Source organism: Genypterus blacodes, unplaced genomic scaffold, assembly GCF_046128005.1.
Source record: "Genypterus blacodes isolate CSIRO-AG114 ecotype Tasmania unplaced genomic scaffold, CSIRO-AGI_Gbla_v1 ptg000098l_1, whole genome shotgun sequence".
Classification (NCBI taxonomy): Eukaryota; Metazoa; Chordata; class Actinopteri; order Ophidiiformes; family Ophidiidae; genus Genypterus; species Genypterus blacodes.
The window spans coordinates 7164-144707 of record NW_027466902.1 but is presented as its reverse complement, the minus strand read 5'-3'; the positions used below and the strand labels follow the sequence as shown (position 1 = coordinate 144707).

At 44.7% G+C, this 137544-nt stretch overlaps 17 protein-coding genes and 1 non-coding gene across 31 annotated transcripts in view; 10 read left to right on the top strand and 8 right to left on the bottom strand.

The window, feature by feature from the left end:
• LOC143008080 (transmembrane protein 179) overlaps positions 1-137 on the bottom strand; it is a 4736-nt gene extending 4599 nt beyond the window's left edge. The window contains exon 1 of the mRNA XM_076159670.1: positions 1-137. This exon is cut by the window's left edge and continues 1300 nt beyond it. The gene's annotated coding sequence lies outside the window, so the exon portion shown is untranslated.
• A 248-nt stretch (positions 138-385) lies between these two features.
• Positions 386-3835, top strand: hs6st2 (heparan sulfate 6-O-sulfotransferase 2). 2 transcript variants are annotated; one of them, XM_076159677.1, is made up of 3 exons: positions 386-680; positions 1202-1901; positions 2512-3835. In XM_076159677.1, exons 2-3 carry the CDS (start codon positions 1321-1323, stop codon positions 3338-3340), a joined length of 1410 nt encoding a protein of 469 aa, XP_076015792.1. In that variant the 5' UTR covers positions 386-680; positions 1202-1320; the 3' UTR covers positions 3341-3835. The 2 variants fall into 2 exon arrangements, with proteins under 2 accessions (XP_076015792.1, XP_076015791.1); XM_076159676.1 differs by lacking the exon at positions 386-680 and having other exon boundaries at positions 690-1901.
• trnaf-gaa (transfer RNA phenylalanine (anticodon GAA)) lies at positions 801-873 on the bottom strand. The gene has a single exon. It is a non-coding gene; the product is annotated as a tRNA-Phe (tRNA).
• Positions 3836-5089: 1254 nt separating the features above from the next.
• On the top strand, positions 5090-27386 carry mbnl3 (muscleblind-like splicing regulator 3). 11 transcript variants are annotated; one of them, XM_076159653.1, is made up of 10 exons: positions 5090-5427; positions 5711-5812; positions 10905-12021; positions 15553-15717; positions 16133-16360; positions 16460-16696; positions 17692-17845; positions 19827-19937; positions 21082-21176; positions 22148-27386. In XM_076159653.1, exons 3-10 carry the CDS (start codon positions 11848-11850, stop codon positions 22163-22165), a joined length of 1182 nt encoding a protein of 393 aa, XP_076015768.1. In that variant the 5' UTR covers positions 5090-5427; positions 5711-5812; positions 10905-11847; the 3' UTR covers positions 22166-27386. The 11 variants fall into 11 exon arrangements, with proteins under 11 accessions (XP_076015768.1, XP_076015770.1, XP_076015766.1 ...); XM_076159655.1 differs by lacking the exon at positions 5711-5812 and having other exon boundaries at positions 16157-16360; XM_076159651.1 differs by lacking the exon at positions 5711-5812.
• Positions 27387-28085: 699 nt separating this feature from the next.
• On the top strand, positions 28086-32245 carry rap2c (RAP2C, member of RAS oncogene family). Its single transcript, XM_076159537.1, has 3 exons — positions 28086-29071; positions 29845-30127; positions 30747-32245. Exons 1-2 carry the CDS (start codon positions 28799-28801, stop codon positions 30121-30123), a joined length of 552 nt encoding a protein of 183 aa, XP_076015652.1. The 5' UTR covers positions 28086-28798; the 3' UTR covers positions 30124-30127; positions 30747-32245.
• Positions 32246-33782: 1537 nt separating this feature from the next.
• Positions 33783-36829, top strand: LOC143008012 (UDP-N-acetylglucosamine transferase subunit ALG13). Its single transcript, XM_076159538.1, has 4 exons — positions 33783-34031; positions 34651-34813; positions 35601-35739; positions 35900-36829. The coding sequence occupies exons 1-4, from the start codon at positions 33951-33953 to the stop codon at positions 36015-36017; spliced, it is 501 nt and encodes a 166-aa protein (XP_076015653.1). The 5' UTR covers positions 33783-33950; the 3' UTR covers positions 36018-36829.
• A 5307-nt stretch (positions 36830-42136) lies between these two features.
• sesn4 (sestrin 4) lies at positions 42137-51327 on the top strand. The gene is made up of 9 exons (XM_076159634.1): positions 42137-42314; positions 47201-47398; positions 47560-47742; positions 47851-48099; positions 48219-48333; positions 48458-48582; positions 48701-48867; positions 48994-49138; positions 49287-51327. The coding sequence occupies exons 1-9, from the start codon at positions 42249-42251 to the stop codon at positions 49374-49376; spliced, it is 1338 nt and encodes a 445-aa protein (XP_076015749.1). The 5' UTR covers positions 42137-42248; the 3' UTR covers positions 49377-51327.
• Positions 51328-52482: 1155 nt separating this feature from the next.
• On the bottom strand, positions 52483-59827 carry foxo4 (forkhead box O4). 2 transcript variants are annotated; one of them, XM_076159540.1, is made up of 3 exons: positions 57859-59827; positions 56095-57612; positions 52483-55896 (listed from the first exon to the last, which is right to left on the bottom strand). In XM_076159540.1, exons 1-2 carry the CDS (start codon positions 58297-58299, stop codon positions 56125-56127), a joined length of 1929 nt encoding a protein of 642 aa, XP_076015655.1. In that variant the 5' UTR covers positions 58300-59827; the 3' UTR covers positions 52483-55896; positions 56095-56124. The 2 variants fall into 2 exon arrangements, with proteins under 2 accessions (XP_076015655.1, XP_076015654.1); XM_076159539.1 differs by having other exon boundaries at positions 52483-57612.
• Positions 59828-61361: 1534 nt separating this feature from the next.
• Positions 61362-66184, top strand: ubl3b (ubiquitin-like 3b). Its single transcript, XM_076159642.1, has 6 exons — positions 61362-61510; positions 62060-62181; positions 64401-64509; positions 64632-64718; positions 64984-65061; positions 65288-66184. The coding sequence occupies exons 2-6, from the start codon at positions 62155-62157 to the stop codon at positions 65338-65340; spliced, it is 354 nt and encodes a 117-aa protein (XP_076015757.1). The 5' UTR covers positions 61362-61510; positions 62060-62154; the 3' UTR covers positions 65341-66184.
• A 16409-nt stretch (positions 66185-82593) lies between these two features.
• Positions 82594-86168, top strand: prss23 (serine protease 23). The gene is made up of 2 exons (XM_076159435.1): positions 82594-82878; positions 84390-86168. Exon 2 carries the CDS (start codon positions 84407-84409, stop codon positions 85547-85549), a length of 1143 nt encoding a protein of 380 aa, XP_076015550.1. The 5' UTR covers positions 82594-82878; positions 84390-84406; the 3' UTR covers positions 85550-86168.
• A 380-nt stretch (positions 86169-86548) lies between these two features.
• On the bottom strand, positions 86549-94099 carry cfl1 (cofilin 1). Its single transcript, XM_076159636.1, has 4 exons — positions 93961-94099; positions 89839-90149; positions 89661-89737; positions 86549-87454 (listed from the first exon to the last, which is right to left on the bottom strand). The coding sequence occupies exons 1-4, from the start codon at positions 93961-93963 to the stop codon at positions 87345-87347; spliced, it is 501 nt and encodes a 166-aa protein (XP_076015751.1). The 5' UTR covers positions 93964-94099; the 3' UTR covers positions 86549-87344.
• Positions 94100-95797: 1698 nt separating this feature from the next.
• On the bottom strand, positions 95798-104112 carry LOC143008057 (atlastin-3-like). Its single transcript, XM_076159635.1, has 14 exons — positions 103967-104112; positions 102336-102558; positions 101685-101819; positions 101464-101568; positions 101316-101366; positions 100956-101012; positions 100753-100845; positions 100522-100660; positions 100299-100426; positions 100161-100217; positions 99951-100022; positions 99081-99272; positions 98704-98943; positions 95798-97878 (listed from the first exon to the last, which is right to left on the bottom strand). The coding sequence occupies exons 2-14, from the start codon at positions 102537-102539 to the stop codon at positions 97813-97815; spliced, it is 1539 nt and encodes a 512-aa protein (XP_076015750.1). The 5' UTR covers positions 102540-102558; positions 103967-104112; the 3' UTR covers positions 95798-97812.
• A 2348-nt stretch (positions 104113-106460) lies between these two features.
• LOC143008006 (forkhead box protein N2-like) lies at positions 106461-108465 on the bottom strand. The gene is made up of 4 exons (XM_076159532.1): positions 107860-108465; positions 107460-107581; positions 107294-107349; positions 106461-106813 (listed from the first exon to the last, which is right to left on the bottom strand). Exons 1-4 carry the CDS (start codon positions 108463-108465, stop codon positions 106461-106463), a joined length of 1137 nt encoding a protein of 378 aa, XP_076015647.1.
• A 2383-nt stretch (positions 108466-110848) lies between these two features.
• yif1a (Yip1 interacting factor homolog A (S. cerevisiae)) lies at positions 110849-129178 on the bottom strand. The gene is made up of 10 exons (XM_076159640.1): positions 129089-129178; positions 115839-115924; positions 115429-115483; positions 114527-114771; positions 113739-113843; positions 112927-113005; positions 112340-112397; positions 112096-112251; positions 111885-111978; positions 110849-111729 (listed from the first exon to the last, which is right to left on the bottom strand). Exons 3-10 carry the CDS (start codon positions 115457-115459, stop codon positions 111571-111573), a joined length of 927 nt encoding a protein of 308 aa, XP_076015755.1. The 5' UTR covers positions 115460-115483; positions 115839-115924; positions 129089-129178; the 3' UTR covers positions 110849-111570.
• On the top strand, positions 119109-122598 carry fosl1a (FOS like 1, AP-1 transcription factor subunit a). Its single transcript, XM_076159668.1, has 5 exons — positions 119109-119300; positions 119411-119535; positions 119911-120159; positions 121110-121217; positions 121321-122598. Exons 2-5 carry the CDS (start codon positions 119416-119418, stop codon positions 121855-121857), a joined length of 1014 nt encoding a protein of 337 aa, XP_076015783.1. The 5' UTR covers positions 119109-119300; positions 119411-119415; the 3' UTR covers positions 121858-122598.
• Positions 123111-129166, bottom strand: ccdc85b (coiled-coil domain containing 85B). The gene is made up of 2 exons (XM_076159641.1): positions 129089-129166; positions 123111-126721 (listed from the first exon to the last, which is right to left on the bottom strand). The coding sequence occupies exon 2, from the start codon at positions 124953-124955 to the stop codon at positions 124353-124355; it is 603 nt and encodes a 200-aa protein (XP_076015756.1). The 5' UTR covers positions 124956-126721; positions 129089-129166; the 3' UTR covers positions 123111-124352.
• fibpa (fibroblast growth factor (acidic) intracellular binding protein a) lies at positions 128607-133272 on the top strand. 2 transcript variants are annotated; one of them, XM_076159638.1, is made up of 11 exons: positions 128607-128988; positions 129099-129183; positions 129984-130182; positions 130308-130434; positions 130729-130829; positions 131088-131221; positions 131648-131780; positions 131908-131971; positions 132083-132169; positions 132302-132399; positions 132930-133272. In XM_076159638.1, the coding sequence occupies exons 2-11, from the start codon at positions 129099-129101 to the stop codon at positions 132997-132999; spliced, it is 1098 nt and encodes a 365-aa protein (XP_076015753.1). In that variant the 5' UTR covers positions 128607-128988; the 3' UTR covers positions 133000-133272. The 2 variants fall into 2 exon arrangements, with proteins under 2 accessions (XP_076015753.1, XP_076015754.1); XM_076159639.1 differs by having other exon boundaries at positions 131672-131780; positions 132930-133268.
• Positions 133273-134472: 1200 nt separating this feature from the next.
• Positions 134473-137544, top strand: part of efemp2a (EGF containing fibulin extracellular matrix protein 2a) — a 9794-nt gene continuing 6722 nt past the window's right edge. Inside the window, exon 1 of the mRNA XM_076159637.1 lies at positions 134473-134961. The gene's annotated coding sequence lies outside the window, so the exon portion shown is untranslated. The remainder of the gene's footprint in view (positions 134962-137544) is intronic.

The window sequence follows — 137544 nt, the reverse complement described above, 5'->3', positions numbered from 1 at the left end:
GGAATGTAAGGGTGGAGCAGGGGCGGGCTGAGGTGAAATTCTTTCCTGTAGTAACCTACATTGGCATCTGCACCCCCACCTTCACTGATACTGCAGTGATAACCTAGAGTGGAGCAAAAAGAATCGGCTCAAATGTAGATAGATATGCTTGTGTACTAGTATATCTATCTAACAGTAACCCCTGTGTCATCATGAAATGTAAAAAACAAATAATGATTAAAAATAAGTTAATAAAAATATTTGTCAACTGATCTGTGATAGAAATGTAATTATTGCATGATTCCAATCATTCCAATGATTTTTAAAGTCAATATCGCTGAACTTGTTACTAGTCTTGCTGATCTGACAGAACGCTGCAGTGAAAAAGCAGGAGGGGGAGCAGCCAGTACCTCTGCCTCACTGAAGGGGGCGTGTGTGTGTCTGTGTGAACACACGGGCTTGTTATGCTATCGTTCTTCTTCAGGTGTTCAGAAAAATGGCATTGTGGGTAGCTACTAGCTAAAAAAAAGTCAGGTAGAGAAAGTGAAGTGAACTGCATCACGACTTTCATCCCTAGCAAAAATCTCTATTGAGACAGAGATTCTTTTAAAACTAAAAGAAGATAAAGAGGACTTTTACACCAAAGTCATGGAGATGTTTGTCCACAGGGATAGGCGAATGGACTTCATTTACAAGTTAAGGTAAGACTACCGTATTCTAGGAGTATTTCTAAAATGAAGTGTACGTTACGTTCTTAAACCTTTTTAACATATTATTACAACGTTTCAATTAAAAGTAATACCAGAGCGTCCGAGAAAACATGCCGAAACCCGGGATCGAACCAGGGACCTTTAGATCTTCAGTCTAACGCTCTCCCAACTGAGCTATTTCGGCCATGTCAGCAAAGGTTGCCATGGCAATATACAACTTCGGGACTCCTCCGAATGACGTAGTTTTAGAACCCATACCGAGCGCAGAGGCTGCTGGGAAGAAAGGTCAGGGATCGATGGAGGAGGAAGAAACCGATAAGTTATTTAACTTGAAAGGGAAATTGACGCGTTGTGTAACTAAATTTAGCTTCTAATTGAATCCTGAATCAATGCCTTATTAACCGTTCATGTTGCGCTGCTGCAGTATCGCGATAGTTGCGATAACTTGAGTTTTTAACGCTCATTTTGTGTGAATATAAGCCCCGGCTACGGTTAGCTAACGAAGCTAGCAGCTGCATTGTTGTTTTTGTTTTGTTTGTGGCGGCCATTTAAACAACATCCCCCCGAGGTTCCACGGTCCTGCCAGGGGATCGGACCGCCTGAGGGATGTTGTTCTGTCCGTCCCGGGAAGATGGATGAGAGATCCAGCAGCAGCAGTCACCGGTTCCTGATCGTCCTGCTCACGGTGCTGCTCTTCGGTGTTATCATGGTCCAGTACGCGTGTCCGAGCAGGTCCGACTGCCACATGCTGCACCAACTCGGGTCCTGGTTCAAGGCGAGTGGTGCCGCTGGATCCGGGACCAGAAGCGGGAACGAAGTTCGAGACGGGCTCCCGAAAGACCCTTACATCGCAGAGGACGGTGCTCTGGTCCGGTTCGTCCCTCGGTTTAACTTCACTAAAGCGGACTTAAATCGCGTCGTGGACTTTAACATCAAAGGCGATGACGTCATAGTCTTCCTGCACATTCAGAAGACGGGCGGCACCACGTTCGGCCGTCACCTGGTGCGGAACATCCAGCTGGAGAGGCCGTGCGAGTGTCACGCAGGCCAGAAGAAGTGCACCTGCTACCGGCCCGGGAAGATGGAGACCTGGCTGTTCTCCCGCTTCTCTACTGGCTGGAGCTGCGGGCTCCATGCGGACTGGACCGAGCTGACCAGCTGTGTCCCCTCACGCATGGACACGAAGGAGACTCTACCCAACACCCTGCCGAGGTTAGTGGACACGTAGAGTGTGATAGAGTATGGAGACACAACATGATACACAACAGGAATCCAAGCAACACATACCTGCTGTACACCTGTATCATAACACATAATTAGGAAGAATAGGAAGAATCCTTTAACCGTCCCAAAGCGGGGAAGTGAAATTCCTCACCCTGTTGTTTTTGTTTATTGAACATATACATATAAAGTCACAGGCCTCAAATACATACACACACACACACCCCAGCAAACAGGACCAGTATATGTGCAGCAATAGAGTGATGTCAGAGCAAGGGGGGTTTGCCCATTGCAGGTGCCCAGGAGTCATTTTCGGGGTTAGGTGCCTTGTCTCAATTTTTGTCTGCACGGGACTTAAACTGCATTTCATTGGCTTTTACCTGTACTTGCTCACTTGCTCACTGTACTTGCTCGCTGGTGTAGATTAGATTAGATTAGATTAGATTAGATTCAACCTTATTGTCAGTGAGCAAGTACAGGTACAAGCCAATGAAATGCAGTATAAGTCCCGTGCAGACAAAAATTACCTTCTAAAAGTGACAAAGCTTTACACAATATTGAATCATTAAAACACTGAACTTTCCTCTCTCTGTTTCTCCAGTAGGAACTATTATTACATCACCATCCTGAGGGACCCTGTGTCACGCTACCTGAGTGAGTGGCGGCATGTTCAGCGCGGGGCCACATGGAAGGCCTCCCTGCACGTGTGTGACGGACGAGCGCCCACACTCTCCGAGCTGCCTAGCTGTTACTCAGGAGACGACTGGTCAGGTTGCACCCTGCAGGAGTTCATGGACTGCCCCTACAACCTGGCCAACAACCGGCAGACCCGCATGTTAGCCGACCTCAGCCTGGTTGGTTGCTATAACGTCTCGGCCATGAGCGAGGAAGAACGCTGGGGGCTTCTTCTAGAGAGCGCCAAGCGAAACCTACGTGGCATGGCCTTCTTCGGTCTGACTGAGTATCAGCGTAAGACCCAGTACCTCTTTGAGCGCACCTTCAGTTTGGAGTTCATCGCACCCTTCGAGCAGCTGAACGGCACCCGGGCCTCCAGCGTGGACGTAGTCTCAGAGACGCAGCACAGAATCCTCCAGCTGAATCGGTGGGATGTGGAGCTGTACGAATACGCCCGCGACCTTTTCCTGCAGCGATTTCAGGTGGCGAGGCAGCAGGAGCGCAGACAGGCCAGGGAGAGGAGGCTGCAGGAGAGGAGGAGGCTCCGTGGAAGGCTCTCACCAAAGTTTGGGAGACAACTAAAGCCCACGGCGACATCCCATCAGCCTGAGAAAGACTCTGTTCCAACTAAACAGCAGCAGAACGTTCTGGGCGATGCAGAAACTGTGGAGACTGAGGTGCTGCTCCCTGCCTGGTGGGATCTGGAGGAGACCGAAACCATGGAGGACTACACCGACAACGTGGAGCAGTGGTAGTGCAGAGACAGCGGGGTGTCTTTGTACCGAGCATGCCAAGTGTTGCCTTGTCTGTCACTAATAGTTATGTTAGTGTATAGGCCCTCTGATGAACTGTGCTGTTTGAAAACGTGCCACACTTTATTTATTGATCTCCACTGTATTTTTTATTTGCCATAGCTGACATTCATAGTGAGTGTGTGCTGGACTTAGGATTGTTGCCATGGAAGCATACAGATGAAGCAGTTTTTGTTTGTGAAAAGAAAACAATGTAATTCTTGTTTCAGTCAGGACGTATGCTCAAATCTTACATAAGCTACTGTTTGTGATTAACCAGTGTGTGTGTGTGTATCGGCCAAATTGCTAAACAGTCTGACATACATACATATATGTACACTTTAAAATGTACTTAAAGTGATTTAGAACTGACATATTTACCTCAACGTGTACCACAATTGTTTATGTTTTTTATAATAACTGTACGTGTCACAGATCTTTTGGTTTACATAAACGTATTTTACATTGATGGAGTTGTTGTTCTATCTATGCTTCAGGTGTGTGTTGTCCTCTAGTCTGATCTTGACAAGGATTTTTTTTGGGGGCTCACCTGCAAGCCTCTACATCACCAGCAGGGGGCGCCAAAGTAATTTATATTACATCCGTACTTGATTACGTCGTAGTTGGCATGACAAACAATTACATGTTTCGAGGTGGAGCGTCTCTTCCCTCTGATCAGAGGTTATAAGAGGCGGATCAGCTGATAATCCTGCTTTTAATATGCTTGTAGGAATGAGCGGCAATTGTAGACATCCTGATTTCCCCGTTATTTGTTTTAAATAGGAGAATTCACCTATCTTATTGCAATTGGCACATTTGAAATAAGATTATTAGAACAAAATATGGTTATAAAAGTGTACTATTTAAATACTTCTGCATTGGAATCAAAAAAGTGTACATGAGTGCATAATAATCATAATAATGTTGTAATCACTGCTAAATTGACTGAAAATTCCTTGTCTGGTGAATCATATAGTTTAAATTCAGAGCATTTTCAATCAACCACTGACACATCCACTTATTCCATACGTGAATCTTACGAATTTGAGGGAATTATCAGCCATATTTATACAGCAATGAGGTGAAAGGAAGTGTGGCAGTATGAAAAAGAGGAAGAAGCAGAGGAGGGTAAAGATATACCCATGTCCCCTGCTGATACATGCGGGCCTGGACTGTGGGGCCGAGCAGTAAACTACCGACACACAACAGCAGAGGAATCTTACACTGCTGAAAATGGTGTGTGTGACACAGATGCACATGTTGTTTGGTTTGGCACAGAGAAATGAGCAAACAGTGTGAGTGAAAAAGGGGGCGATGAGATGTGCTGAGGGTGAGGAAGGCTTCCATAGTGACAATATGTCTGAACACTTCGCTGTCTTGGCTCCACGCTGCGATCCGTGAACTTCTTCATTTAGGGAAAAGGACTTATTCACTGACAAAGTCCTTTGGATAGATAGATAGATAGATAGATAGATAGATAGATAGATAGATATTATTTACATACTGTGTGTATAATATTTCATTAACACAGCATTTATTGATACCAGCTGTACCTACTTTGTCGTGACTTTGATTCGCACCAGTAAACGAAAGCTAACACACACACACACTGAGAGAGAGAGAGAGAGAGAGAGAGAGAGAGAGAGAGAGAGAGAGAGAGGCTCAACTCCTCCCTCACCACTCTTCCCTCCCTCTGATTATTAATCTACTCTGACAGGCAGATTCGCTTCTCTCACTTCACCTTGTGTGTGTATGCTCGCGCGCCCCTGTGTATGTGTGTGTGTATTTTATGTTGGAGCTTCTGCGTTTTTTTTTGCTTGAATAATTTCCACCCCTGACGCGGTTATCTTTTCCTCATCCTGCTCACACTTTACGGCCGTACGCAGTGTGCGCGAGCGCGTGTGTGTGTGTTTAAGAGTGTGTGTGCGCAGCAGCAGCGGCAGCTTCGACGCGCGGTTTTGTGCAAAGCAGCGACCGAATAACGACGTTAACGCGACGTTCAAGTGCGCGGAGGACGGTTGATCCCGGAGCACATTTTGGCCGTAAAGCAGGTAAGAGCGCAGTTATATTTGCAGCAAACTTGACGCATTAGCTGCAGTTATTACACGTGTGTTTACAAGTTTAATGCGTGTAATGTCCCTGTTGCGTGTTGCCTGGTAACACATTTCCCCTTTTGTAATTATCATCCTTTCTTTATTTTCTGTGTTTCACGTGGATGTAGGATGTCCCTGAACTGCTCTTTGTTCTGTTTCATCGTCAAATCAAGGATGTGCCCGTTTGGAATAATGTCAAATGAACCATTAATTGATTTGTCTGATCAATTGTCGCGTTCAGGGCCCAAAGGGATCGATGAGAGGGACAGCTGTTAGAGGTTAGAACACCTGCGGGTTACTTCCTGGTTCTGCTGCCGTGTTTGTCTGGAGGAGGGATTCTGCGGTAGGTTAAACGCTCTGCCTCACTATCTTGTCTTCACTCAGGTTCTCAATCCAACCATCCATCCGCCCTCCCTCCTCCCTCTGCCCCTACCAGTCGCTGTGCATTGGCACCTGAACGCACCGCACCACCGCCATTGTGTTTTTGGCTCGTTTCACAGCAGAGCCAGTCTAGACAAGTTCACGCTCCCTCCAGGCTGTGGACTCTGCACCAGTCGAGCTAGTTTTCCTTTACTCAATATAAACACTGATAAACCGACATAGCACGTCCTCACTTCCCCTCACACTCCTTAACTGCCAGGGATGCTCACTTTTATTGCACAGATAAAACTTTTCACCTCTGATCTTTCCTGCAACAAATCAAACAAGCAGCCTCAAATCACCTCAAATGGCTTTAAATGATCCAATATGCCATATTTGTCTTATTCTAGTGATAACACATCATACTGACTGGAATAGAGGCAACATTAAAGGTTATATGCAGCTATAAAAGGACAAATATGAAACTTTAGATCAAGATTACACCAAAATGTTATTTGTTCTTCCACAAGTTTTGGCAAAATCTGTTAATAACTTTTTGAACTCAACTTAACTACCAGATGTGTGAGCCTTTATGGAGGATCAGTAAGGTGTATGAAGAGGTTTTTGCCTTCTCTTCCTCACTGCAGGGACCTGTAAGCGCTCTGCTGAGGTGAAGTTACACTCTTGTTGTGACTATTGAACCTTAATGGTTTTCACATCAGTTTGTCCGAGCACCAGGGGAAGTGAAGCTGCGTAATCTGCTGCTTTGTCCTGCTATGATGATGAGATCTTCTGGGTTTGCTTGAATTAGAGCTTTGGTACTTTAACAAACTGAAAGGATTACTGATACTTAACCTAATTACATCGCTTCCTCCCTCCAGGCCGCTGGCTTTCACTCGGCGTTTTGATTTATAGCCACATTTTGTCGGATCTTCTGCTTCGTCTTTTTCCGTCAATCACACCATGGGCGATGTCACCTCTCAGCTCTCGCCTCTCGTCTGTTCTGAAGAGGCGTGCGGTCAGATTTTGGTCTTCCCAAACATGGAATTTTGGAAGCTATCTGGTCCACACCCACCTGTGCAAAGGAATCCATCCAAGTCCATTCACAGGGGCTTTTGGGAAAAAAGGGGAAACTCCAGACAAAGGGGAAACCCCTGAGAGCTTCTCAAACCAAAACACTGATCTGTGCTGAAACCCTTAATGTAATACCTTAATGCTAAAATCCCTTACTGGTGGCACCCAGGCTCATGTTTGGGCCCCTGTAACATTCCAGTGACCATGGAAGAGAAAAGAGCATTTATTTTTCTCACGAGTGATAATGTATCACCGGTATCATCGTCTTATTGCGATATGGTTGCGTGTCAGTGTGAGTGATAAGGGGCCGTATAACCAGGCCGTCTGTCCCGATGGCGCCCAGCGTGCAGCAGCCATAATGCAGACATCAGAGCTCCACTGAAGGTTACACTGTCATGAAGTCCTTTGCTGCACTGTATTTAATGAGGGACGCAGTGCGCCGGAGTCAACAGCAGCCACCCCCACCTGTCCTCCACATACTGACCCAACCCTACACATTGACCCCCCTAACCTCCACCCCCCCTCCCAACCCACCTACTGGCTGCTGCAAACACCTGGAGCGCCGTAATCACTGTTATAACCAACGCACGCTCTGTGTTTAGTCCCCCCCCCCCCCTGTAGCTCGCCTTGCAAAATGGCTGTTTGTATGTGTGTGTCACGTCGCAGAGGTCAGGCAAGTTCAGCAGCCCCGAGATTACGCCCGTCACCAAGTATACACTCTCTCCTGTTTGTGTGTTTGCGTAAGTGTACAGTGGAGTGTTGGGTGGAATGGCCGAGTTGATTTAAGGTCACGCTTACCGAGAGCTTAAACCAGTTTATCAGCGTGGGGAGGGACAAAGCTGAGATCGCTTGGTGCATGTGGGCTGAAACTGCACTGTAATGTAGCATAGAGGTACACACACACACACACGTTGGATACACACACGTGACCGGTGAAGCAATAGGTTTGATGAAAGAGTGCTCAAACCCAAAATGCTTTATGTCATCGACCTCGCAAAATTAGTCATTTGCTCTTGTGTGTGTTTGTTGCGTATCATCCGCCCGCCTCGTGTCTCTCTCTCTCTCTCTCTCTCTCTCTCTCTCTCTCTCTCTCTCTCTCTCTCTCTCTCTCTCTCTCTCTCTCTCTCTCTCTCTCTCTCTCTCTCTCTCTCTCTCTCTCTCTCTCTCTCTCTCTCTCTCTCTCTCTCTCTCTCTCTCTCTCTCTCTCTCTCTGCTTTGACAGAGGCACTTAGCATGTCAGTCCCTGATGAGAGATCAGGCATCAGACTCTTCTCCTGTTCTTTGACGGCACTTTTGAACGTACCTTTGACTTTGCCATATCGGGTTTTTGAATCAAACATTTATTAAAAGGGAGTCACCTCGTCTGGGCGTAGACGTGACATCGCTGTTTGTCAGGCTTAACCCAGAAGAGACGCACAGAGGAGACGCATCTGGGCTGAGACAAGTCACTATACAGCAGTTATGTCTCCTACTGAAAAGACTCAAGCACTAAATTAATAAGAATAAACCTAATTTTCCAGATTGTGTTCTGTAAAGTACATTACGTCCCGGGTTAGTAACAATAACAGTCGTCTGGAGTCTCATCTCGGACAATGAATGCTGGGTAACTGTCCCCCCAACCCCCTTCTGCATTTTAGAAATGAAATTCTGCATTTTGTGGCGACGTGGTGGTGCTGACGTGCTGCCGGTCATATCAGCACGCCGCTGCTGCTGAATAATTCACCGGCTGTGCAGATTCGTCCCTGCTGAGAGCTCAGAGTCAATCACAACTCCCAGGCTCGGCTCTGTTTATACGTTGATACTCCTCGACCGAGGCTCGACCCGCTGTGTGCGACGCCTGTATGCGGTTAACAAAGTCCTTCCTCCTCCTCTTCCTCCTCCTCCACATTCCTGCGTTTGAGGCTACAGTCAAACCCACGATGTCACACTCAACTCACTCAACTTCTGACTTGTCTATTTCTATTCTGTCTTATATTATCTCTAAAGGTCCTGATTGGAGGCTAAGGGCCGGCAGTAAACAGTCAGCGTGAAACCCAAGGCTCAGCAAGCACGAGGTCATTAAATGTCTTAGTGGGTAAATTTAAATGCTCGGGGTGCCGAAAAGACCAGAATAGCTTTGGAAAAGAGCCTGTATCTGCTGTGTTATGGTTCCGGAATGTTTGCAACGAGAGCTGTGTGCCATTTTGGTGCGGGGAGGAGAGGAAGTGAGGATGGCGGTGGCGCGTAGAGGAGGAAGGAGGGTTTTGTGTTTTTTGATGATGCGGGGCAGCATATTGCTGAGCCGCTTTGTGCGTAAGCAAGTGTGCCGGACGCTGAACGCAGGACGGGCAGAGCTGCACGAGGAGAATGCTTGTGTCGTCCCCCTGAGAAAACTTCTCATCGATCTGTAGGTAGGCTGGGAAGAGGAGGAAGAGGAGGAGGAGGCAGAGACAAGCAGAATGTTTAAGCAAGCAAGTCAGCAGTCAGTTGCTGTACCTGCTCGTCTGCCAGCCTCCCCGTTTTTTCTTCTTCTTTTTGGGTTGGATGTGTCTTTGTTCTTGTGTTTTGAAGGTGGTGGGTGTATCAGTTCACTTCCCACCTCCCCCTCTGTCCCTCCTTCTCCCATCTACTGCAGTGTTCTCCTTCTGGGCCATCTATCTGCATGCTTACACACACACACACACAAACGTTCCCTCACACTCGCTCCCCTGCCGCCTTCTCCGTCTGCGTCTGCCGACATCAGACACAGGGACTGATAATATCTGCTCCTTCCCCCCTGTTCTCCTCTCGTTCCTGCACTCCTCCTCTCCTGCATCGCTCCTTTTGTTTATTCGTTTGGGTGTTTATGCACAGAGGAGCTTGTCTTCCTCCTCTTCTTCCTCCATCCGTGTCAGGTTTTTCTTTTTTTGCCCGTGATTCTCTCACTGTTTGTTATCTGCATTCAGCCTGTGTGCCGGCACGACATCGCCTTGCTCAGCAGCACAACAGGCAGTATGTATCTGTCTTGCGTCAGTCTTGCACGCTGCTCACCTCACACACGTCCACTGTGATGACGTGTGTGTTCACTGTGTGTGTGTGTGAGCGGGAAGACGTAGCTCGAGTCTCCAGTCTTGACAGTTTGAACTGTAGCATGTGGCTCAGCCATGACAGTGCTGTGCCAGGGAGGGAGAAGAGGAGAGAGAAAAAAAAGAGAGCTGGGAGAACAAGGACGGGCTGTGTGAAGGGCGGAGCCGCTGTGGAAGCCGCCCCGCCATTGGCCGGAGGCGTTCTGCCTGCCTGCAAGCGTCCGCCCGATTGGCTGTGGCCTTGCAAACATGCACAGCAGCTGCAGATATGAAGACATGCCTCCTCTGCTTCTGCCTTGTGTCTTCCTCTCCTTCTTCATTTCCTCCCATTAGTAACTGTCTGTCTGTGTGAGTCTCCGGCGTGTGAGACCGGGCGAGCCGCTTCCAAGGACGTCGCTCTTTGCGTTATGCCTGATGTCATAGTTTCTCCATGACTTTTTGCTTTGTGGAGCTCAGGGGAGTTAGAGTGACGCCTCTCTCCTGGCTACAATCTCTCTCTTCCTCTGCCTCTCTCTCTCTCTCTCTCTCTCGCTCTCTCTCTCTCTCTCTCTCTCTCTCTCTCTCTCTCTCTCTCTCTCTCTCTCTCTCTCTCTCTCTCTCTCTCTCTCCCCGTCTCTCTCTTCCTCTCTTGTATCACTTAATCAAGACATAGCTTGCCCTTTCCTGTTTCTCATCCCTCCCTCCCTCCCATATGCTCTACTCCCCTATTTGTTTCTCCTCACCTTATTCCCTTTCTCTCTCTCTCTCTCTCTCTCTCTCTCTCTCTCTCTCTTTCTTTCTCTCTGCGTTCCACTCCTCTGCCTCGTGTTCCTCATCACCCTCTGTTTAGCCTTGAAACAAGCCCCTGCGTGAGGTGGAAGCTCGACAGTTTTTTTAACCCTTTTTTTCCTCTTCAGGGACGCCGGCCACTTCTGTCATTTCTTTCTGAAGTCAATATTTGTCTCTGTGTTTTTACAGTCTGCGGTGCGCGCGTGTGTGTGTTGCACGGAGCGAGGACATGCAGGAAGGAGCTCAGTGAGGAGGACGACGACGACGACAATGGAAGGATAGGCGGTCAGGCTGCGGAGAGGGAAGGATGAGTGCCAGACTGAAGTGAGAAGAGGAAGTGGATTTTCCAAGGTGCCTACCGGACGACCAACTCAGGGCAGAACTCACTGCGTTTTTTTGGCCTTGAATGGAGGCAATATCTCACCCTGACAGCCAGGGAGTCATCCATCCCACTTTGCCCAGCCGCGGTCCCCACTTAGCCTGAGCCTCGTCTCATCAGCCCCAAGGACGCCGCTTCGTTTAAAGGTTCTGCCTATATTCCGTCTGTTTCGCTTACACCGGTAGTTCCTCATAAACTATCACCACGGCGACTGGCCCAGATCTGGCCATGTTGACGGTGACGTGACTGTGCCTGTTCCTGCGGCGTATGGTGGGTGTCAGGTGATTCAGCGTCCAGGCGGAGACAGTTTGAGGCAGGCAGGGCAGCAGGGCCGAGAGAGAGAGAGAGAGAGAGCAGCTGTGACGGTGCCTCCCTCTCCTGGACTTAACGTATCTGTATTAACTACACATCCCGCCGTAACAAAGGGACGACCTCCAATTAGTTTTCTCCCCTTCCTTCCTTCCTTCCTGTTGTTAAGAGACAGAGCTGGCCTCTGCTCCCAGCATCTCACTCCAGCAGTGAAAGCTTCAGCTGCCACTTTTCCCAGGAAGGCCCTAATAAAACCCCCTAAAAATACATCCACCTAAAGGACCCGCCGCCTATTTGTGCCAAGGAATCCCTGAAAATAGTTTTACTTCCACTTCCCTTCTTAGCAAGCCGCCCTCACTCTCACCGGACGCTTTCCCCCCCGTACGTCCCCGCCGCTACTGCTACGACAAGTCCCAACAACTGTCCAGGGGGGCGGCGGCAGCGATGGCCATCAACATGAGCATGGGACGGGACACCAAATGGCTGACCCTGGAAGTGTGTCGAGAGTTCCAGAGGGGCACCTGCTCGCGTTCTGACGTGGAGTGCAAGTTCGCCCACCCCTCCCGGAGCTGCCACGTGGAGAACGGCCGAGTCATCGCCTGCTTCGACTCACTCAAGGTAACGCAGGTCCTGGCAGATGTCTCTGGTTTGTTATGCAGCCCCTCACACTGTACAGATGCCGACGTTAAAGCGGCACGCACTCTCATTTTCTCTCTATTTAGACCTTTCAGCTAGTTTGGACAGAATCTCTCAGCTATTCATCCTCATGTTTTGCAGAATATGGAACTCATATTCCTCCTAGATTGTCAGCTGAAAACCCTAAATTTAATCTGTCATCTTGCACTCCGATGAATTTCCCCATGAATCGATTTCTTTTCTCGAACCTAAACAGACATACATCGACGCCAGAAAGCTTCTTCTAACCTTCCAACATTCCTCTTCCTCATTATTGCACAGTCACGGTGTCTTTAAAAGTGGTTCTGTTCAGCCTCACTGCAGCTGCTTGCTCCCGCCTCGTGTTCGCTCCGTTAACAAACACTCACGCATGCAAACGGAAAAACTAACACAGTGGAGTGATGATGATGAGGATGATGATGATGATGCTTTACTGTATAACACAAGGACTCCAACTATCAATGAATGGTCAATTGTGCTAAAATTGCAAATAGACTGTTGCTGTGTTGGCGTGTTTGCGTGTTTGTGTGTGTGTGTGTGTGTGTGTGTGTGTGTGTGTGTGTGTGTGTGTGTGTGAGAATGCATGTGTGTTTGTGGTGCGACCAGCTTCCCTGCAGTGAAAAAGTGAGACCCAGACAAGGGGCTTTCTGTCTGAGTGCAGCTGCTGTCTCCTCGTTTATTGAGTTAGAATTTATTATTCAGCCATTTTTCTGTGTTATGTCCTCCAGAGCAGGAGGGAGATGGAGAGAGAGGGAGAGAGAGAGAGGGAAAGGGAGAGGGAGAGGGCGAGAGAGAGAAACAGAGAGGAGGGCCTAGCAACAGCACAGGAGCGAGTACCCATTGGATAGCTTGATCTTCCTGAGTGGCGTGTGGCTGTTTTTAGCAACAGAGCAACAGCCTGGCTGGAGTGATGGGGAGGAAGAGGTGAACCTGCTTTGTACTCAAGCCAGTGAACACGTATGAAAGGCCAGGTTCGCTCTGTTTGAAGCCCAGAAGGTCACGCCGTTAGTTTTGAGAAAGGACGGCGGCTCGCGACAGCTGAAGGTCAGAGCGGCTTTCTTTATCAGGAGCGGCAGCAGGCGTGTTTCACTCGCACACCGTGTCAACAATCACTCTCTTTTCCACACGCCTTCTGCTCCTTATTGTTGTTCAGGATGGATTGCAGCTTCCTCCAGCGGGCAGCACAGAAGCTCCTCTCCAGTATCTTCCTCTTCCTCCTGCTCTCCCTCCCTTCTTTGTTAATGTTATGGATTTATCTGCTAATGGCCTCCTCCCATATCCCTCACGTATCTGGCATCTGTAGCTCAGTCCGCGCTGACCGCTGTCATTCCCTGTTGCTCCTCCATTAGCTCCATCTACTGGGTCCAAACCTGCAGGGCTGTGTGTGTGTGTGTGTGTGTGTGTGTGTGTGTGTGTGTGTGTGTGTGTGTGTGTGTGTGTGTGTGTGTGTGTGTGTGTGTGTGTGTGTGTGTGTGTGTGTGTGTGTGTGTGTGTGTGTGTGTGTGTGTGTGTGTGTGTGTGTGTGTGTGTGTGTGTGTGTGCTCTCCGCCTGGCTCTTTTTACCTTGTTAACTGGAGTGCTGCTGTCATCTCTAATGATTAGTGTGGCCATCACATCTGCCTGCCGTCCCACTCTTCAAACACACACACACACACACACACACACACACACAGCTAATGCCGGCGACTCTGCAGCAGCGTGACATCTTTGTCACACGGACCCAAACCGCCGATGAAGAAAATCTCATTTCCGTCACGTTTTGAATAATTCAGCGTGGCGTTATCGGCTGGAACTAAGATCTTTATAGTCTGATATCTCATCTCTCTGTTCTGAGAGGGGCTTTCTCTGTTGTGAGGCGTGTCGCTATGGCAACCACTCTGAGAATCCTGAGCCAATACGCTGTTAAACACCACTTTTTATTGATCCAACTTGTTTACTGATTTTATTACTTTTTCACTTTTAAACCTGTCTTGCAGCATTTCATCTGTATCCATGGTGATGTGTCAGACAGCCAAAGGATGACAGATTGCTCACTCGGTCCATTTTGATGTTTTGCGAGTGGCGCTATACATCACGTTGGTCACGTGGCTCATTAAAAGGGCATTTCCTGAGTTTTCTTGGGCTCTTGGGAGTCTCTGCTTATTACAGGCTCGTCTCTAAACGCACAGCTTGCTGACACACACACATTTCTCCATCTACAGTGTGAGCGAGTGTGTTTGTGGAGCTTATGTTTGCGTGTGTGTATGATCTATTTTGGGCAGCATCATGTTTGCCTTTATACCTCTTGTCTGGTGCGAGTGTGTGTGTGTGTGTGTGTGTGTGTGTGTGTGTGTGTGTGTGTGTGTGTGTGTGTGTGTGTGTGTGTGTGTGTGTGTGTGTGTGTGTGGTATCAAGTGAATCCCTCCTGGAGCTCTACTATAGGAGACACTGCAGTTCTATACCCGTACCCTTCCCCGTGCCCTGAACACAGCACGCCATCATCCGTCATCGTCAGAAGTCTCTGCACCATGATGTCACGATAACTGAGTCTCCAGCCGTATAGATGGAAGCTCCAGCGCCGCGGGTGGCGTGACGGCGGGTGGCGTGACGGCAGGCGACGTGGCGGCGGAGGGTTTTCGCGGGGTTAACAGCTCATCCGCGGGGGTAGACAGCTGCTGCCGGCCCGGGGGTTTAATGGTGACTGCACCTCCTCTTTTGAGCGTGCGTTGACCTGCAGTGTTCCTGCAGCACCATCTTCATCCTCCCCACAGGGAGGAAGGACGCGGCTTAAAGGACGTTCTGGGGCAAAAGGAATTGCTTTGAAGTAAAAGGTTGAAATCAGATTTAGGGTTCGTAGAGAGCCCGAATTTAATAAGAGAAAACAGGAAGTAGAAGGATGACTTTTGACCCGAATGGTGGAGTAAACTGGAGTAATCTTAAGTTAGTGTACCTGTTTATACTACCCTTACTTGTATACACTAATCCACCGCCATATTTGAAGGTTAAGCTACAGTACATTCGTCACATTGATGCTGATATATCATAGCCTGCTTCATCTAGTTTCCGCTTTTACACAGTTTGCCCTCGTTTTGTTTTGAAAAAAGTCACTCATTAATGGGGCTGATGGCTCCCAGGCAGCGATAAGGAGTGAACGTGTTGCAGAGGACGGTGAGAGTGAAGCATGTGTTCTCACTCAGCACCAGCTTTATCTTTCATCACTCTACTTTATTTGACTTCATGTGGAAAAATCCAAACCTGGCTCAGATAGTCTGTCCGTCACTGCTGCGACATCAACTCCTGCTCCACTCCATTACATGCGACTTAACTAAGTGCCTTTGTTGTTGTCTTTTGCGGTTCCTTTCCTCTGATTCATTTCTCCTCTCTGTCATATTATAAGGTTGTTATCCGGTCAGGACAAGTCACTGTATTGTGTCACTGTGCCCGGGGCCGATTGATCCGCCGCTCATCTTCCTTTTCCTCTCCTCTTTCTCTCAGGGACGTTGCACGCGGGAGAACTGTAAATATCTGCATCCGCCACCGCACCTGAAGACCCAGCTGGAGATCAACGGGAGGAACAACCTGATCCAGCAGAAGGCTGCGGCGGCCATGTTGGCTCAACAGATGCAGTTCATGCTGCCTGGAGCACAGCTGCAGCCCATAGTGAGCAGCACACACACACACACATTAACACCTACTAATGCTGTACTCATACTATGTGTGATGTTAAAGCCATTGATAACATTGTCTAAATTTGGACTCCAGTGATTTAGTTCCATAATATTTCACAATGGGGCTTACAAGACAATAATAGTACAATTAGTTTCTGGAAATTAGAAGACATTGAGTATTAGTACCAGTGTGAAATTAAGCTAAAGTCATTTTGTTTGTGATGCTTTACAGTACCTTTATATTCAGCTGTGTAAGTGCTTTCTCCCTCTTTGGAGAGAAAGTCTGCAAATCCAGTGAGGCAGAATCTTTATTGCTAAATGTTTGAAGCTTGTAAATGTCTTGTTCTCCTCCCCTGAAACCAGAGAAAGTGGTGCAATCACTTGTTAATTTGTCTCCCTTGTCTTAGTTGTTGTCTCACTCCTTCCCGCAGACAACATTCCCAGTGACGCCCTCCCTGGCAACAAGTCCCAGTATGGGTTTCAGTCCGTATCTGAGCCACATGGGACCAGGCATGGGGTTGATGCCTGAGCTGCTGCCCAGCACTCCCCTGCTGGTCCCCGGTAGTCCCACAAGCCTCGCAGCCATGGGCAACGGCACCTCTGCACAAAAACACATGCGCACAGACAAGCTTGAGGTATGCAGGCCTGTGCGCGCAGTTGTTGTGTTGCTATGTTTGGTCAAAGTATGATGAAAGGTAAATGTTGATCAGCGCGCTCCCTCTCCGCCCTGCCAGGTTTGTAGAGAGTTCCAGCGTGGCAACTGCACGCGGGGCGAGAGCGACTGCCGCTACGCACACCCCCTGGAGGCCGCCATGGTGGACTGCAGCGAGAACTCAGTCATCGTCTGCATGGACTACATCAAGGGCCGCTGCAGCCGAGACAAGTGCAAGTACTTCCACCCCCCGGCTCACCTGCAGGCCCGGATCAAGGCCGCACAGCACCAAGCCGGTCAAAACACATCAGCGGCCTTGGTGAGCGGCGGCGCTGATCAATCATTCTGTCTTTTAGCAAAAACAAACACCGGTCAGGGCTTGAAAAGCTTCTCTATACTAACAAAACAACATCTCTCCTGTCGGCTTCACAACACGTTGCCTCTGAAAGACTGGAGGATTTTCTTCTTCTCTGCTTGGATATCGTTAACTGACACAGCAGAGGCTCGAGGCATCACAGCTTTCCTTTGACCGGCTCTAAATCTGATTGTGTTTTCTGAGGATTGTGTTTGTTTTTCCATGCGTGTCGCCCACTGTGCATGTGTTTGACTCCAGCCACACGGGCTCAAGTTATCACAGAGAGCGGCTGTAACATAATCAGGTCGGTCTGCAGTGCAGATGCTGATAAAACAAACGCTGCACTGGGAGAAGAAGCAGAGTAATTCATCCAAGGTCTCCTCGTCTTGGCATTCACTCTGTTGCAGTAGCTTGTGCTGTTTGTGGTTGCTGTGACGACCACTACGCATAATGTTATAGTCTGCGTATGTGCCAGGCTCATTTAGATGATCCACCTGTTATTATGCATCCGTCTCTGACCTCAGACGGAATAAGATTCATATGTAAATATAAATAATTAATCTTCCAATTAATGAAGGCGGGTCATTAAAAACAAACCACCTTATTTAGTGACCGCCTGGTGTAAGAATCGATGATGTCATATCTTCAGATTTGACCTCGTCCATGTTCTTCTTTTCTGCTTCGTGGCCATTCAGTGCAACAGATTCATAACAGTCTCATTTTGCTCTTGCTATGGCGTCTGAGCCGCCCCAGCCAGTCTGAGACACTGCAGTGGCCTCTAGTGGCGGAGCACAGAACCACCAGCAGCAGTTGGTGTGGAGTGTCAGGAGCACTTGACTGCAGTCTTAAGTAACTCCAAAGACGCCAAACTGAAACAGAAAGCGAATTCCTGTTTGGTGTTTCTTTAAACCGCTCACGTCTCTCTGTTTCTTCTTCTTCTTCTTTTTGTTCGTCGGCAGGGTTTGCCACCTGGAGCCATGCAGCAGTTACCAAAGAGGCCCATCATGGAGAAAAGCAATGGAGCTGCTGCCGCCGTCTTCAACCCCAGTATGTTCCACTACCAGCAGGCTCTGGCTAACATGCAGCTCCAGCAGCCAGCCTTTATCCCCACTGGTGAGTCTCTACCAACACAGCAACACACACAGCAGCACACACTGCTAACCTGAGCACACTAAGGGGCTAAAGGAGCTTGGAGCACAGTTGAACTGTGCCGTGCTGTGTGGGCCTGTAAAGCACTTTGAGACCTTGTATGTGATATTGGGTGAAGTATTAGGCGAAGTGGACTTGAGTTGACTTTAACCAGACAGATGTTGCTGAGTTGTTCCGTTGGCTTGCATGTTCTGTGTGCAAAGCTTCTGTGCGGTGCAGCTATTTGCCTTTTTGACTGCTCTCACATCACGCTGCTCTGCCACTGTGCCGAAGGCTGATATATAGTTCTTCTGCTGTAATCAACAAGAAACAAAGCACATGCCTTAGAGGCAGTTTTCTGAAGCCGGCTTTGACCTTTGACCTCCATCTATGACGCAAACACATTATTAAAATACCACAATACAGTTGGGAGCTTTGATGCCCCTGCATCAACACTTTATGTTGTACAGTGCAGCGCTCGTGTCCTCCAGTTATCAGCACCTAATTTGTATATATATGTGTGTGAGTGCGTGCGCGCGTGTGTTGTTTTGCATGTTAGTGCACTGACATGTGAAAGCCTTGATGTCACATGCAATAACACCTGAAGCTTTTGTTTTGTCTAAACGTTTTGCTGAAATCATGCCTCCTCCGTGTCCCACTTCAGCCTCACTGTTAAACCATCCACCTCTCTGTCCTCGTTGTCCTCGTTGTCCTCGTTGTCCTTGTTGTCCTCTTATTGTTCCCCGCCTGCATGATGCACCAGGTTAAGTTCTGTGTGTGTGTGTGGGTCAGCTCTTAATAGTAGATGAAGGTCAGAACATAGAAACATAGAGGCGATCTTACACGTTTCAGACGAATAGTTACACATTATGCACAGTATATCATCATCATATACATATATTTATTTAGTTTACTTCTTTACCTATTTTTTATTGCCAGAAAGGCTGATTAGGCCAAATTAAACTACATTTAGTATAAAAGTAACCATTGACTCAGGTCCTCTATATTCAGTGACATAAAGCCATTGAAATGCCACCTTATGTGCAACCCTTTAAAACACATTTAACTTTAACAATTACAATCTTTCACCTGCAAATCAGAAGAATACTGTAGTTTATGTTAGTATGTTGGATACAGTGTTAAAGCCACACCTGACACCTGCTTGGCTTAAGTAATGAGTCAGAGTGAATCCTGCTTGGTCTGCATGGTCATGATGCTGAAGCAGGGAGTCTGGTCAACATGCTGTATAGGGTGATGCGTTCAAGGATATCAACGTTTGAAATGTGAACGTTGTAGCTGAAAATGCCAATCAGCTGTGTGTCAGTGGGAAATGGAACCTGGAACATAAACAATTGCACAGAAGGAATGAATTTGTTTTTTTCTGCATTGAAGTTTGTTATTCTGAATGTTAAAGGAATGAACAGCTGCATTAAGCTGTGATGATGTCATATCTGATCAGTATCAGTTAACTCTTAAGTCTCTGATATCTGCTGGAAACCAGTGGCTGCTTGGAAAGTCACTCCAACTCTATGGTGTCATTTGTTGTCAGCAGTTATTTACATATATGCAAATTACCAGCGTGGTCCTTTAAGTGTAAAGTGTAAACAGGTAAATCCCATATTTAAAGGGGCATACGCAGATTATTGTGTAGGATATTGAATGGCCGTGTGATGGACATAAATCTGGAGTTACCTTTTGCTTTTCAGGCCTTTTGCCTTCTTTGTCCTGATGTGTCTCTGTGTCTTCACGTGTCTGCCTGCTGTCTTGATGCTTGTTAGGCCACACCCATTTCATATTCGTGTAACAAGCCATGCTTTCCGTAACAATCCACAATCATTTTCAGTGTGTGCAAGCATGTGTGTGTGTGTAATGTGTAGCTGCATCCCACCCAGACACACAGCACAGGGGCACAGGATGAGGTTAGCAGTGATGCCGTTGCTGTAAGCCTCCCTCCTGTCTCTTGTAGGGCTAATGAAAACCCCGGCCCTGCTGGCAGCGGAGGGCCGCTGGGAGGGGCGGGAGTGGAACGGCTACAGGCAAATCCCCGGCCGCCTCCTGCCAGGGCCTGGACTCTCTGGTGAGGGGACTCCCTGTCGCCTCTCCCTTTCCAGAACAAACATATATCAGCCCTGTTGAGCTGTAATCACAGGCCTGCGGGGAGCAAAGTGTCGAACAGCGTTTCAGTTTGTCGTTGACGCTTTGCATATTGGAAATATCTCAATAAAATGTAAATTAATCATTGACGATAACTGTAAGCTGTAAGGACTAATTCACTCAAGTTGTACTCATCAGAGGTCACTGAGCCGCACCTTTCACCTTTTCAACTAACAATTATTATAGATATTAGACAATATTCATAAAAACTGTGTGTGTGTCTGTGTGTGTGTGTGTCTGAGAAAGAGAGAGAACCTTTTTTTTTGCATCAAGAGCCCATTTACCATCCCAGTTATAATCATATAGTTGTATATATATTTTAATGTTATAATATTAAAAATCTTAAAATATGTCATCGTTTTCAAGAGGAGGAAATGAAAAGCTGCTACATGTCAGATATGTGCTGCTGTAATCGGTGACCATGAATGGTTGCTAGGATACGTGATGCGTTTAGTGGGATCAAAAAAAGGCAAATATATGCTGCTGCTGCTGGCGTTGTTTTTGTTTCATTTGGTGCAGTTTGGGAATACTGCTGCTCAGTTTGTTCCAAAATCTCTTTATCAGTACTTAAATTTAGATCACCGGTTTTTCTGGCAGTATTAGTGACGTGTTTCCAGTTAGAAGACAGAAAAAGCTTAACTGAACCAAAACCAAACTCAATTTACAGGATTATTCCCTTCGTTAGCGTTGAATTATATGATAACATTTAAATAAAGTGGTGTCACTTTATATTGACACTACAGCAACAAGGTTATTTGTTGTTTGTATTTGCTTCTTGTTCATCTGCTCCCTCCATACACACTCTGTCCATTGGAATACAATAATCAGATTGTATGATTGTGTATTACTGCCTTGTTCGTTTTAAAACACGAGATTTCCTTTATCTCTTATTCCATCTGCATGTGTCTCTCCGCACTTGTTCCAACCCACCCTGCCGATATCACTTGACTTGTGCCATGATGTTTGATCCGACACATGTTGCCATGGTAACCATATCATTCCTGTTCCCCCTCCTCGCCGCCCACATCCTCGTCCTCTGTCTTTCGTCTGACTCGCCTGAATAAAAGTTCCCATGATGCACGGTGCCACCTCCTCCACTGTTTCGTCGGCCTCGACCCCAGTCACCAATGTTCCTTTCGCTGAATCCGCCGCCTCGACTCAGGTTTGCCTTTTCATTCTGGGTTCTCTCTCATTTTAGCCAGTAGGTTCTGAGTCCTGTCTGTAGATGAAATATGGCTACCTTTAAATTTCACACGTGTTTGTGTTGGCATTTCACCATTTTCTCCATGATGTCATTGTGTTGTGATAAGAGCAAATGAAAACAGAATTTATTTTGAGATTCACCTTAAAATATGAAAACTGTTTTCATCGGATCGTCTCATCACATTGCCACGCTGTCTCTCAGTCCTCATCGTTGCTCTTTGTTATGCATAAATGCTCCAAAAGGGATGTGAAGATTTCAGGCCTGTGATATTTAAAAAGATTTAACTCAGAATTTTCTCACCATCACCAGGATTCTCACACGTTTCACACCAAGAATTTCCAAATGCAACCAAATTTGGCCGTAGAGCTGTGAATATATTCATTTATTCAGCTGAAGATGACCAAAGCCTATAGTAATAACATTTACTTTATTATAAAGGGGAAAAGGAATGCTGTGGAAAATTTAGATATGCCATCTTTACATATTTTAAGTAGCGAAATGTTTTTATTCCACCAGCATTTGTGTGTCACCTTGATCCGTTTGTCGTCTTTTGTATAGTTTTGCACTTTAAAATGTCCACAAACAAGGAAATGTGGAATTTCTTTATTCTTAAACTATGCAGAAGAGAAGTTAATGTGTGATGTGTTTTAATTAAACTTTTCAGTCCATTTTTTTGGCATCATGGGTTAATAAATAACTTTAATATAAAGAATTTGCTGAATTTCCCAATCAAACTTTAGAATTTCTCAATCAAATAACGCTGAATGTATCAGTTGTGTGTGTGCTGGGCTGTGATTCTTGTCTTAAGTTATGTCTTGATTGATAAATAGTGATCTTACAGAATGTTTCGCACCCTCGTTCAGTGAGTCTTCATCCTCTGATCGGTTCCTTCACTCTTCCCCCTCTCACCCCTCTCCTCTCTTCAGTAGACCCATCAGAACTTCTGACTCCTGACCCGGTGGAGCTCCAGTGCGTCCCCATGGAAACCCATTTCTGTCCCGTCCCCAAAATGCTGGTAGCAGCTCCGGTGGCGTTAAACTCAGTAAGCCTTTCCCGAAACCCCAGTTAAAGTCCTCTGTGCGGCCCGTCTCCTCCCAGCCCCCCAACCCCCCCGATCCTGTGCGCTACCATGGGCGGCCATCTTTCTGAATGCAGCAAACATACATGTGCCTAAACTACAGAGCACGCTGATGGAGTGGCGATGTGAACACATTTTGAGATATGGAAATTCAAAAAAAAAAAAAAAGCGTGGATGCATTACTGTTGCTATGACGCAGGCATCCTGATGCATACGGACGAGAAGATGGGAGAGAGCAATAGCGCCCCCTCCTTCTTACAGCCATACATGCCCACACCTTAAACGTGCAGCAGACACACAACATACACACAAACACACACATGAAACTATGAGCCCTTTAGGGTTGGAGCCATCATTTAAGGTGACCCACATACAATACATACTGTTCCAAATTGAAAAAACTCTGAAAAGCGAAATATGGAATGTCAGGCAGAAAAGGCAGCGGGACTCACTGCTGATCCGCAACCTTAACGTGTTGAGAAGAGTTGTTTGTTGTTTCATATCATGTCATGTTTTTATGTTTCACAACCGTTGGGAGTCTGAGTTAAACCGTGTTTAACCATGTTGAGTTTGTTTTCATGGTCTGCACTCATGTTGCCTGATGAAACGTTTGTGTGTTTGTGCCTTTGAGTTGTCTGCTGAGCTGCAGAGGAAACTTTGTACCCTGAAACAATTCAGAATTCAAATATACTACACATCAAATATACTACACGTGCAAGTAAAGGCAATGCTGAAAGAAGCACCAATGGCCACAAACTCCTATTATCTACAAAACTAATGAAATTACAAAGTTGTGAAATCATCACTTCTGTACTTATGAGCAGACAGATGCTTTAATCTTAAGATTGTGGTTCTGAATTTCTTGATTTAGAAGCAAATTGCCTTATTGCTGCTTGCTATGTAGCAGGTGAGGCACTGCTCCCTGTGTGGCCTGAGTCTGACTGATCAGACAGCTCAAACGTTAAATCTGAATGAAGTAATCTTGAGTTGTGGCGTCTTCATCGGTGATTGTTCCCGCTTCTCCTAAGTAACTGAATGATGACTCGCAGGGTCTTTGATAGAGGTTTGTTTCGAGCACGACGTTTGATTTCTCGGAAGAAAGACAATCCACAGCCATCGTTGTTACTTTGACGAATCCGGGCCTCGACCGCAAACCCCTCAAATTGATCCCTGCTACTCTGAAATCATACGAAGCCAAAAAAAAAAACCTTATGGTGGAATGTGACATTTACAATTCAAGACATTTTTAATTGGTTTAATTGTTTTGTTTTCTCGCTGATGTCAGAATGAATTAACAAGCTGGATTTGTTTCAGGCTTTTGTGCCCATAATTCTTTCACCAAAGCCTGAATATGCAAGGAAACGCCCCACTTAATGCAATACCTGAATAATTCCTCTTAAGTTGATGTGCCCCTGGCGAATGCAGATATATGTTAAGATAAAAGAAAAACCAGTTTGTGTAATTTGTCTCCTTTCAAGCTTTTGGAGTGAAATAGGCACAACATTTGTATCGTATGTGAAATGGCTCCTCAGGGAGAAAAGCATAGAACTTGAAAACGTCCCGTCTGACTTTAAAAACGTGTAAAACATGTCGTCTTTTTTTAATGTGTGTTTTTGTCAAAAGTCGTCAGACTCTAAATATTACAGCCACTGCAGTGTGTCGTGGCAAAATCAGGAGAAGGATAGAAAATTCTTGTTTGGTGTTTGATGTAAAGCAAAATCCCAAACCAATCAGATGTGAATGAAATTGAACAGGATAAGTACGGAAATTGAATTGAAATCACTTTAAAGCAAATTCAAACGTGCCTCTTTCAGGTCTGCTTCAACCAACACATACATGAGTCCTTTGGCTTCGCAGTTCTATTAAACGACACCTTTAGTTTCTCTAGTTTCTTCTCTGAGATAGCTGTGCTGTCTTATCATTCATGTAAGGAAACTCAGTGAGTAGTGTGTGCTTACTTAAGTGTGTTGTAAGAGGAGATGAATCACATATTTGTTTAGTTGAAAATGCGGATGTGGCCGCATTTCCCACTGGAGGAGGAGGTTGTTCCTTTTAAGTCATGTTATTGTGTCGTGAATGTATCTAATGCAAAAACTCTAAACATGTCCGTCTGAGAGATAGACTTGTTGAAATTTAATGGTTCACTATATATAGACTATTTCTGAGGTCACATAGATACCACACTGATACTGTGTTAAGACATATAAAAGTATGTGTATTGTTATATAGATTTATATTTAATGTCAGTGGGTGATGTAACTACTTTTAGAAATATCCTAAATCATTTTTTTTTCATCTCTTTGAAGAATTTCTTTGTCTCTTACTAAATGAAATTGAATTAGAATGTCCGGGCAAATTCTTTTGTCTAAATGTCACAGTTTCAAAGGAATAGCTTTGTCCAGCCAAGACAAAAACCTCCCTCTGTCTCTGTGTCCTCCCTCTCCGTCACTTCATTTTGCCTTCACCAACTGCTGTCCAGCTGGAAATAACAGAATACTTGATGAATAAATTGTGCCTCTTGAGGGCATTTGTATTTTTAAGTACATGTAGAGGTATGTATTCCTTGCACAAACGCATGTTAGGTAGAACAATTGCTGTGTAGGTACGAGAAAACTTTTCTTCTGATGTTTGTACCTCTCTCTCTTTCTTCCCTTCTCTATGTCTCTCTCTCTCTCTCTCTCTCTCTCTCTCTCTCTCTCTCGGTCATTCTCCTCAGTTAGATTGATTTCAGGCCCCAGTATGTTTTACCATACTGTCCCCCATCATAACTCTGTTTCAGCCTGAAATATGCTAAATGCTCTGATCATTGATGGTTGTGTGCAGTGATCAGATCCTTTGGCATGTAAACAGCTCCTTCAGTCACATACTAAGGGCCTTACTTCTTATTTCTCAGTCACTGTAAAAAGACATGATAGCTGCATATGGAAATGTAAGTTAAGCTTTTTCTATTTGACATAAAGAAATCACAGCATGGAAGTGGACAATTTGATTTATACATAATTAAAAGTTTGTGTAGATGACAACAACAGAGACATTTATGATTAAAAACTACATTTGTATACAATGATGGAGTCATTGTTAGATGGTAAAAGTTGCTGTTGCTATGGCAACAAAATGACAACGTGGCTACCTTTGTATTATTGTAATTGTGATTTTTCTTTTCACATTAATTGAAATGACATACAAAAATAACTTATTGAAGAAGGGAATGTCTAATTAGTTTGTCTTGTATTGCAACATGATTGAATATTTTGTATGGAAAACTATCCAAAGGTCCTTTGGGGAGATCAGGTGTTTATTTTGTTTTGTTTATTTGAACTTAATTGGTTTTTGTTTGGTTTGTTGTACTTGTACGTTGTGTTTTTTTCTTTTAATATGGATGGATTATGACTTTTAATGAAAACACCTGTCTGTCAGGGAGGTAATGAGGCTTTTGGACTGACTGCAGGATCTGAACTTTTCATCTTTTTCTGTGGAAATGAAAGTCAGCAGCCATCACTGTCAGATTTAGACTACACAGCTCTCACTCACTTTTCTCTGTGTGGAGGTGTGGGCTTTCTCTAGTGAGGCCGGGTTTTGGTCGGCCCCCGAGTCTTGGCCCTCAGGTGGTCCAGAAGTCTCTTCCTGCCCAGCTGTGCTGGGTGATATCGATCCTCACTGGGGTGTACGAATGTGTGATGTTCACCTTGTTTGCACTTATGTACATATCTATGTCAAAATACTCAAAATTTATTTTGAATAAATATAGATAAAAGAGTTGATTAAAAATCTAATCACTGTATTGTTAAAGATATGAGTAAATCTATCATTTTATTACAGGATCTGTCCTTTTTGTTAGTTTGCTAGAGCGCTGTGCTTTGCCAAGCATGACATTGCCTAGCTTAGCATTATGTTGATCCGGTTATCTGATCCTGACATCAAACCAGAAAGATGGATTTATAGATTCCTACAGTGATCAAAAGAAAAACTCAACCTGGAATGACCTTGCCCATAAATAGTAATCTTGAATATCCACCTCTGCAGCTACAGGCTCTCTGTAGAAAAGCAGCGAAGGAAAATAACAGCACTAGAGAAGGAAATGTGTACTGAGTGTTTGAGGTTCACATTAAGGTCTTTTTTTTTTGGTGAAGTGGATTGTTCTTTGCTTACTCGCTGTCCAAATCAACAATAAATCTGAAGTTTCCTCAGGATTTTAGTCAAATTTGCAAACCAGCTGATTTTGCCATTTTATTCTTGCAACAGCCACATCCTGACATAACTGTTCCTGTGAACATGGACATTTGATGCTCTCCAATTGCTCTTGAAGCCAGCGATTTTGTTGCCATGGCACTTGCCTAGTGGTGGATTGACTGAGTCATCCTGCTGAACTGGTTGACGGCCCTCTGACTGTTGAATATTGACCATGTCTGTGCACTGGAAAGGTGTATTTGGGTTCGTACGACATGTAACTGCATCTCACCAAAGCTTCTCTGCTGTGACTCACCTGCACCGAGTCCCTCCCATCCTAACAGCTGTCACATGCATGGGAAGAGAAAAGAGAACAATCTGTGTTGTGGACATAACAAACCATGGGTTTCCCATTACCAACAAATGGATATAGGATTGTGCTTTTAATACTAAGTTGATTTCATTTTGCTTTTATTTGTAAACGTGCCTTTAGCATGAGAGATGTGTTTTTCCCTTTAGGTTCAACATTTAAGATGATGTCACTAATACTGCACACACACTCAAACATATTGAGTTTGTCCCTGTTTTGAATCGCTTTGAGTTGGTGAGCTTTTATCCAACTGGGTACGGTCGTTAAAGTGCCAGACTGAAGGGCAGCTTATGGAAGATGGCGAGGGCCAAAGACTGTTCAGGACAAAGCCATAAGAAAAAGTCTTTCTGACACTCTAGGACAGACTTAACGTGACTGCTGTTTCTTACTTGCCTGTTGTTTCACTCTGTTTCTGCTTGTGGTGCTTGTATGTGCTACTGTGCTACATGCCAATTTATTTTACTGTGTATGTAAAGCTATTAAAGGTAGGTTACTGTGCCTATGATAAGTTCTGCTGTTTTTGTTTGACCTTTAATAAATCACTTAATTGTGACGGTTGTGTTTTGTGTGTTTTCTTGGTTGGGATGTTTGAGCTGACTATCAAGATCTATAGTTGATGTGGAGCAGTTTCTTCACAAGGCTGAGAGCTGGAAGAGGCTTCCCTTGATGTTAAAACATGTAGATTATGTCACTTATACTTTTTTTAAGGCATGAGCAAACAAATATTGATTATTAGTGACAAGCTCAATCACTATTTCACTTATCTATGTTTATGGTAGACTGAAACCATGGATTCATGAGGATGCCAACAATGATGGCAGACACTGTAGCAGCGTTCACATTTCTACTTTACCTATAAATCCCTAAGAGAGCTCATACCTCTGCCAAGGCTGCCAATTTTGACTCTGTCTCAATAATGAAATGTAATAACCACTCAACTTTGAATGCCCCTTACATCCAAACAGTGGGGTATATTTAAAACAAACATCTATAACTTAAGCCCGGCTTGGTTCAGAAATCTACATATAAAATTTGGTAATAGAATTGATGCAAAATTGTAAGAGGTGAATCAACAATTGTTCCAAGTGGCAGAAACCTAATAAGGCGTGGTTTATACAGATGGACTCCAGAAAATATGAAACATAAAGGACACGTGACCTTTTTGGGTGATGCACAATTATGTCATTTCTATAAAGGAAGCGTATGCTTTTGTTGTCATGTTTTCAGACCGGAAGTTTTATTTTGTCTAGCGGAAGTCGCACTGTTGCGTTGCGGGCTGTGCAGGAAATCGGGGAGTAACAGCTTTTCTTTCTGCCCTCAAAGCTGCAACAGACGGCGTTCAAAAACAACACAGCTGGGCACCGACACGCCGCAGCCTTATGGACCTCCGGTTTACACCGAACTTCCCCTTCATCCATCGTTAGAAGTCCCAGAAAACCGTCGGGCCGGGCCGGAACCAGCACCAGGGCCGGACGGACATCACCAGCACTGCATTTTTGCGACACCGGCGGCAGCACGGTTTGTGTTGCAGGAGCGGGCATGTCTGTCGGGGGAATTTGGACGCTAAGCACCGTGACTCGCTGCGTGTAAACCGGGCGGTTCGTGACCGTGTCGTGGGTTCTGCTGGGTCGCGCGTTAGGACCTTTGAGATTCGAGTATGGAACTGTGTAGATTTAGCGAAAAGCGAGCTAGCGTTAACGGAAGCTAACAGCAGCGAGGGCTAACGGCAACGGGAGAGCAACTTTTCCTCGCTAACTAGCTCGGACGCTTTAAGGCAAAGACCGCCGTGCAAGCACCGGAGCCCGGTTTCACTGAAGACAGAAGGTGTATTTGTACCGCCTAACGTTTGTCATTCGGTTTGTTAGCCCCGTATAGTAAGATAAATGTTTCCCGAAGGAGTATAGCGGTGTAGCTAAGCTAAGTCCTTAGCAGCTAAATTAGCCCGGGTCAGCCTCCGTCGCCCTAATGAAGGAGTACAAAGTTGTCGTGCTGGGCAGCGGCGGCGTCGGTAAGTCCGCGCTCACCGTGCAGTTTGTCACCGGTACGTTCATCGAGAAATACGACCCGACCATCGAGGACTTTTATCGGAAAGAGATCGAGGTGGACTCGTCGCCCTCCGTGCTGGAGATCCTGGACACGGCGGGGACGGAGCAGTTTGCCTCCATGAGAGATTTGTACATAAAGAACGGACAGGGCTTCATCCTGGTCTACAGCCTGGTCAACCAGCAGTCATTCCAGGTACATTTCTGTTTAGATTGCCCAAAATCAGAATCCCAGTAGCTTGACAAGTAAATGCTTAATGGTGGTCCTCCACAGAAACACTGACAACTAGATGTGTGTGTGTGGGGGGGGGGGGGGGGTACTATATATTTATCTCGTACCCATACATTAATAGAGCTTATTCTGCCATACTTGTTGTATTTGTAACATTCACAAAATAGTATCAAACCTTTTTTTAAAAAGCAGTGTTGAGTTATCTGTTTTCTCTGTTATTAACCTTTTCAGGCATTTGTATTTTGTAGTTAACAGATCTAATGGGGTTCAACTGTGTGTGTTAACTTGATGCATGTGTATTTGTGCCTTCATATTATTTTAAAGCAGCTGTTAATTGGCAAATGCCTCAACTTTCAGGAAAGCAGAAGAGCTTCAAAGTTCAGATGTCTGCTGTAAACAACTGATAGGAATCTGTTGCTGTAGCGGCAACCAAAACTTTTCTGAGATCAAAACGTTGAGAGATCGAAAATACTCCCACGAAAATTTTTTTTATGGACATCCATTACATTACATTACATTACGATCATTTGGCAGACGCTTTTATCCAAAGCGACTTACATTACATGTCATTACCACCCTTCGCAGAGGGGGGAGCAATTAAGGTTTCGGTGCCTTGCTCAGGGGCACCTCGGCAGGGGCTCGAACCGGTGACCCTCCGGTTCCAAAGCGGAAGCACCACCCACTGAGCCACTGCCTCCCTGCATCCACTCATGTTCTTCTCCCTCTTCATCTTTTAGGACATCAGGCCAATGCGAGACCAAATAGTGCGGGTGAAGCGCTTTGAGAAGGTACCGCTTATTCTGGTTGGGAACAAAGTCGACCTGGAGTCTGAGCGCGAGGTTGCCGGGTCAGACGGGCGTGCTCTGGCTCAAGAGTGGGGCTGCCCTTTTATCGAGACGTCTGCTAAGAGCAAGACCATGGTGGACGAGCTGTTTGCCGAGATAGTCCGACAGATGAACTACTCCACGCTGCCAGAGAAGCAGGAACAGTGCTGCACAGCCTGCGTGGTACAGTGAAGCGGTAAGGACAGCGCCTCCGCCATACTGCATCCACACACCACGGATTCATGCTCAGGCTCATACCAAAGAACTCATAAGCGCAGCACAGTTGGCCGCTCACTAATTTTACAAAATGTGATAAAATGTCCCTGCAGTGTCTGCGTAGAAAGGCTTCACAAGCCGAGGAGAAATGTGACACATGGATGACTGTGTGCGCTGTTGAAGTGCAGTGTGAGGGAGAGGAGAGATTGGGTTTGGAAGTGAGAAAGATGAGTGGGTGGTGCAGCTCTGTGCCGACCGTTGGTTTAGCTTGTTATCATAAGATCACAGAAAGTATGTGGCACGAAGAACGCAACTCTCTGAGCCGCACGGGGGCGGGAGGGGAAAAAAAGACCCCGAAGAGTCGATGCAGCCAGTGAACCGGCAAAGTCCTGCGAGCCGAGCGGCAGAAAGAGGAAAATGTAACATCCTGAAAATGAAATGATGTTCCAAAACAGGAAGTTCGCTCTGGTTGCAGTGAGAAACACTGATCTGCATGAACAATGGCTGATGCTGTCTGCGTCGCCAGGTCGTGTGTTTTTTCTCTTCTGCCTTTTGTTTGTTGTAACCACCGATGTTTTGTGTGTCCTGTTCTCTTCTAGCTGCAGCATTTTGTCCGGATCACCACAACCGTTTTGAAGAAATCGTGAACCTGGAGGACGACGAGACAAATTACTTTAGAAGAAGAAGAAAAAAAAAAGAACTACTGCAGCTGGCCGTGTTTCTGCTCCAGGGATGCTTTCTGACTATGGTGTCACAGAGCGTCTGACAGGAAACACACTGGTCCTATTTTTGATATTGTGACTGTAGCAGATGTTCTGCTGCTGCAAACTTGATGGCCTTTGCGATGACCCTGGATGGAGCCGCTCTTCAAGTGTAGAAGACAGCGGCTGAAATGAGCTAGAAATGCCATCTGTTAATTTCACTCTTTCTTTTCTTTTTTCTTTTCTCCCCTTTTTAGTTAGAAGTATCCCTGAAGTAATAACCGGGAGTGTTTGTGGCGTCGCAGCTTCTTTTTAAAAGCTGCTTAATCACTATTCTATACTTTTATTATTACTTGTATTATGTCTGCAATTTGGAATCCGAGGCGTTTCACGGCGACGGAAGCGTTTTCCTTTTTGAAGCATGCATACTTCCAGGAGCGTACGAACAACAATCTGAAATCTAAAAATAAGACTTTCCGACCCACGCAGACGACGACGTCACCGAGTGTGATTGCTGTGTTGCAGGTAGGACGTCGAGCATCAGGACAGGTTTTTAATTCACCTCGCTGCCCGCCCAACAACTCACACCTTTCTAGTTTTCCAATTGCCTGAGGCACGTTAACCCCTAACCCCGTCTGAAAATATGCATGCTCAAAACTGAAAATGTTGAAGAGAAAAAAAAACGATTTGAAGTGATTTAAGGAAGAGCCATTTTACTGTTTGAGCCTGAATTCTGTCATAAAGCTGTGGAGAACTTTTTTTTAGTTTCTGCAGTGAATAGTTGTGTTGACGCAGGTCTTCCATGTTCTAGTTTTTCCTTTAGGAGCACTCAGAAACGCAGGGACGTGCTTCCGAGCAGGAGAAATGGACAATTTGGAACGACCAAAGGAGCTCACAGTGCATATTTGTGTTGACTACATGGTGTCGGTTGCTTTAAATCAAGGAGACGCTGATTCTTGTCATGGAGTGACTCCTGCTGTAATGTGGTTTGATAAAAATTCTGGCACAGTTAATCAGATTTTAACATTGTATTTTTTTTTCTTATGGTAACCTATTTATTAAAAACTAATGACATGTATAGCCAGTTTTAAACCTTTTAATTTTATACTAGGTTTTTTTTTGCTTTTTTGACTTTCAAGGATAAAGTATATTGTTTTGAAGTCGAGAATTTAACAGAGCCTTAAATCATTTTTGTTGCACCCTGGTCTCACTGTGTTTATTTTCTATCCCTTGAGACAAACAGCAGTCATTATCTAGTAATGTCCTTGCCGGTCTTTCAGTTTTAGTCCTGGAACAAAGTATTACGAAGTATTACCTTTAAACTGATTGCTCCCCTCTGTGACCAACACTAATCTATCTACTGCTGTCACTGATTTGGTAAAAATTTCTACTTGAAACTTTCCTTTAAGTGTGCTTTTCTTTTATAAGACACAAAATCACAGCATGCCATAGTTTGTGCTTTTCAAATGTGTTTCTTGCGTTTTTCACACACGATGCTGGTTTTCACATCTCTCTGAGCACAAAGCTGGCACTTAGTCCTGTTGCTCTGCAGTTGTCAGGTGGAGTTGCTGGGTGGTAGATCTCGCTTGCTGAGCCTGTGCTTCCCTTGCCAACCTGGCAGCAGCTGCTGTGTGAGGAGGCTGCTGATGGCTCTAAATCGGCGAGCACGCCATTGCTTTTCCAACGTCCTCCGAGAAACGCCTTGAATGGCCGCCTGTTCTCTCTGTAACTGAGGGCAGGACACTGATTATTAGAAGGGAAGCACAACATCACAGGCCACAACAGGCCTATGTACCAGCAAGCAGAACAACACAGGGATCATGTGGGGTGCTCTTTGTCAGCTGTAGTACTCGGTAGCATCCTGCACAATAATCGCCAGCATCACCATTTTGTTTTTAGGACATTATGAGAGTGTGTGGCACTGAAGACAAACAGATGAGGGTGGAGCCCTGTTCATCTGACCGAGCAGTAAAGAGGGCAGCTCTGACATGTTTCTTGGCAGTAACTATGAAGCATATGAGGTGAAAAATACACGTCTTGTGCAGTGGAACCCACATCCATGATCTGGTGATCTGTCAGCAGGTTGATGATAGTGTCAGGCTAATTTGTTTAATTACAGTTTTTTTTTTAACTCACAGCGGGCCTTAAAAGGTCTGGAGTGATCTTCATCAGTCTGGGTGCCACAGTTCTGCAGTGGCCTCATTCACATCTGCTGGGATCATCTTACCAGTGTAAACTTGTAGGTCAATGTGGTTTACACATTGATCCCACGTGGCTGCCCTCCATATTTTCATTGTGCTTCAGAAGCAAACGCTCATTCCTCTGTCATTAAAAAAAAACTTGATTTTCCACTTCCCCTTCGCTTTGTTCTGCTCACTGGATGTTCAGCTTCAATCTGCAATGCTGCAGAGTGAAAAGCTATTTCTCAAAATGCACTTCTCATGGAAGTGATATGGGGATTGGACATGAAGGACTTTGACAACTCTGATGTCTCATATTTGACTTAACTGCACAAATTGAGTAAAACACAAGAAATATACTCGGTCAGATTTGATAGTAAAGTAAGGAACATTATTTTATTGTTTTTGAAGAAACGTTAAAAATCTTGATACGTCATAAATGTCACATTTAAGGTTGAGGGGAAACAGAATCAACAGTGCATTGCAGTAAAGTTAAAGTAAAGCCAAGCTGTTCAAATATTAATTATTTGCATTTTAACCAGTTTATCATCACTTGTTTTTATCACGTGCTGTGTCAGGAGTCAATATCCAGAAGCGATATGATTTATATCAAGTTTTAGGTTGCTAAATGCATTAAAAATCGAACTTTCAACAAGCTGCAGCCTCGTAGAATGGCTCCACGTTTAAAAGGTGTTTACAGTCTCGCGCCTCTAGGGGGCAGTATGGTGCGCTTTCCACTCAGCTGAAACGTCATCAGTTTCTAACGCGGAAGTTGAAGGCATGAATCCATGCTAACAGCTAGCGACGGCTAACGCTTCGTTACATCAATGGCTGCGGGATGACAACAAGCCGGAACCACAGCTGCTAAAAGTCATTAAAGGAAGAGGCGATCGGAGGGGAACAAATCTTAAAAGTCACAAATATGAAGTCCGTGTTTGTTACTGTGGGCACGACGAGCTTCGATGAGCTCATTGAAAGCATCACGACCACTGAGGCCATCCAGGTCAGAAATGTACACAAGGCAGAGCAAAGTGTGTCAATGTGCATGAAAACACGTTCTGATCTGAAGCTGCACCGGAGTGAGAGCAGATATGATCCAGACTGATCCACGTATAGATCTGAAACGCTATTTAATAGTAATAATACGTCTTAGTACTTCGTTTTAACAGGTCATTGGACTTTGGTCAGTTAAAGCGGCAGTAAAGACCACATCTGTGTTATTTCGTCAGTATTGGCTCTTTATTATTATTATCTATTATTACATAAGCTACAGGGCACAATATCATAAACACACACGGAACAACACCCACGAAAGCTGAGCACTATTAGCTTACAAACAGTTATTATTGAAGGCAGTTAATTTGGATTATGTTGGATTGTACAAGTGTACCTAATAAATTGGTCACTGAATGTTGATTTACTTATGGATTTATTGTGAAAATACGAGCGTGCGGTTTCTTAAAGAAGTAGCTATGTAACCAGCAGCTGAAAATACAAATAATCTAAACTTGTTATTGAGTGTTAGTTTGTGTATTTGAATGTTCTGTAAATCGATTTGAGTATGATTGCACATTTTCTTTTTAGCAGAAATATAGGCTCAAAATTGTTTTTACCTCCCACAGGCTTTGAAAAATCTTGGATATGAGCATTTGGTTCTTCAGGTTGGCAGAGGATCAGTTCTTCCAGCTCCTGAAAGCTTTCCACATGTCAAACTGGAGGCTTTTCGGTTCAAAGACTCCATAGCAGAGGACATTAAGCAGGCTGACCTTGTCATCAGCCATGCAGGTATGTCAAATATCGAAAATAATACACTCTACAATCACATGACAAACTGTTTTATTTTTTAATCATCCAGTGCAAAGTCAAAACTATATGTTTACCAGTAAGACATACACATTATTGATCTCAGTGATGCAGTTCATGCTGGGTGTTGTGTCTCTCTGGGTGAGTTAGTCTCTCTGAGCATCTGCACACCACTTCAGCAACAGTGACTACAGACAGCTTAGTCAAAGTAAAAGTAAGTCAAAGTTCTCGATGTCACTGTTGAAACTGTAAGTTGTAGTTGGTGAATCCTCAGTACATGAAAGACGCCACAGACTTCATCTGAAACAGCTGCAGGCCAGTGCTCACAAGAACACACAGCTTTTTATAAGCAAAACACAAAAGACAAAGAAATGAATGGATGCATTTAAGTTGTATCTTGAGTAGATTGGTTGTTATTTGGAAATGGGCAATATTAGAGTTTATGTGTGTTGTAGCTCATTTGACTGCATTTTCCTCCTGACTTTGAATTCACTTCATATCATTTCAGTGTGTCGAGCTGAGACTTGAACCTTGAATTTTCGGTTTTGGTTTGGGTAGATCATTTTTAATAATAGTCCTGTTGTGTTGTCTATTTATTGTCTCTGCTGTGGTTTCTGACACACAGTGAATGCATCATTTGTTTGCAGACTAACATCATGGGTGTCAGAGCCTCATAGCAGCACACCAGCACATCAGACTGACAGATTTGTTGCTGTATCTTAAACGAGGTGTGTTTAATTAATGAGGCGGTTGATCTTATTGTTCTCAGGGGCTGGAAGTTGTCTGGAGGTCCTCGGTGCAGGAAAGCCTCTGCTGGTTGTGGTCAATGATAAGCTAATGAACAATCACCAACTGGAGCTGGCCAGAAAGCTGCACACGGACTCCCACTTACTCTACTGTACCTGCAGGTGTGTGTCTGTGTGTGTGTGTCTTTATGGAGATAGTTAAGTATGTTTCTTGATCACCCATAGTAGTTTTATTTTTGAATCTCTCCTTTGCACTTGCATATTAAGGATTTATAATAAATGTTACAGTTTTAATGAAATATATTTGTCTCTCCATGTTCAGCACATTGACAGAGACGCTGAGAACTATGGATCTTTCGGTTCTGCTACCTTTTGTGCCTGGACAACCGAAGCTTTTTGCAGACTTTCTGGACAGGACCCTCGGTGTTCCGAGAAAATGATTTCACAGGAATTCTTCCTCTCGACCATGCTGAAGAAAGAAACTGAATCTATCATGTGTATCTTTATAGAATATGATTGCAGATTTTAACATTCTACTGATCAGTGCTGCTTCTGACACCGTTACATTTCAATGGATCCCATTTTATATACAATGAGTGGTTGCTGATAATGTTTAAATATCATGTATGTCCAATTCAAGCCAACATGAATGAATCTTTTGTTTTAAGACTAATTTTACAATCAAGACTTTAAGCAAGAGTTGAAATAACCTGAGTCAGAGATCGGCTGAACAAAGTGACAAGAGGAAGCGCAGACAGAGGATGGTGTTGTCATCCAGCCCGATGAGTCTGCTTCCTCCTGGTGACGTCAGTGCTTCACAGACTAATGAAACTCAGCTTGTGTCGCAGCATTTGGTCTAATGTCCTTCCACATCAACCTACATGTCTGTGTCTGCACTTGTTCTTGCTCTGAGTTCATTTTTCATACTATTGCAGCATTTGGGTCACACTGAAATGTCCTCAACAGGGACTAATATGAAAGACTAGTGTTACACATAACAATGTAGACATCTCTTTTATGTAAGTGACGTTTGACTGTGTGCCGACATTACCTAATGTGTGTGAGAGGGTTTGCCTGTGTTTTTCTACTGGAGGGACACCCTGAGACACCATGTCAAGACCAAACTTGTGTGTTTGGTTTGCTGGATGTGTTTGTACAATGTGTGACAGTTTAGTTACACACACACCTGTGCAGTTTGCAATGTAGGGCAACGGCCCCTGCAATAAATCCTTTGTGAAATTTCTCTTCAGTTTTTAAGGGGTGATGTTTATTGAACTTTCTAGTAATTTTGAGGCCTTGTTTCTCAGCTCTTTTCGCAGTTCCCAGTGCACTGACAGTATGTTGTCAGTTCTACATGCAAATATGTATCTAGGTTCCTTCAGGAAGAAAGGTCATATCTTATCTTATCTTATTTTATTATTTGGTATTTATTTATACGTACTTTATTATGCTACTATAATTGGAGCGCTTGTGTGTGTCTCTTTGTTTGGAGTTGCAATGAGCACCATTCCTGCAATCGCCTACAAATTTGCCAAAAACTTCCCTTCGTGGGTCCAGCATTGGCATATCATTTCCATTGTATTTTACATAAATACTTGATAAGCAGTTTTATCTTTCATTTGCATTACCAAAACACTGACATTAATGGACCCAACCTAGCACCCCTGATAATGAATCGTGAATTATGTCTCCAATCATATGACTATAACTCACCTGATCAACCCCCTGTAATGACATGACATGAAGTCAAAAAACATTCAAATTCATTTGCACAATGCCGAAGAGGAGCGACCGGTGCTCTCGGTTAGAAGCCGCGATGCAAAGCATGATATTGGCTCTCAATGTCTAGTAAACATTTGCTCACGTTGACGCTACTTCTTTGTAAGGAGGCCTAACATGGCTATGGATTTGTCCCTCTCTTGGGGTGCTTTTAAGGAGATGAAGGAGAGTCCAGGGAGGCTGGAGTAAGGGGAAATGGGTAGGGCTGGGGGTGAAATATCAGGGGGTCCCAATACTATAATTGGAGAGTGTGTGTCTGTTTGTGCGGCGTTGCTGCAAGCACCAGTCCTACAATCACCTCCAAACTGGCCAAAGACTTAAGTTCAGGGCTCCAACATTTGCATTGGGTGCTATTCATTACTGCTGTAGTCTAAATAAATAATCAATTAGCAGATTTTTCTTTAATTTGCATTACCAAAACATGAATGACCCACCCTAGCACCGCCCCCTCACCCCCCATAATGACATCATGGATGACGTCACAGTTGATGTGAATACAACAACCTTGCGACCTTGCTAAAATGACATCATGAATGAAGCAAAGAAAATCTTGACCTTCCAAAAAAAAGCATTTGCACCATGCCGAAGAAGAGATGACCGTCACTGTCGGCAAGAGGCCGCGATGCAAAGCACAAGAGACCGGCTCTCAAGTCTGGTAAGAATGGAACACGTTAAAGCTGCTTCAGGGGGGAGGAAGGAGGTTTGGGTTAGCCTGGATGAGTATCCAAAGTTATGTATACATACTGTAGGTGAAGTTATGTATTAAGGTCATCTGATACATGGAAGGTGATTGTAGCCTGATTGAAACTGAAAAATGTCAAAATCATGCTGAATATGACTGAATATCTATGTACACCACTTCTTTATTTAATTACTAAGACATTTACTGTCAGAGGTTTGCTGCATTGTAGTGCATTGCACAGTCCCATATACCACAAGGCTGAAACCATATTCAAAACTGTGACCTTGTGGAATGATTAGCAATCCATTCTCTCCCAGTCCAAATTGATAAGAGCACATTTACATTTGTTGACTTTGCACTGTGGGGAAAGCCTGACATACTTAATGACTGCAAACCACAGGCCACAGTCTTTATGCACATGACCCATTTTTGATGTCTCAGGGCAGCTTTGTGTTGAATCCTAATATATCTATCATGACTGACCTCTTCTGTCAAGTCCCTGTGTCTCTTTAGAACAGCAGGAGCTAAAGAACATCTTGTCTGTACGTTTTCTTATGAATAGGAGTCATCTTCATGGTCAAAGCATGAGACACTGGATCATTTGAGCCGCAGGGAACAGGTGTTTACTCAATAAATCATAGCTGTCTGTGAAAAAGGATATGAAAGTGTAATTGAAGCTGTGTTATAACTTGTTTATTTTAAAGACAGATAATTCTTACTTTTCAGCCCTGGTCAGCTGTAACCAGTGTTGTTGTTTCATATAAAATGCCATGTTGGGGGGAAAAAAAGCACAAATAAGGCAACGTGCTGAGTTTGGCTTCAAGCTGTTGGTACATGACTTTTCTCACGTTTGAGTTGCAGTTGCTTCACTTTGTGGAGTGGTTATGTTCTACAGGAAATGATGGGTGAAATGTGGCACGCAGTCTGCTTTTCCACCTCTGAATGATATTTAGTCAGAGCAGGAAACGTTTTTATCCTTTGGTCACAGGAGGCTGGAAAGTCTGGAAATCTAACCAACCTCAATTTTACTAAGCAGCTATATTTGATGATAGCAGAGGTGATCTAAATATGCTGTTACTGACTGGTAAGACTGCTTCATTCTACCAGAATTTGGTAAAAAATTATCAAGTTCCCACTCAGCCTGAGGTGTACAAGGAAAATTCCCAACATTTGTGAGGCAATTTCTGTTTCACCTTCCAAGTTATACCAAAGCAATAAACCAGAAGAAGTCAAACTTCCTGCGCAGGAAAGTCCCTCCACTTGTTTGTTTCTGTGAAAAGAGAAGATGATTCATAGGAATCCATTTTTCTTTCGTCTTTTCTGTAACATTGCATCATATATGATGTCCTATTTGTTGGATTTTAAGTAACAGAAACACTAAACTGTGTCACATTGGGAGATGTGACACAGTTTAGTTCACAATTCCAGGGTGCCTCACTTTGCCATGTAATCTCCAATTTGGTACTGAGGTGCAAAGTATAATGATAAATTATTATTTATTATTACAATATAACTTTAATTATTCCTGATGTGCCTCTCTCCAGTTTTTACAGTAATTTAAATATCCCACAGTTGTCATATCTGATGAGTTTATTGATGAGAGCATTAGTTCTGTAGTTACATCACACAGCAGTAAGACAACATTAACACCATTTAGAAAACTGCTTTTAAGTAGAAAGAAAAACAAGCAAGCCGTAAAGCATATAGATGTATCATATTAGTCTTAACCCGAAAAGGGAACTGAAACCATTCACTTTCATTTCAAACAGATTCCTGACAAACAGCTTTTGAAATGATTAAATCAAAAGTATGACACAAACTCGAGACCTTATGATATTTTAGAGCAGCAGGTTCCAGACAAATTTAATTTAATTCTAGTCTAGGACAAGGCCCAATTCAAAATCTCAAGTCACAACCTTTAGTTTGTTCCTGACTCCTTTCAGCAGAGAGCTGGTTTGGACTGGATCTGTCTGCCACTTTAGTGTGTTTCACATGATGTTTGTACACATTGCATGATAATCTAATAGAGCAGGACATTCATCACATTTTTCCACCCGAGCTGTCCTCCAAGCTTCTATTCATTCTAACCTGTGCTCTCTGCTAAGTGTGTTTATACCAAAACACAGTCAGGAAGCACTACATTGGGGGAGTATATAGCTATATCCCTGTGTATGCAAAACTGACATTTCCACAGAATAAAGCAATCCTCTTTTGTATTCTTTATTATCTGGTTCATTCCTCAGATTTGTCATGTTCTCCACTGACATAAAAGTCCAATTACATAATCCTAAACTCTGAAAAACAACGATGGCTGAGGTTATAATATACAGTGAGGTTTTGCACAAATATGTTTTATGCATGCCCCTGTTTGCAATGAATATGCTGTTATCTAGGGTGTAAGGGTATATAGGGTATATAAGCGTGAAAATACAACACGTGCATCTAATTGAATGAAGGTCTTGAAAGGCTCCTGTACTTACACTCAATAACATCATGATCTGAAGTAATCGAAAGCTGGTACACAGATTTCTGAAAAGAACAAATAACCTATTCATGAGGACAAGAGTGACCTGAATATGCCCATGGAAAAAGGAACAGCTGGGTCAGAGCGGAGGGTCAATCAAACAGGACCCTTTATCCTAAAGCAGTGGTCACATGGCAAGACTGGCTCCTGTCAGTGGTGTGTTTTTCAGTGGCAGTTGAAATGATGACAGTGTTAAGGCTATTTAATTCTATGTTAATTTCATTTGGGTTATTTTTACTTTGGGCTTTGTTTTCCCGCATTGAGTGACTAAAGCCTCTATACAGCTATTGCACACCCACACAGGTGTGTCACTTACACTGACTGATCAGGCTGTCCTTCATTGATACGGTATCTCTCTGTCTGTCCTGATGTAACTGTTTCACCAGTTTGGGCAAAACAGCTGTCACCGTTTCTGGAGTGCGGTGACCTCATGATTGGGTAGAGCATTATTCAGCATGATACAACAGCTATACAAAGGCTTTTGTGACAGTAAAAGCCACTCCTGAAACTTTTAAGGGAGTTTTAGCAGCAGTTTTCAAACATCAAGCACAGTAATCCATGTGATTAGAGGTTCCCTGAATTTGCACATCCCTTTACAGTCATAAAGGCCTTTGTGGGGTTGTTTTATCATGCTGTATAGAGCTCTCCTCATCACTAGTAACTTGAAATAATTTCTGCTACGTGACTTGCAATTATGGGCTGTAAAAAAAAACTTAAACACTGAGACAGAATTATGATGACCTTTTGGATTCTCAATTCCTAACTGTGGTCATAGATTGCATTATGAGAAATGTCCACAGGCAGATCTTGCTACCGTAGACAGCATTCCACACAATCAAACATGCATCAAATTTGATCAATTTAATGTAGATGAAGATTTGTTATACTTTCTTTATGGGCAGTCACTGCGTTTACATGCACACTATGTTTTTATGTCGTCTGTACTGTGATTTATGTGAGTGAGACATAGCACGGACGAATAGGATCCTGTGCTTCGCTGAATGTAAGTGACACTTTGCGTAATTGAAGAAGGAGGAGAGGAAACGCATGTCGTGGCTGACTCTAATTACAGTACAGACATGCCTGAGTTAATCAATTTAAACCTCGGTCTGGTACTTTAGTTGACTTCTGCCAATTTTAATCTAATTATCGTATCTGCGTGACGTTACAATTATTTCCTTCAACGGAGTGTAACTGATGTTTTGAGAAGTTTGTCAACATGTGTATACAAGATTGATTGGAGTGTCAAGGATCGAGGAAAGAGCTGACGTTATCTGGGCTCAAATAGAGAGCGGGGCCCCCCAAACCAATTGTCACGTTGGGCCCCAAAAAGACTTGCGCCGGCCCTGGTGCTTACAACAGCTTGCAAAATCCTAACCCCGCCCCAGCAGTTGAGTTGATACAGTGTGCGCGCGTGCGTGCCTGTATTCATGCATGTGTGCGTGTGTGTTGTTTACAGATGTTCATTAGCATTGGGGATAAGGCTGTGTGGTGGCCCCGCCCCCCGCCTCTGATTGGCCCCGCTGTTACTGGAGCTGTCAGGCCGGCGGTGGAAGCTTTTCTCCCTCAGTCAGTCCAGTCTGCAGCTCCGCTCCCCGGCTGCCTTGCGCGGCTGTCTGCCTTTGTTAGCTAGCCGAAGGGAACCAAGAAAGACAGCCGCATCCATGCAATAGCACTTTTTGGAAAATGATCATCTGTACGAATAAAATGGAGTATCCCCTGAGAACGCAGTGCCAGCGAGTTCAAAAGCAGGTAGGTTAAAGCTGCCAGGTGACGAGTCTGCTGAAAGTTGTTAAGCCAAGTTAGTTTAACACAATTACAGCTAGCGGCTAACTAGGTTAGCGCAAAGTCCTGACTAACGTTCATTCATTTTGCGAAGGGATTCTTTTGTCATCTGAGAGAAGCTCGTTGCTTAACCAGCTCTCAAATGGAACTTGTTGGCCTTTTATCATTTTAACTACGCATTTTCCATTGAACATCAGACGCGTAAATGCTTAACTGATATTTCCTTTTTACTCTAAACTTTTAGTTTTATCTGTCAGACAGTAATGTAACAGCGGTGAGAGAGCTAGCTGAGGCTGAACTAACTTCATTCTGTTGCTAACTCTGCTACCGGGGTTGTCGAGCCTGACAATTTTAACATTAACATTTAACATTCTGCTGTCACATAAAATACATTTCATCTTTACATGCACGACTCAGAACTGCCACATTTTTACTTCACATATTTTTCCAATCTTGCAGCAAGTCAAACGTCGCGTACTGTTCTCCTCGCAGCATTACGTCAGTGTAACGCTATACAGTCAATATATACGTTTTTGAATATATATTAAATATATAATTCCTCATTTTGCTGTCAAGTCTTTGTTCTGGAAGGTCACACAGCATCACGGCGACTCGGGCAAGAACCGAGGTCTCGCCGTCTCCGTGTCGGGTCCTTTGTGTTGTCTCGGATGTGCTGATAACTTTTCCATCGATCCGTTTACGTGCCGTTAATCAGGGCTTCGCAGCGGCGGGACAAAGCGATAGGTGACGATGACATCATCTTAGAATTGGGGAGAGAAAAGTGTCTCAGTGATGTGGCTGTGAAGAAATGCGGTGACATTATTGGCCGTAAAGAACGACAGAGCACCACCGAGTCAACATAGATAAAAATGTGGAGTAAATATCTATTATCGCTCCCTTATCTGCCTCTGCTGCGCGACGGTTGACGACTTTATTGTACCGTATTTGCTGGGTGAACTGGACTGCCAATCAAAGTTGTTTTTCTCCTCTGTCGCTGCGCTACATTTTGCAACAGAAAGGGGGCGCTGTGGCAAACGCAAGGGGGGTGAAAAGGCATGTTTTGTGAAGACAAGCGTCCAGAAAAGGAACAAAACAGAGAGGAATGTGAGGAGTTTGGAAGGGGAAGAGAGAGAGGCTGAAACAAGTTGTGTTTCTGTCGAAAAGCTGCTCATTCTTTGCTCATCACAATTCTCATAATATCACATTTAATCCATGGTGAGATGTTGTTTATAATGACAATAAGCAGCATAGTTTCTTTCTCACTAAGCAGCCATTTTCAGAGAAATAATTGGCCTGCTTTTAGGCACCAAACAATCCAGAGTGCCTGACTTTGCGATGATAACTTGCACGCTCTGGCCCTGTTTGTGAATGAGATGAGGTATGAGCTGCACGGTTTCATCAAGTGAGTCTTTAGTGTGCTGCACGGCCTCATCGCTCTACCTGCCTGCCATGTTCCCCGACAGGTTCCATCACTCATGTAAAGGTCTGGCTCCCTCCGTCCTTACAGCGCATTGTTTTGTTTGTCTGGCTTGTGTTGTATCTGCCGTCCTACCCGCCGGCCCTCTTTCCCTCTCTCCCCTCTCCTCTTTGGGGCCGCAGCTGGTTTGTTTTGCGCTACTCCCCGAGTTCAGGTTGCAGAGCCAAAAGCGGCCCCGGCTGCTTGTGTTTCCGGTGATGAAGGTGGGGTTGGTGGGGGGAGATGAGGGAGTTAATGCCGTCAGGACTCTGGCGCATGATAAGAACGGACCCCTCCAGGCTCAATAGGAATGCAGATTGGATGTCCTTCTCCTGTATCTGCAGCAGCACCCCCTCCTGCAAAGAAACACCACCTCATACACACATATAGACGCTTGGTGCACATCTACACACACACACACACAAACATCTCGAGCAGACACATTTACCCTTGGAAGGCCGGTGGCATAATTTTTCCCACTTCTTTGTGTGTCGTCTCCGTCCTGCACTCTGCTCCTCACACTCCTGCATGTACAGTGCAGACATTTTGTTTGTCCGCCTCTTATCAAAGCTCATCTTTGTCTCCCTTTTTTACCTTTCCTCCTCATAGTGATGTCGCTCCCTGTTCTTCATTTCATTCCTGATCCACAAACAAATGACCTGCACCGGCGCGGTGGTGGAGGAAGTTTTTTTTGAAAGTCAAATGCTTTGCACCTGCAAATTTTCAAACCAGGCTGTGTGAGGTTTTTCCATCGTTTGCAGCCAGGCCACAAGTTTGAATCCATCTTGTCATTTGAATATGTTCCTATCATTGAATCTATCTGTCCCAATGTGCTCAGGTTCTGGTCTGTGTGCGTGTGAGACTCAAATCTGCTTTGTAATGTAACGCATTCGCCTCAAAGTTTGATGATGTGTTCCTTTTTTTTTTTTTACACCCACACACGCAGCATTGTAGGGTTTTTCATATGGGTGTGTGTTTTTTTCACGTGGGTGGACAATAAGCAGTGTGTTAAAGTGGTGTTGCGTGCAGGCATTGAAGCCGGTCTCAGGTGATGCAGTGTAGATGGCGGGAGGACAGCTCGCACAAAAGGCTGTCTGTCTGTCTGAACCGGCTCTCCCTGTGTACAAGCACTGATGAGTGCTTATGAGAGTGATTACACATAAACACACATAGAGCAGCAAGGGAGACGTGCATGTGACCTAAGCTGGACAGGTGCCTCATGTTTAGTAACAGCAGATCCTTCAGTGGAGTGAAGTTTGTGAGATTCATGTGGTACAGTATGAGGCTAATAGGTTTGTTGATTTAGCTTTTATGTAAATGTGTCAGCAGACTCTGTAAACTGTGTGATGTGTCATTTCCTGCTGTAAGAAGGCTCAGATCCACTGCAGTTCCTGTTTCAGGACTTTTCTCTCTGCAGCGTTGGTCTCTTCGTGTTATCCAGCTTAAACAAGCCCATAAACTCCTTCCTTCTCACTGAGAGTAAACAGTCACTTGTTGTTGACCGGTGAAACGGCGGCTCGCCCGTCGAAAAGCTCCTTCTTGTTTTCAATGTTTGTCTTTACATTTCTCTCCAGCTTGTATGTTTTTCTCTGGGTGAGAAATGCAGTGGGTGTGCCACCTGGCTGTGCCGCCCAGTGAAAGATGATATATGTTCAGGGGAGTGGGCAGCAGAGTCACAGACAGCGGCCCTGTGTGGGCACAGAGCGCCCAGTGGGAGTCAACAGAGCCTGTTGTTCCAGATTTCCAGTGATATAATATCAAGAAGAATGTATTTTATTAAGTCTTGTATGGAATCATTCTTTCAGGGCGGCTGAACAGAGAGCGCTTTGCTCAGAGGCACGTAAACACCGAGTGGAGTTTTGCCGCGAGACCCCGCTGCCCGTGCTGCCGTCGCACCGCTACAGGATATTAATATTGATATTTGGCTCATCTGCCAAAGTAAATCAACAGTTTGCCAAGTACCTTTCTAGTTTTGGATTGGAGCTGAATGTCATGATGCATAAGAATCAGCAGCGTCCGCCCGTGTTAAGATACTTAGAGTGGAAGACTGGAAATAGAACCTTGGGTCGCTGCCATGTAGGACTCTTAGCGTTCAAGGCCTTTTCCTCTCAGTGGCCGAGTTTGGACGCAGCAGTAACCTAGATTCCTCCGCTCGGCAAACGAATCGATAGTTCTTGTTTTTGCAGAGGGAGCGATTTGCGCGTATGACCTCATGTCAGTAGGTCTTTGACTGGCGGGCACCTGTGTGCTCAAGGTTCCAATCCAGGCCCATGTTTCCCATGATGAGTGACAGCAGGAGGAGGTCAGGCTGTGTGTGTCTGCGTCACACTGCCTCCCTCTCCGCGTCTCTTCTGCTCTATCCAATCTTACATTAGCCTTTATTAGCTGTAGGTTTGGTTGGAGACGCGTGGAGAGGGATTTGTTTTATGTGTAGTATGTTGTTATCATGCCTATTAAAATCTTGCCTTGGGTTCTATGTAGGTCAGGGGGCGGAGCCTCTTTGCAGGATCAGTGGGAGACGACCATCCAGTGCAGGGAGAAGTGAAATACCACATGGAGCTACCAGCCAGATAAACATGGTGCCGAATGCCAAAGAGCTGCACGGGGCTAAAATTAAGTAACAAACCTCGCTGGCTGCCAACTTTCTGTGACATAAGTTGCGTTGCCGGGACCAACAATGATCCTACATTGCAAGTTTGCGTCGTTTCCCAGTAGTTGTCCGGTCCCGACCCGCAGTAAACCATTTGGCTTCAATCAGGCCGGGCGCTCAGGTTTCAGGCGCAGGGGAGCCGAGCCCTCCTCACCCATGGCTGCACTCCCAAACACTGTTTCCTAGAGGCCATTGTATACGGGCGGAGAGACGCCAGGACCGGCTTTGCATATGAGGGCAGGACAGCTTCCCCTCTCGGCGTGAGCCTGTTTCTCTTGGCCTCGGGCTCTCCTCCGGCCCGGTCGCTCCTCTGTTTGTGTGTTTTGTCTCCTCCGGTCCACAGTCCTCCCCTTTTGCGCGGCCTCACCAAGCCTGGCTCTCAGACCAGTTCCTCTGCCACCGCTCCCACCCAGAATGTAAATCCCCTTTTTTCAAGAAAAAGTCGACTTTGGGTGTTTTTGTTCCTGTTTCCAGTGGTTTATCAGGCTGGTCACCGTGTTTGTTGACAGTATGAATATAGACGAACCTGTCATCAATATGGCTTCTGAATGTATGGAAGTGTGTGTGTGTGTATGTTTGTACAGTATCTATGTGTGTGTGCGCACAGTAGTTTAAAAGACAATCAGAGCGATCACATTGCTAATCTGTATTGATCAGCAGTACTTGATGTGTCAATGGCCAACGTTGATGAACATCCTCTCAGCTCTGGTCCCTCCTCTTCATCTCTCCGTGTGTGTGTTTGTGCAGGTGATGGTGAACGGTGAGAAGGAGCGTGTGTCACTGCTGTTCACCAAAGCTCTGGTGAGCAGAGGGAACGTGGACGCCGTGTACCAGCAGATGGCCTCTCACCCTCAGTACTTGGAGAGCTTCCTGCGTGCACAGCACTACATCCTGCATATGGACGGCCCCCTGCCGCTGCCGTACAGACACTACATCGCCATCATGGTCAGTGAGCAGGCTGCTATCACCGATTAACACACACACACACAAGCTCACTGTGTGTCATTAACAAAGCATAAGACAACGGATACTCACAGCTTCTTTAGATACATGTTGGCAATTTCCCCCGATCTCCCTGCTCAACCTTCTCTTCCGATTCCTTCCAGGCTGCAGCGCGGCATCACTGCAGCTACCTGGTGTGCCTGCACTCCGCCCAGTTTCTGAGGGTGGGCGGGGACCCGCTGTGGCTGCAGGGCCTGGAGGCGGCGCCTTATCGCCTTCGCCTCCTCGACCACATCAACAAGGTGCTGGCCCACCAACCCTGGCTCACCGCCCGCTCACACATCCAGGTACACAAAGGCGTCACACTAAACAACATTCACAAGGAAGCTTATCAATGGCGTTATTACCCATAATGCTCCTTCCTGATCCGAGCTCTGGTCTTTGTTCCCCCGCAGACGCTGCTGAAGTCGGGTGAGCAGTGCTGGTCTCTGGCTGAGCTGGTGCAGGCTGTGGTCATCCTGGCTCACTGCCACTCCCTCTGCAGCTTTGTGTTTGGATCCGGCACAGACTCCGACTTTGTCCCTCTTTCCAAATCTCCCAACGGCACCCCGCCGACCTTGTGTCCCTTCGATACTGCCAACGGCAACGCCAACGTGCCTCTGTCGCTCTCCTCCACTCCCACCGAGCACATGACACGACGACGGGTAACCACTCATGATTTGTCTTCATTTAGATGTTAGGAATGTCAACCTTTTCAAGTTCCAAATTTCAAGTTTCCCCCCCCTGACCTCATCAGTTCTTTGTCTGGTGTTTGTCTTGATAGTCTCTGGACTCCAGCAGTGAGATGGTTTGTCTAAAGGAGAGGATTCAGAAGTCTCAGGAGGAGAGAGAGAAGAGGGACGAGCGCTTGCTGCAGACTCAGACGCTCCAGCAGACGGGTAAAGCCCCAGGACAAACACAAACACACTCAGACACACACGCACACAGGGATGGTTATCATCTCCACTGGTTACACTTCCTCACACACTCCCCCTCTTTGCTTTGGTGGTTGTCTTATTTCAGATATGGAAGAGGAAGAGGAGATGGTTTGTTTCGCAGACCCGTCACGTTTTATCACAGACCCGGACTTCTGCTATCAAGAGTTTGCCCGGAGGGAGGAGGACCACTTCCAAGTATTCAGTGTTCAGGTGAGGACGTGGACTATGAGCGCGTTTGTCCGCCGCAGAGCCTTGAGCTGAGCTGTGTGTGTGTGTGTGTGTGTGTGCTCGGTGCTGACACTGGGATGTGGTTTGCCTTCTTCTGTAGGACTATTCATGGGAGGACCACGGGTTCTCCTTAGTCAACAGATTGTATTCGGACATCGGGCACCTGCTGGACGACAGATTCCGGAGCGTGACCACCCTCCCCACCTCGCACAGCCCCGACCTGAAGAGGGCCATCTGGAATTACATCCATTGTGTGCTAGGAATACGGTGAGTGTACGCAGTGTGTGGGAGTATGTCTGATTCTACACACACACACACACACACACGTTTAAACCTCCCAACATGTCGACACAAGCGTGCGTCCTGATGGTTAAACGTGTCTGTGGTTTGCAGCTACGACGATTATGATTACGGGGAAGTGAACCATTTGCTGGAGCGGGACTTGAAGCTGTACATCAAGGCTGTGGCCTGCTTTCCAGACGCAACTAGAACCACCATGTGTCCACTGAGCTGGGCTTCAATCAAACCTTCAGAACGGGTGAGAGGGCCGGCACTTGTCACCTTTCTGTCACCTACAGCGCTCACGTTTCCGCTCACGTTCCAGCTTCACCCCCCTGTGACCCTCGCTCACCTCGCTCTCTTCTCTGTCTCTCTCTCTGTCTCTCTCTCTCTCTCAATCCCTTCAGATACACGTGAATCTACTCATCATGGAGGCTCGACTCCAGGCGGAACTCCTGTACGCCCTGCGAGCCATCACTCAGCACATGATCGCCTAAGTGTTCAGGGAGGCAACAAAGTCAAACTCTCCGACGGTACAGAAGAGACCAAGAGAGGAGAACGGAGGATGAAATTTTGAGGATGTGAAATCTCACCCACCAGGCGCTGAAGTGGAACGACGACTGCGGCGGCGACACTTTTGTAATGATTCTGATTTGCAGCAGCGCCTTGTGAATGTGCTCGTTCCTTTCTCTCCGATTCAGTGGGTTTATGCCATAGCGTGCCACACCCCCCCCCCCCCCTTCCTCCTCCTCCTCCACCCTTTCTTCAAATATCTAACATCGCAACTCTCAAAGGTTACGTGCAATTATTACTAGAGTCGTTTTAATTTTTACGTGTTTGTGTTCCAGCTCAATCTGTGAGAAGCGCAGAGCCCTGCCTCTCTATAGCAGCGTGTTACCAGTGGACAATAATCTCCATTTAAGGTCCTTTTGTATTGCTTTTCCCTAAAAAAAACAAAAAAATCTCTTTTTGTACGAGTGAAGTGAATGTTATCGGGAGAGGGGGGGGGCTTTTGTTCGTTTTTTGTTTTGTTTTATTTGACAATCCCTGTCAGTGTTTGAGGAGGACATGAAGCAGATGGTGAAGGACATTTGGATACTCAATCCTCCCGAACATTTCATATTACTGCTGGTCAAGAACAAAACACAAAGGAGACACTGCTGGAAGTTATCACATCACTATAGTTTCTTTTAATAAGCACTTTAAAAAAAACAAAAAACTTTATATTTATAATGATAGGTAGCTCATTGGTAGAAATTGAGACACACAGTGTGTATGTGGGTCTTGCGCCTTTTCTCCATTGTATGACATTATGTGTATGATGTTACACAGCTTTTATTAGACTGTTTGTCATCCAACTTTCAGGCTCTGTTCTCGTTTTCAGCCCCATGATTGACAGCGACGTATCCAGATTCAGGATAGTACGTGTAAGGGAATTACTGTTCCTGGTGTTGCTATCAGAAGGATGTGATAGGCAACTATGTTGGTAAATCATTTCATACACATAGTTTGAAAATGAAAAGAGTACGTAACGGTGAGCTGTTTAGTGCAGTGATTATACTGAGCCATTATAGGGATGTCTGTGTTTTATACTGGCATGCTTTGGCGTTGATCAAATTAAGAGACTGAATCTCAGGCTGAAGCTAAAAAAAAGAGAAGCATTTCACAACACTGAAGTGTTAAATTGGAAAGATGAACGAGGGGCAAAATGCCCACAAGTGGATTTCTGCACTGGTGGGTTGCTGACTTCTTAATACTCAGCAGTTCAGACTTTTGCCCAAAGCTTTTTTTGTCACAAGCTGAGCGGATTATCAAGTGAAATTCCATGGTACAAATTTTCAAAAGCAGAACAATGTGCAAACAATTTCTTAAACCTCTCGTACTTAGTCTGTCTTTTTTTATTTACAGTTGTTTTTGTAAACTATAGTCTTGTTTTTTTGTTGTTTTTGGGTGTGATGGTTAGATCTGCTTATTGTGCTGCAGCTTGGGTAGACGTAGACATGTGAAACTCTGTTTAGGGTTATAGCCAGTCGGAACTGCAGGATGTAGAGAAAAACAGAAGTGCATATCGACAAAAAAAAAAAGCAAAAGCTCTGTAACACAGGTGCCTTCAGGGTCAAACTGGAGGGATGTGACTGCTGTGGGCTGAATGTGGGCTTTGGTTCCAGCTGGGAAACACCCCCCATCTGACAAACTGGTGGCTTTTACCACATGAATGGGAGCTGTTTGTATACGTGCTACAGACCTCTTTGTGTTGTGTCAGCACCATTTGTGACATTATTACAGCTGTGCAGGCCTGTCCCCCCCCCAACCCCCCTCTGGTCACACACATCTCCTACAAACCCCCCAGCAACCCAGCAACACATGACAGAAGATGGACATTTGTTCAACTTTACCACTTTAAAACAGACTTTGAACTACCAACCCCTTCTCCCTCAAAAAAAAGAACAAGTGAAAAGACAAAAAAACTTGAAAAATGTGAAGAAATGTTTTCTATAAAGATGCTCTATGAAATAAGCTGCTGTCTGCTGGAGTGTTTTTCCGTGCACCTTTTCTCTCTTCACCTTCAACACAAATATGACACAATAACTCAGAAGTGCAGTTAGACATCATGTTGTAGTTATATTCCCGGATGCAGAGTTGATCTATTAACTGAATTGGTTGCTGATTGATTGGCTTGCAGGTGTTTGAACGCCTCACCAAAGATCATACGAATGCAATGTCATCGCTCTCGACTCTGATTTTCAGTCTGTTGACTTTTAAACAATATAATTTATTTTGCAGTAAATATAAACACTTCACTATTGAGAGGTCAATTGTCATTTTCTAGCCTGTAGCGTTTTAAAATCCATCTTTTAAGCCAAAAGACAGGCTTCACACCGTTTATTTCTGTGTTTGAGATATTTCATGCTCCGATCGACAGCTGTGACTTCAGAGGGTTGCAGACCGCAATTTAAACCTGATGACAAAAACACCTCTGCTGTTTCATTTTCAGATGCCTCATTGTGAGATCAGTGTGTGTGTGTGTGTCTCGTGCCTCCTTCCGAGTCACACAGGGGAATATTTTCACTTCTCTGCACAACCAGTAATGCACAAAAACAGGCACGTTTAACCAAAATCCAAATGTGAAGTTGCACCAACTCTTGATCAAAGGAACACACACACTTGAGTCTTTGTGAAGAGCAGGTGGCGATTGAGAACCCCTGGCTTAGATCAGAACAGCTGTCAGAAAGCATATGCTTCACCGAGGCAGGATGTATAGCAGGGCTGAATGGAACAGGATGTATTGTGTATACAGTGTTGCATAGTGTTTATACCGGGCTGTTGTGTTGCTTTATTGATACAACAGTGCCCCTTAGTGACGGACTTACACAACTGAAAAAACACACACACACACACACACACACACACACACACACACACACACACACACACACACACACACACACACACACACACACACACACACACACACACACACACACACACACACACACACACACACACACACACACACACACACACACACACACACACACACACACACACACACACACACACACACACAGTCTGTATGTTCTAAAATGACTCAGGCCAAGTGGGTTAAACAGATTATGTTTATTTCTGCTGATCAGAACTGCATTTACTGTCATTTCTGCGTGACGTAATGTGTAAAGAAAGGCTGGGGGAGAAGAAAGAACATTAATCATAAACAAAGTAATAAACATTGATTGGCTTGTGCACAACTCATCGATCCCTGACCACCCCACCCAGCCCTATGGGAAACAAATGAAAGTTAAAAAAAATAAAAATAAACAACCTTGCCAAATCCTAAAATACTGTATCATATGGGGCAATTTAAATTTCAAAACAATCATATAGTGACTAAATGCTACTTTATCATAAGATGAGAAGGAGGAGAGGAAAAATATATAGATAGTAATTACACGGAGGGGGGGAATAAGGGAATAAAGTAAATAACACCACACCTGCCTTTGTTTAGGAGGCAGCAGTAAACTATGAAAAGACATGAAAGCCTGCTGCAGCAGTTTCTATGTGAGATGCCCATTCACAAGGTTTAACCAATAACCTGCAGTCTTCACTAAAAGACATCAGCTAAATAAAAAATAAAAATGCAAAACAGGGGGGGCTCTTTGTGTATAAAATGGTCTAAAATGATTACATATCCTTGTTACAGTCTGATAGAACAAGAAACAAATGCTCGTTTATCGTGCAAAAACGGGACCTTTCATTTCCAGATCTTCACTAAGTGACATGTTAAGGGGGGTAAAAATGTGTCAAATGGTACAAAGGAAGAGGGAGAACGACTCTTGGCTGTGGTGTGTAATGTAACTACATTAACGCCAATTCAAGATCCTTGTGCTGTGTAGAGACAATTGAAAAGGCCCCCGACATGCACCTGAAGCTCTTCTGTGTAGCACCAGAGAGAGAGGGAGAGAGGGAGAGCGAGAGGAAGTAAGAGAGAGAGAGAGAGTGTGCGCTTCATACAAGTCAGAGGCGGACATATTCACATAGTTACAGTGAAATGATGAATATAAGGGGATGTAATTGCCGATTTAAAGTAATAAGTGAGTCATAACCTTCACCGGTTAAGGGGAAAAGTATTTAAATACAAACTTAAGGCTAACACAAAACACATGTTTAAAAGGGGGAGAGATGACATAAGGAGTCCAACATGCTACAGACTGACATGCTATAGTGTTTGTTTCTTTCCGTATTGGCAGTCAGATCATCCCGAGGGACAGGCTATGATTACTATTCATGGCTGAAGAGCGAGCACATACATTTCAATCCAAATGGAAGTTAACTTTGCCATTAATTCTTCAAGCATCAACAGTTAAACAGATTCTTTCTCCAGGACCACAAAACAACAGGGGTGTGTGTGTGTGTGTGTGGGGGCGGGTGGAGGGGTGGGGGGGTGCTGGTTTCCAGTCTGCTTTAACAGATACCACGTGTCAAATAAATATGTTTTGCAATGATCCGATAACGTTGTTTCTTTTTCTCGGAGAAACCCTGAGAAGTGCTGTACCTGTCGTGTTACTCGCGTTCTGAGATGAGAGTTCGGCCTGTCGAAGAGCTTGGGGGGGGGGGGGGGGGGGCACACCACATTTCAAGCACAGGTCTTTTTGTTTTGCTAGATTTGTAATGACTCACATAGGACAAATGAGGCAGATGATGATGATGATGATGATGATGGGGAATTTAGCTTCAAACCATCAAGTATTGCCTTGTGGTGTAAAGTCAAGACTTCTTGTTACAGGCATTTTTCTTGCAAAGCGTATTTACACAGAGACATGTCAGGCCCAAGCGCTCCCTAACTGCCATGCAAATATTAGTGTTCCTTTGGTTATGTAAAAAAATCTACATGCATTTCATCCTTTACAAAAATAAAAGTATAGAAAATTACCGTTAAAAATTATCTGAAAATGCTTCCTCCAATGTAAAAAAAAGTCACTTCTGATTAGTAATATATTCATATGTATTAATATCTCATTTATTACCTCCATCTAAATTGTACATTAAAACTATAATCAAATATATTCTTTTTTGTACTTCTCACACATTGAATGTTAGTCCTGTATAATGAAGTGTAATGTGTGAGGACGTGTTTCACATGAAAGCCCTGTGTCTCTCACCAACACTGATGTCAGGGAAACAGTTAAAACAGTAAAACCCTTCAAGAAGTGATTTTTTAAAAATGTCCTTCAAGATTAAATTGAGCTCTCCTGATAAATCTGCATAGCGTGTCGTGTGTTGTATGTGCAACGTGTACGTGACGTGTTTTTAGCGGCTTTTCAAACTCTATATATGAAATGGTGAAACCTAACGTGGCCGTCGTCGTCTCCTACTTTGGGTTCCTGATCTGTATCTGAGCCACGCAGCAGGAAACCTTAAGTGCTCTGAAAATGCACAGGCTCTAAAAAAGAACAAAACAAAAAGGATGAAAAAATCAGGTAGACAATTTAACAGTGGAGACGTACTGCTATCTAAGACATCGTAATACTTGGCCAACTAATCGCTCGTTGGCAATATGTTTACCCTTGAATGCCCCGTGTAGAAATTCACAAATCACATTTCTTCATTTTGTTAATTCAACTGCACATCAGGGGTTCAAGCAAATCCCTCTCAGTGACCTCTACCGTCACTTTAACACACTGGATTGAAGTCAAAATGCCAAAAACTGCAAATACATACTCACTTACTGTTAAATCTCCAGATTTCATTGAAAAAAAAAAGCATTACATTTTTCTTTCCTCCTTAAATGAGGAAAAAGTCAAATTGTTTAAAAATCAAACCAAGGTCCGACTACACAGTTATGCAAAACGTGTAGTTAATGTTGAGTCAAGCATCCAATAGTCTGCATCATCCTGCGACAGTTTAGAGGCCCCAACCTCAACGTTTTCACCAGCTGCTCTGAAACGAAGAAGCGGCGGCAGCAGAGTCATTTCTGCACCTTATACTCGATGCGGACGATCAAACAGCATTGGGTGGAGCGTCTCACGCCGGGCAGGTGTATGCCAGCTAAGAGTACAGTGGAAAAAACGGACCGCTCACTGAGAAACGCACAGTCCATTGAGTCTCCAATAGCACAGCCGTCACGATCACGGGTACCGTCTCCACCTTAAAGCTATTCTGGTGTAACATAAATGCAAAGGTCACTCCCTGCAGATGGGAGTTGTTTAGTTTTGATTTGTCTTTTCACTCTTAATGTCAAACATGTAACAAAAAAAACGATTTTAATGAAAATCGGCTAGCAGCCAAAACGTTGCAAGAGTTAAAAAAGGCAGAGAACCTGTGCATAGTTGCCTGAATCTCTCCTCCCCCTCCCCTCCCCCGTCCTCTGCATGTGTTGGCACATGAGGTGGGTGAGGGTCTGGTTTAAAATCCAACATCCGAGTTAATATTTGAAACTAGATCCAGAAACTTCATCCAGCAGGGAGGAGGAACGCACCAGTCGTGCGATTTTGTGAGGTTATCTTGATTGGGGATCAGTTTCTGCAAGACAAAGATGATAAGAAGGTAATTCATGATGCCATTGTTGCCAAGCTCATGATCCTGGTGGTGAATTCAAACTGGCAAAGTTGAAAGTGACAAAAAACAAAAAAACGTAAAAAGTTCAAAAACAAATCCTGTTCCGTGTGTAGTGCTGTTCAGAGTTTTTGTAATGAAAGAACCTGAGAGCAGTTGGTGTACCTGGCTAAGTGTGTATGGTTAGCTGAGGAATTAGCTGGGCACCCAGTTGCGGGCGGAGCCCTGTGTGGAGGCTGGACCGGCATAGCCTTGGCCTCCGGGCAGTATGGGGTCAAAGTTGAAATCAATGACGTCTCCGTCCATGAGGTCAGTGTTGATGATGTAGTCCACGTCGCAATCCAGATTTTCCGTGAACATCTCTATGTCCAAATCTGTGGGTAGCCGGTCCTGAAGGGGCGGGTAGCAGGACGGAGCTCCGAACTGACCCATCAACTGCAGACCCCCGCCGGGATTGGCTGAGGCGATGGCCCCCGCGTGATGTGGCCCCACTGCTGTGTGCTGGACTTTGAGGGCTGACAGCTGCGGAGGGTCGTGCGTCATGCCTGAGAGGATCATCCCCAGCCCCATCTGAGAGTGATGCTGGTGCTGCTGCTGGTGCTGCTGCTGCTGCTTGTGAAGGTGGTGCTGCTGCGGCTGCAGCTGGGCCTGCAGCGTCATGGACGCCACCGTGTTCTGCTCCAGAGCTTTACCCAACAACAGCTGGTTGGGTTTGGCCCGTCCGCCCACCACAGCTGAGCCCAGGCCCATCAAGCCCACCCCTCCGGAATTGGCCATGAGCGGATCCACTTGGGTCATGATGATGTCATTGGGAGGGGGGGAGTCAGACGTGAGCAGCGCCTCCAGGCTGGAGGGCACATGGGTGCTGTAGTGGCCGCTCCCGCGAGAGCTGGAGCTATGCATGGGAGTGAAGAGGGAGTTGCTGAAACCGGAGGGCTCTGTGCACTGAGAGACGGAGGCCTGGGTCCCGGTGTGTGTGGGGGCCTGCGGGAGGCTGGATGGCTGCAGCTGATGGAAGGAAGAGAAGCTGGAGCCTCGTGGCAGCAGAGTGGAGGCAGAAGGCAATGGAGTGGGTGGTGCTGGCGGGGCCGTGCTGGGGCTGGCCCCCCCCTGCTGCGCCGTCATCAGCGTAAGACCGTCTATCAGGTCCAGCTCCTCCATGAGGGTCTCGGTGAGGGTGGGGGGCAGACTGCTGGCGCTGTAGCCTCCCAGCAGTCCTTCCTCGGGCAGGTTGTCGTCCTCCTCCTGGCCAGGAGCGATGGGTGACAGGCGGCCACTCAGGGTACTGGCATTGGAGCTTGTGCGTGGGCGGAAGGTGGTCCACATGTCGGAATCGTCCAGACTTCCCCGGGACGAGGGACTGCCGCTGTTGACGCCCCATTTGGGAAACTGCTGGGACGAGTTGGGGCTGTCGGCACCTGGTGAAGCTGTGCTGCTCTCGCTCTGCAGCGCCCCACCGGTGCCCCCTAGGCCCGCTGCTCCCGCCTGCTTCTTAGTCTGCTTTGCTCTCATGCGACTCTTCAGCAGTTTGCTGCTGTTGTCCATGGAGGCGGCCCTGCGGCGAGGAGCCTTCCCGGTCTTCCCGCCCTCCGGGTTGAGCATCCACCATGAGCTTTTGCCTGTCGACTCATTGTGGACTCTCAAGAATTTGTTGTGGAGTGATAAATTGTGGCGGATTGAATTCTGAAAACAGAGACAAAATTGTTATTAATATTAAAATGCAGAATAAAAAGGGTGAATAATGTGAATGCTCTTATATTGATCACAAATATTCATTCATGTAAGGACAATCCATCACTGCTGCAGTACAAATTAACCTGTAGGGCCTGTACAACATTTTCATTTACAGTTATGTTGCTTAGCTCAGCACTATAGGGTCCCTACAGAGTCCCCTGGGTGTCTCCTCCTCCTCCCCACATGTTGCCTTACCTTCCAGCCCGCTGAGCTGTTGCTGTCCCCCTTGTCTCTGAAGTAAGGCACCGTCTTCACCATCCAGTCGTAGATCTGCGCCAGCGTCAACCTCTTGTCGGGCGAGTTGTCGATGGCCTGGCTGATCAGATCCGCGTAGCTCTGGTTCCCCCACGCGTTGCGCCGGGATGATCCTTTGCGGGGGGTCGCGCCGGCTCCGCCCACTCCGCCCACAGCCCCGCCCTCGGCCGATGCCGCCGCTTTCTCGGGCTCGGACGTGAGTTGCTGCGCCTCCGGCTTGTCCTCCTCCGCGGGCGGAGTCCCGGCGGCGGACTCGGTGCCGTCCGCCCCCTCGACTTTGACAGCCGAGATGTCGGGTCTGGGGAGCGGCCACGTGCAGGAGCGGGGTCTGCTCTGCGGCTCGAAATCTGGGTCAATCGGAGGCACCGACGGCTCCTCCATGACGGCGGCGACTTGTATTTCCACTCAGGCGCACAGACGGAACCACTTAAAACATTTACCTTTAAACGGCTAAATAATGACGAGGAGATGCTGTCAAAATAACCTCCTGACACAAAAACAACCCGGTTCACACACTGCGGGGGTAAACAGTGGGCTGTAGTAATCTGGACACACCAATAGCTTTGGTTAATCCTCAGATTGGAGATTAGGGGACCCAAATAATCTCCTTAATAGTAACTATCATAAACCTTTTGAATGATATAGGAGGGTGGAGGGTTGGGGTGAGAGTCCCTTTGTTTTAACGGAACAAAAACAAAAGTAGTAGAGAGGGAATGAGCACCAAAACATTTGGATCGCCAAAGTACAGATGTTTAAATTCACCTAACAAAATCCCGTTATTGGAGATTCTGGATATGAAATTAAGTACTTTATTTTGATTAACACGTAATCTAAATAATGAGTTTGTGGGATACGTAAAAATACGTAAATACTTATAATACAACTAATGTAAAAAGATTAGTGAAAAGTAAGTTACTAATAATTTAGTAACACTTAAAACCCGGGTTGTTTTATACCAAATCTATGTAAAACTAAAGATTTTGTCAAGATGTGTTACAGTAAACCTGTACAGGACACAAAGCGGGATTAGCGTCTCCGTCACTCTGCAATTGTAAACAACACGCTGCCTGGTAAACTGGATACTAAAAAACGTGGTACACTTTTAAATAAATCCCTCAAACTACCCAACACAATGATGATAATCCACGACACAGTTTGGTTCACTCACCGCTGAGAAAGTGTGAAAAAAAAACACGGTAATGAGCCGCTGCCCGCCGTCTCTCCGGCCTGTAAATGCGTAAATTCTGTGACGATTAAAGCGATTCCGGGACAGTCAGCAGAGGAAACGGAAAGCGGACAGTTTCAGATAACGGCTCAATGGTACTGAAGTGAGGAAAAAGTGTCATGAGAGAGAGACTCGGAGGTGAGACCAAGTCCGCTTCAGGTCTGCACGGTCCGCCACATTGCGGCCGGGCGCATGTCACCATCTGCCATGTTTCTCCACACACTCCGGCCGCGGCACACGATGCTCGAAGAAGCGGGTACTAATTTCTCTCGACGGAACACCGAATCTCAGGCGATCGTCCCGTGGTTAGGGCCATAAACGTACCACACGGTGATCCCCCGCGGGGTTTGGCGAAGTTGGGCCGCCTCGGAGGTCCGCGGGCACCCGAACGTCTCACTTTGAAAACAGCCCGATAGCCACCTTAACGTTAGCTGCTTAAGCTCCTGCTATTCCAGAGTTTGCAATCCTTGAAAAAGTCAGTGAAAAGCCGCCGATAACCTCCTCCGTGTATCCGGTTTTAACCAGCGGTAAGTTTAGTCAAACTTCCCGTCATCGTGGGGGTCCAAATACCAACTCGTCCACTATGTTTTAGACTTGTTTTGTTTTGTTTTGACTCGAGGCGAAGACTCCCTTCTGACGTCTGTTTACCACTGTCAGACAGCGCCGACTGCGCCTGCGCCGCGTGGGATTATGGGGAATCGAGTCATTCATGTGACATAATGGGCGTGAACAAGTAGAGGCAACTTGTACCTGTAACGGTGGATTACGTAACAGTTTACTAAAGTTTACCCACCCCGCCAACTATGTACCCAATGTAAGGCACTATTTATACTGCTAAAACTAATATTAGGCCCAGTACAAGTACAGAGCTGTAGTGGTAGTAGTAATAATAGTATTAGTACTAACCTACTTACATGACCATGTTGTCTGTGTAATGTGGGTCAGACATACTACTCAAATAAATTAAAGAAAAATATTTAACATTTATATTTACATATTTAAAATTTATTCTTCTTTGGACTGACTTATCATTCTTTTATTAGAATTTAGACATAATAAAAAAGATGGATAATTAGATAAATAATTAGATAAAGTTTAAACATATAATTGTAATTGTATTTAAAACTCACTCTCTGGGTACTGGAGAGAGGGTGAATCAGCTCTTTACCGTTGCCCGTGTAGTTAATGTGTTTTTGAAGAATACGCGTGAGTGCTGGGGCCTTTATGAGTCAACCAGTCCTTATACGTGACTAAACTGAGAGCTGTGTCTGTATGCTCAGTATTAAATCAAACACTTTCCCTGTGTTTGAAGGGCTCAAAGTTCTTCCTTGCCATGATTCTCTTTGTGATTTTCTTCTGACGGCAGAGTTGAGGTTTGAAGAGTTTTCATTTTCGTGACCTTACGATTGCATCTCTGCTTTTCGCAAACAATGCAGTTCTGTCCAACAAGCTGTGACCTCCAACATGCACTGGATTGGTTTGCAGCTATGCGTGAAGCGGCTGGTATGCACCTTCAAATCTCAGGCCACAGTTCTCTGCCGGAAAACATTTGATTGTCCTGTCCAGGTGGGCAGTGAGTTATTGCCCCAAGGGAAGGACTTTGAATACTTTCAGGATAGAATGGAGTGTGGGATTGATGGGCAGATTAGTGCAGCTTCGATGCTGTAACAGCTGTATAGAACTGTAGAGTGGAAGAGAAAGCTAAGCCTAAGTTTCTACCTGAGCTCTGGGTGGTGACAGAAAAAATTAGATCATGCAAGCAACTTCAGCAATTTCCCTTGGTTTTATCTTATCTTATCTCTTATCTTAAATTAGGGACAGGGTGTGGGGCATAGGCATCAGGAGGGAGCTTGGAGTAGAACATTCACATTCACATTTAAGTGGATGATTCGTGGAAGTAAGGCATATATTGTCTATAATAATAATAATAATAAAAATAATAATACAACGTAATTATTATAAAATTGGATACATTTTTGTACTATTTATATATATATATATATATATATATACTTTAGTGAAGTGTCTATATTATTTGTGTTTTTATGTTTAGTTTAGGTATTTCAACAATGTATTATGTAAAACTTAATCACACATTTCAGTTAAATTCGTAAGTATGAGTGGTTTTATATGTACATTATTTACATTTTATTGTGTTTTGTTGCTCTGCACTACATCTCCCATGAGCCTTCGCGGTCATTTTCTGTGTTTACAACCAGCTGACATCCGGCGTCTTCCCGTCCATTAGCCCTCGGTCTTCACAGCCAGCCATACTCAGCTACATTCGATATTTTCTTCACCAAAACGCTCCCCGTCCCACCACCAACTCACCCGAATGCAAAGATTGATCACATAAATCAGATGCAGGTGAGGTCGACAGAGCGCACATCGCCGCAGCGCGTCAGGCGAGCGAGCTAACGGCTAGCCAGGGAGAGCTAGTTTGTACCGAGCGAACGCTGCTAATGTTACCGCGAGCGCCATCCTCTCTCGGTACCGAACTCGGTGCTAGTTGCGGTGCTCCGGCGTAATTACTGTCTATTTAACAGCAATAATGACGCAACTGTAACCAAACACGTAGGTTGTCGTGGTAATAGTTTGAATTATTGCGAAATAAGTTTTCCGCTCGCTTGGTAACAACATGGATAGATGAGCTAAGCTGTCTCCTGTCGTAGCCTTAATAGGTTTTTATATTCTCTGCACTTTTATGACATAATTCGGTTTGTTTACTAATCAGTGATCCACTAACCAAGAGTTGTGTGAGTGGCTTGATTTTAGCTTTGATGCAACAACGAAAGCTCGGGAGATGATGAATAATGTGCTGTGATCTGGTGCCAGGCAGTGATAAGCTGTGTGTGTGTGTGTGTGTGTGTGTGTGTGTTTGTGTGTGTTGATGTTGTTGTTGTTGTGTTGTGGCAGGGCTCTGGCCCCCTCTCACGCAGCTGAAGCACACCAGTCCTGTCCTGTCTGCTTCTCCTCCACACTGCCGCCCTCCTCCTCCTCCTCACTGAGCCATGACCGGCCAACGGGATCTTGATCTGGTGAGTGAGAGTCTGCAACACCTGACACCTTTCAAAGAGCAACACAACACCCGTGTGGCAAACCGGGGCTGTGTCCCAATTCAAAGGAACCGGCCTACAAAGATGAAGGCCAGTCTTATCAAATGAGATCCAAACCAATGCTGCATTATAGTCACACATTTCAACGTTTATCAGCAGGATGTTGCAATTCAATCGGCGAACATAGCAAAAGGAAATTTAGTTCCCCTTTGTCATTGGATGAAGTGAACAAATACAAATGTAATGAAGTGTCTTCTTGATCTCCCAGGTTGTGTTTAGTGAAATTGAATTTGATAAAGGGGTGTTTTTGGGGGGGTGGGGTCACGGATTAGGCACCGTCCATAAACTCATAGCAGGGACAGTGACTGTGGATCGCCATCTGTCTAATCTCAGTTAAAACGTTGCCCTACTTTCCTTTCAATGTTTAGACGCCAATTGATTGCAGCCTGTTAGTCAAATCCTGGTTACACCCTCCCTCCTTTCATCACCGTAGGAATGGACTGATTGGATACTGATTAAGGGAAGTGGAAGTTATAAGAGAAGCTCCGTTTTAAAGCACATTTATTTATGATCTGTTCTATCTGTTAGGCGGGTGTCTCACATGAATGAGGTGTTTGGTTTGTATTGTTATTATCTAATCATGTATTCCTGTTATTGATTAATTATTGGATCGATGAAGTTCCAGTACAAGTTACTGATACCGACGTTATCAAGAACCCTTGAGTTGTTATTGATTCCTCCACAAAAATGTAATATCAATGTTCTGTGATATTGTTCCCACATCAGGACAGATACATGTCTACTGATGCCAGCGTGTAGTTTATGCTTTATGACGCTGTAAGTAGATCTGTTTACCTCTGTAGTAGGAATTATAAATAACACGCCACGTATAGTTTGGTGACACTTCCCTTGGATTGCGTAATGTGGAGTGTGTTTGTGATGCCGGACGTTACCATGGGTCAGGAGGCAGATTTAGCTTTGTTTTGTGGAGGATGACGGGGGAGGGGAGGGGTGGTGGAAAGGAGAGGGGGGGGGGGGGTTTGGGGTAAAGCTGGTTAATGATGACCAGGATCTGTCACCCCACATGGAGGTTATTCAGTTCAGAGGGGGAGGTGGGGAGGAGCGGGGGAGTGTGTTTGTAAACAGATCAGAGAGCGAGGTTGGCCCGTCCTGACGTCACACCTCTGGGATAAGTCGCTTTGTTCTCCTCTTTCGTGTGTGAACCCAAGAAAGTTCACGTTCCACTTTGAAAAAGGGCCTGCTTTAGACTAAAATACATCATTTAGTATTTCTATTAAACATGGACCTATAATTCCTGTAATGATAAACTTGACTTTATGACGCATGGTTACAAAGAATCCACAGAGATGTTTGTTGTCACTGCTTGTTCTCTTCAACAACCTACTGAGTCCTCGATTGTTCATCGGTAATTTTGTAATCTACAGAATGAGTCAAAGCCCATCGCAATCTCCACAGTTTCAAAGATTCAATTGACTGTTAAGGTTTCAGGAAACAGAATTCCCCAGTTCACTCATCTGAGAAGCTGGAACCTGGAAGTGTGTTTTAATTACTACGTCACTAAAAGAACGAACCGATTGTTAAATAGAGTCGTCGGATAAATGGTTAGTGTAGGTTCCCTAAGAGATAAACACTGAAAGGACTCCCCCGCTGTCAGCAGCCCCCTCTACACACGAGCACGGAGCGCCTCAGGGCTACGCACTGGCCATGTAAATTTAATAACATGGCAACGGAGCTGTCTGGGACACCTGGGGTTATCGCGTTAGGCCAACAGCCCGGAGAGGAGCAGCCAGCGGGCCGAACTAAGGGCCAGTGTGTGTGTGTGTGTGTGTGTGTGTGTGTGCCCCCCCCCTCCTCCTCCTCAGCAGCCCCACCCTTATCTGTCGTCATCTGCGGGCTACAGGCGCTCACTTCAGTGTCAGAGCTCAGTGAATGAAGCAGCCGAGTCAAAAGGGTGGAGATCTGCTGGGGATAAATCTCATTAGACTGGAATGCTTGTCTCCTCACGCCGCGGCGAGGGTCGCCTCATGTCTGCTGAGGTCAGAGGGAAGAGGAAACGGAGAGGTCTCCACCCGGGGCAATTAAGTAGAGCCATGATGGAATTTAGCGTTGTGTCTCGGGTGATTTTATGATTCATTATCTTCTTCTTCCTCCTCTTCTCTCCTCCTCCTTCGTCTTCATAGGTGCACCTCCGCCTAATCCTGGTCAGCGGGAAAACACAAGACTTCACTTTCTCCCCGAACGACTCAGCCACAGACATCGCCAAGCACGTGTTTGACAACTGGCCCGCAGGTAGGGAATCCAATGCTTGGGATTAGTTTTGCTCTTATAGTAACTTCAATAAAGCAGCTTGGGTTTGTGATAGTTGATATAGAGAGTGACTCCCTCTTTTTCCTGTGCTCTCTGGTTTACAGGGTGGGAGGAGGAGCAGGTGAGCAGCCCCAGCATACTGCGCCTCATCTTCCAGGGTCGCTTCCTTCACGGCAACGTCACCCTGGGAGGTAAAAACACCACAATGTCATCCAAAAAGCGAGAAATACACTTTTTCAAAGTAAATGAGCCTCAGCACCCAAAGGCTGGGTGCATTCACAGGCCTTAACTACACGTGAGCCAAACCATCCGTCAGCTTTCAGGTTCAGTGTCATCACATGAAGACGAGGTTATCTCTCATCTGTTCTTTACCAGCATCCTCTGCCTGCCACTCAGCTGACTGCACAGTGCATTAAAGTAGAGACTTGAGCAATTCTGTTTCCTGCCCTTTTAAAGCTCTGAAGTTGCCCCCCGGCCGAACGACCGTCATGCACTTGGTGGCCAGAGAGACTCTGCCAGAGCCAAACTCCCACGGTAAAGAAGCTTCCAGTAGAGCTTTGACATACTTGTGTACAACGTTGTATTCTCTAGAAGTGTGTAGTGATAAACTTGCATCATTGAAATTCTGTTATTGTCAGATGAAGTAGTGTCTGAGTAGCAAAGGGACAGTAGATCGTTCTCATAGTGCGACTAAATGATGATGTGCTGTGTTGAGTGTCGTGTCGTTAACGTCGCCTTGTGTTGCTGCTTCCTTTTGTAGGTCAGAGGAACAGAGAAAAAACCACAGAGAGCAATTGCTGTCTGCTCTTGTAAAGCAACAGAAACACACCCCTCCCCCCTCCTCCCTCTCTCTCCCCCTCCCTTCCTCCCCGCGCTCACAAATTCACACATGTACAAAGACACAAAGACACACACTGTCTCCCGACCCCATCCCCCTCCCTCCCCTCCCTCCTCCCCGTCTCTGTCCTGCTCGTCATCTGTGGATCGGGAGTAATGGCAGGAAGTCGGCTCGGTGCTGCCGTCACCCACATCGGTCAGACTCTCGTCTAATCTGAGGCTCTTGTTTTTGTTTGTGCCAATATATTCAAATCTCTCTCTCTCTCTCTTTCTCTCTCCTAAAACCTTTTGATCGGCCATTTTGCCACGCTTTGCCTTTGTTTGGAGATCAAGAAATCAAACCCTCACCTGGGCCCAGGTCACCGCTGGGGCATTAAAGGCCTGTAGGACATAAGAGACCCTGATCATGGACGTATGAGCTGTTTCCCCCAGTAGACAGTAGACACCCCCTCCCCCCCCTCTCCATCTTACTGAATGGTGTTAATACTCACATTGCACTTAACCAGTTTGTTAATTCAGAAGTGTTTGTGTCTCACGATCATGTCCTCCCCCCTCGTTGGACTTTTTTTCTTAGAGGAACAGACGACACACGGTAGAATATGTGCCTCCATCCACATATAGACTGTTTCTGCCTCCCACTAACGGAACCGGTGACATCGCCGGTGTCGCCTCGATCTGTTTGTTCTCAGCTTTGGACCAATGGAGAGAGGTTTTTTTTTTTTTTTTACCGCTGTGTAATAGCCTACTCAGTGTGTGTGCGTGTGTGTGTGCGCGTTTGTGTGTGTGAGGCACTGTTGCGCACTGAGCTGAAGGACGGACGGGTCCTCAAAAAAGCAGGAAGGGATTCTCACACCTGTAAAGAAAAAAAATGGAATGGGAGGATTTTGGTGGGTTGTTGCAACAATGAAACGGCATCAGGCGCCACGGCAACGCTCTCTCGCCCGCTGGAAGTAAGAGGAGGCAATGTGAAGAGCCGGATAAACGCAGACTGAAGAAGCGGTTGAAAATGGGAAGGGGGGCCGGGCCGCTGCTCTTGAGAACCCCTCCCCCCCTCCCTCTGAACACTGAGGAGTCATGAGGAACTTTTATCATTTGGATGCTGTCTTTCTTCATGTTTGCCTTTTATCGTGAAATACAGTAATATCATTAATAATGAAATTTAAATATATCGATTTTTATCTCGTGTATAGGTATTTGTTGAATTTTAGCGTGTGTGAGACTGGGTTCGTGTGTGTCTGAGGCTGTGTAATGCACGTGGTCGTATGAGGACGGGCGAGGTGGGCGCAGTCTTAAAGAGGTGGTGCACTGGGAGCTTTGATCAGCTGTGGTTTGGAAACCTTTTGATTCCTTCCATTGAGTGTCTTCTGGTTTGTGTTTTTGTCGATCAGTGTCACTGCTATGAAGTTTAGCTCAGTATGAATAAATGTAAAGACTAAAAAATGCAATGTCGTCTACATCAAAGCTTGTATCATAAATTAATAAATCTTTAAATAAGGCAACTTTTGATTGTCTGAGTCTTTGAAAGAGTTCCTCAGATACATGTTGTGTTAGGGTTTGTCCTCTTGGTGGCAGTGTTCCCCTGTGAGCGCTCAGAAATGGGGGATCCAAAAGTTTTATAAACCAAAAAAGGATCTATGTTGAGAGATATTAGTGATCGCAAGTCTTTGGAATGATTTAATAGAAATCACAACACATTTAATCCCAGCTGCTATCAGAACATGGAGCTTTAGGTCCAGCTGGATACTGGGACTCACCTGGCATATAAAACCCTGGGGGACCCTGAACCTATCACGCCCTGCACAGGTCGCCAATCTATCACACACAGACGGGCAAACACCTTTACATTCATCCTCATCCTCACCTACGGGCAATTAGGAGTTTTCTCTCCGCTGCGTGTCTGTGGTGGTTTGAACTTCTTTTCAACAGCTTTCATTTCAGGAATCTGCTGCTGACATGTATCTGCAAGAAGTCCAGGTTTCCACTTGACGTTGGCAGTGCAGCTTAGGAAAAGTAAAGTCAACCCACCTCTCTTTCAACACGCTCCCTAACCTGTCGTTGAAACTTCTAACCCCTTCTTCCCGTCTTCATACTTTCCACTTGGCCCTTATCTGAGCCGCATATTCACCACAAATGAATTCTGACAGCGCTGAAAGGAAAGTGATTGTTGGACGGAAGCGTTTAGCTCACTGCTGAGGTGACTAACAGTATTTAAGGGATCAGGGAGACGATCTGTCGAAGTTCTCTGCTACTTTACTCCGCCGCATTCAGCTAGGGCCGCAGGATGGATTGCTTCTTGTGGTCAACATGACTCAAAGAACATGTGCAGCCACTTTAGTTGGGTGTGTTGCAGAGGGCTGCGGTCCAGAAACGGGGCTGTTTGTCAAAGTGCCGCCCGGCCTCCTCTGTCCTTCGTGTGGACGCATCTATTCCCAACCAGACAGCGTAAGTGCTGCTGGGAAATATGCTGCTCAAGTGATATGAAGATTCTGTTGAAATCTATGATACTGTAGTTTGAAAGGAGCTATTTGAGCTTTCATCAATGTGCAAAGGCAAATCATGCATCAGCAACGATTTGGTGCTGAAACAACAAACAGGAATTTGACACTTTTGCAAAACGCTTTTCCAATAAAAATGTTTAACATTCACTGGTAATCTGATAATCTGTTTTCCTGTCCCATTTGAATGTTTATTGGGTCCTTTGGGGATCATCTTAAGGGTCTGGGAAACATGATGGCCGTTTAGCACTGTGATTTCGTTTTTTAATATGTATGTGAATAATCATTAAACCGTTGCAGCAGGAATTCCCCTTCCAAACATCTCCATCTCTCATTATCTTCCAACACTCTATGGGACGCTATCTTCACCGCTCCACCACCTCCTCCTCCTCCTCCTCTTCCTCCTCCTCTCTGTTTGACCAGTTTGTGTCAATAGATTGAGAAATTGTAATAAATCAATGATAGAAGATGAGTGCGTGCCTCAGACTGTAGGAGATGCGATGTGCTCTGTTTTCCCCTTTGCTGCCTCAGTTATCTGTCAGTTCCCTCCATATTAAAACCAGCTGTGAACACACACACACACACACACAGTTCTGCACACACAGTAGGATGAAGGCTACCGACACCGCCGACTCCTCCGCTGCGTTACAGAATGTTGCCATTGAAGCTAAACGGGTTGATTCCATGTTCAGTATCGGAGTGTTCGGAGTGAGGAAGTGTGTGAGTGTGCAGTCAGTCAGGACGGCCGCTTGTTATCATGTGAATCCATTTGTCCACACCAGGTCCACCATGAAAGAGTTCAGTGGGCCAGCGTGAAAACACACACACACTCATCCAGGGGCTGAATTAACCCAGCGGGGATTCAGCTTTCATGCTGCCTGCAGGATCTGCTGCTGTCGCTCTTCATCTCCACTCATCCTCTCTCCTCCTAATTGGGAAAAGGACACTTGTTTATATGGATCTTTGTTTCCAGATGAAGGGATCATAGCAGGAAGGCCAGGGATGAAGGCTTTTGACCAGGTGTGTGTGCATGTGTGTGTGGTGTGTGTGTGTGTGTGTGTAGTGAGGATGAGGAGGTTGTGAGGCTTGAACAGTTATACGCAATGTTTCCATAGTGGAGCAGCAGCAGAAATGTGTAGGACCAAAGGGGGGAGTGAGTTCAGCTCCGTTTTATTTGGCCGTTTATTAAACCAGATGGTCCCCTGATCCTTGTAACGTGCCACTGTAAAAGGGAAAGGGGCCACGGGTTTGACAACAGCATTAGCTATTTGCTGGACAGATGGAAAGAAAAGTGCAGCGCAGGAGCTCAGTGTGTAGTGTGTGTGTCTGACTGAAAGGAAAACCATGTGAAGTTCATTGTCTCTCAGTTAGGAACTATGAACAGGTTGTTGACTCGACCCTCATCAAGACATTTAACATGGAAAGGTTTGTGACAAATGACCCAGAAGTGTGGGAGGAAAACATTCAAAATGGCGGAGAAAACCAGTGGAGCGCAAATGTTGATGCTATGAGTAACAGTTCAGAAGTTAAAAGGCCAAAAATGTAAAAGTGGTAAATACTGCGCCACCATCAAGCCAACCAGGGTCAAACATAATTGGATTCTTCTCTGTATTTTGTCCAATCAGCCCCCCAGGTTGAATTGACAATCACTTTTGGAGATATGTGGGATAATGTAGGTTAGACTTCTACTCTAACTTCTCCATCCTTGTTTGACTCAAAGGAAAAACACAAATCCTATTTCTTTTGGGATGATTTCTTGGCTCAGCACACTGTGTCCTCATTGTTTGGGACAAACGGTCATTTTTTGGGGGGGGGGCGCTGGCCTCTATCCAGACCCTTGCTCCAGTTTCACTCAAAGCGCTGAAGCACCAAATAAGTTATGAAGAAAAACATACTAAAGCAATTACACAAAGAATTGAAGCCAAAACACAGAGAATGCAGCCCATAAAAAAAACTAGAAAAAGAAAAAAGAGTCATTCTGAATAATTCAACGACCCACGTCAGAGTCATTACACACCAGCTCACACTGATTACAGACCTTGGTGTTCTCTGACATAACGGCTTACACGTGCACCCTGATTTGTGCGTTGAGTCAGTTCTTACATGGTGTGTAACATTCCAATCAGTGTTGCAAACAACTTGGACACCTCTTCTGCATCATCAGATCTCCATCGCTGCTTGTTTCATGTTGTTTAATGTGTCTCGTCTCTGCAAGCTGTTACACTCTGAGCCTATTTCCCATCTGAACTCAGGATAATTAATTGAGATCATTTGGTTCCATTTTGTGTACGGATGAGTTTGCATCTAACGGCTATGATGTTAGAAACTCAGACCTGGGCCCCTCTCTTCATCCTCAAGTTACTCCCGCCCACACACACACACACACACACACACACACACACACACACACACACACACACACACACACACACACACACACTGACCTGCTCTTTACCATCCTACTCATCTTCTGATCTGCCCCGTCCATGAACCTTCCCTCAATCCCCTACTGACCCCCTGACAGACTCCACACTCACACACACACTTTTGGGCCAATTTTCACTTCACACACGTGGCGCTGACTTGCACTGGAGCGTCTCACTGACTTACTGACTTAGGATCTTAAGTCCAGTTCAATCTATGGAACGATGCATGGAAAAGTATAGAGATTCATTTGTGTAGGATTTATTCCATGCTCAGTGTAACATCTTAAATATATAAAGTAACTACAGGGTTAACTTCAGGAGCAGATTAAGTGTAACGTTAATTTACCTCTGACATGTTTGTGGACTTTAGGAATAAGAAGTGATTCCAAATGTCATGATTACAGGCTCTGACCTCCTCGCCGCAGGCCGGCACATTATTAGCCGTTTCCACCGTATCTGCAGACGCCGGTGCCCTCCCTCTCTCTCTCCCCCTCTCTCTCTCTCCCTCTCTCTTAATGTGCAGGTGCCCTTTGCTGTGTGTATGTTGTTCATTAAGACATCAGAATGCTTTACATTCGGTTGCTCTTTTGGTTGGCCGCTGGAGCCGTGAGCTGTAATTCCAGTTAGTGAGCGAGGGATCAGATGGAGGTCACGGCCGGCAGGTGGGGGTCTCAATGTACGAGTCGGCCATTCCTCCCCTCTCCCGACTACATTACAGCTTTTATCCTCTCTAATGGGATCTCTTGGTGGGGAATCCCGAGGGTGATGGGGATTAAGATACCTGGCCTCCATCCCACGCGCGTTTACAACATGGGGTTCAGTCAATATGTAACGTTGGGCTAAACCACTGGGGCCTTATTAGGGGGGGAAGCAAATGCCAAACATAATTACTTGTATGCAACATTGTAAAATATAAACGTCATTAGTCATTTTGAGCTGTGGGCACACTCCTTAGTATAAACACAGGAAAGTTAATTATATGAGTTTAGTTTCCCTTAATATGCCAGATGAGTGGACAAGTTGTTGAAAAATAAACCTTAAATTAAGTTATTAAAGCTCTTAATCATGAACTATTGTATTATGGTTACCAGCAAACAAAACCTCTTATTATGCTGAAATGCTTTTTTTGGCTCTTTTAGTTCATATGAATTTATTGAGTGTGTAGATTCTAGAATATGTAAAGAAGTTTGAGCATTTCAAGTAACATTCTGTTTGGTTTCATTAAGACAAAAACCCTTAAACTCTCACTTAAAGATTTGCTTTCACCCTGAACTTGATTCTACTCCTTAAATCAGGCTTAGGTTGGAATGTCCATGAAAGAAATCCTGTTAAGAAGTAAATCAAGTGAATTTGATCGGAGGCCAGTGTGTGTGTGTGTGTGTATGAGGCTGTGAATGCTGCTCAGTCTGTGCTGATGTTAATGTGTTTGATCGGAGGCCAGTGTGTGTGTGTGTGTGTGTGAGGCTGTGAATGCTGCTCAGTCTGTGCTGATGTTAATGTGTTTACACCCAGGATGTTGTCTCATGCTGGCTCCAGCCTTGACTCAGCTGAATGTGACACCGCTGTAACTCAATGAGAGAGTATCAGGTATCAGGAGAGTTGGGGAGCCGGAGTCTGACCCAACAAACACCCAGCGTCGCTTCTTAGCCAGCCTGACTGGAGTCCCGAGACGCATTGTTGGACGAGCTGCACAGTTTCCGAGCATTACGGCCAAAGGGAAAGAAAGGACGGAGAGAGAGAGAAAAACTGAACTTGGAGGAGGAATAAAGAGTCGAGTGGAAAAGACCAGAGGGTGGAATGAATCCCACTTCTCCTTGTGAAGGATTTACAAAGAGAGGAGAGAGAGGGGAAAGCTGCGAGCGGTGCTGTGAAAAGCTGTGCAGTCTTTTAAAACAGGGAAAGAACGAACCAGGCAATGCTTTACATTCACAGGGGCAAAGGCCTTTAATATCGCCCCATAAATCCCTGTCCAAACTGATCATTTAAGCTTCAAATGGAATCCACACTGACTAAAACAACAGATTTTAATCAGCAAGAGAGGAAAAATAAACCTGTGATGTTGCTAATGCCATGGGCAACATTAGATCAGCAGCCTGTTCCCTTCATTTTGGATATCAAGGCCTAAATTCTCTAACCTGCTGCATGTTTTGCGTTTCCCCCGGCTGTCCTACATCTGATTAGTTCAATCAGGATTGAGAATCTCAGTATTAAGGGACATGTAGGGACATATAGGGCTTTACCTATTAAAGGGACCCTGGGGTGTTTGTTGTTTTGGGTCCTCTGTTGTGGATTTTGGGATGATTACAGCATTTTAAAGCTTTACAGAGGGAAGTTTGTCCATTTCTGATTGGGTTTAGCAAAAAAATGTAGCTGGAATTTGGTTTTATCATTTTCCCTGAGTCTTGACCCCGTATGTGTATGTGTGTGTGTGTGTGTGTGTTTGAGTCTGTGCGAGTGTGTGAGTCAGTACATAACAATCCGTGTCTCAGTCTGCACTCCATCTGTCTGTCACATGCCGTCTGGGCCACTGCAGCTCGGTGACCACAGGCTGCATGAAATCAGCCTCCATGTTGCTTGTTTTCTTGTTTACCTCCATGTTCTCCGTCATGTCTTTTGATCCTTCGCAGTCAGGGAGTAATGTTCCTGTCCCCACTCCCCTCCTCCTCCTCTGCTCGTTCTTTCATATTTACAACTCAAACCGCCTGCTGTAATAAACAAAAGCTCTCTGTCATGTGGTTTGATGATGCTGATGTTTGGGGCTTTTCTTTCTCTTCTGCGGTGCCGGTGTCTGTCTTCTCCGTCTGTCCGCCCTGCAGAACAAACAGCACTTAGTAGCTCTGGTGCAACAGGAAAAGGTCAGGTGGAGTCTATTGTTGCCTCTGATTTACAGGCGGCAGGTTCACACTCTTTGGGGTGCTGTAACACACACACACAGTATCCACGTTACTGTTCTGGATGGATGGAAGACACAGACACGACTGTAAGACGAGGAGCAACACACACTCTAAATAGAGCCCAAAGACAAGTGGGGTGTGTGTGGAAAATATGCAGCTGAACAAGAGGTGAATTTGTGATTGTGAAGTTGCTGGATTTGCACACTCAGACTTGACTCTTGAGCAAGACAGTTAAACTTCAAAGTGCTCCTGTGAAGCTGCCTCGTAAAGTTTGTGGTTGTAATTAGCAGCTTGCAGTAGTGAAAGACGGTTCTCATCCCTGCTCTTTCTTTGTGCTTTGTTCTCCATGCTGTAATTACCACTTTGGCGTTTTTGGCCTGTGAAGTTTTAACCATTAGACTTAAAGGGATTTCTGTTCACATCTGTTCATATTTGTTGCATCTCCTCCTATAAGTTGTGGGTTAATAGTCACAAACGTTTACATGTACATGTTTACACGTGTATTGTGAAAGAGAAAAGCCATACTGATGATGTAACAGACACGGTTCAGTACAGGGTGTTGTCCTTGTTCTGCTCTTGTGGTTAATGGTGTCAGAAAATGTAACGAGCTGAAAATAGTGATCCAATGGCCCAAGTACAGCAACAATCAAATCCCTGTTTTCATGTCAATGCCGTCGTCTGAAAACCAAAACATCCCTCATTTCAGTGTGAACACCTGAGCTTCACTGAAACACAATATGAGGTTGAGCAGGATGGAGGTTTGACCCGCTGAGACGCAGCAGAGTCTGTCCCACTCCTTACCACATGGTGGCTCTACAGAGCAGTGTTGTTTACTAAGCAAAAGAGGGAAAGAAGAAGAAGAAGAGATTCAGCTGTTTTCTATAAACTTGGCTTAAAAAGTAATTTTCAGATTTATTGAAGGCGAGGCTCATATTTTCTGTTATATTTCCATTGTTATAAAAAAAATAAGAATGCACCAGTTGCTTCATTTATAACGTTGATTTGAGAGATCTGTATTTTAAAGTCTTTTGTGAATCCCAGTGCTTCCAAAGCAGCAGGTATGACAGGAAAATGCAGATAAGATCATGTGTTACATCTGCACCAAACATAATCAAACACATCACATGCAGGATGAGCTCTAATGTGTGTATATGTAATACAAAGATAAACAAGTTGGAGGCAAAACATTAAACTCAACTAAGTTAATTAAACTTTGACTTTTGCGTGATTAGCTGCAGGACTCTGACATTGATTGAAATCTTCAGATTTAAAGTCAGACCAGTCAAACTCTCTGGATGTTCCTCTGTTATACACATTTCTCCAAAACTGGAAGATTTGTATTGAGCCAGAGTGGGTAAGGAAGAGCTGATGATGTCATAATAACATATAACTTTGCTATTTTCATATGAAAGGGTTCCTTGGAGCTGCATTTCTGCCTGCATAGTGAGAAAGTTAGAGAGTGGTGGTAATTAAAGACAGCGTGGCTCAGGTTAAATGTCTCGTGTGTGTTTGTTGTGGGAGACCAGAGGGCAGCAGGGCGGCTCAGCAGAGCTCTGTTTTCACAGCCGAAACTTTCCTAAACTGACACTCAGTCAACACTCACAGGCCCAAAAGTCCACCACATGAACCCTGCAGAGGAAGAGGGAGAGAGAGAGAGGGACGGCTCACGTGTTACACAGGAGCTGCTAGACAGACTCAGTGATGGACGAACTGAACAAATAAGCCATTAAGTCCTGCATTGAGCATTTTACTCGACGCTAAATCTCTGTGTGGGGCCCAGAAAGAGCTGAGGCTGCCTCTGCATGAATGCAGCTGCTGTAGAAATGGCTGCTGTCAGCGGGTTAGGCCGACTGATTAGAACTAAAGGAAAGAGCTTTTATGTTGCTGCTGCAAAGAAACATCAAGTCCCACATAAATCACACAGTGCCTCCTCACATTTGTTTTTAATGTATATCTAATGTTTATCTATGTGAGACTTTGTTAAGGCTTTAAAGAGTTATAGCTTACTCTATTGGCTGTCAACGCCATTTATTACAGACTATCATGTCACTATCACAATGTCATCAGGTTATGTTGGGGAAACTCTTGACAGCTAAGTATTCTATTCTATTCTATTCTGTTCTATTCTATTCTATTCTATTCTATTCTATTCTATTCCTGGTGAAGACTTGGTGCCTCCCCGGTCTTGCTGAGGTCATATTAGATTGAGAACTGTAGAATATTCTAGTCTATTCTACAGTATGCTATTCTGTTAAATTCTAGAATAGAATGTAGTATTTCTGCTCTATTCTGATTATTCTACAGAGTAGCAGCAGATCTGTTCTGACTTAAATTTTCTCTAATCTGGATGTGGATTGGAGTCGATGGTGAGGACAAACAGCTGTGGTGCAGCCTCGTCTGTGCTGCGTTCAGGCTCTGGCCTCTGACGACTCCTGTATCTTTGTCTGCCTGTCTGTCTCCCTGCCTGTCCCTCTGTTGTCACCGGTCCCACAGTCCAGCTGCCAGATGTCTGCGCTGCCTCACATGCTTTGAGGAAAAACAGGAAGATTCAATGTGAGACGTCAGATGATTCTGTTTGTGCTGGGGCTCAGATGGTGACGCTCACAGCTGGCTTCTCATTTTGAATCCAACGTTTCTATCTTCTCTAATAATTTAATGTCATTCTGACCAGATTGTTCTCTTTGGTTATCTTCCTGATGAAAACACTTAGTGAGTTAGAAAGGAGTAAAAACAGCAGCGAGAGGAGCAGAAACGTGTTTAAAATGTTTTCAGTGGTGCAGAACATCTTCCTGAAAGTTTCCCGGTGTCACACATACTTGATGTTTTTTTCCAAGTTTTCCTTGGCTCAGCATGGGGCATTCTGGATTCTCCATCTTATTATAAACAGACATGCATTAGAAATAGTTTTGTGGTCATCCCAGGCTCGCTGGCTCTCGTCTCCTTCAGCGTTTTTGTTTTGCCTCTGAATAACCTTTAGATAAATTGACATCATTGGAGTGTCTTTCTCACCACAGCGTTGTCTTTGGGAGCTGTAAATCTCCTGTCTGTTGAGTTTAGAGACTCCAATCAGCCATGGATTAAATGCTGGTCAAAACCATAAGCTACAGCTGAGTGCAGAGCAGGTCTGCAATCCAATTAAAAGTGGCGTATTGCCTCATGAGTCAGGCAGAGGTGCAAAACCCTCAACTCAACTCTGCGTGGAGAGTATTATCCTGTGTGAAATGAGCTTTCAAAGGGTTGTGTCTGACTCTGGAAGTGGAGGGGCACTTTGTTCCTGTGTGATATGAGGCCTTTAAAGGATTAAATAGTGGGTGTGGAGTTGAGCCCTGAGCGCTTGGACAGCTCTGAAGCAAAAATCTGGATCTCTCCTGTTCAAAGCACACGAGGACAGGAACACGCTGTCTTGTCATTCCCCGGCAAAGAGGAAAGGGCCCCAATAAAAAAGTGCGTGCCCAAACCTCAGTGAATTCCTGATGAGGGAAAGAATGCAGAACGAGAAGCCACGTTCCCTTCCTTTCTAGATTAGGTTTGTTTTATAACCTCCAAAACCTCCCAGTGCACTCTGTTGGCTCACTCTGCTCCTTATTCACTTGCTCAGTCCAAAGCGTAATAAAAAGAAGCTTGTAGTATATGTCTGGGGAGAGAGGTGAGCGATGGAAAAGGGTTTAATATGGGAGAGGGAATGTTGTAACAGCTCGACATATGAACTCATGCGCTGATTATTCAACCATTGTTAGGATGTTTCATTTGTTTGTTGGAGAGGAGTTGAAGTAATGGAGAAGGACCAGCTAGGAGTGAGGGAGGGAGGGTCTCTGGTTTTTACTACTTGTTGTATCACTGTAGACACTCTGTCTACATATTGAGCTTGACACCAACATGCAGTTGTTTTTGTTAGTAAGCAGTGTCACTTAATTGATTAAGTGTGGGGATGAGAAGCTGCATAAGAAGGCGGTGTGCAGAGATCTGGACGCCTACAGCCGCACATGCAGCTCTGTTCCTCAGCTGGATGTGGATCATCTCCTCCAGCTTCTTACTGCACACTGATAACACATTACACACACACACGCAACAACAGACACGCTTCACACAGCTGCGTGATTTAAGTGACACTCCTTCATGTTCATGTTATAAAATTAAGATATATTCCATTGTAAACAGACATTAAACAACATCAATAAACAGTATAACTCATGAGGAGGTCTCAGGCTGTGTATCAACGGGAAAAAAGCTGAATAGAAAACTCAATACTAACTGTATATAAAGATAAATAAACCGAATAATGCTCCTCATCATAATGAAACTGAACTCAGAACTATGAACACACACTCACGCACACTGTTATCAGAGTAAACAATGCAAATACTAAGTCAACATGAAAAAAAATGAACATACACTCTACACACACGCACACACTGCGGATCACTCTGTGGGTATTGTTGAGGCTACTTTGTTACCTGGCAACAGTGTTGTTACTGTGGGAGGGGGACTTCTCTGAGCTCTGTGGTGATAACATTCCAGAACATTCCAGGCAGGACTCAGGTGCCCCCTCAGCCTGTGTGTATGTGTGTGTGTGTGTGTGTTGGTGAGCATACATGGCGATTTGTCTTGTCCACGTTGATTTAGCATTGGAATGTGGAAGTATTTGCTCCATTACAGAAGGCCAGAACATTTAATCGATTGAATTTTGTTTGAAACGTTTTATTTTATTTGAAACGTTTTATTTTATTTTATTTTATTTTATTTTATTTTATTTTATTTTATTTTATTTTATTTTATTTTATTTTATTTTATTTTTTTGTTAATTTGTAAATAAAGAACTAAATATAATTGTTTTGTCTTTCTTAAATCAGCCCCTCAGCCCAGTTACACACTATCACATTCACATAACGTAAAGGGTCAAACAGGGACTCACAGGCGGGAGGCAGAGGAACTTTTCAGGGGACATTCATGCAGAAGAGCCTGAGCGGGAACGTTCCCTCGGAGGCCGGCTGTAAATATTTGGGTCTGTTTACTGAGTCTTTTACAGCAAGATTTGTTCCTCCGCTCAACGACTTGAATGCTTCTCGTCTGTGTCTCCTCCACGGAAACGGACACAAGAGGCCGGATCCCTCTCATGTGGTCGGATGGTGTGCAGTCACTCATGTCACCGCTCTTTTGATGATTTCCCAGTATTCAAACCATATTGGTAAGATGGATGATAAAGCCTCTGCAGTCGCTCTTCACATCCAAGAGTCATGTGTTTGCATTTTAACCAAATTGCAACATCTGTGTCCCTGTCAAACATCCAAATCACTTTACCACAGTAGTCTTCATTTATCAGAGCTGGAGAGGCGTTCAGGGAATTACGTTTTATTCACCGTTTACATTGTTGGCCTTAGACTTCTATGCTCCCCTGAGTCTGTTTCTATCTGTGGTATCTGTTGAAAATGGGAAATATCCACTGCATACTGATTCCTGTCATTCCTAAATTCCTGTCAGATGACTTGGCACAGACATTTTACAACACTGCAATGTGCTGAACGTTGTGTTACATGAAGAATTCAAAGCATGCAAGTCATTTAGGTTGATTCTGTTTAAAAGCATCCTTAGATAATCCTTCAAATAATGTAAAAAGATATAAATGTCATAAGAAACAATCTAAAATCCACATTCTACATCCTGCTAACAAGCTGACTGTAGGTTGTTGTTTTAAACCAGAGATTGGAGTGACAGGAGTTCATTCAGGATGAGATCCAGAGTTCCTCCCACACTCTTCACTCTGCCATGCTGGTTGAAGATATCTGCACCTCTCTCCTGATGGGCTCCATTGGCGTCAGTCAGTTTGCATTCCTTATTTCTATTTTCCCTTTTTTTTCTCCTCTTACAGTTCATGCAGCCAAACTGAAATGACATCATGCCGAGGGGAAGCAGGCCTGAATACGTACCCACAGGCCCTGCAGGAGAACCAGGGACCAACGGCACGGGGGGAATCTGCTCAAACGTATGACGGGCAGGTTATCAGGGAGGAAACTTTAACATCTCACAGGCTGAGCTCTAGCACAGATTATGCACTTTCTTATCTGGACTAAAACGTGGAAAATAGTCGTCCTGTAATAATGGAAATAGGGAGCGACAGATGGGGTGGGAGGGCTTTGATAAGAGCTGAAGGACTTATAAATTTACCCAGAACGGGGACATAAAACATTGAAGCAGAGGCTGGAGAGGCTGGAGAGGAGACAGGGGGACATTCTTTGTGTTCACAGTCCTGCTCTTTACAAAACGTCAGTCTGAAGGCTCCAGTGTCTGTGGTTTCTAAGAGACAGAGTGTCTGACTGAGAGTGGGTCAAGAGCTGCTGTATTGTTATGAAAAGCTCAGTCTACAGATCGCTTGTTTATATCTGAGACCAATTATCTGATTAAAGACTCTGTGATCCTGCTGATAGATCTTGCTTAGAGAACCCTCACACATGGACCCTCACATGATGTCGGGTTAGATGTGCAGGCTCCATACTGTCATTGTTGTTTCTACTGCATTTTGATCACTAGATTTCCCTTCATAGCCTGTTTAAGAGGAAACCTGGACATTTAAAAAAAAACACTCACTTTTCCATATCAAAGACCCATAGGCACCTTTAAATTGTGCTAAATTTGATGAGTGAAAGTGTATTCTGTATGTAAGAGATGAAATGCTCTGGGCTGTCTTATTCTCCTACAGATTCACATTACGGCCCATAAGGCAACACTGTATATAGGGAATGAATCGTGTTTATACATATGGACCTATTACAGGATTTGACTTGTGGTTGGTGCTACATTTCCATGGAAAATCAAGGTATAGCTGCTCACATATACCCGGGGTGAACTCAGTGATGTGGAATCTTCCAGGCTGAACATGCTCAGCCTAGACAGCTACCAGTAATGACACATATTAAGGGGAATCATGTGCAAACACAGAATAATTATGAGGAACGTGAGAAGATGGCCGTGCTTCTGTCGGTTGTTTTCATCTCTCTCTCTGTATTCGGTGACAGACTAATAACACATTAAGGAAAATGACGTCCATTTCTCCCTCGAGGAAAAAACTTGGTCCTGTTTGTTTTCTTAAATGAATCATCTTGGAAAGTGTGAGTTTGAGCCGGGCCAGAATGTGTATACGACAGCACTCCTGTGTGTGTTGTGTGTGTGTGTGTGTGCGTGTGCGTGTGTGTGTGCGTTTCAGATTGGAGGGTCAGGGGCTGAGCACACAGGTCAGTGACCTTCAGGACCTCCGTGTTGAAGAGACGGACAAGAAGTGGATGGTAAGAAAACACACACCCCTACACAGTTAAATGTCACAGATGTGTGATGTTCAACACATTATTAATTGTTTTCATGTAGTTTTATTTTTGTCAACATAAAACAAACATCTCTAATTAACCAACTTCCAACAAGGACGTCAACAAAACTAGGAAAAGCCATTATGAAATATGAAACAGCGTGAGGCTCAGAACTTACCAATCAACCCTTGTACATACATCAGAATGTGTACTTTGACAGTGTTAGCTGGAAGAATTGCGTGCTGGGAGCTTGCTGCTATTGGCCGCCGCCCCTTGTGACCCTGAACAGGAACAAGCAGGTCTCAAAGAACAATTGAATGAACTTTGCCAAAACCGCAAAAAGGTCCAGAAACACAAGGAACACATCCAACAGCTGTTTCTAACTGCTTTTATTTGACATATTCTTCCTTTAAACTGTCAAATATAATGCAGGTGCCTCCTTAGAACGCTAAACTATGAATGATCTATATATCCAAAATTAGCCAAGGAATCTACTTGTCTACGTCTAAGCCGGACATGAGCGATCTGGACCGTGAAGAGTCTTTTGTTTATCTCGACACGGCATCTTTACCGAATTACACAGTTTGAAACAGTTTGGTAAACGCGCTGGAAAGTTTCCATGCACCTTTGATGCACCGGCACAGGCATCTGCTGTCATACCCGTATCCTGTTTCACGTTTAAGTTCATACAAAGTGTCGGAAAAAGAACGGAAATATCAGCAGGAAAAGCCGGAGGTGGAAGGGGAAACAACCTGGAAACAGAAGCCAAGTAGCTAATTGACCAAACACACACACATACTTACACACACATAACACAACAAAGAAAACCTTGCTTTTGTCTCGACAACCGTGCATTTGAGTTCACCTGATGGGGCAGAAAAGCGTTTTATAACAGATATAAATATTGCACCTTTAACTCCACTACATGAATCTGATGACTTGACTATTTGACAGATTTAGACGTTAAAACAAACTGCTGAGTGAGTTAAACTCTCTTGTTGTGGAAAATGTAAAGCTTCACAACACCTGAAAGCATGAAAATCAATCATTGTTCATTCAGTTCTCAATTAAGAGGATTTAAGAAGATATAACACTGACAGAGACATTCTTCTTTACATGTTACCGCTAATCTGATTAGTGGAGTAAATATTTCACTGCAGCACCTTAAGAAGAAGGTGTTTCCCCTGCAGCCAGGACAACAGCGGGCACATTGTGTGGAGAGCCTGACTTGTGTCCTTGTTGGGAGATTCCTTAGCATTCCTGAAGGTGCTGTGACTGTGACTGGAAGGTTTGTTTCAGCACCCATGAAGCGGGATCACCCCATGGGAGAAACACTGACCTGCTTCCCAAATTCCACAGGTTCACAGAGATCCTGAGTGAGACATGAAGGACCTCATGGAGATCAAGGTCAGGCATGCGGGGAAGCGGGATGATCCGGCATGCAGAGGACGTGTGAACGCCGCTGCCAACATGCCCCGACGATCCTCCCGCCCGACAGCTACCAGCACACAGGAGTCCATTAACCTGCCTCACTATCACCACCTGCTCCCGGCCTTTGGCACAGGGGGTAAAGAAACATATTTTGGCCTGAAACAAGACTTTTCTTGCTTGGCTGTAACTGTAAGCTGTTAATCAAACGGCCAAATGCCTGATAAGACAAAGAGTATAAACAAAGACAATCTGCAACTGGCACAGAAAACATTGGATACTGCAGGATCCCAGCCGTTTTGGATCAGAGAGAAACATTCCAGCACAACAACTCTCACTGCCACAGCGCGGTTGAGTCCGGTGCGTCCATTAAACTGATGAGGAATATCTGTCACATGGTCCCTCTGGTGAACTCTGGTGTCCCCATGGCCTCATGTGGGGACATTTGGCTTTATAATTTGATTCTTGTGTTTCTGTTCTCCATTAATGATTTGATTTATCTTTTTTTAACGTGCATATTTATATTTACTTGTCGTCTGAGTGAAGGGACATAAAGTTTCAGCACTTTTCACTTCTTCATCCTACTTTCCAGCTGATCAACAGCTGTTTGCATGGTGGCTGCAGAGAGGGGCGGGGCGTGAGGACCTGAGGGAGGACGCTGCAGAGAAAACACTCCTGTTCACACATATTGTAGACCCACATACACACGCACGCACGCACGCACACACACACACACACGCACACACACTCCTGATCGCAGAGCGGAGCAGGTTTCAGGGGCAGTGAGTGACGCACTGGTAGAGCCTCAGCATCTGGTGCTGTAGTTGGACTCCACGCTGTAAGAGTACGAAGAGGAGAAGTACCTGTCTGTCTGCAGACATGAGGAAGAACTGCGACATCATCCTTTCCGCTACTTTTGATGGGCACCTAAACGCCACTGGGATGTAAACCCGACACAGTTACCTCACATTAGCGGGTAAAGTATATGACGTTATCAGATGCTTCACAGCGCGCGTGATTGTACTTTTATATCGGTTTGTTTTGAGTGTCGACACGTGTTGTGTTTGAGGACAGTGACCGGTGATGCATTCATAGGTCGCTGGATTAATAAGCATTTTTACCGGAACGTCAAGAGTTGATGTAGAATTCTGATTTTCACAGATTTAAAGCGCTCCATGATGAAATGAGGTGACTGAGGACGTCGGGTGGTCCATTCTTTTCGTGTTTAGTGAAAGTTGAGAGTTTTAGCTGAAAGGAAACGTGATTGTGTGTGTGGTGGATGTCCACTGCTGCGTGCGTCAAATTAGATTGGTGTGATTCCAGGCTTCAAACTGGCATTGCAGCAAGTGGATGGAATGGAATCATATTCTTCTTTAAATAGACACGAGCAGATCAGAGGTGACGTGAAAATCTGCTCTCTCCCACCACCGTCATCATCAGTTATAATGCGTTTGTGTCACTTCTGCAAAGGGAATTCTCCTGGACTTTTCTTTTTGTAGTGGTTTTCATTATAAGTCATCTTAGTCGTATGATTAAACGGACAAAGACAGGGTTATAAAGTAGCTTACATCCCAATATGTCAGCTATATCTTACCTGTTTTACCTGTGGGTGATATTTGTAGATCTACAGTTTAATCCCTCCATTTATTTAGTTTACGACATGGACAAATTCTCCTTAATGAGTAGGATATAATATATGTAACATGTCAACATGGAAGGTAAAGGTGTGTGTGCGTGTGTGTGTGGAGGGGGTGGTGATGATGAGGACCTAATATCTGTGGGAACGTCTGCATAACTCGGCCTCCTTTGTGGTTTTATATGGGGGCAGCAGCACATTTGTACTTCAAGCGTATGGACTCTGGCCCCACCCTGTCTTTTGTTGAAATTAATGCTTTGCTTTACCACCGTGCCCCGACTTGTTTCTTTTCACTTTTACACACCCTGGGTCCACAGTCTGAAGGGGGTTGGATCAAGTATCTCTGTGTGCCTGCTGATCTGCCCTCAAGAGCCCACACACACACGCACACACACATACTGTGACTAGTTAATGTTTGATGGAAAACACCTCCTTACCTCTCAAATATGTGTTGGACTGTTAGTCAGCCCAATACTATGTGTAATATGAAGGACATGACCATTGAACCTGTTCTCTCCTATGGAATGTGTCTGTGGCATTTGTAGCAGACATTAAAATGCTTGTTCTTTCTAGCAGGCTTTACTGGTAATCTATTTTATAGGAACAAGAGGGTCATTGTTTCCGCCTCTCAAGAGATGAAATTCAGAGTTTGTAAGCTGATCTCACATGCATAGGCATCGTGATTTACAGCCTGTCAATGGGAAAGAGTCCATCTTAATGAGGGATCATAGTTTGTGTATTGGTCAGAGGGATTATTCTTGTTCTTCACAGCTGTGTGCTCAGTTTAGTGTTCCTGCAAAAACAATAATCTGATTATCTTGTGTGTTTGCTTCCTTTGTGTGTGGTTGCAGTGTTTCGTGTCTCCACCATGTCACCACGTCCCAGCTCCGTCCTGGCTCACCTGCTCCTCCTGCTCCTGCTGCCCCTCGCTCTGTCCTTCCTCCACCCTCCTCACCACCACCCTGTCCACGTCCCAGCGCTGGTGCCTCACACTCCTACGTCGCTCACCCGGTCCTGCTTCAGCGCTCAGACTCAGCTGGACTTCACCACTCACTGCAACTCCAGTTGCTTCCACAAAGGAGAGCGAGGCGTTCAAAAGGAAGAGCTCAATGACAAACTGGCTTTTGAGACCCTGTACGCTGATGGTTCCCGCACTCTTACGACTGTCGATGTGGAAGATGATGAGGAGCTTGAGAGCGCCACACCTCCCTTTGCCCGCCTGTCACCGAGGATGAAGCCCAGGCACAGGCGTGTAAGGCGGCAGATCTATGGAGCGGACGGACGTTTTAACATCAGAGGTGACAACTTCCTGTCTGACTACCCGTTCTCCACAGCCGTGCGGATCTCCACTGGCTGCACAGGCGTTCTCGTCTCCCAACGTCACGTCCTGACAGCTGCACATTGTGTGCATGACGGGAAGGATTATGTCAAGGGGGCGCGGAAGCTCAGGGTGGGCTTCCTGAATCCTCCTTTCAATGGCACCAACGCTGAGCTTACATCTGCCAAGAAACCTCTGGTACGCTGGGTCAGGGTGAAACGGACTCGTGTGCCTAAGGGCTGGATCCAGGGCCCTCAAGACGTCAGCATGGACTTTGATTACGCCCTGCTGGAGCTGCGGTGGCCACACCGTCGGCCTTTCATGCGCCTTGCTGTTGCTCCGACCTCTGATGACCTGGCAGGGAAGCGAATCCACTTCTCTGGTTTTGACAGCGACAGACAAGGGGAGCTTGTCTACCGGTTTTGCCCTGTAGAAGAAGAGTCCAACGACCTGATATACCAGCACTGTGACGCCCGGCCCGGAGCCAGCGGCTCAGGGGTGTACGGAAGGGTGTGGGATGACGGCTTAGAACGCTGGGAAAGAAAGGTCATCGGAATTTTCTCTGGACACCAGTGGCTGGAGATCGATGGAGAGAACAGAGATTATAACGTGGCCGTGCGCATCACGCCTCTGAAGTTTGCTCAGATCTGTTACTGGGTCCACGGGAACCGACTAGACTGTCTGCAGGACTGAGATGGAGAAGAGACACAAGCTTTGAAGGAGCTGAGTGAAAGAAAAGAAAGCATGAAGTAACAAAGAATATGAAACATCTTTGGTTCTTCTTGGACATTTTAAAAAGGATTTAATCTATTTAACATCCATCAGTGGCTCACAAGCAGATACATTCATCTGTGATCTAAAAAGACATTTTTCTGACAGTTTCATTTGCTGTTGTTAACCTTTGGGCCTAAATCTGACTGATGTCATCATGGCATCTTTGAAAGCATCCCCCCCCCCCCCTGCAGTCAGATTAATAATGCAGTCAAGATTTCCATCTTATTAAATCAAGACACTTTTCTAAAGAGGGGAAATTAGACCTCTGCTAACGTGTGCAGTGTGTCTCAGTAGCACCGTGGATGATTGCAGTCTGTTAGAGACGATTATATCGTTCCCATTCTTTAACTCCTTCCTAGTTGAATCAGCATGTGTGCCTGCATGGAGGATTGAGAAGTTTATTCCCGATAAAGGGTTAATGATCTTTGTACATGTTTCTTTAGAGTGGGCAGTGTGCATTTATGTGTATAGGAGGGACAGTGTTTGTTTAATTTAAAATGCTTCATATGTATATATTTTAATAAAACGTCTAACCGTGGCTGGTCTTTGAGTGGTCTTGGCGCGCCCTCTGGTGGTCATGTCGGGTTGTGCAGCACCGGTGTTACACTGAACGTTTCTTTACACCCAAAAACAAAACTTGTGCACAAACCAATGATGAGTTTGCATGTGGTTTGCATACGGCTCCTTCCACTATACATCTAGGTCACTTTGGCTACCAAAATAAGTGAAAACATTGCAGCATCAAAGCAGTGAGTCCGAGTCCAAACAGTTTGTGACTTTCAACCCATTGTCAAACGCACACACACACACACACATTTAGGTGGAGCCTCATGGGATTCAAGCAGGAATCAGTTTATCAGAACTTAAATAACAGCTGTGTCTAAATGAAAAGAGGACAAAAGGAGCAGTACGAGTCAGTAGTTTAGTGCCTTTTATTAGAGATAAGGAGACGATACAAAACATCCACCACTCAATATTCCGTCTAAGCGCTCACTGGACTTTCATATACACGTCGCTCCCCATCGGACCTCAACACCATCACAAACTTAACCGAACAGATCCTAGTTTTTTAATCAAGAAGGAATGTTTTTACTACATCAAATGTTTTTGACGCGACATCTGGGAATAAAAAGAAAAATCGATCGGCTTCAGGAACTTTTTGCATGTTAAAAAGAAAAATAAACAATGAAAAATGTGTTTTAACTGTGTTCCCCCCCCCAGAGAAGGTTTGATACATAATGTGCAATCAAGATGAGTTGATTTTACACTACACCTAGTCTCAACTACACACACACTTATAAAACTTAACTCGAAGTTTGGCAAAAAAAAAAAAAAAAGTTGGAACAATTTATTTGGGATTGAATGGCCGGACCGCTAACCATCCCTTTATCTGCAATCAGTCAAATGGACCTGAAAAGAACAAAACCCTTTAAATTTAACATTTAACAATATGTGTACTGAATTTTTAATATCGTCATTATCCTTCCTCAGTTGTGGCTTAATTTTACTTTCCTTTGTGTGTTTTGTCCATAATCGTTATGTTGCTTGAATTGGAATGACAGTCTGTCATTTAACCCCTCCCACAATGTGCCCGCCCCAGGAGTCCCATGAATGGTGCTGGTCCCGCTTTAGCCCCGCCCACCTCCAAACCCCCACTGGAATGAACAGCTAAACCCCCACAGCTGCGTCTGGAAGGCCTCGGTCAAAGACACCGTTAGACCTGGTATCCTTCCAAAGTGGTCACGTCTGAGCCGAGCTTCTCGGCGAGGGCTTTCCGGTCCATGAATTCGTCCCTCCCGTTCACCTGCCAATCGTGTTTAACACCTGGGATTGGGAAAAACAAACAAATATTTCAAAGTTATAAACTCGAAAGCGGTGAAAGACTTCCTTTAATTCCTATCGCCTGCGATATGTGGCCTGCTTAGCTCAGGGATCATTTTTCCAGTGTTATTGTGGACGCACACCCCTACTATCAGAAATAAGTTGGCGCGATGGCGGAGAGCCATGAAACCGTCTGTAAAAGACAATGTCCAAAGTTAAGAATCATTTCACACTTAAAAAAGAAGTGCCATGTGTCTACTGCAAAGCAGAACTGGCGTAACACAACAGCACATCTACCATGTTTCAACATCTCAACTGAAAGCTGGTAACTCCAGCTCACCAAGCATCGCCGTCACAAGTTAACATAAACATTGATGTTAGCTAATTTAATGTAGCCTACCATTGCTAGTTGCAACGTATGGTATTTGTATCGGCTGTAACTGACGTTGGTTTGAGTAGATAACATGTTGAGATGTGGAAACTAAGTGTGTTAAATTGCAAGAGCTGAATAGCCTACACAATAATTCCATTTCACACACACTCGTCTCTTTGACCCTCCCTCACACACGCGTGCACACAAACACTCTTATTCCCAGTGTTTGAGGAATAAAAGTCAATTGCCCGGTCGCTTTAACAGGCCTGTCATGCATTATTTCGTATTGTTGTTTACTAATGCAAAATGTATTATTAGATTATCCCATGGATTAATCGAGTAATCGCTAGAATACTCGATTCTAAATATATTCCATAACTGCGGCCCTACACCTAACGTCACGCCGAGAGACACTGCAAAACACTCCAATCCTTCAAAGTGGGTGTTCTTAAAGCCACAGCCCTTTGTGTTCAGGATGAGTCAGACAGGTGTGTCCGCGCCCGTCTGCCGACTCAATGGGTTAGATTTTAGTTGCAACAAACGCCACCTTGGGACTTCCACCCAAACTTTAGAATCACAGAATCCCAGCTGGATACTGGAGTACGCAGAGGGACGGGTGCAAGTTTCAAAGGCAACGAACAAACAGCTTATACAAATATTCATGGTAAACAAATAACTGAGCTGGAGGGGCTCTTGTGTGTGTGTGTGAGCAGGATAAGCAGGGGCATGCAGGACCAAATGAAGGCCTGCAGAGGGGGCTGAAGGGACGAGGGAAGAGGGCACTGCAAACACCTAAAATGTCTACACACAAACAAAAGGTCAGACGTGTCACAACTGGGGGCCAACCACAGGTGGAGAAGAAGCAAATCAAATCTACAGCAGCGGACGTCGCCGTAGTAACAGTAAAAACTGGACCACTAAATGCCACAGAAAATGTAGACTAGAGAAGTGGTTGCCAAACTTTTTCTGCAGGGCCCCCCTTCTGCAGGGCTCGCAAAACTGCAGATCACCTCAGGTCGGTGTTGCAGCTGTCACTCTTAAGTTCAGTTTCATGTCCAGCTTCCACCTGTATGTGGTTTTTATTTAGGCTCATACAGGTAGGATGCGGCAAAAGGGAGTGTGGCCACGGCTCTCCTACCTAGCAGCGGGTAATCCATCATTCTCCTGCTGCGATACCAATGAGGCGTTTATAATAAGTTCAATCCCTCACAACTGATTGTAACGTTAAACTAGCTGCTTGCGAAGCTAACCATGTGTCAGACCGGCCGATGAGCGCAAACTGTGGAAAAAGGGCCGATAAACAACAACCAGGCCAAAGAGTCAAACGTGACTACAGAGGCTACAAACACATGGAGCATGAATGTTTCCTGAACGCTCATTCTCGCAGAAGCAAAGAAGTATGGCCTCGTTCATTTGCCTGAGGCCATACTTATTGTTATCACTCCTCTTCATGTCAAGTGCTGCGCCCCCCACTTTGGGAACCACTGAACTAGAGGACGGACTCGCAAACCAGAGGATGGACTCGCAAACCAGAGGAAGGACTCCCAAACCAGAGGAAGGACTCCCAAACCAGAGGAAGGACTTCAAAGCTAGAGGAAGGACTCCCAAACCAGAGGAAGGACTCCCAAACTAGAGGAAGGACTCCCGAACAGGGGCGATTCATCACAAGGGTTATGTAACTCGACTCCTCTGTAAAGTTGGGCAACGCTTCACCGTGGACCTTGGCTGCCAGGCACACCCTTTCACAGTTGACAACCTAAATAAAGACAGTGATATGTGTGTGTGACACATCAGGTGGGGTTAGTCATTTCAAAAGGAATAAATGCAAACACTCACCACCAAATTTGCCCCTGAGAGCCATTTTTGAGCTGGCGTAGAGCATCTTGCACGGTGTGGTGGCATCATCTGGAGCCCTGCAACGCCCAGACAGCATCATTAAACCCAGAGGCCTCGTGAAGCAAAATACTCCAAACACACACACACACACACACAACAAATTGGCGCTCGTACTCACCACATGACGAAGACCAGGTCCTCCTTCCTGGTCTCCTTGGTCTCGAAGGAGGCGTCGTAAAGGGCATACCGGCACTCTTTATCGGGCAGCATCTTGACAAAGTGCATGAAGGGGTCTTGGATGGTGGTGCCCACGTCGCCCTGAAGGATCTCTTTGCCATCCTCAAGAATGATATTTTTTTTGTCTTCGCTCATGCAGAAAACCACAGCCTTCTTCCTCTTCTTCTTGTCTTCCTCGTTGGGCTGGGCCTTACGCACCTTCATTTTATTGAAGACTGCAAGCACTTCGTCTGCCACTGTCACACCGGAGGCCTGTGGGGAGAGTTGTTCAATCATTAACTGGGAGTCCATCGTTTTTAAAACAGGCTTAACTTTCACAGAACAGATGACGCCTTAGACACAATAAGCTGATGTTTCCCCTTGTTAAGATGGTATGGGACCATGTCATGCTCTATAACAGCAGGTAACAGGCGCCATCATGTTTGACAAGGAAGGAGAGATGACAATAGAATATCAGGAAACTACAAAGGGTCAGAGGTCACCACATGTGACTGAGGGTCAGTTTGAACTCCTGCCCTACTAGACACAACCATTATCTTATACCTGTGTGTGTGTGTGTGTGTGCTCCAAGATAGCACGCGAGCTCAGGCAGGACCGATCGTAATGCTGTGTGTGTGAGTGTACTTTTTCCCACTGTACTTTTGACATTTTAAATGCGTTATTTTGCCCATGGTTCGTTTGGCTCAGGTGCAGCGCCTGAGTCTTAGAATCGTATGACAGACCTGGTGAATAACACACTCACACACACGGAATGTTTCTTGAGAAAGAGCTTTAAGCAGAGCTGAGCTGCAGAAGGTGTGGCTCTGACATGTTGTGGCAAGCCGTTTGCTGCAGTGGAGTCAAACTGAGGAATGCTGCTCATGCATGTACGCAATGTATCCAAATGAATAAATGCCCCATCAAGCCTTTCATGTCATCTGCTCTGCATCAGGTCAGACTCTAAGAATACCGAGAGCAAGTACGTGACCATGACTGTTGGACCGAAGTCCGGGTGGAGTTTAGATGTAAAAATCGGGTCAGCTGAGTGAGGGAGGGGGGAGGGCAGGGGGTTAGTGATCGTGACATGGGTCAGGACCAGGAGGGATAAAACATGACATAAGATCTGTGTGCTCCTGGGCACGGCAGCCATGTCTCTGCCATAATGATGGCCATGTGAGGTGAGGGTGTGGACAGGAATTAAGTGTTCCGAGTGCAAAGTTCAGTCACTGACAATGGGGCTTCTGTTGAACTGGAGCAACACAAGGCGCATCATCGTCACCGAGTCACAGCCGGCCTGTAGACTCGCTCTTACGGGTGTTCTGACTTTGCTACAGGTTCTCTTCACGGGGTTTGACGTCTCCAGGGACGGTGGACCACGTTACTGTTAGCAGCAACGCCTCCAGGAAAAAACAATGACATGGAAATAGCTGAAACTCTCTCTGTGTCTGTGTGTGTGTGTGTGTGTGTGTGTGTGTGTGTGTGTGTGTGTGTGTGTGTGTGTGTGTGTGTGTGTGTGTGTGTGTGTGTGTGTGTGTGTGTGTGTGTGTGTGTGTGTGTGTGTGTGTGTGTGTGTGTGTGTGTGTGTGTGTGTGTGTGTGTGTGTGTGTGTGTGTGTGTGCGTGCTCAGGGCGTAAGAACGGCGAGAGATAACAGAATGTGTAGAGTAATAATTAACCCGACACCAACCACCTTCCTTCCATCATCCCCCGTCACTGAGAGCCCAGGTGGGGACACGACAGCGTCTGTGCTCCCTGCAGCTGTACTCAAGTCTGTGCACATACTGCTGCTGTGTACAGACGGATATACATTTTCTGGATGAGTCAGCACATGACATTTGTCTCCACCCTTCTGCTATGACCACACTGAGGCATAAGGCACCCTTTGTGCATGCGGCCTTTCTCAGTATAGATTCAGGCATCACTCACATTTACACATTGACCTTTTTCTTTTTAACAATCCCACCAACTTCCTCCCTCACTTGTGTATTCTGCGTTGTGAGTTTCAATCATTCTTCATTTCTCCTAATAATCAGGAAATAGGGTCAGAGAGTGTTGTGTCGTATGCTGCACAGGACGTCTCATGACCCACACACCAGGAGGAATGTACCACATGTCCTTTCTTATACTATTTTCTAGGGGGAAACTAAATAGCTGAACTTGCAGAGACACGCCGAAAGGCAACCATGTCTGTAGCAAGACGTGTCAGGCACATTCCAGTGCCAATGAGATGACCATGATCAAACTGGTAAGGCATCATTCTAATTATGCCTTCCACTCCACTCTCTGTTTGGCCTACTAGCTGGTTGTGACTATCTCTGTGTTTGCATGTTAACAACAATTCAAATCTCATGTTCGCTGCCTAAACAGAAGGGTTACAACACTAACAGATTGCACACTTTTTACGACATAAGCTTGAAACTAAATGGGATATTACGAGTCCAGGTTGGAACTCCAGCCCTTTGTTGTGCGTTAGGTATGAACCCAGGTTGTTCCTTATTTAACCTTAAGGGATGGCAACGGCAGCCGACATTAAAAAAAAAAGAAATCTAAGCAGTTGGTTGTACCAAACCGCACCAACATGGCGGACAAATCTCACAATACAGTTTGCTCATGACATAGGTTCCATCCTCAATTTTCAGTTGCAGCATTTCTTTGCTGCTGTCACAAGCCAGCAGCTCTGAGGGGATGACTTCATGCTCAAAGACCAGATACGTGACGGAACAAGTGATTTTACACTCAACTGGTCAGAGCTCAAATCTGAATTCCCTTTCAGACCTTAAAACTGGACTAATATTGACCAATGTTTTGTTAAGCACGTGTTAAAACGCATAAATGTTTAAAATGTATAACCTATTTTCATAACCTATCATATTTGAATGCGACTTAAAATTGGAAATTGATTTCGCTTGTTGTGGGCATGCAATAAAAAATCTCGGTAATCGTCTTGATGTTTGGCGGTGATGACGGGCAGACTGCTCCATCCGGATTGTTTAGTGACGTGACGAGCCTCACAGCGGCGGTAAGGATGAGATGCACGGCAGAAAAAAGATGCGCAGCACTTATCAGCCAGAGCCAGCGGCCCATTAGCTTCAGCTAACACTGCCGACACGGTCACACTTTCATAACCACCGCGTTCCTTCAAATATACGTTAAACGGCGGCCAAAATACGGTTAAATACTGTGTGAATGCGCAGTTTAATCGTAATGGCAGCTCGGGCACAACACCAAACAAAAACGGTCTTTGCACCAAATTCAGGGTGGGGCCGTGAATGCAGCACACGCACATGTGTGCGGCGGATTGCTTTATAAGGAGAAACACAGCATTCACTATCATTCAGCCATTTCGTGTATCGCCCATAAAACAACATTTTCAGTGTTTAATATCTTTGTCGGTTGAAAGCGCTCAGTTGCTGAAATTCGACTGCGTATCAAAATTCTTCCGGCGACACAGCGTTCACAGACAAAGAGCACGGAAATCACAGCTAGCGGCCGTCCACCATAGTGGGTGTCATTTTCTACCGTAGCAAGCGCTGCTAGTTTAGCTAACAATAGCGTTAGCTCCGAAGCCCCACGGCGCCGCTGCACCTGCCAGCGCCGCGCTGCTATTTGGGACAAGCAGCGACAAGTTGAGGTGAAGGAGGGAAGGAATCCTGGCGCAGCGAAGAGACTGCGGGCCATTCTGACAGCGCGGAAGTTGCCACAAGGCCCCGGAACGCGGCTTTCTGTTAACAAGAAAAGAGAGGAAGGAAATGGCGCCAGTCGATTTTTAGGGCCATTTCTGGCATCCCCTCCACACGTCTTGTCAAGCCGCGTTCAGAACGGAGCGATAAAAGCGAGACTCGGACTTTAGTTGTAATGTTATTAGAGCGCCCAGCATCAGACATTATAGCTTTCAAGCAAGCGGCATAGCCGAGTCGCTAACAGGCACTGAGAACACCGACCGGGCTTGCCTTGTTCGATGCTAAAGCCGGCCTATCCCTCTCAAAAACAAACGCACATCGCGCACACATTGAGATTTTGTTTATACTGGTCAGTCAAAGCTATTATCTCGTACGAAATACTGTTAGAAACGGCGTAAAACTTACCATGGCTGTTGCTCTGGGTAGGTCTGAGTGAATTGAGTTGAGTGGACTGTGTCGATGACTAGGCGTTCTCGCTCAGTCACTGAATGCACCGCGTGAGCGCGCCTTAAAGGGCGTTCCTGCTCCGAGACGCGAGCACGAGCGTGAGCTCACATCTGTCAAAGCACCGCCGTCCGTCTGCGGCTCTCTGCGCCGGTCACTGTGTGTGTGTGTGTGTGTCACTCGGGAAATCATTGCACGCGTGACAGTGTAATCAAACAACAATTAGTGTCACAAAAGAGCACATTAAACCACAGAGCCCAGGCCAGTCCGTACCCGAGACAGTCTTTGTACTGTTAAAGGCGAAAATAGATAAACATTGATTTACAATGGACTTTTCCCACAATGGTTTCTTATTTTATGCTGTACTGTAAATGTATGTAAATAGTAAAAATAGTGCATGTTTCCCTAACACTGGCAGCCAGGATGAATGTTCAAATGAAACATACCAATTGGACATTATGGGGATATATGTGTTTGTATACTTAATACTGAATAAACCAACACATCCCTGTGACACATCCCTCCCACATTTATCAACCAAGAGTATGGTTGAATTGGGCATATATTGCGATTTATCCATGATGTTACAATAGAGAGTTAGGTTTTCAGACTACACAATATATAATATAGATGCAAGTGATTACAGCGTTGGTTTTGTATGAATGAGTGCTGCACTCAGATGCCCAATGTGTGAGAGGAGTTCAGTGACTAAAGTGTTTCTCTGCTAACTGACATTCTGCAGCAAGGCGCAAAGCGATCTTCTTATAGTAAAGTTCTCCGCTGCTGTTACTCTACCTCTCTCTGCCTCCCTCTCTCCCCACCCCTCCGCAGGCTTTTTGTTGAACTCACTTCCAAATATGGACGCGAATGGTGAGCGGCGACGGCGCGCCGTGAACGCGCCTTGCTCACCACGCAAGGCGGGTCTGGCTGCGACGCTGATCACCATATAAGGAAACAAGGGAGACGAAATTCACCCGAGCAGAATTCAGTACAGCGACGCGTTCGGGGAGAGCGAGAGAGGGAGGGAGAGAGAGAGAGAGAAAGAGAGAGAGAGAAAGAAGGAGGGGGGGGGGGGGGGGGGGGGAGGAAAATCAACGTCTGATTTCCAGGCAGAAGAAAGAAGAGGGAGGGGAATGAGAAGCAGAGTTGAGGAAATTCACGCGAGAATACAAAAGATGCTGCCGATACAGTATCAAAACACAGCGTTTAGGGTGTATTTGTTTTTAGACAGGTTCCTTCTAACCAGAGCTGTAATGTGTGTGAGGTAGACACACACACAATATACAGATATAGTATATATACAGAGAGAGAGAGAGAGAGAGAGAGAGAGAGAGAGAGAGAGAGAGAGAGAGAGAGAGAGAGAGAGAGAGAGAGAGAGAGAGAGAGAGAGAGAGAGAGAGAGAGAGAGAGAGAGAGAGAGAGAGAGAGAGAGAGAGAGAGAGAGAGGGGCAGATAAAACAGCCTAACAAATATGACAGCCTGTATATACAGTATATGAAAGAGGTCGATTAGGTCACAGATCTGAGTCTTTAACCATTTCCGATTCTATCGTGGTTTGTTTACATCAGTTATAGACTATATTAAATTCTGACCTACACACAATATGAGCTCATATTTAAACCCTGGTATTAGCGTCTTAAGATGAAGCATAAAAATGTTGGTAGGCACGAGTTTGTAATGATGATGAACCGATGGGTCCGTGTTGTTAAGTTGAAGACATAAAATGTTCTATATGGGATGTTATGGAGAGTTTAATCCATCCACTTCTTAAAATGAATAAATGAACAGACGCAGCAGAATGACTCAAGCTCTGTTTATTCTTTATAAAACCATTTTTATCAAGTCAAGGCCACCATAACGCTATAAGAGATGATTACATTAGCAGTAAATGCAATATAGCATGCACATATTCACTTTTGGAATGAGCTGTGTGCAAAAAAAGCACCATAAAGGAATGGGAAGTGCAATATGAATAGTTTAAGATCTTGTTAAGTTTCCTCCTCCTGTGGAAAGGAGCAGAAATGGAAAGTGCAAACAGACATCGTGGAAATCATGAAACTGAAAAGTCTCGGTCCTGCATTTCTGTATGGACACTTTTTCTATTTGGACCCTGTGTTCTTTTGACTTGAGCGTGTTCCTTTCATGCAATCACACCATAGACAACTCATGGATCAACATTTGGGGTCGTTAGTATCAGGTTATTTCAAACACATTGGAACTTGGTTGGTTGAGTACAGTGCAAATATGACACAATCTTTGAATGTGACAACAGACACAAGATCCCAGAGATGTAGAACAGAGTAGAAAAGAAATTAAGTTTTATATTTTAGAGCTTCCTGCAGTCAGTCCTTCAATCCAGTTCTAAACTCATCTTGGCCTGGGAAGACCTGCTTGACCCCCACAGAGGAAAATAATACAACTAAACATCTAATATATTCAAGGCCACCTCTCTGTAAGACTCTGATGTATGGACATTGTGGTGTCAACTGGCTGCCTAGATATGAGGGCAATACTTATCACATAGCCACTTAAACATAACTTTCCTTTTGGTGATATCGTTGAAGACTTATTTTCATGACATTAATTTCTAAATGATCCAAATAGGCATGTGATAGGTAAAGTTAGACTGAAAATTTGCCTCGTACAGAAAAACTCTATATAAATTGAAGCCGTTTTTCCAATATCTATAGTATATCAGAGTAGTAGAGAGGGGTGGTGGGTGCATTCCTACAATATAATCCAAAAATCAAATCAAATTCAATCAAAACCTTATCTAAGTGCTGCTGATCTAGTGTCCACGACAAAAAAAAATGTACTAACAGTATCCACCTAAACCTCATGTAGGTTTCTGCCATTTGTTAATTTAGCACTGTAGTGAATCTATAGTAACATGAACTATCTCCTTTTTTTAAACACATACTATACTTTGTTAACTCTTTGGCTGAGTTGTCACTAGTTTGGCTGTGTGACGTAACCACTACCTCCAGCTTAGTTTGATCTTTGGAGTTTGAAGAGTGTGTTCCAATATATAATTTCTGTAGAAGAGCTAAGTATCAAACTCTACCAAGTAGAACGAATTTCCAGTAAGGGAAAATCAGTTATGCACTTTAAACTAAAAAGTTGTCGTCTGCACTTCCGTAACGTAGAGCTTGTCAAAATCTGCTGTGCTGTGCAAAAGTGCTTTTCCTGTTCTGCTTTTGCAAATGGTAACAGTTCATCTCCTAGAAATGTTAATCTAGAGCAAACACAATGCAAATCTAGAATCTGTAATGAACCTAATAGAACGGAATGTTTCAAAGTAGTAAAAATATCACCATAAAAGTTGTATAAATGTATAAGCCTTAAAGCCAGCATATTTCAATTGTATAAATGTATAAGCTTTATAGCCAGCATATTTAAGTGGAATAAATGTATAAGCTTTTGAAGCCAGCATATTATCTATTTTCTTTAAGACATACTGCAGTAGCTCACCATGACGACCCCCTGCCTGAGCGATGTAAAGTATGATCATGATGAGTGAAATTTTGTAAATGCGTTGGTATCGTTTAAAGGTAAACAACAACTCGCCTTATTAAGACCGACTGTAAACTTGTGTAACGGCAGTGTCATTCAGTATCAGCAAGGAGGCGTTGGGAGAGCTCTTATTCCCTCTGCCTTCATGACTCCAATGACCTTTACATGAGCAGGCAGAAATAAGTGCATAATTGAGATGCTGGTGAACCGACATTTTAGTGTTACCCTGTCCAAACTTTGCTTTGCTGCATGTGTGCTTATGTTGTGTGCTGCTTGCACTGCATCAGGGATTACGGAGCCTCAGTTAGATTTCTTCAGGTCGCCGCCCCCCGCCGCTCCTCTCGACTTGTTCAACGCCACGGTGGCCTAGAAAAAGAAAAGAGGAGGGGGGAAAAGAAAGGACATCCATTTGATTGCAATCACTGGTTAAATGCAGTGCTTCATGTGACATTTACCAACTTCTAATTCAATCAAATATCTCAAGAGTCATTTGGCCTCATGCAAGCAGGGCTAAAAATATGACAGTCTGTTCAAATCACACCTGGTTTAAGGTATGCAACAGGTAACAGCACGCCCTCCAAATAGCCTCCAAGGGCTGCTATTTGCACTGCCTACATATTTCATTACGTCTACTTTATCTTCTGCACGTCTTCACAGGTACATTTTGCAGGTTAGTGGAGAGAGTTCTGCCTCAAACTTGAGCCTGCAGACAGCCTGAAGACTCAAGCAGTGGACACACGGCTGTCGGTTAGGAAGCCAGCATGTGATTTCATGCAGCCATATGACCAACAACACATCTTCTGTTTACATCCCATTCTTTGCTCCTCCTGTCACAGGTCAGAAACAATCTGACTTAGTCCAGGGAAAATAGAAAATAGAGTTTCATCTCATCATAAACTTAGCTCCTCTTTGTCCATTGTATTCTCACCTACTGCAAACCAATCAAATGACAGCAAAAACTGTATCTTCTCCCATTTAATTTACAGCAGGACACATAATGTCTTTGAATTCTGCAAATCACTCACATTTGTTTGCTCTTCAGCTTGATCAAATTTTAACATCCTATTTTGCTCCCTCTAGTGGCTCTAAGAGACGCCAGCACTAAATGAAGACATGTTTTCTCTGCAGTGATGTAACTAAATGTCACCAGTGCCTCATACAAGGACAGTCATGAACATAAACTGTTCTCACCTTCTCCAGGACGACGCCTGCAGCCTGATCGATGGTGACTCCTACGTGACGGTACTGCCCTGAGTAGCGGATGAAGGCCCAGGTCAACATGGACAACATCGCCACGCCCATAGCACAGTCACACACCAAGGCAAAGGTGGTCAGGCCGACGAAGAACAGCACCCCAGAGACGATGTACAGGAAGCACACCAGGACAAACAACACTGCAGGCGTCCGGAAGGCGCTGAAGAGGTTCTTTGACTTTAAAAACGCAGAGAAAACACACAAAAAAGCAGATGAGTCAGATTATTCTACTTGTACAGTGTGTGAGTGTGTGCATTCCATGAAAATTCAGCATCATATTTACAAGATATGTGACAGGAAACGTTGAGCCTTACCTCATTGTGCTTAAGGTAAGACTGCCACATTTGGCCCAGCTCTGTTTCCAGCTGCTCTTGGTAACGGTCACAAAACTCTTGTCCACCCATCTTCTTGGTCGAAGAGAAGGCATGTAGAGCCTCTCGGAAGGAAAACAGATGTTTTTCGGTGAGAGATTCGGGCGCCACGTAGGGCAGGTCCCCCCCACACACCTTAGAGAAGAACAGAGAGAAAAGATACTTGAGAACGGCACAGGATCACATGATAATATCCCATTTAACATTGGTGTTGACTGTTCCTCTTTTGATTTCGAGATGTTGATGATATAGTATAAATGAATACAAGAGAGCAAAAACTAGAAAGCTCCAAGAACAAATTCCTCCACTAAATGGTTATTTCGTTCAGTAACGATCAGTCGATGATTGCACACAAGAAAACAGTAAAATAGCACAGTAGTATAAACGCCAACTCTAGGAATGGTAAGAGATCCACACCCAACTCTAATCACTTGTTCCTATGACAAAACTTACATCCAATCTAACCGAGTGACTGAAATATCCTGTTGGCTATCAGACAAACTGAAGGCAAATGAAAACACAAGCTCAACAATCACTCTGATCTTCTGACTCTGGGTGTTTCAAAGTCCCACTGCACAGAAACACGAGCTGTAAGAATTCTCATTCCGCTCTAGTGAGGCCATCCAACAATGGATTAAGAAAATGGCTGAAATCTCAACAAACCCAAGATTCTATGATGGGACAAATTCTAATTAACTACCAAACAAAGCTGAGTGAGCCGGCGCGGAGAGTGGTGGTTGCTGATGCTCCATCTTGTACGCACGAGCAACCCTGACATGTAAATGATCATTCAAATCACGATCATGGACCCACCTTCTCCATGTCCTTGTAATACTGATCTTTAGCTGCTGCCACTGCTGCCAGGTTGTTGGCTTCTGCTGTTGCCTTGTGAGACAGACAGACAGACACACATTACAGTTGATACCAAAAAGAGAAAAACACTGTTGCCCATGGTTGAAGGGTAACAGAATGTAGAAAGCTCAGTAATGTAAAAATACATAAGTGGCTTGTTTCAGTGTGTACCTGCAGCATAGTCTTTGGCTGTGGCAGGTCTTCACCTTGATAAATCTTGATGTACGCCTGAGAATACAGAAATTACAATGTCAGATACGAGGTTAGTAATTCATTTATGGGCTCGTTCTCAGATGGAGGAAGTATTACCTTGAAGAACTCCAGCAGTCCTCTGCAAGTGACTTTGTTTCCATTGATTTCTTTCTCTGCCAGTCTGTCTGGATGCAGCAGAGTAGGAATCAGGCTCCCCAGTTCCACTTTGAACTCCTGTGTCACATCTGACAGAAAACGAGAATATTCAGTATTTACAAGTTCTGATAAATGTTGCCCTGAAAGGAAGTAAAAAAAGGGGATGGAGATTTATGAACTTTACCGCCGAGTTGGCCGTTGAAAGAAGGACTGGTGGCCACCTTCAACCCAGGGTGAGGTAGCAGGAAGCAGGTAATGTCGGTGAAGCATGAATAGATATGCTCCCTCACCGTCTGCAGCTCCTCATGTTGGGCCTCTTTTACCTTATAAAGAGAGTGAATTCCCCAAAATCAGAACACAAACACAGATAAGTTCAGCTCTGTACGAGTGCAGAGGGTCTCGGCAGAATTGGTACCTGCAACCGTTTATCCAGGAAATCACTGCCTCCTTTCAGGCCGTAGCAGTATTCATAGGGGAAGCTCCAATCCCTGATGAGGAACATCAATGACTGATGGAAGAGATAAAGCACAGTTTTAAAGCAACACAGCAAAACAGAACAACAACAAAAACACATCAGTGCATCAGCATCAACATCAATACAGCTCGTTCTTCCCTTACTTGAAAGGGTTTCAGGAAGATTTCATCCATGGCAAGACGGCCATACTCAGTGAACAGCTGTGAGGAGGAGGCAGGGTTAAAGTCGTTATGCAACCATAATAGTGACATGCAGAAATGATGGGACGCCCAGCATGTTATTTTCATTTTTAAAACCAGATAAGCATGATTTGTAACCTACTTCTTTCATAGTCTGTGTTCTAAAGGTAAATAATTTCGGCTTGGAAATAATTGCTGCACCTTACAGGTAGAGAACCTTTTAGCATGTCACACCCCTAGGCAAAACAAATATGTGGCGTCGCAGCAGGTTATTTGCATCACAATACCTGCTGACGTCAAGCTGAGCCGGTATAAACAACAAACCTGTAACTGCTGCAGATCATCTTCCTGTATGTTCTGTGACAGATTGTAGATCTACAAAAAGAGCAGAAATGTAAGAATTCATGACAGGAGAGGAGGAGGCATGACTGAACCAACAACAACAACAACAGCAGCAGCAAAGACCCGTCACCTGCACTGAGCTGGTCATGGTGCTGAGGGCGAAGATGGTGGCACAGTCCTTCACTGTGGACTCGTTATCAAACGCTCCCTGAGTGTCCATCAACACTACTGCCACCTACAGGAACAGAGAGAATTTTCTTAAATGTGGGCAAAATCCTTTGTACCCCTAGACACCTTTCTTCCATATTCATAATCCACTCTACCTTTCTTCCTCTGTACGATCAAACATACCTCTGTCCCATCATTCTTCTGGATTGGGAAAACCTCACTCCACAGCTGGATGCCTGTGGTCTCTGGTTCTGAACCCCCTCTCCAAGAAAATCCAGTCAGCGGCTCATCGTCGTTCCCAAGCCAGGCTTGATTACTCTGCAGAAATAAGAAAGAATGAGTAAGTGTGGCAAAATACAAAAGAAAAGAGCATGAATGACAAAGTAAAGTTAAGATCCTTCAGACATTTGCTTGTGTAACATGTCAGTGACAGGTGGATGTACAGAGGTGTTGACAGAGCACCTGTTCCTAGGAGGAGTACCAACTAAATTCTTTGATATTTGTTGTTCAATGAACCAGTCAGTTCAGATGTTTAAATAGGGATCGGCAATCATTTACCAATGCAAATGTGGCAGCATTTGGTTTCATCCATGTTTCCTTACTGAGTGATTTTGCTGATGATCCCACCTCCAACCTGACAGGAGGGTCTATTCAGTGAACCCACCTGCTGTAGCCCCCTATTCTCCAGCAGCCATTAGTCAACATGAGAACATTCCAACAATGAACAGATCATTTCCAGGTCAGTGACTTAGGCCTCTGAGCATTGTGGATGGAGACATACAGTCGGGCACAGTGAATGAGTGACACGCAGGGTTTTGTTAAAGAGCAACTCACCTTCCTGTACATGTAACGAAGCATGAAGTCAAGCAGGAAGCTCTTTCCCTTACGGAAAGCTCCGGCCACTGAGACCACCACCACATGCTTGTCTCTGACCCCGGGCGCCAACAGGACTCGCTCCAAAGCCTCTGTGTCCAAAGTAAAGGAGTGATCCTCCTTACACACAGAGACTATTTGAACTGGACCTGGTTCACTCCCCATACTTAACAGCTGTTGGTCCCTGTGAAAGGCACAAGAAAAGAATGAGCGTTGAAATTAGTTGATCAATCCCTCGTCTGCAGTCTGTCCACTGAGGGTTTGCTGCCTTGCTCAAAAGCACCTTGAATTGTTGTAATGAGGGAGGGGAAATTGCTGCCGTCTCGCTTGCACCGCTCAGATTTATCCGTCTGGAACGTGGATCATATTAACTCTTTGCTTACATGATTGCTTCCTTAATCAAATAATAGTAATCAATAATACTCCTTACTGGTTGCAGGACTGAAGGACATACAGGCCTACATCCCGATTTCTTACCCACATGATTGCTTTTCTTTGCTTCATTGAGTAGTCGAAATAGTTTTAGCTTTAACACGGAAAGGCATCAAACACAATATGTATATCTGTGTAAAGCTGCCTGGAGGGTCTCTGATGTATGAAAGGCCAGCTAGAGGAATCAGCATCACCCAAACACTTCTCAATGGACTTCATTGTTGATGATCTGTGGTGAGGATGTCCTACCCATGATGACTGAGACAGGGAGGTGTCTGTATGTCAATACAAATAGCTTTCTGTCTCCTTTCACTAAAAACCAACGCCTGCAAGGTGTGTCAAGTCTGTGTGTGTGACACATTGGGATCATACCAGGTGTAGAGGCACTGCAGCTCCTCTCCAGTGTCAAATGTGCCACTTGCGGGAGTTTGTCTATGCAAACAGCTAAATAACTAATGTTTAATTAGGAAATTGCTATTTCGAGCACGGTTAAAAAAAACTGTGTTGCTTCAACTCCGCAGCTACGAAAGTAAACAACAGAGGCTCAACTAACAAAGATACCACACTTACATCACCAACCTAATACAGTTACAGCACTGATGACACCAAAACTAACAGCGTTTCAACACTGATGTCACCAAACTAAGAAAGGCAACATTGATGTCATGTCGCCAGGTATTTCTGTGCAGCGTGTGTGTGTGTGAGAGAGAGAGCGAGCAACAGACAAAAGGTGATGAACTGAAGAAAACATTCTGCCCCTCCGCGAACAAATAACAGTTTAGCCTTACGAAAAAGCTTTGATTGTGGGGAAACTAATTTATGTAAAGTGATTGTTGGCGATGCTTCGTTTAAACCGACGATGCGCCGTTGGCAATCCTGCTTAACCCAAACATCTTTAGCTTGACATTTGCCACGTTGATGTGGCTTTATTAATATCCTGCAACCTTCGTAAATAGACCACAACATGTATCGCATGAATAAGCTGACACACATTAGCTTTCTTGTCTAATTTGCTTTCAAAAACAAACATTTTACGTATTAGCTGTTAGCTTGTTAGGGATTGTGAATGTTGTGTCACGGACGGAGCAAGAATCTTTCGGCATTCACAACCGTATCACAATAAAGACAGCGTTTGACTCGATATTTCACAGTAACGTTACCTGTACGTTATCCAACAACTTCAACGCAAAATCGTAAGAGTCGGAGAAACGCCTGAAACGTAACTTTTTACACAGGAACACACACCATGAGAACTTTTTTCCACTACGAAACTCAAACGCTTCCGTCTTAAGCCTCTAACTTAATGTCGGGAAATGTAGTTTTTGTGTATTCTCGGACGTGTGGTACGATGGCTTTAACAACTACATTTCCCAGAATGCTAATGAGACAATGTAGCTTCGGGAAATGAAGTTTTTAATGTAGAGATACGAATACGGAACTACAGCCCAATGGCGATGATAAACAGGGGGGAGGAGATACGTTTAAATGACAGAAAACACACCCCCTGGTGGTGAACCACTATATAGATGCTAAAGGCCAGTGGGACGGCTCAATGACGACAGGTCCAAGAGACTCAAACAAACCACACCAACTTAATAAATAACATGTTAAATCTTTTAGTCAAATGTTGTTTCTAACTTCTCCAGTTATTTTTTTCTGCTTTCATATAAATGTTAACTGAATCTCAGTTTGCCTTTAAGCTGTTATGACAAGATACATTTTAAAACATTACTTCTAGACACTTCAGCAAATAGATATTTTAAAGCAAAATATATAACTGTCTTCTTGTCTCTGACAGGGTGGTTGTGTTGATTCAGCTCTTCCAAACCACACTCCCTCTCATCAGGATATTTACATTGTACATCATTCACACGTAAAAACACACCCTTTCAGTTCAGTTCAATGAACAGAACAACTTTATTTGTTAGATAACAAAATCTTAAGATTTGGAAAATACAATTTAAAGATAAACAAACAGGAATTTAAGCACAAAATTCAGTATAACCTGAAATTGAAACTGTTTTTAAATGGCAGTGAGTTTCTATTATATTCATGACTGAAATTTGAGATCAGCCGAGTCCTGGAAAAAAATCTTACATGAACATATTTACTGCTTTTAGTTTTACACAAATGTTAAAGATGTCCTGAGGGATTCAGGTGCATGACATCAAGTCTGGCAAACATGATCTAAAAATGAGTAACATTTCTAATTATAAGTACTTCTGTAATACTATAATGATAAGTACTGGAAGCCGGTTGCATTTCAGTGCACTTTTTTTTTAAAGTGAAATCTACAATGAGCACTTGATGTGCTTTTTTACTTAAGCAGATTTGTAATGAGGTGTTGTACTCAAAAACAATTTGAAAGACAATCATTCATGATGATTTTGCGACATAATTTGAGGATTAAAGAAATGACGGTCACTTCTTCGTAGAATTGCAGAATTACTGGTGGGACCAGTTCATAATGAAAACCTATGAATAGTACTTATATTGTGTCACACTGGCCCTTACAGTCGCCCTTACAATGTGACTACAACAAACAAGAATCACTACTTTAAAATCATTATTTTGTTCTTTAACACAGATCATTTTACTGCCTTGAGTAATGTTTTTGTGAAGTGAAAGTACTTCTCCCTTAATAGGATATTGTAGAGTATTCCATCTACCCCTGAGAATGACCTGTCTGTTAATAAAATGGTGACAGTGAAAAACCCAAATACTTTTTTTCAATACTTGACTCCAAATCTCCAAATGTACAATTTTGTCCATGTTGTCCATATTGTTTGTTTTCCACACTCTCTGTCTGTTCCAATTATTATCACATGAGGACAAAATGAGCCTCTCCTCTGAAAGTGCCTGAATACATATAAAGGAATGTAACTATAGTCTTGTTAGTGCATCGGCAGAAAGGTCGATATATCATTTTTAGTAACTTACACATCAACATACAAGCCTCAGGGCAGTGTCAATAACTACGTTCAATACAGGGGACGGATCCTTTGAACGAGCCTTAAGGCTTTTTAAAACATTTATTTAACCAGGGGCAGGTTTGCTGAGTTTAAATGCTCCTACACAGGGAAGTCTTGCTCTGCTCACACATTCACACCTTGTAGTTGGTTTACCTGTTGGACTTCACACAGTATTCAGATGGTCCATGGTCATTTGTAAAGTCAAAAAATTCTGAGTTGGTCACCAAAATGTCCCCCTTACGTCGACATGTCCAAGACCAAACGACACATACAGTATACCTGGTTTCCATTAATGACATCATTCAGTGGCCTTGTCATTGATCTTGATAATATACAGAACATACAGTGCCTGATGACCATCTGAAATGATGTTACCTGACTTTATGAGTTGATGAGGACCATAGTGAAGACAGTTTTGTCCATCAAAGAAAAACAGGCTGAGTGTCCCATATTTGGAGGAGCCTTTGAAATCAGCTTTTTCGAACTGGTATGACATATTCTGTGTTGAAGTGCAGACTTCAAAGGATGCAGTCTCTGAATTAGGATGCAGCAGATGTCTCGGCACATAGAAGATGATTTGCCAGACATTATCCATTATCACCTTGACTTTAAAAGATCAATCAACACCTTGAAGATATCTCAAGCATTGCATCTGGATGTGATTGTTTAAAGAGGTGAAACATTAATATCCACCGCCTGCAAGGTCAAGCAGAGACCCAGCAGCCTCTTGGGCCTCAGCGTCAAGCTGAAGGATCTCCACAGTCTCCAGGTCCAGCTCATTGTCTACGGGCAGAACCAGGTACTGGTACTGATTAGACTGGTAGTAGTGTAATTCAATGTAACCACTGTCTGACAGAGGGTCCTTCTCCATGTCCTCACTGGGGTCCTCTTGCTGGTATTCCACTGACTCCATGGTGACAAGTTCCTCATGATCTGGGGTCAGGAAGCAAGTAGGGTTTTCAGACAGAGTTGGGTTATCGGGGGTCAGGGCTTGAGGTGAGGGTGTGGACATGAACAGGGTGTGGGAAAGAGGATCTGCAAGAGACAAACATAAAACTACAGCTGAGTCATCACAACGTATATGCAATGTGAGTCATGTATTTTACATGATGTCAATATTATCATGAACTTTCTGAAAGGCTGGTTAAGCAGCTAATTGTCAGCGTCTTCTGTGATCATGTGAGCCTATAGGACATATAGGCTCAGTCATAAAACAGAGGCATATAAAGGGGGCTCGCCAGCCTATTGCTGGGACTACAGGTTGCCAAGGAAATAGAAGGCTGTTGCCAAGGTGACGGAACACAAACACAAGAACAATGCTGCATGCTGGGAAAGCTGAAGAGAAAGAGAAAAGCTGGAGGTAATAAAGGCGTCGAAGAGAGCTGTTACACTATCGACCGGCTATTTTACGTTAGATATAAGTTAATAAATGATCGGCTGTGTGTTGTTTAGACATAAACCCTGTAGGATCCAATTAAATGAAATACACCTGCTGTGAATCTCCTCATCACTAACCTGATATCTCCACAGAGTCACACACAGCAGGAACTCCATATTCTGCTCCTTCCAACCTACAACAAGCCACACGACAAGATTATTTCATATCACCATTTTGTGTTCTGTTTAACGGTTTGCTGGGCTTTTGTCATCACTTCTGTCATTATTGTGTGATCGTACTCACAGCCCAGGCTTGTTGATCAGATTGCTGTTGGCGCTGTGAAATGTGTGCGTCTTCCTGAGCATCTCAAGCAGCGCTGGTCGATACTCCGGACACACACACCACAGAGAGCCCTTCCCCACAGACTGAAACAAATATAAACACCGTCAAATCCAGCCATTTAAGTGCCATGTGTCTTTAGAAACGTTGACATATCAGGTTCATTTAACACACATGGAGTACATTACATCCCTGTAAGAAGGCCTGGACATTGACTTCACTACAGCACAGCTCACCTGGAGCTGTGAGGCATTCAGTGTCCTGTTATCAGACACTTCAGAATAGCAAATGCTTTCTGCTGTGGCTGCTTGAAGTAAAAACATTTCACCCCCTACATGACCCTGTTGCAGCCATGAGCTCGTGCACCCACCTTGTCTCTCTGAATGCGACGGAAGCTCTTGCTCAAGGACAGATTGTGTCGAACAGAGTTCCTCCAGCCTCCAGCGGCTGTCCTGTAGTACGGGAAATTGCTTGTAATCCATTCGTAGATGTCTTTCACTGGAAGCCGCTTGTCGGTTGAATCTTCTATTGCCATGAAGATGAGACAGCTGAAGGAGTACGGAGGCTTGGATGAGGCAGGAGGTTGGATACACGTGGAGGCGTCCAGCTGAGGCAGTGGTGTCATCTTATGCAGGGGTTGCAACGGTAACAGGTCGCCCCTCTGGTGCAGCCAGCTGAGGCACGTCAGGTCATCTTGTTCCGCCGTGTTCACTGGGCTGAGGCATCGTATGTTTTGTTCTTCGAGGCAGTGAGAGGTCACACAGTGTGAAAGAGGTGAGGAGGAGTGAATCGCATCCGCCGTCGTGGGAGAGAAGGAGCTCGGCGATGAGGGGAAGGAGAAAGGCGAGACCGGGAGTGAGAGGCAGCCATTGGTGCAGGTCTGTATGGGCGAGGATAAGAAAGGCAGAGACCCTCCGAGCACGGTGGGACAGGGAGACGAGGGCAGCAGTGGATGAGAGCTGGTCTCCATCTGTCCCCCAGAGGAAAACTTACAGAGTCAATCAGTTGTAGCACCTTTAAAAGATGACACATAAACCAAGAGATATTACTAAAGAAGGACTTAAACCACACAAACTTGTTACTATAACATGCTTTTGACATTTTGTCTCTAACTATCCCAGCTTTATTCCAACTCATGTTTCAGACTGAGACTGGGTAATGCAGGGATGAGGTTCAGCTCAGTTAAATGTTAGCCATTCTTCAGCCATTGATGATCACCCACTTGAACGTTTAAAGTCCATCACATGTGTACCACCGTCTCCTTAAAATCCTCTAGAGTCATTTTGCACTTTTACTTTTTCCAGAATTTGATTTGTTTCTTGAAAGTGATTTGTCATGGAAATAGATTGTAAGAAGAAAATGAAGAATAAATGTGATTATTCAGATTGTTGCAATGTGTCACTGATAAACAGCATTAGCTTAAGCACACATCGAATCAGACATGAAAATTCAGAACACACAGTTGAAACAAAACTTGACCGGCATTTGGATTTTTGGACATTTGGATAATTGCTTCAGTGTGCAGATTTGAGTAAAGCTGCAGCTGCTTCAGTCATCTTATGTGTACAAAATAAAACGTGTCCAGCTGAAATTAGTAGTTTTGGCTTTAATAGAAACAGATGGGATCAAACAGAAGCAGGCTGTATCTTAACGTGCTTATAAATAACGGATATAATCGGCCATTATTGCAGGAACGTGTCTAATTCATAATACATGCTGAAGTTTCAGTCTGGTGCCACATGGCTCAACAATGTGGCTCAGCGGGCAAATGGCGGAACAATATAAAGTTTCATTTAGAGCAGAAAGCCGCCTTTGCTCTTCCAGGTAAACCGCTTCAGGTGCAAAACAAAGAGCCTGTTACTCACCTAAGCACCGGGAGATCACGGGGGGCCTGCTGGAGCTCCTCTCCATGCGAAACGCGTCGTTCCAAAGTGGGTGAAGGTGAAGTTCTGGCGTTGAGAGAGAGAAAAAAAAAGAACAATCGGAGGTGAACTCTTCTCCCTCAGCGTTTTCTCCTTTCCGCCGTTTCTATAGAAACCAAAAGGACGCTCAGCTGCATGCGCGCCTCCGAGCAGCGAGCACGCGCGCAGTCAAGACAGACAAGCAACAGATCAAAGCCTCAGTACAAGAAGAAGCCCACCACGTACAAATACTGCATTAAACCCATTTACTTAAAGTAAAACACGTATTAGCAGCCAACAAGTATTTATTCTGACAAAAGGGAAATGCACTGGAATTCCAAAAATGTGCAATTCTTTTTGCACTTTCCCTGAGCAGAGCAGAACATCTAAATGATAGAAAGACCTTGTGTGCTGAACTGAAACTGAATAAATAAAGAATAAATATTAACTAGAGAGGGTTAAACAGGCTTAACTATCCATGCTTCCTTACATCCTGTATCGTCCTCCCCCTGATCCGTCACCCCTGACCCCAGCCTCCCCTGATCCTCCTTCTTCCCCCACTGCCCCTTGTTGGGCCATGTTTCAATGACAAAGTGTTAACATTAGCAAACTCTTACCAGACTTCTCTGGACATTCGTTTGTTCAAGATGATCCCTTGTTCTTTGCATGACAGCTTGTTGCCGACAGCGACGGTTGCTTCTTCTTCTGCAAGGTGCACATGGGCTTTCCCTTCATGTGATGTCATTGTAGGGAGGTGCTAGGGTGGTTCTATTCATGTTCAGCTATGATATCATTCATGATGTCATTATGTAGGTATAGGGTGGTTCTATTCACGTCAACGTTTTGGCAATGCAAATTCAAAGTATTGACATAATCCTGTGGAAATGAAAAGCAGCAAATGTTTTATATTTCTTTGCACATTAGCACTGAAGTGATAGTGGTACATTCTTCCATTGTGTGTGTGTGTGTTGTCATTCATGATGGGGGTTGCTATGGTTGTATGTCAACTGTGGCATCATCCACGATGTCATTATGGGGGTGCAAGGTAGGCACCATTGATGTCTTCCACTACTATAATATGATTATGCAATAAAAAATAATGCAATTAAGTAAATGAAATGAAAAGCCTACAATGCAAATGCTAGACCACTAAACAATGTTACTGCAGAGTTTGGAGGTGATTGGAGGAACGCTGCTCATTGTATTGAAGGACACACACACATAGAGACGCTCTACAATTATAGTAGTAGGATATAAGGAAGATAAGATAAGAGTAAAAGATTCTTCAAAAATAATTAATCTGATGAAATTCATGTATGTAAATAATTTGATGCAAACTAATTTAAATGTTCAGCTGTTTTGATCTCTGGTCATCTGGTGTAGCATCAAGGGAAATCAAGTACCATTGCTGGATCATTCATGAACTGATCCAATGCATGACTTCATAAAACATCATATTCACTTTTTTATTTGATTGCATTTCAGCTCTACTGGCACTCTGAGGGATGATGGGGTTGTATTCAATTGCACGTTCTGTAACATTTTTAACAGTATATCCTGATAATCTCACAGATTTCATTTATCTTACAAAAGCAGAGAAAGTGTTAAAAATGGAGACAGAGAGCTAGATATTTATTTTTTCTACAAAACACTGTCACCCAAACATTGTCATGCTTTGTTATGATAAATAAAATCAAGGATTCACAAGAGAAAATGAAGCAATAGTGTGTGTGTGTGTGTGTCTGTGTGTGTGTGTGTGTGTGTGTGTGTGTTGTATGGCTGTGGAGCAGTAAATACTAGTGGGTGTTTAGGGGGACAAATGTTAAAGAAAGCTGGACAGAGAGTCAAACATCTTCAAATGAAAGCCCTTGATCTCAGAGTTATGAAGACTGAAATAAGGATTTGTCATTATTATACTACACTCATGGAGGAAAACAGTCTTCCGGTGAGACGCTTTGTCTTGAGACTCCGCACCCAGGATTGCTGGTTAAATCAGTAAATGTCCATTCAACAAGCTTAACACACGCCGTAGCTCAACACCGTGTACATACTGTATGTTCTGAGCTGGCCGACTGAAACAGCGTATAAAGTCAGGTGTACAAACAGTGACACTCAACAACCACAATTTGTAGCGTCCGATATGTAAGGACTTGGGGTCATTAAATGCCTCACAGTCACCTGACCAGGTGGGAGGTTAACCAGTATATAATGATGGGCTGAAAGATCGCAGTGGCCACGGTGATGTAAAGACGGAACTGAGGCTTGGCACCAGATCCGGTCCCCATGGTGTCCGAGGAGAGAGACGGCAGGATCTTCATTTTCAAAGATCGAACCTGAGGAGGTTGAGACGGATGCTTACAGGCTGAAACAGCACATAAACCACAAAGACTGACTGTATCTAAAACCAATGCTCGTTTTTAAAAGCGATACCTTTATAAATGCTTTGGGTGTATTAATATAACGCCTTGATGCTCGTCAAAATACTCACGATGAAGAACATAAGGGCACAGGAGGACCAGGCAAGAGCCACAAAATAACCATCACTGCCAAACAGTAAGCCACAGAACACCGTGAAGATCATCCTACAGGGAAGATACAGACACATGTTTTATAAGAAACAACTTCCAATGTATGTGGCCTCAAAGTTAAACTGCTGGTAATGAATGACTCATTTATGTAGAGATTCATCCAATATTTACCCGACATATTTGTATCCACTGTAGGCGATGAGATCGAACGTTGAGAGATCAGTGTGTACTGTCAGCAGATACAAACTCAACAGCATCACCAACACCTCGATGACGATCCACACCAGGGCCGTGCTGGCACACAGACCGAGCACCTCTGGACTGAACCTGCACATGAACACAACACAACGGTTTAGCAAAAGGGGATTTGACCTGAAAACATTTGCCACAAAGTCAAAAAACGCGAGTTACTCACCTTTTCTGAATGCCGAGGGCCATTCCAGCCAGTAAGATGTAGGTAATGAAAGCCATGGCTAAAAGATGAAGAGTATGTTACTGCAGGTACAGCTGTGTGTCTACATGTGACTGACTTACACAAACATGCATGTTGTCAATACAGAAACAATACCACTGAACAGGCCAAACGGACTTTACTCAGCATATTTGACTCAACCGTGGCCGAATGCCAGCTGCACACGTCAACATAAGGAGTGTGAGGATCCCACACTTTTTCCTTCTCCTACTGGAGCCTGAGGACTCTTCTGTGCTCCATTTTAGGTTTGAGGATTTTAGAACGTTCCGGTTTCAGGTGTTTTCTTAAATCGACACATCACACAACTTTTTTGACATTGCTGGATTAACTAAGAAGCAGGTACCGTCACGCAATACGTCAATGGAAGGCAATGGAATGCTTTTCCCTCTGGGGTAGGGTGAGGCCCATTTACGCACCCTCTCTCTATTCAACTGCGTTTAATTCGGCTGCATCAGGCCCAAAATGAAGAGTTGGTGGGACATAAATGAGTGAAAACATGTATGGACTTTCAGACGCTCAGATCTACTCACAGGGTATGTAAAGATCAGGGGCGTTCACATCCTGTCTGGGAGTCAGTGGAGTGTCCCGATGGTAACGAACTTCCCAGTCCTGAAAGAAAGGCAGAGACACGGTAAAACCACAACGTAACAAAGGGATAACTGGGGTGGCACAGAGCCTAAAGCTGTATAAGATATTAGAGGAAGCCCTATGCTTACATGGGGCAACAGTATAGATGTTTATGTTCATGAAAAGTAATAGAAAATTCCAATAATACAGGGGAAACTAAATGATGACACTTGTGTATGATTTAGAACTCGGGACCTAGGAGTAAATATTACAAATCTAACATGTTCTTTATAATGTTCTTTATTACACTCTGTGTTTAACAGCCGGCGCAGCATTTTCACAGCTGTCAGCATTAACCAATACCCACCTATCAGGTACATCAAGCTCCCTTAAGCAACAAGTGCAATCCATCTGTGACGGCTGTGTGACTGTGGGCTTAATCAGAGCGTTCAGACTCTGTGCAGCTCCTTCATTATCAGGGCACAAGATGTTTGGAGTGTTGATTTAGTTTCCAATCTGGGTGACTTGGGACTGTGGGAAGAAGCTGAGCCCAGTTTGCTGATACGTCCACTCTCTTTGTGAAGTTCATAAACAAAGCTCTGATATTTGCTGAAGGAGTGATTAGAGTCTGATCATCTTATGTGTATGCTGTGAGTTTGATAAGGGGTTGAAGTTATGATACCAGATTAAGTTATCATGTCATTAACTCTTCATATCCTTCTGAACTACGATACGCGGCCAAAGCATGACGACGGGACTGAACGGCTCAGATTACCTGATGTGTATATGGGAACATGAGGAGCATGAGTTTCTTCATCACATATCTGGTGTCGACAGCGAAGAAATACTTCAGTTTGTTCACGGACATGAATCTGCTGATCTGAAAGGCAGAAAAAAAAGGGGCACGCGTTCATTTCACACATCAGAACTTCAAATCTTGGAGGTGAGTCACAATAATCCACCCTGGGCCTCAGCACAGTGTGTGTATGCTGTGAACCAAATACCTATCAAAGCGGAAAATCCCGTAGAACAACTCTGAGCGACGTGCCTTTCACGGGTAACACACCTATTTCATGTGGAAACTTACTGAAAATCTTCGAATTACTTAATGGGGCGATCCAGAGACTTTTATTTTGATGGTAGAAGTGTCGGCTTGCTGTCACATCTGTCCGCTAATGACTGTCCAGCTGTGAGTGAAGCTCTGTATGTGGCTGAGAGAGATTTGGTGTGCGCGCACACACACACACACACACACACACACACACACACACACACACACACACACACACACACACACACACACACACACACACACACACACACACACACACACACACACACACACACACACACACACACACACACACACACACACACACACACACACACACACACACACACAGTAGCGGTATAGGATAAGATTCCATTTCCCCTTTCCGATGTCTCTGAATGCAACTATAACACGTAACCTGGCGCATTACTGGGTTCACCGTCTCCACCACCGTGACTCAAACACCTGCTGTGTGTCGGAGGGGAGAACAATGAGAACCTGTTCTTCCTCACCTCTTTGTTTACCATATCCTTTCCTTGGTTGGCTAAGGAGGAGCCATACATCACTGCAGCGTTGGCCATGGGGTCAGCAAACAGATTGTTGACTCCCGACCCTCCTTGCATGCCACCCGAGGGTCCTGCCATGTCGTACCCGGGAGTGTAGTATCCTTGGCTGTTGACTGGTGGTGCTGCACCGCTGGTGTCGTCAAACAGGAGAGACTCTGCGGGAGGAGGCGCGCCACGTGCTCGCTGCTTGGCTGCAGAGGACAGAGACAGTCTAAATGTGGGGGTTATCTGAAGTAGCTTCACTTTGACGCCCTGCTCAACAGCTGCTGTAAAACTAAATACACTTAATATCAATCTGACTGGTCAATCTGGTTGATCCCATCACTTAAGAGCTCTGAGTCTTGCTGATGTGTTGTGTTGTGATGTGATAGGTGATCTAAAATAAGACGCACAAGCAAGGGACTCAAGTTCAGGTTCTAACACAGCGACTGCACTTCAAAGCATGCGTGTCCTGTCTGCAGTGTTATATAGTAGGTAATAGTTGTTCCCTGATCATCTTTAATAGAGGAAAACACAAAACATTCACATCATATGAACCCGGGACAATGTTTGTGCTCCATGGAACCAGCAGCTCCTTAAATCTGAACCCTCAATCTCATTTAGTGTGACCATTATTAAGATTAGATACATTTTGAGCCTTAACATGAGACTTTTGAAGTGTAGTTACTCCACAAGAGTCACTTAAACTACTGTAAGTCTGACCTTTTATCTTATCTTATCTCAACAGCCACAATATATACACAACAGCAACAGTTTAATGGGAGAAGCCTCAAGTCTTGCTTTATTACGAACTTCACTGATCTAACAAATAAGTTGGTAGCTTCTGTGTTGTTCATTCTTCTACTTACTTGCACGGTATCCCTGATGTGGCAGGTCCATTGTAACTTACACGTTACACGTTAGCTTGCAATAAAACAAACAAAGAACTGTTTAATCCCTTTGAAAGCTTTTGTTGTTTTAATAAAATTTAAAGCGTCTAAACGCTGTAGCAGCGTCAAGTCAACAGTTAGTTAGCGTTGACTAGTACTTACATGCTAACAGCGGCTGTCTGGCCAGCGACAGTGTAAACTTGGCATATGCTAATGCTAACCACTTGTGCTAGCAGGTAACGTCAGTCAAAGAGACGTTCTAATACAATAACATGACAGTTTACGTCGCTAAGATGGCAGACACGCATTCAACGAAGCTCCACACACACCGAAAGAGGAGTATTATTATAATAAAGAAGACAAGACAAACAAGCACGGCGGCCACTTACCTCCTCAGCTAACGTCGGTAGCTAGCTACGTGGCTATCGGAGTGTTTCGCTCCCACCCATCCACGGTGGTTGGTTCACTTTCCTGCCTGCGTGGCACAAACGGTGACACGATTTGACCACGGATGACCAGAGCAGCTACCAGAGACAGCTGCGTACACTGACTGATTACTTATTTGTTACAATATATAGGAATGTAAGTGGGTAAGAGTATGCACTTCTGCAGATTCTGCACTTTCAACAAACCACCGTTATTTAAATATGTACATTTAATTTACTACTACCGTAATAATAATAATAACAAATAATATTCATATTCATATTAAAAAATAATAATTTGTTCAAAGTGCCAAATGTGCTCTTTGATTCTTACATGTGAGTTTTGTTTGTGTTGAAAATTACACTAAAAATAACGCTTGACCTGACGGTGGCGCTGTAATAACCACTTCATATTTTGGCCTATAGCTTTTGAATCCCAAGTTATTTAATCAAAATATATTAGTTGTCTTCGTTTTTTGTATTTTATACTGTTTTGATGTAATCCGTTCATCCAAAAGTATTCATCAATTAATTAATCTACTGTAACCAAACTTTTTGGACATATGCAGTCATTACCTATGCAAAAAATAAAAATATATAAATCAATCCAGCATACGGTGGCGCTATCACAACAACAATTCATTAACAGGGGCAATAACTTTGGAAATGGACATGGTAGAATCAAAAGCTTGTTTGTTCGGCAGTGGAGCAAAGGCGGTGTCCACTTTTGAGTCAATAACCTGTTTTATATATTTCATAATTGAGTGAATGAGTCATAATGAACTACGGAGCTTTGGTGGAGGTATTTGCTCTCTGTGTGCCTTCTAGTTTTCTCTGTTTTTGAGTCCTGGAAGTAAGAACTTTCTTCAAACAAGTGAAACAGTCGCATGCAAACAATCAAAATGCTTTACAGGCCCACACAAAACAAATTCTGACAGCACAGTGAGATTTCACAGTGAGCGTTCAGGCTAAGTGTAAATATCAACTTCTAGACAAATTTAACAAACAGTGGCCATTAGACTTATCAAAGTGCGTCAGGAAACACATACAGTATGTCAGCATTACCTCACCGGAGTGATAATGAGCATAATCTTTGCACTGGCCTGTTCATAACTGCACTTTACAATCAGTAACCTAGTCTCAGTTCTTTCTTTGGTAGGATCGAGCCTCCCAAAGCTACAGAGAAAATACAGTTCTTACATTTGATGCCAAGAAGTAAAACCAGACGCTGTTCTTAGGCCTTTTTCTCTAACAAGACTATTACTTAATGCAGTGACAGTTGCCCCAGGAATGTACTCTTGCTCTTCAATGGGCAGCAAAACGCAATTGAACTAAACTGGCATCGTTCTGAACACCCACTATACCCACAAAAGCTTGTAAATGTAAGTGTGTGCAGTACAAGGACGCTGTTGGGGAAGTATCTGTGTGTCTGTGTGCACATCGATTGGTGTGTGGGATGTGGGTGTGGGTGTGGGTGCATGTGGTATGGTGTGTGCGAGTGTGGGTGGATGTGTGGGTGGATGTGAGTGGTTTTGCGGATTCATGTTGAGATTTTTGGAGTGAGTAAGTTGCATTGGAATCTTGTAAACTTCCTCCTTCCCCTCCTCTCCCTTTTGGAGGGAAAGAGAGCATGTACACACTCCTCCCGGGTGTAAAAGTGTAAAAACATGAAACAAAGAAACAGTTTACTCAAAAGGGCTTTGTTTGCTACTCATAAACAAGATACCAGACACGGAGCAAGCTGATGAATGAAAGTGCAATAGGGGACAGGGCAACATGTTGTGACATGTCGATTGAAGCATATCAAGTATGTCATCATCACATACCTGAGGCTTTAGTCATCTGACACTCACCTTCAGCCAATATTCCCTTTATTTGATACTGTCATCCCAAAGGACAAAAACCCATCCTGGGTATTGTTGTAATGTGAAACATGACGCCACGCTCAAATGGGCTGATGAGCAACAGGTACAGGCCAAACAAAATGTGGAGCTCCTGGCAGTTTCAGTTTTCAGTAACTGCCCTGCCGGCTGGTTTTGATCGATTATGAACAGACCAAGGCCAGTACAAACTCTAAATAGATAGTTGTATGACCTGTATTTTCATTTTTCAGCTCTAGCATTTGTGTTCTTTTGATGTCGCCTGTTACAGTCTTTGCAATCAAATTAGCAGCTCTTTTAACAATTGGCCGTCTACTTCCCAGGAGACGTGTACACCGTAACATGAGAACATTTGTGCAGCAGTCAGCTAGCAGGAGTCAGCCCATGCCGGGAACTGTGTCCTTGGAGAGTGCAAGGTCAGCAGCTGTTGTGACAGACCGAGCTTACTAAATCTTCACCATCCATCATATATCTCCTAGGTGCCATGTTGTGCTTTAATGTCAAAAAGAGCCGTTGAAGCGGATGGTGAGATAATACAGCAGTGTTGTGCCAATAGACTGACTCATCTCCACAGGCATGCGCTTATTGAAGTGGTTTGTGAAGTGAGAGTGACTGCCAAATACCTCAGCAAAAGCAGGCCCACCAGCATGTTTGCTCACACTTCATCATTTATTTCAGAACCATTCCTGTAGTTTAGCTGACAAACTCTTTAATTTGTTTAGTAATCAATGTATAAGACTATTACAAAGGTAGTTCCATCTGTTTTCTTGCTGTTATACTGAATATCATTATTTTAAAAAATCACCATCACCACACCCTCCTTACCCTCACCCTCCTGCCTTGATAGAAGCATTCAGCTTCTGTATTCTGTACATGTATCAGATTGTGACTGTAATAAACTTGTTTTTGATAAGTTTTTCCTGATCACAGCAGTTGAAATTATATCCATTATTAAATCCAAATATCAGTTCTCCAAAAATCATTAGCAAAGGTGAAAAAAGTCGCGTCATTTCAATTTGTTGGTATACAATTTTGTAATTTCCATTAAATCTATATTAAAAGGACTTGTTGTTTTTCCATTTTTTTCTCCTCAAATGCAATTGAAGGAGTTCGTCTACTTCAATGTGTCACTGTCGTACTATGGAAAACGATACATGACAGTGCTGGGAAGTGTTGTCCTCCTACAGGCCATGAGGTGAACTGCACACTGAGCCTGAGGAATCCCTTTTTCTCTCAGGAGGAAACTCTCACCATATATGGTCATTTACGTCATGGCACGTGGCCGATGTCGTGCGAGACTCCAGCCAGCACTATTTCCAGTAAGTAGAGAGGGGCGTGGACAACGTATAGTCTCGCTTTAAGGGTTTATAACCTTACAATCGTTCCCAGACTTTGGCTTCAAGCTTCATGACTAAGGACAGCTGGATGTACTAAAACTTCATTCGGAACTTTTCGCACTATTAGAAAACAAACCTTCGCTGTATTCCCTTCCTCGTCCCCCCTGTAGGACGCACCAGTTTGGACTCTACCGATTTACCGCAATAAGGTGGGTTTACCCCACGTTTGAATTAACAGACGGGACTCATTCTGAAAGTCAGTTTAGAGAGAGATCCGTACAGGATATACTTTCCCTTCACCTGGTAACTATTTAAACAGAAAAGATGTTTCGAAACTTTGGGAGTCAAGGACGAGGCAACCCGCCGTACACTGACAGCGACACCGGCTCTCCTCTCCCGGTGTCCCTGGGAAGCACCAGCACCTCCACTACACAACAGGAGCAGGTAGGAGTGACTTTTCCTCAAGTTTATACAAGGACATCCCGGTCAAAGCTGTATAAATATGTACAAATAGGAATATTATCTAAAACTCACAATTAAAATTCAATTTAAAAGTTATTCATTTAAGTTTACAATGAAGTATAGAATGCCTGTAAACTGTAAACTGTAACCTGTAATTCTCACTTTGTAATGTAATTTATGTGTATGCTTACTACTCATTTAACTACTTGTGAATAATACAAAATGTATGGTTACATATTAATATGTCATATTTCATCATATGAATTTCATTTTTGTTTTACTTTGCATTTAGAGCTTAGAAACCAACAGACATTATTATTCATTTACTCACCTCTTCCCCTAACTCTGATTTTACAGAAATTTACCATGGCTGGTAGCAATCAATTTGTGCCCAGTCTCAATGCCATTACAACCAACCAAGACCTTCAGTGGCTGGTCCAGCCCTCCCTCATGCATCCACCAGGGCCCTCACGATCTCCAAGACCTCCTTACCCGACCCTCCAAGGGGCCCGGCCCCTGACTCACCCACAAGCCTACTTTCTTCGACCAGCAGTAATAAGAGGGTCCACAAACACTACTTCAACTAGACGCAGAACCGATGATCATGTATGAGCCTGAATCTTTCTAATGTCATTTACTGTCAGAAACAGGATTTGAGAGGTCATTGACTGATGCAGGGTGTGAGGTGTGGATTATGTGTCAATAGTGTGTAATATCCTGTTATACTCTGTGACAAGTTGTGTAATTTCCCTTAAACACACATCAGGATTATCCTATTAGTTAATTATTTAAATTAGTTTCTATTCTAAGACCATTTAAAGGATGTTGAGTCCCTGGAGGCCACAGAGCTCTGTTAATGCTCTCTATGCTGTTTACTTTGACTCCATGTTGACACAGTTGACTTATCATCCATGACACTATTTGCAAAGTTATGTTGTTGCTGTTAGCATAGGACTGTTACACGCCAGACAAGATAACAGAGATGTGTTATTGACCTAGTTCAACATTGCTTTAGATCATTGAACTAAAACAGACAGTATCAGGCACTATCATCACGTTCTTCACCACTGCAGTATCACTTTTTTTCAGTTTCATCATACACATGTTGGCACATATCCTCATCAGAGTTGTAATTTCATGGTACAGGAAGTAGACTATCATGTGACTCATAGGTGGTAAGTCATTCTCAATGACTCACACCTGAGTCACCCCAAGTGCATGAGTGTGACTCATCGCCACCCTAAAGGGCGGGAAATATTGGATCAACTGTAATTATTCAGCGAGGAGTTGAAAGAAATTTGAGTTTGGCTGTTACAAAGACACAAAAACTCACACTCCTCCAATTCATCCAGCCTACGTCAATGAATGCCTGTAGTGACTAAGTGCAGACACATGGTGGTAGTATTTGCCCTGTTGACTCACATCTCTGTACCATTGTTGCTGTAAACATAAATAATCAAACTCCAGACATGAACTGGGTTATAGACACGTTTGAATTTTTTTAAGGATTCATCTAGCTGACTCTTTCTTATATTTGTGCCTCCTTTTCTCATCAGTTATCCACAGAAGAGATGGAGAGACGCAGAGTCAGGAGAGAGCGAAATAAACTGGCAGCAGCAAAATGTCGCAATCGCCGCCGGGAGCTCACAGACACGCTGCAAAATGTGAGTGAACATTGTAGAAATGTCAGATATGTCAGAAATGTGCCTCAGTCTGTTATGGGAGAATTCACACTTCTGTCTTTTCTTTCACTTTTCTCTTGGATAGGAGACTGACCTGCTGGAAGATGAAAAGTCAAACTTGCAGAAGGAAATAGCTGATCTTGAGAAGCAGAAAGACAAGCTTGAGCTGGTCCTGGAGGCCCACCGTCCCATTTGTAAAATAGAGGACTCTGATTCTGATTCTGACCCAAACACTGCACTCTCCGCATTGGTGGCCATCAAAGTGGAGGATTCCAGCCGGCCTGGGCCTTCAAAGAAGACGCCACCAAAGCTGCAGAAGCCCAAACCGAAGATAATGATCCCTACCAAGCCTGTGACATCATCTGCTGTTACCTCTGAATCAGAGTCACTCCACACTCCAGTTCTCCCATCTACTCCTTCTCTCACCCCGTTCACAGCTAGTCTGGTTTTCACTTATCCCTCTGAGGCTGGGCCCTCCATCTCTTCCCATGCTTCCATGCACCACACCAGTGCCCTGCAGGCTCAGCGCCCTCAGCCCTGCGGGGTAGCTCATCGCCGCAGCAGCAGCAGTGGTGACCAATCGGATCACTCTCTGCACTCGCCAACAATCCTCACTCTGTGATTGACAGCGCTGAAGTCCTGGAAAACACTAATGTTCAGAGGAGAAAGGTGTGGAAAAGGTGATGGCACTAAAGTGATGATTTCAATAACATTTCAAAAAGAAAAATAGTTCAAGCTGTTTGCATCTGCTTCATTTCAACGTTTTTAGACAGTCGATTCAGTACTTAGATATTATACATATGCATTTAATGTCATCATTAGCATATGGTTGTTACACTCTTTATATTTCAAATTACTATATAGCTCCTCTATTTTTATTTAGAGATATTATAAGATAGCATAAGAAGTATGTTTGAGGGAAGGGAAGATTTATGAATTATGAAAGAACTGCATGCAAAATGTATTGTTTTATGAATGAAACCAGCTTTCTTGAAATAATTGTGATAACTCCAACTAAAAAGGGATTAATTCTGATAACTTAATGAAATAATACAGTATATATACATACTACATGATGCTATGTTACATTTTGTAAGCATCCTCACTTTTGAAAAGAGTTTAACATAAATAATAGTTCTTATTTTTCTATGAATCTTTTAAGAATCATAATATTGTCTGATTATTAACCACTGAGGCTGGGCCGTAGGAGTTAATATAGATTGTATAATCTTGTATTTATTCTTGAGAGTGTAATATATTTTTGGTAATGTTTGAACTGTTTTGGTGGGCAGTGCCTTACTCTGATCTCTTGTCAAAGCTGTGCTATTTCAGAGACAATAAAGCAGATTGATAACAGTGTGAATTCTGTCCCGTATTGTTGCTGTAAAAACACACACACAAATGTTGTACACATTCCACACAGATGGGTGGGGGGGCTGGAGCCGATCCCATCAATCTGGGGTGAGAGGCAGGATACACCCTAGATAGGAACCCAGTCTACTGCAGAGCCGAGGAGCTCTAATGCTTGCTGCATTCATACTGACAATGTGCTCTGAGTTATTCCATTTGCCAGAAATTAGATGAATCTACACACATGACTCATAGGTGATCAAATTAATAGAGCTAGAATGACAGCTTCAGACAGAGAGAGGATCAGTCTATGCTGTACTCAGAGGTGTGTAGAACTGTGGTATTACCCTCTATAGATCTGCAGGCTCTTCATCCAAAAATACAATTTAAGGACATCCATAAATTCCAGCTGTATGACATAGAAAGGAGCATCTATCAAGCGCAGACTGTCAACTATTCAAATTTTGTGTCGTGGAACTGCTGTTTCTGCAAAGTCACAGAGACAAGAAAGGCCAGAAGACAACAAAGTGTCAAAGCCACTGTATTTAAAGCTCTTCAATGCACTATGAGCATAGCCCACCAAGAAACAACTAACGACAAAGCAAACTTTTCCAATCCATGTGCATTATGTACGACTTAAAACTGAAGTTGTTAGTAATGCTAGTTAATACATAGAAATCAGAATAAAGTAGGGCAAAAGATAACAGTATGCCAAATGTTACAGGGTAAACACAAAGCATGAATTACAGAAGAAAGCTGACTCTTAACTAACTTAAACAAACTCTGTATTATAGTGGTGATATGCTAATTGAACATCAACAACTACAACAATGTCATAAAAAATAATGCAATACAAGTGAATTAAACCAGTCCATCTCTCTGGCGGCCATAAATATAAATCATTACATAATCATTGTAGACTTTCCAGTTTGGTACAAAATTTCCAGTTGGGTAAAAAACGTGTCTGACACTTCAGCTGTAAGAGGTCCAAGGATTTCCGGCTCATCATGTCTGATCAAGCTAAACTAGTGCGTGTGATGGCGGGAGCACATGAACACACCAGCCACACCCACAGTAAAGCCAACGGGCCCCGAACCAGACTGACTAACAGGCTTGTACAAATTGTAATAATCACCATGCACGTATGGCACTCCGATCCTGTCCTGAGGAAGAGAATGCATAAACTATTACACATTATTGGGCATCTAACAAAAGCAAATATCAAATTCTTATTCATATACTTATCACAACTTCAATTATTCTCAGTGCTATTGGAAATCGGTGGACTAATATGGCTCAAAACTGGATTGAAACAAATCTTTAGATCAGTGATTTAAAGATCCGTGATAGCGTTTTCCAGTGCAATATACAAAAAGGCTTCTACCAGTGTAGGCTAGTCCAGTGCATGAGATAAAATTATATGTGACCCACTTTTTTGATCCCATTTTGTCCCACAACACACCACTGAAAAAGGAGAATTGTCCAAAACAATAGACTCATTAGAAAAACTATGTAAAATGTAGATACATCATTACTTGGTAAACACCTATTAAATGTCTCTGTAAGTCCTGAAAAGATTGAAAGTCAAGTCAAAACCTATTGGCACACAAACCTTGCAGCACTCACAGATGCCTTTGTGCCAGCAGATCCCTAATTGTGTTGACTGGCAAAGCTTAAACATGCTCCTGTGTGCCTTCACTCAAGCTTATAAGGCTCCTTCACTGCAGTCAGGAGCCCCCATGGGTGCTGATCTAAACCTGCACCCCCTCAGTCATCAGGGGAGCACACCAAGTGAAGCTGGTCTGGACTCCCGACGCTGCCTGTGCTGGAGCTTCCATCGCCGAGGTCCCGGGCCACCATACAGGGCAGGTTGAGCTCGGTCGACCCGCCTGGGCTGGAGTCGCTCCTGCTGACGCATTCCTCCTCCAGGACCAGACACAGCTCCTTCAGGTCCAGGTTCTCCTTCACCAGACCGTCCTGCATGCGCTCCAGGTCGGCCAGCTTTTTCAAGTACCCGCCCAGGTCCTCCCGCATCACTTTGGCTGCGTGATGCCCGAACAGCTGCCATTCCCTGGCCAGCTTCTTCACTTTGAGCCGGTCGTCGTCGAGGAAGCAGCAGAGATCTCTCAGCTCCCCGTTCTCCTCCTGCAGGCGTTGATTGATGACCTTCAGTTCCCTGATCTCCAGGAGGTGTCCCTGGAGCTGCTTATTCACCTCTTTGATCAGCCTTCCGCGCTGGATGAGGGCTGATATTTTATCGGACTCCTCTTTACGCAGCCGGCTCACCAGCTCCTCTTTGGAACACGCCAGCAGATCCTCGTCAGACATCTTTGACAGTTCTCTGTTCAAGATCTCACCGTCGCTACCCATTGCTAATAACAATAACAAACCTAAAAACTACCTGAGAAATCTACAAAAAACAACAACAACGCAGAGGTGCACTTATCCAGGATGCTCAACACAGCACCGAGTCATCACACACACGCATACTCGCCCTGTTTCTCTCAGATGTCATGGAGCTCAGCAGCCCATCGGAGGCCAAATCAAAGCCAAACCATGTGATATCTTTATTTAGACGATTTTCCTCCGGGCGCGCAGATTTCAGATCTGTTTTGCAACGCATCCGTTGTTTTTCTCTCTCTGTGAATAACGCCGTAATGAGGTCGTGTATGAAAACGCAATGCAAACCCCCATTAATGTCAATCTATCATCCTATCAGAAACAGCAGGCTGTTCGCCAAAGGCCTCCGGGAAAGATGCCTGTCCTTATTTTACCTCCTCCCCGGGTGTTTTTAGAGGCAGCTGCCCCTCTGTAGGCTGATCTGTTCTGTATGAAGGCTACACAGGGCCCGGTCAACCTGCAGGTTTTAATCCAGTAGGTTTGAAACGCACACCCTGCAGATGTTATGGTGTTTGCATCGGCTGTTTCGGCGGTGCGCCCCTCCTCTCGGCTCGGTGAACTCCGTGTCCGCTCGGCAGCAGCCAGCAGCTTTACGAACGATTCGTCGCTTGAATTAAAAAAGACAAGTAAAACGGAATCCAGTCTCCAAATAGAACGTCTCGCCGTCCCTCATCCCCGGGAGCTGAGCCGTTACCACAACAATGTCCGCCTCTGCCACTTTCACGGAGCGCCGAGCCGCGTCAAGCGCGAGGATTGTCGGATGTGAGTACCGCCTTCAAAACAAAAGCACCGTGTAAACGAGGTCTACAAACGAGCAAGCGCTGCATAAAAATATGCTTTGGCAACGTACATCCTTCTACAGCACAATATGTGCAAGATGTAAGCGTTGTTTTCGCTTCAATTGGTTGCAGATTACTCGCACACATTTCAACACAACCGTATTTGTGCAAAATGCGAGTTTTATTTTGACTGATTTAAGCGGAAGTTTTTACTTTTTAATCCGGAATTTTGTGGTTTCCTGTGGGTTTTCAATTGCTGTTCCATATATCCGATTTATGGCATAAGGTCGTTTTACAAAACTGATGAACAGGCAAAATACAACCGAATCGACCTGTTCTTTTATCCCGTTAAACCGATCTGCAGTGAGACAAATCAGAGGGTTTCTTATGATGGAGATGAGCTAAACACGATCTGTGAATTTGTGCGCCTCCATTTGAATTCAAAACAAGCTTTGACGCACGTTGTACCTCTATCTGCTTTGTAAAAACAAATGCGAGTGAGGACACGTTGTAAAGGAAAAATGTAGGAAAGGCCTGTGTTGAGCCACTTCCTTAGTGGTTTTCTTTCCAGTATCCATTTGGATGACATCATATCCTCAATAAGCAAAAACAATGTGACATTATCTTTACCATAACCTCGGAGACATTCAGCTGTTTTTACGTCATAGGTGAGGGATAACACAACCAGCTGGAACCTCCTTTTTTCCAGCTCACTGCAATATAAGATACAGTAAACAAGTATAGGTGGAGATATATGAATCTCCCGTGTGTGTGCGTGTGTGTGTTCTAGTGGCTGTGGTGGGTTCTTTAGAAAAACACAAGCGGAAAGTGTGACTGCAGGCTTTTTTCCATGGGTTTATGCTGAGGCATTCAGCCACATCCTTCCGCTCCCTGTCCCACCTCCATTGTTTCACTGAGGCCATCACAATGTGGGGTGTTAACCAAGCAAGGGGAGAGCTGGGGACAGAGTCAGGGTGTCGTGAGGTTAGAAATGACGCTGTCGGTGTGTGTGTGTGAGAGAGTGAGTGTGTAGGGGGGAAATCGAGATCTGACAAAAACACAAGTTGACTGAATCATTCCCCTCTGATGTGGCTGTGAGAGTCAGAGAGGCAGGGCAGGGGAGAGGGACTTACACGGATTTATTTAGATAAATCGCCGGAGGTAAAGAGCATCCGCATCCGCAAACACACAAACACACACACACACGCGCGCGCACACACACACACAGGGCAAAAGATCAACACAGAGCCTGGTGCGGTTGAAATTTCAGTCTTCATCATAGTTAATGGACAGTAAAACGTCTACACGCCCACTTTAAAATAGCCTTTTTTTGTTTATGTAAACCTAGGAGTCCTGTCATGTTGGACAATTTCCACCATTGATGTTAACCATAAATCAAGTTTATGATTTCCTATTGGTTCTCCTGGTTGAATTGGAGATCCATGTTCTAAAAGGTGCTTACAAAGTGGGAATTTATCATGGATAAGTGAGGATTAGGAATGGTGAAATAAGGGATTTCAAAAGCACTGGAATCACTTTGTCATCCATTAAAGGGGACATGGCCTAGAACAGGATGTCTGAAAGGAAAACCTACAGCAACATCAAAGCAGCCAAGACAATTCCTGTCAGGAACAGGCACTCCACAGGTACAAATCCCTGACTGCAATCTCATTCCAAACAGGGAAATGACCCAAAGAGGACGCTCCACAGGTTGTAAAGTAAAGTGGATAAGCACTGATATTATCAGTACCTGTCCTGAAAGAATAGATGCAGTAATAAAAGCAAAATACCTTTCCACTCAGTATGCACAGTGGATGTTTGCACAATCATGCAACCAGGATCCTGTTGTTTTATTTTTATTTTTTTCATTCTTTTCCCTAATGTCATCAGTTTTTCATTTTAATCTTACTGTTTGAAAAGACAAGCAACAATGTTTCTAGACTTTTCTTTTAAGACGTCTTTATATGTCCTGTAGTCCTGTTGTAGGGGAATAGTTAAGTCATTACATCTGTCTTCCTATAGGTCCAGCTATGCAGTACATTGGGCTTTATTATCTGTTAATCTCAGTCATTCACCGCATCACTGCAGCCTATACTTTAAGCCTGTAATTTCTGCTGAACAACTACACTGCAATTTTGTCTTTACCTGTAAAGATTATATCACACACACACACCAGCCTGACAATCACCTTCTTTCTCTCCTATTGCAATAATGATAAGACAGTAGTGGGTAAGTGCAGGGGATGTGAAGCCCTGTATAACCTACAATTTTTGAGGTTAGTCCCGGTTGTTTGTGTTCACTCATTATATGAAAAAGAAATATATCTTATAATATTTGTCATCAAAATGAAAAATATAATATGCATGTAGAAGTTTCCGATACATAAGCCCTCATTTGTTCTATAACGTGCTCTCTAATACCATTAACGTCTGAAACTGTTAGGGATACAGTATCAACTTTTACAAAACAAATATACTGTATAAATATACTGCATATAAACAATCTAATAATATATTAGAAGATTAAAACATGAAACGGACCATAAAGTCTTAAGATAAGGTTTTGAAAACAGATTTTCACCTGAAAGTGAAGAAGGAAAATCGAATTGAATTAAAGTTTAGGTATGAACGTCATTTCCCAGCTATTAAAATAAAGTAAAAAAAAAAAAAAAAAAAAGATAAGATAAGATAAGATGATAGATAGATAGATAGATAGATAGATAGATAGATAGATAGATAGATAGATAGATAGATAGATAGATAGATGGATAGATAGATAGATAGATAGATAGATAGATAGATAGATAGTGTAGTAGATGAGAAGTTCCTTTTAAGCGTTTCCTCCTACGTCACGAGACCGGAAGTACGCGTTCCATGACTGCTGTTGTTGACAAGCGCGGCCATAGCAATATTGATTCAAAGTAGATATTCGTGTTTTTAAGACGAATTAAATAACCGGAGCCTGTTAACGCCGCCTCGTTGTGTGGCCATGTTAGTTAAGTCTTAACCAAACCGTCTGTGATATCTGTATTAAGTGTGTTTCCACGGACGCTTGTGTTTGCGGCGCAGCTAGCATGAGAGGCTAGTGCTAAATGGAGGAGGTTAGCTGGTGTGCAGTAATGGACGTTACAGCTCAGCTCAGTCTGTAGGGGTTAAAGAAGTATTTGTCGGGTTAACGTGTAAGCTCGGTGCTCTAAAGCTGCTTGGGACTACGCCGAAAACAAGGTAACACGTCTGCCTGTAAACCGTCTGTAGCAGCGGTGTTACGACGTGAGCTAGAGTAGAACATGAAGCTGTCAAGACACGTCCTGACTCTGACTCTTACCTGTTCACAGATGGCGGTGGAGCTGGATGTGTTCGTGGGTAACACCACCATCATGGACGAGGAGGTCTACCAGCTCTGGTTGGATGGATACACTGGTATGGAGCCCGCCACATGAGTCTCCTCACTCACACACACACACTCCACACACTCCTCACTCCACACAGACACTCCATTTAATGATTAATACGTGTGTTTACACAGAGACCACAGACCTGCTTTGTTAGTGTTGTTCTTCTGGGTTTCACCGGAACAAAAACTACCATCTAAAACACAATATAACAAATGATAACACATTTATATTTGTATACTGAATCTTTTTGTATCTTAAGTACAGAAATAGCTTCAACTTTGAGAGCTTTGTTGCCTTTTTATGATGAATTACTTTCTTTAAACCAATGAACACGGCATAGTTGTGTTCATAGTTGTAGACAGTCTTGATTAACACACACACACACACACTCACACAGTTCATCTGAGCGATTATGTTGTCGTTACTTTCTTTGCAAACAATCACATTCGAGGCGGTCAATGAATGCTGCAGTGTCTCTCTGAAAGCAGAATGTGCCGTTCCTGAGAGAACTATGTCCCGTGTTTGCACAATCACAGCGTAGGTGGTTCTCGCACTTTAATACAGCATGTGCCAATAATAAGCAGTGTGACAGAACGCTGCTGATTGCACAACAGCAGTCACAGCGTCACAAACGAATCGATCACAGGCACTGGCAAGGTACAAAATATGTCACTTTGCACGTATCACTGCATTTCACCTTCACTTCCTAGTAACAAACTGTGCAGATGTCTATCCAGTGCTTTGTTCACACCACACTGGTAGTTTCTGATGCCATCGTATTCATTAAACCCTCCTAAAATGTGTCTGATTGATCCACTCCCACAGTGAACGATGCGGTGAAGGTCCGGATGGAAGGAGGAGTGCTGGAGGATTACGATGCGAGTGCAGATGTTCTGCTGAGCGACACCATGGACCAGTACAGAACATTCCAGATGTGCGAGCGTCTGTTGTACAGTCCGGCCAAACTAGCCAACCAGCTGCTGTTCCAGATCCCACCTCACCGACAAACCATGCTCATTGAGAGGTGAGATAACGCCGCTCTGATTTATTTACATGTGATGAAGGATTTCTGCCTCCTGCTCTTATTCCCATTTAGGCCCGTTTTTGCTCTTTGTTGACTTCTTGATTGCTTGATCTCTCCTCTTGTAGGTATTACGCCTTTGATGATAAATTTGTCCGCGAGGTCCTGGGAAAGAAACTCTCAAAGGGAACCAAGAAAGATCTGGACGACATCGGCGCAAAGGCGGCCGTGACGCTGAAGAGCTGCAGGCGACAGGTAAGAAGACGGATCAGTGTGTAGCCAGGGCCGTTACTCTACGCACATCAGATCTGGAGTCATGTTTTGTTTTAGTTAGTTTGTATTTATGTGTTCGCAAAGTTCTGTTTCAAGAAGAACCTGAATCATTTTGTAAACTATTTGGATCAAACGCTTTGGCGGTGTTTTTCTTGCCGTCAGGTTTATTACAGAGTTATGAGTGGAAAACGCCCCGGCTGAATTTACTGATGCAGGTTTTTATAAATCACAGCCATGAAATATTAATACACAAATCCCCCTGTGGTTCCATTTCAGTTTGACAACTTCAAGCGTGTGTTCAAAGTTGTGGAAGAGCTAAAGGGACCCCTGGTGGAGAACATCCGACAGCATTTCCTTCTGTCTGACAAGCTTGCAAGGTAAACGGTTGGCAGAAGAGAACGAGCCTTTCTGTGTCCTGGTTTGTGTTATACAGTGCAGAAATTGCTCCAAATAAAAGAATGTTGTGTTTTAGGATGATTTACTTTGCAATTGTGCTCTTTCTGACAAAACGGAGCTTGGAAAGCTGGTTGTTAATAGCGACCTTAAAACCAAATCTCAGTTTAATAGTCTTGACTTTTTTGTCGGCGTCTTTAACACCCACCCCGCGCCCCCCTCCCCCCTCCTGCTCATTCCAGGGATTATGCCGCCATTGTTTTCTTTGCAAACAATCGCTTTGAGACGGGGAAAAGAAAGCTGCACTATCTCACTTTCCAGGACTTTGCTTTCTGTGCCGGGCAACTCATCAACAACTGGACGGTTGGCGCCGTTGGTGAGCACTTCGTGTTATTTCTTTTGGCCGTCGCGCCGCGTGTGTGCTGAGATTTATCACATTTGTAATTGATGATGTAAGCCAGTGTAGTACTGATGTGTAGTTTGAGTGTTGCACAGTAATGAAGCAAAAGCCACAACTGTGAAAAAAAGAACATGAAGAAACAAGCTGCGTTTGCTAGATAAACACGGCGAAAGGTGAAATGATCCAGGTGTGTTTGCAGAGTTAATAGAGCACAGATAGAGCAGAGAGTCTGTCAGTGAGGCCCGCTGACCACCAGAGGTCCTGCAGGGCTCGTTCAACGTAGAGCGGTAGTTTACAGAAATATAGATGTACACTGATTTGTAAAATGACAAATGCATAAGTGTTTGAAGAGGAGAGAGTGAGTGATGATAACATATAAGTGTAAAGTGAGATTGTGACCAGGTCTGACTGAGCTTTCATCGCCAGACAACATGGTGGAGGACATGGACGTGGATCTGGATAAGGAGTTTTTGCAAGAGCTGAAAGAGCTGAAGATTTTGATCACAGACAAGGACCTGCTGGATCAACACAAGAGGTGAGAACACACACTTAGACAAGACATACACCGGCTCGCAAATCTGTTGTGTTTGTGGACTTTTCCTTATTTGCCAATGTGTGTGTGTGTGTGTGTGTGTGTGTGTGTGTGTGTTTGCTCTGCTCAGTCTGGTGTGTACAGCTCTGAGGGGAAAGACCAAAGTGTATAATGAGATGGAGGCCAACTTCAAGGTCAGACTCATTACATAAGAGATCAGGAACTGTTTCCGTAAAAGATCGTTTTTAAAGCGCCTGCACAGTTTCATAATCGCTGATTTCACACTTTTCTTTTCCCCGTCACAGAATCTTTCCAGAGGCCTCGTCAACATTGCGGCAAAATTAACCAACACAAAAGATGTCAGAGATTTCTTCATCGATCTGGTAGAAAAGGTGCGTGTGCGTGTGTGTGCGCGCGTGTGTGTTTCTAGTGTAATACAGTAGTTCCTGTTTTCCAGAGTGTCGTAAGCAGAGCGGCCATATAACCCCACCCTCCCCCCTCCTTTCTCTCCTCTGCTTCCTCAGTTTATTGAGCCGTGCCGCTCGGACCGGTGGACGGCCGGGGACATGAGGCTGTACCTCACCCACTACACCAACTCGGCCCACATACTGGACACGTTCAAGTGAGTCACTGTGCTCCCCTGTCTCGCCGAGCCTTATCGCGTCTGATATTGATTCCCACAGGGGGGGCGACCCATTCTAAAAACAAACCCGGCTGTAATGCGGCCAAGCGCTGTGGGTAAAGCGCTCTCCGGCTCAGTCAGGGTATATTCTTTGGCACGCACTTAATGCCTCTCATGCATCCAAGTTTAATTTGGTATGTGGAAGTGCTTCAGAGCGATATTGACGTCTCCCCCCCCCCGTCCTGCCAGTGGGTCTGTCTCCTTATTTTCTGCCTCTTGATTTCTTAAACTGTAGTTACCTTGTCTCTCACGCAGCCGCTCTGGAATGTAGTTAAAGGTTTACACAGCTCCTGCACCACGACACGGTTAACAAAGAGATATTCATAAAGAGACCCCCCCACTCCCCACCCCCCAATTACACCCAGCCAACAAAGATTGCTTCATTTGCTCACTTCAACCGGATTTCATAATAACACTTTATTTACACTCTCTCTCTCTCTCCCTGTCTCTCTCTCTCTCTTGCTCCTCAGACATCAGGTTGTGTGGGACAGATACATGGGCGTCATCAAAAGCTGTATCTTCAAAATGTATCACGACTGAACGGTTTTCTCTCCGGCTCGCCCCCGTCTTTTCCTTGGCTCCGCCCTCCCTCGGTCAGTTTTCCGTCTCTCTCTCTCCCCCCCCCACGCGCCGGAGCCGTTATCTGGCCTCCCCTCGGCCTGAGCTCTCTCTCTCTCATTTCTTCGTGACCGAATCCTACGTCTCACGCCCCGTTTCCGCCGTCAGAACTCTGTGTGCACTCCTGGCCTCCCCTGTGCAGTGTCTTGTACATTTGCCTGTAAATAAAAATGAACTTATTTACATCAAAATGTCATTCTGTTTTATATTATTGCTTTTAATCAGCTGTGTTATATGGAACAGATGTTTCTCTTACACCATTCCAGAGGCGGAATTATCTGATCCCGTTTGTTGGATTGAGATTAGAGACGCAGGAGGAGATAGAAATCAAAGCTGAAGTGAAGCTGGCAAGTTGCGCTCAAAGCCAAACTCGGCGCTCAGCGGACAGCAGTGACCGTATTAGTGCGTCGATTGGAACGTGATCAGCGAGTTATGGATGAGCCCAGGTCCTGGCTTAGTGTGTGGGGGGTCTGTGGGCGGCCGTGGGAATGGAGGAGCAACCTGGGGGGGCACAGTTGGTCAAGCCAGGGGGTTGTGAGTGATTGAGAGTGTGATTTTTAACAACAACCCCCCCCCCCCCCCCGTAATGACAGCTGTCGTCCCCTCAACCACCCACTAATACAGGACACGTAAACAAAAGAGAGGAAATTGAAGGACTTTACCTCAGAAACAGCGTCAACCTTGTCAAAAATGGGTAAAAAAGTTTTGATTTTCAGTTAAGAGCGGTGAAAACATTTGGTTGTAAACATTTATGATGGCAGTGGAATTGTAATGAGTGTCTTTTCATCCATATTACCTCAGAATGAAGCCTGCACTCCTATTAGCTGAGCCTCTGCTGGGCATTCTCATTTCAGAGTGACATTTACGTTGCAGAAAACAAGATGGTGACCTTCAAATTAGACCTCAGCGTGTCGCACTTACAATAATAAAGCCTAATGTGGAAGATTCAACATTGTCAACCACTTCACTCTAATAACAGACTGCAGATATTCTCCCGAAAAATACGGGCGGAAATGATCCCATGTGCAGTAATGGATTAGTCATGTATCATTTCAGAGCAACAAAGTTGGAATCTGGGTCAGGAGTAATGATAGCAGTTTATTTTCGGTATTTTATCCGCAAAGAGCTCGCCGGTTTATGCTCAGGAATAAGCGGGCAAATCTTCCAGGAATATGTCTCCTCTCTCTTTCTTCCACTCTCTAATTTTTTGTCCACATTCCATTAACTTCTCTCTCCCCTGGCTATAAATATCCTTCATGTCAGATTGGATGAGAGCGAGGGCTTTAGCCGCCTTATGGAAAAAGAGAAAGATGGGGGAGGTAAGTATAGATAGATGGGAGGTAAGTGGGGGAAACTGGGAGGGGAGGAGGAGGAGGGGAGGAGGGGAGGAGGGAGAGCTTGGGGCTTTTGCGGGGGGTTTTAGTTTAAATGAAACCAGGTGTGTTGTGTGACCAGCGAGAGGGGGCACGTATGTGAATCTGTGTGAGTTGTTCAGCCCACAACTTGGACGGATTTGGAATTTGGGAATTTGGGCCACAGACCAGGAATTTGCATCCTGGGGGGTCAGGGAGAGGGGGTTTGGAGTGCGGAGGATGGCAGCGCAGGGGGCCAGAGGGGGGGTAAGAATGGGCCGTCCCTCCCTCTCTCTCTCCCTCTCCCTCTCTCTCTCTCTCTCCCTCCCTCCCCTCGCATGTGTTCAGCTGCTCCAGCTGTCGGTCTCCACACTCACTCTCTCAGGGTTACACAGGCAGGAGTTAAAGGACCACTTCTGTACGCCGAACTCAGCCAGGACACCCGCGGCTTGGACGAGGACACACCGTGTCAGAGGAGGACAGACGGACGGACGGACAGACGGAAGGAAGACAGGATCCTGAAGACGCATCTGTAAGTACTCTGGTGTTTCCTTCGTGTCTGTTATCTGTGTAGAGAAGGGATTAGTGTGTAAAGGAGAACTGCCGGATGACTTAGTCTGAGTTGGACGGCGTTAGGAGGAGCAGGGGAGGTGAGATGAGCCTCTAACCCACTTTTCTGCTAGAAGTCATACACGTCACAGTTGCACCATTGCTCCACTCTGGGCTCTTCTCTCCCCAGCTGTGCTCGGTTCCTTAAAGAAGCCCAGACAATGCAGACCGCAGCTTGAGTAGTTTAGTTTTGTGGCTGTTCCGGTGGGGGCTTGCTTCAGGAGGGAGGGAGGGAGGGAGAGAGGGAGAGAGTGAGTAACAGGAGGTTCATTAGTGTACGTTGCAAAATGTGTCCTCCTCATTCACGTTTCACAACCGCTTGGAAATCTGTGTCACAATCTCAATGAGTCATTATCAGACACAGGGGTCATTTCTGGAAACCTCCAAGTGAAGTACGTGAGCAATACACACACACTGCGTGCAACAAGAGCAGCAGGTGCCACTCATGGCCAAAAAGACACACACACACACACACACACACTCCAGTGCAGAAACAGACACAGACACACAGCCTGTGAGACAAACCTGTACTGTTCTCCTCTGTGTTCTGCTTTTTATCAGTGTTTATGTCTGTTTGACAGCGATAATGACCCAGGTGGGATTGTAAAAGGCAGCGGCGAGGAAAAACTGGCCCCTGCGGACAAAACCTTCCTCTTCCAGCCCATCATCCTTTGCCACATCGCTCTCACACGCTCGTGCATCACTCATACATTAACGCAGACATGAAAGGAAGCGGCGCAGAGCGGCACTGAAGGCTTTCATTTGTGGGTTTAAAAGCGTGGACGTCTCCTGCAGGCTCTCTATCGATCATCAGAGGCGCGGTTTAGCCGTGCGAGCCGTGCGGATGTGCAGGTTCACTGGCGCGGCGTTCACACAGGATGAGCCACCGTGGTCTTTAGCTGCTCCATGCACCACCAAGCAGAACAGAACAAGGCTGGCTACGTATATACAATAAAACAGGACCATCCTTTAGTCCACTCTCTCTCTCTCTCTCTCTCTCTCTCTCTGTGTGTGTCTCTGTTAGGCCACATGTGCATTTCTGCGTGTGTGTGTGGTCCGACTTGTGTGTTTTTCCTCGTCCCCATGAGGTCAGACGTTTCACTTTTGAAAATCTGCTGAGTGTGGGAATTTAAAGATGGACTGCAAAAAGTAAGAATAGGAGATTTTAAGAATCTATAGAAGTACGAGGTCAGAATCCAGCAGGTGTAACAGCAGACATGTTGGGTTTGGATCCAGACTCAGGCCGCTCTCGTCTTCAAGTCCTGTTTTATTCCTCGAAGCCCAGACGGTGAACTTCTTCACCAGGGCCACGTTTTTCTTTTGACGTCCTCCCAACAAAATCAAGCGAGATGAGAGGTTAGGAGAGCAGCGGCCGGAGCTTTGGCACCAGCTGTCCTCTTATGTGAACCATGGGGGGTTTCCCAGAACCTGATACTCTGGGAACCACTGCCGTTTCAGGGCATCCCAGCTGAGAACTGGCGCCCACATCCTTGCCTCGGGCATTCCAGAGGTCCACCGCCACTTGATCTCCAGCGGCAGCAGGGGCAACACCCATGCATCCCCGCTGCCCGCATTCAGCCGGCCTTACAGTGACTGGACCAGGGGGCGACGGACGGTCAATTTGTTTTTCGGGTGGTTTCTGGGGTTTTGCATTCTTGCTGGTTGTAAAAGCGTCCGCTGCCAGTCCGGCAGAGAGTTCACGTACTGCGGACTGGCGTGATTGCACGGCGGTATTCGTTTACCGTCTGTGTGTTTGCAGGGTGGAAGCGTCCCCCCCCACCCCCCCACGCAAAGGTCAAGCGGTGGCGTATGATGTCACTCGAGGAGTATTTGAGGGTGTCCACGTCACTCTGCGGCCTCGTGTTTGTCTTAACACGGGGGTACAACAATAAGCAGCGCCTACTGTGCGGTGTCTGGGGTTTATATGCCTGCCTGCGTGTGTGTGTGTGTGTGTGTATGCACGCACGTAGACGCATCAGGCGGGTAATGATTATAATTTTCCTGTCATGTGTTTTGACTCACTGACTTAGCAAACAATACTGGCTTTGAACATTTCTTCATTGCTTCTGTTTGTTTTCTGCTCTGCGTGCGTTGGAGCTGGGAGAAGATGGGGATTTGTGTTTGGTGACTGTAGCTTCTCTCTCTCTCTCTCTCTCTCTCTCTCACTCTCTCTCTCTCTCTCTGGAAATATTAACTGGAGGAGAGTTATGCCTCAGCTTGGACCCGAGCCCGGTCCCTCAGACGCCTCAGCAAACACAACGCAACCCTACATTTACCTCAATAACACAATGTTGTCCTCTTACAGGAACACAACAATGGCGTCCTCACAGGAGATAACACTGCCTGTCACCGAGACGAGTTAATCATCTCTCTCTCTCTTTCTCTCTCTTTCTCAGAAACTAAATCAGCTAAGCCAATGATGTTGCTCGCCGTGTCGTAAAGCGGGCGGGTAATTGCGAAGGTTTAAGTGGCGTTCCTGCTCTGATACACAGTAAAGCCCAGAGGC

Coding starts and splice junctions, on each gene's coding strand:
- prss23 (XM_076159435.1), top strand. CDS start 84,407: ATGTCACCACGTCCCAGCTCCGTCCTGGCTCACCTGCTCCTCCTGCTC.
- LOC143008057 (XM_076159635.1), bottom strand. CDS start 102,539: ATGGGGAGTGAACCAGGTCCAGTTCAAATAGTCTCTGTGTGTAAGGAG. Junction 101,569..101,684: donor AGAAGAATGATGGGACAGAG/GTATGTTTGATC, acceptor CTGTTCCTGTAG/GTGGCAGTAGTGTTGATGGA. Junction 100,218..100,298: donor GACTGCTGGAGTTCTTCAAG/GTAATACTTCCT, acceptor CTGTATTCTCAG/GCGTACATCAAGATTTATCA.
- ubl3b (XM_076159642.1), top strand. CDS start 62,155: ATGACCGGCCAACGGGATCTTGATCTG. Junction 64,719..64,983: donor CGGCAACGTCACCCTGGGAG/GTAAAAACACCA, acceptor GCCCTTTTAAAG/CTCTGAAGTTGCCCCCCGGC. Junction 65,062..65,287: donor GCCAGAGCCAAACTCCCACG/GTAAAGAAGCTT, acceptor TTCCTTTTGTAG/GTCAGAGGAACAGAGAAAAA.
- LOC143008006 (XM_076159532.1), bottom strand. CDS start 108,465: ATGGAGACCAGCTCTCATCCACTGCTGCCCTCGTCTCCCTGTCCCACC. Junction 107,582..107,859: donor TTCAGAGAGACAAGGTGGGT/GCACGAGCTCAT, acceptor TATTTGTTTCAG/TCTGTGGGGAAGGGCTCTCT. Junction 106,814..107,293: donor TGACTCTGTGGAGATATCAG/GTTAGTGATGAG, acceptor TGTCTCTTGCAG/ATCCTCTTTCCCACACCCTG.
- fosl1a (XM_076159668.1), top strand. CDS start 119,416: ATGTTTCGAAACTTTGGGAGTCAAGGACGAGGCAACCCGCCGTACACT. Junction 120,160..121,109: donor GACGCAGAACCGATGATCAT/GTATGAGCCTGA, acceptor TTTTCTCATCAG/TTATCCACAGAAGAGATGGA. Junction 121,218..121,320: donor TCACAGACACGCTGCAAAAT/GTGAGTGAACAT, acceptor TCTCTTGGATAG/GAGACTGACCTGCTGGAAGA.
- sesn4 (XM_076159634.1), top strand. CDS start 42,249: ATGATCATCTGTACGAATAAAATGGAGTATCCCCTGAGAACGCAGTGC. Junction 47,399..47,559: donor GACACTACATCGCCATCATG/GTCAGTGAGCAG, acceptor GATTCCTTCCAG/GCTGCAGCGCGGCATCACTG. Junction 47,743..47,850: donor CCGCCCGCTCACACATCCAG/GTACACAAAGGC, acceptor GTTCCCCCGCAG/ACGCTGCTGAAGTCGGGTGA.
- foxo4 (XM_076159539.1), bottom strand. CDS start 58,299: ATGGAGGAGCCGTCGGTGCCTCCGATTGACCCAGATTTCGAGCCGCAG. Junction 57,613..57,858: donor ACAGCTCAGCGGGCTGGAAG/GTAAGGCAACAT, acceptor CTCTGTTTTCAG/AATTCAATCCGCCACAATTT.
- fibpa (XM_076159638.1), top strand. CDS start 129,099: ATGGCGGTGGAGCTGGATGTGTTCGTGGGTAACACCACCATCATGGAC. Junction 131,222..131,647: donor CTGGACGGTTGGCGCCGTTG/GTGAGCACTTCG, acceptor GATTGTGACCAG/GTCTGACTGAGCTTTCATCG. Junction 131,972..132,082: donor AGATGGAGGCCAACTTCAAG/GTCAGACTCATT, acceptor TCCCCGTCACAG/AATCTTTCCAGAGGCCTCGT.
- ccdc85b (XM_076159641.1), bottom strand. CDS start 124,955: ATGGGTAGCGACGGTGAGATCTTGAACAGAGAACTGTCAAAGATGTCT.
- cfl1 (XM_076159636.1), bottom strand. Junction 89,738..89,838: donor GACCTGGTCTTCGTCATGTG/GTGAGTACGAGC, acceptor TGGGCGTTGCAG/GGCTCCAGATGATGCCACCA. Junction 87,455..89,660: donor TCTCAGGGGCAAATTTGGTG/GTGAGTGTTTGC, acceptor TCCCAATCCCAG/GTGTTAAACACGATTGGCAG.
- yif1a (XM_076159640.1), bottom strand. CDS start 115,459: ATGGACCTGCCACATCAGGGATACCGTGCAA. Junction 113,006..113,738: donor TGTTCCCATATACACATCAG/GTAATCTGAGCC, acceptor CCTTTCTTTCAG/GACTGGGAAGTTCGTTACCA. Junction 111,730..111,884: donor GTGCCCTTATGTTCTTCATC/GTGAGTATTTTG, acceptor CAACCTCCTCAG/GTTCGATCTTTGAAAATGAA.
- rap2c (XM_076159537.1), top strand. CDS start 28,799: ATGAAGGAGTACAAAGTTGTCGTGCTGGGCAGCGGCGGCGTCGGTAAG. Junction 29,072..29,844: donor TCAACCAGCAGTCATTCCAG/GTACATTTCTGT, acceptor TTCATCTTTTAG/GACATCAGGCCAATGCGAGA.
- LOC143008012 (XM_076159538.1), top strand. CDS start 33,951: ATGAAGTCCGTGTTTGTTACTGTGGGCACGACGAGCTTCGATGAGCTC. Junction 34,814..35,600: donor CCTTGTCATCAGCCATGCAG/GTATGTCAAATA, acceptor TATTGTTCTCAG/GGGCTGGAAGTTGTCTGGAG. Junction 35,740..35,899: donor TTACTCTACTGTACCTGCAG/GTGTGTGTCTGT, acceptor CTCCATGTTCAG/CACATTGACAGAGACGCTGA.
- mbnl3 (XM_076159651.1), top strand. CDS start 11,848: ATGGCCATCAACATGAGCATGGGACGGGACACCAAATGGCTGACCCTG. Junction 15,718..16,132: donor GAGCACAGCTGCAGCCCATA/GTGAGCAGCACA, acceptor CCCTTGTCTTAG/TTGTTGTCTCACTCCTTCCC. Junction 16,361..16,459: donor TGCGCACAGACAAGCTTGAG/GTATGCAGGCCT, acceptor CCGCCCTGCCAG/GTTTGTAGAGAGTTCCAGCG.
- hs6st2 (XM_076159677.1), top strand. CDS start 1,321: ATGGATGAGAGATCCAGCAGCAGCAGTCACCGGTTCCTGATCGTCCTG. Junction 1,902..2,511: donor CTACCCAACACCCTGCCGAG/GTTAGTGGACAC, acceptor CTGTTTCTCCAG/TAGGAACTATTATTACATCA.